General features: G+C 53.3%; 2 protein-coding genes and 2 long non-coding RNA genes across 5 annotated transcripts; 3 read left to right on the forward strand and 1 right to left on the reverse strand.

The window, feature by feature from the left end:
- Positions 1 to 2,882: 2,882 nt before the first annotated feature.
- On the reverse strand, positions 2,883 to 26,498 carry LOC125960235 (uncharacterized). Its single transcript, XM_049710741.1, has 4 exons — positions 15,992 to 26,498; positions 5,938 to 6,034; positions 4,561 to 5,736; positions 2,883 to 4,094 (listed from the first exon to the last, which is right to left on the reverse strand). The coding sequence occupies exon 1, from the start codon at positions 25,268 to 25,270 to the stop codon at positions 24,170 to 24,172; it is 1,101 nt and encodes a 366-aa protein (XP_049566698.1). The 5' UTR covers positions 25,271 to 26,498; the 3' UTR covers positions 2,883 to 4,094; positions 4,561 to 5,736; positions 5,938 to 6,034; positions 15,992 to 24,169.
- Positions 26,499 to 27,494: 996 nt separating this feature from the next.
- On the forward strand, positions 27,495 to 111,409 carry LMX1B (LIM homeobox transcription factor 1 beta). 2 transcript variants are annotated; one of them, XM_004269212.3, is made up of 8 exons: positions 27,495 to 27,978; positions 28,827 to 29,013; positions 101,485 to 101,717; positions 103,990 to 104,171; positions 104,364 to 104,441; positions 104,584 to 104,650; positions 106,642 to 106,806; positions 107,115 to 111,409. In XM_004269212.3, the coding sequence occupies exons 1-8, from the start codon at positions 27,840 to 27,842 to the stop codon at positions 107,270 to 107,272; spliced, it is 1,209 nt and encodes a 402-aa protein (XP_004269260.1). In that variant the 5' UTR covers positions 27,495 to 27,839; the 3' UTR covers positions 107,273 to 111,409. The 2 variants fall into 2 exon arrangements, with proteins under 2 accessions (XP_004269260.1, XP_004269261.1); XM_004269213.3 differs by having other exon boundaries at positions 106,642 to 106,785.
- On the forward strand, positions 44,701 to 85,095 carry LOC125964591 (uncharacterized). Its single transcript, XR_007477734.1, has 3 exons — positions 44,701 to 57,725; positions 71,072 to 81,861; positions 81,924 to 85,095. It is a non-coding gene; the product is annotated as an uncharacterized LOC125964591 (long non-coding RNA).
- A 13,854-nt stretch (positions 111,410 to 125,263) lies between the features above and the next one.
- LOC117201105 (uncharacterized) lies at positions 125,264 to 130,463 on the forward strand. The gene is made up of 3 exons (XR_004483062.2): positions 125,264 to 128,056; positions 129,348 to 129,405; positions 130,281 to 130,463. It is a non-coding gene; the product is annotated as an uncharacterized LOC117201105 (long non-coding RNA).
- The last annotated feature ends 10,847 nt before the right edge of the window (positions 130,464 to 141,310 follow it).

Raw genomic sequence — 141,310 nt, forward strand, 5'->3', positions numbered from 1 at the left:
TAAACCCCCAAGGAAAACAAACATCTCTGTACCTTCTCCGCGGCCTCCCCACCTCACCCTGCTCAGCTAGTTTAAACAGATCTAGCGGTGGGCAGAGGGGAGGCGGGGGGAATGGGAAGAGCCTGCCTGGCTGGGAGAGCTTCAAGGGAACCTGGGCCTGTCCAGGACCAGGAGCCATCTGGGCGAGCCTGGCCTGGAGGGACACACAGACCAGACCAGCCTTTAAGAAGTCATCCTGATTTCAAATCCCGGTGTCACTCACTGGCTGTGTGACCTTGGGCAAGTAGCCTGACCTCTCTGAACCTGAGGTTCCTCATTGGTAAATGGAGAGGATGGTATGGGATAATGCAGTAGGGCAACAAGCACGGTGCCTGGCACATTACTGATCGTTACCCTCTGTCAGGCCAGGTCTCCCCAGGGGGTAGGGGGTGGCGGCGTCACCAGGGAGGCCCCCAAGGCTGCATGATCACGTGAAAAAACATTTCCTGAGCACTCATTAGGTGCCGGCGCTAGCCTAGCTGCCCTACTGAGATCACCTCATTGAATCCATGCAGCCCTGTGGAGATTACCATCGAGCTGCAAGAGGGGGGACAGGTTTGGAGGAAGTGAAGGGACTTGCCCAAGGTCACACAGCTCTGGGAAGATGGACTGAAGTTTAAAGCCACATGTGTTTGGCTGCAAGAGCCCGGGCAGGTCTCATCCAGGTAGCTGGAAGCCCAGTTGTAGCCCCAGAGTTTGCAGGACTCGCCACACCCTGAGATGTGTGTTGGGGGGGGGTGTTGGATTACACAGCCCAAGAGACCCCCCCCAGGTTTGGCTCGGGCTTGAAACCCCAATTCACTTGCCTTTGGCTATTGGTCCTCCAAGCCCCACCCAGGTGATCTTCCAAACTTCCAGTCCACTTTTTCTTTTTCTTTTCTTTCCTTTTTTCTTTTCTCTTCTTTTCTTTCCATTTCTGAATTGGAGGCAATCCAACAAATACTCGTTGAGCTCCCTCTCCATGCTGGACCCTGGGCTGAGCACTAGAGGCCCAGAGTTAAAGTCTCCTTGAGCCCAGCCCTCAAGAAACTCCCCATCCAGTGGGGGTGGGGGTGAGGGAGCCGGACAGAGGTAACAAGACTCTTACAATATGACAAATACTCACTTCCACGGTGCCTGTATAAGCTCCACTAGGACCATAGGAGAAGGGGCACCTGAGACCTCCAGGGGAGTCAAAGGCAGGTGGCATCTGAGTCAAGACTTGAAATGGAACAGTAGTTTGCCTGGAGGACCAGAGGGGAAGGGTGTTCAACGCAGAAGGAACGGCACATATAAAAGCGTGGAGGCAGCAAAGCCCCGAGTGACGGGGATCTGCACGCAGTTCGTGCTGATACTGAGCCTGGGAGACTGGCAAGAGAGGGTAGTGGGCTGACCCAAGATGCCCCAACAAGAAAGTAGGACAGAGAGGCTGGCAGGGGCCATGGTGGGTTTTACTGAGGTGGGCTTCATTGCAAGAACAACGGGGAGCCACTGAAGGGACATAACCGAATCAAATTTGCCTTTGAGAGAGGTGGCTCTCTGTACAGTAGGGAGAAGAGTTTAGAGGAGCAGGGCTGGAGATGGGAGACCAGCGAGAAGGCAAGAGAATATGGTGGCCTGAACGAGGGCGGTGGGCCGGGGGACGCGGAGGAGGGGGAACAGAGGACGTACAGAAGGTAGAAGTGATAGGACCTGGTGCCCCGCTCGCAGCAGGAGTGAAGAACACAGGAGAAGAGGGAGGAGTCCACAGGATGCTCCGACTTCACGCCTGCTTGGAGGCTGATGGTGATGCCCCCGAGATGGGCAGCCCAAGAGGAAGTCTCATTAGGTGCTCCGATGCGGATGTGCTGAGTCTGCGGGGCCAGAAGGGTGTCCCAGCGAAGACACCAGGACACCAGGAGGCGGTTGGCTCTGTGGGTCAAGAGGGAAGCCAGAGCTGGGGTGCAGGTTTGGACATCACCCCTGTGGTCGTGGTGGCTGAGTTCCCCCAGGGAGCGTGGTCCATGTGCACCAACATTCAGGACAGGGGGCAAAGGAAGAGTTGTCAAGAAGTAGCTGGAGTAGAAGCAGCCAGAAGGTGGTGAACCAGAGGAGAGAGGGGTAAGCAGGAGGTCGGATGAAGCCCAGAAGCTGGACAAGTGGACGAGATGACCCAGGGGTCAGAGGTGGCCTCACCCGGAGCCGTTTCAGGGGAGACTTGGGAGCAGAGTGCAAAGAGCTGAGGGGTGGGTGGGGGTGACGAGGCGGGCATACGGGGGGGCATACACTGGGCTTTTAAGAGCTTGGCAGGAGATGGAAAAAGAGATAGAAGGTGGTAGCTAGCAGGAGTCTCAAGGTCAAGGAAGGGCTGTTATCTCAAAATGGGGCAGTTGAAGAGCCGCTGGTGATTCAGGAGTTCAAGCCACAGGAGCTGATCGGTGACTGGAGACGAGGAGGTCCCTGTGGAGACCAAGGTTGAGGTCCGGAGCCCGTGCTGGGAGCGTGGTTCCCACACTGAGACTGAGTGACAGAAGCGATGAGCAGGAAGGTCAACCCAGAGCGGGCGGAGGGAAAAGCGGCCGGACCCCAGGCCGGGGAGCTCGTCAAGGGCGGGCTGAGGCCTCCAGCAGGGCCGCAGAGAGCTGGAGAGGCCCCGGCTCTGGACGCAGGCTGACCCGAGTTTGCATCCCAGCTCCGCCACTCAGCAGCTTCGTGACCCTGCGGTCCCCCCGCACCGCTGCTCCCTCTTCCCTGAGACCAGGATAGCAACAGTCCCTGCCCCATGGGAACAAATGCATGAAAGGCATCCAGCACAGGACCCAGCGAGCAGAGGACCTCGATAAATGCAAGCGAATAAGAATAATAAATAATGAGGAGCCATCGAAGGGTTCTGAAGCCGGGAAGTGACAAGGTCAAATCTGTATTTTAGAAAGACCCCTCTGGAGGAGGTGGTAGCCTTGGGGAGAAACTAAAAGGTCGTGCACTTCTCGAGGTATTTCTCTGAAGTCTGTGGGAAGTTTGTAGTGTCAGGTTAAAGATTTTATTGGTTCCATGTTTGGTTTTTGATTCGGCTGTTTCCTCGGGTCCTCACGCGTCCGATGCCGGTCTTACTGGCGGACTCACGACTGGCCTGGTGAGTTGGGTCTATCTGGGGCTTTGAGGTGTATTTCAGGAATGAAATGAAGTGGTGGGAAAAGTAAATACAGAAAAAAAAAATTAAATAACGGCGAGGGTGGATTTGGGGGAGGGCCTGGGCCAGGGGATGGGTGGTCCAGCGGTGCCCTGAGGACGATGCGGCAGGGCGAGGGCTGCTGGCCCGACCGGGGAGGGGCTGGGGGTGATTCCTTGTGAAATCCCTGGTCTGCTCCCAGGGATGACAAGCGGTCGGGATTCACACACAGGCCAGCCCCCCCTCACGCCCCTCATGGCCTCGGCAGGAGAAGCTGCCACTCGGGAACAGCACTGACACATCTTGTAGGACGCTCCTGGGCCCGCGGTGAGCCCGAGGGTGTAGCACTGGGTAGGATGGAAGACTAGCAGTGATACTATTATAATAACAATGGTTATTACTGAGTTCTCACCCCTCGTCAAGCTGCACGGCTCTGACGAGACAGACGCTGTCATCAGTCCCGTTGCACAGAGGAGGAGACTAGGGCTCAGAGAACACTGCTTGCCTGAGGCCTCGGCTTGGACTGGAGCCCCTTGGAAGAGATGTCCACGCTCTTACCCATCCTGCTTCACGGACCCCGGCCTGTGGGGAACCCTGGGCAGTGCCTCTTCCGTGAAGCCCCAGGGCGGCTGAGTTGCTTTGCCAGTAACTCAGGCATAAAAGTAGAAAGAGCCCAGGGGAGCATGCGGCCTCCCCTTCCAGCACTCTGCTAACCTGCTGTGTGACCTTGGGCAAGTGGCTTCCCCTCTCTGCACCTTGGCGGCCTCCTCCTCCGTCGAGTGTGATCAGTCAGCACCTGATCTCTGGGGGTTGGGATCTCATTGGCTCCCGCCTACCTCGGGCCTAGCACACAGTAGGCACTCCGCAGAGTCCCGAGCCCTCTTCCAGGGCTGCCCCGTCAGGGCCGATTATCTCCATGGAATCCACACTGTGAAAATAAACATGAACTCAAGTGGCCCCGGTCTCCGTGGCAGCCAAGGGGAAGCTCGGTCCCCAGCCTGTGTCTGTTCTGGGCAAGAACAAAAGTTTCCCTGTGAAGTTGCCCCCACCCCGCTTCCCTTTCGGAGCCAGCTGGGAAGGGGAGGAAGGGTGGGGGGAGGGGCCAGGCCCACAGCCGGTGAGCCCAGCTGCCTGTCAACACCCAGCCTCCCTCCCGCCCAACCCCATCCCAACACCACCCAGGGCTCAGGCAGGTGAAGGGCCCCTGAACCCAGGAGCCCCAGGGGCAGAAAGCTGGGTCTGGTAGTAGGATTTGAGGAAGAGAAGGTTTCCACGGGTGGCCCTGGGGACCGAGCGCGTGGGACTAGAGTCCAGGGATGTGGATGGGAGAAGCTGCCCAGTTACCCTTGCGCAGAGCGCCGTACCATTCACGCTTCTCACATCCCTTCACCTACCCTCCTCCCGGCTCAGAGCCTCTCCCCTCGCGGGTTTCGGAAGCTGGCGGGAAATGGCCGGTCCTGGAGGACACGGCAGAACTAGCACAGAACTTGGCATCAGAGAGAAATGGCACAAATTCTGGCTCCGTCATAACTTGAGGTGAGAACTTGGGCAGGTACGATCCTCTCTGTGAACCACCATCTCTGCATCTGCACCACGGGAACGGACCCTCCGACTGGGGCGGAGGGGCAGCCACACCGAAGTCCAGCAACACGCTTCTGCTCAACAGCTACTGCGCCCACTGAGGACCCAGCAGCATCCTGGGGTAGATGTGAAGCTCACCCACTGTGGGTTCGGACGTGTGACATGTGACAGCCTGGGGGAACATGGGAGCAGAGTACCCGGGAGGAGCAGTGGGCCCCTGGGAGAGGAAAAGAGCCAGACTGAGCCCAGGGCCTGAGGAGCAGAGTGGGGCGTGGGCAGGATGTGAGCACTGTGGGTGGCAGTGCGGCTCAGCACCCACGTGGACACAGCTCTCCTGACTCTCCTGACTGCTCCCTGGGGAGAAAAAGAACTGTGCGGAAGGAAGCCTCACTTCACTAAACTCTGCCCCTTCGTGTGCCCAAGCAGCGCTGCTGCGGATCCCCCTAACCAAACAAAACCCAGAGGAATGACCTCCCCTTCCCTTCCAAGGTCATCAGCGCACAGGAAGTCCGCGGGGAGGAGTGTCTCTGTGTGGCCAGTGACCACAGTGGTGAAGTTTGTTCACAGGGCAATGGCATAGGAGGTGAGGGAGGGTGAAGGAATTGTCAAATGACAACAAGGACTTGCGTGAATTATATCTCAATAATTAGTTTTAGCAGCTTTTTTGTAGATTACATTGGATTTTTCTACATGGATGATCATGTCGTCTGCAAATAAATCAATTCTATATTTTCCTTTCAAAGTAAAATGACAACCAGGACTTACCTGTGGGTGCACGTTCTACACCCCTTGGGGTCTCCCTGAAACACCAAGAAGAATGGGGCCCTTCAATGTGCTAGGTCTCCTGAGTGAAGGGGCTGCTGCGATCAGAGTTATGGAGATCACCGTCCCTCCCCTCCAGGGGAGTCTTGAGAACTCATGACATCAGACCTGTAAAAGTGTCTGATGCAGAGAAGATGTGGAGCCCACAGAACTGGGATCCCTGCCATCTGGAAAAGACATTTAAATGTTTGATAATATTGCTACAGGCTAAATGTTTGTATCCCCACCCACATTCAAGGTTGAAGCCTAATCCCCAATGTGATGGTATTTGGAGGTGGGGCCTTTGGGAGGTGATTAGGTCATGAGGGCTCCATCCTCACGAATGGGATTAGCGTCTATAGAAGAGAGACCCCAGAGAGCTCTCTCACCCCTTCCACCACGTGAGGACACAGGTGTCTATGAATCAGGAAGAGGGTCCTCACCAGGCACCGAATCTGCTCATCTTGGACTTCTCAGCCTCCAGAACTGTAAGAAATAAATTTCTGTTGTTTATAAGCAACTCGGACTCTGGGATTCCGTTATAGCATCCTGAAGAGACCAAGACGTGTTTTATTCAAAAACTAAACATTCCAATAAAAATTACAAGGTAGGTTTTTAAATCTGTGAAACTCTTTGACTCTGCAATCCTCGTCTTAGACACTGATCATTAGAAAATTATGAAATGCATCAAGATACAGATCAACCGATTGATAGATGATAGAAAATGCCGTCACAACATCATTAATACAAAAATAACTTGGAGACAATCTGTATTCAACAAAAACATAGAATGCTATGCCGCTGTTACGAACGACTGTGCTGTGCAGATATACCTTTGTGCTGTGTTTGATTTCTGAGTGAAATAGGTTATAATACAGTATTAGAGCATAATCCCATTTTGGTTTTTATGAATATATATATATGAAAATGTCTGGAAGAAGAATATTTCAAAATAGTTACCTGATTATCCCTAAGAGGTGAAATTAGGAATAATGTGCACTGTTTTCCCTGATATTTTTTGTTTTATCTGATTTTCTTGCTTTTCTACAAAGTTATAATGACAACAATATAAATAGCTACCATTTATTAAGCACATACTTTGTTCCAAGTACTGCACTGAGCGCTTTCTATACGTTTCCTTATCTAATCCTTATAACAATTCTGGGAGACAGGATTCTTTCCGTTGAAAGTGACAGAATACCCAGTTTGAATACCCAATTCAAACTGGTTTAAGCAAAGAAAGAGGATTAATTCACTTGTGTCAATGGAAAATCATGATTGGGCTTCAAGCAGGGGCTCAAAATTTGTCCACAACTGGTTTCTCTTGACTCTATTCCCCTGGAGCATGTTCCCATTTGGGAGCAAGATGGCTTTGAAGCAGGAGCCAGTCGCACCCTCACAACTGCAAGGCTATGGAAAAGAAGTGGTTCTCAAAGGCCCTAAGGGCTACTCCATTGGACTGGCGTGGGTCACATGACCACCCACCAACCAATCTCTGTGGTCAGGTGATGGGTGCACTGATTGGCGTAAGCCCAGGTCACATGCCCCAGTCACAGAGCCAGGGAGTGAAATCATAGGTCAGGGTAGGAGAGAATTGGTTCTCCCAAAGCAACAGCAAAAGCAGGGTAATGGATGCTGGATGGGAGGGGGAAAAGCTGTCCACTGCAGTTATCTCCAACTTACTAAGAGGAAGCTGCAGCTCAGAGATGGGAAATAGTTTGTTCAAAATGATACAGATAGTAAGTAAGGAGGCAGAGATTTGAACCTTCATTGTCTAGCTCCAAAGACCGGAAACTTCGTTACTGTGTGATATTGGCTTCCATGATTACTTGTGTAGTATTTTGATGAATTTAGAAACAAAATAAAGTCATAATCCCCTGTCAATGTGTTTAGGATGCCTGACCGCTTAAGGTCAGGGTGGGGTCAGGGCACACCTGAGACCCTTGTGTCCAATGCTTCCTTCTAAGATGGTTGGTCATCCAGTTGCTTCATATCTTTCTATCAAGACGAGTTGTCAAGAGCAACCCTCACACCAGAGAATGGCAAATGCCACTTGGATAGAAGAAAAAACGCTCCAAACACAAGTTATAATATCTGATGTTTATTGGTGACCTATCATGTGCCAGGCATTGTGCTGTTGAGTCCCCGTGACCGCCTGTGGAGGTGTGAGCACGTGCTGCTCTGTGTTACAGATGAGGGAACTGAAGCCAAGAGAGGTGAATGTCCTTGCCGAGATCACACAGCCGTCTCATGTGGAGCCGGGCTTAGGGTGAGTCTGACTCCAGAGACAGCCTTTAATCACACTCTGATGCCTGTATACAGTTCCTCTGCAGCCAAGAGAGAACTTTAGTGGTACCTGCAGAGATCAGAACTGTAGAAAGTGAATGTGCTGATAATATAACTCCGAGTATTAAAGGAGCCAAGTAAGGCTGACGCCTCCAGCTGACATTCTCAAGGCATTTCCCTGGGTGTTTGCTGGGGAAAGATTGTATGGTCATGGCTGGGGCCCAGTGCGCTGCCTAGAAACCTGCTAAATATGCTTCCCATTATGACTTAACCTCAGTCTTGAGCTTATAATTATTTTATATGGTAAAGGATGTAGTCACTGGTGAAAACAAATCCAACCTCTAAGTAGACACTTAGGTTTGAAAAGATTTTCGAATAGGAAAATGTTCATTATACATCATTAGTGAGGTTTTTAAATGCAAACTACAGATATCTCTTTCTATCTATCTATAGATATAGATATATCTATCTATCTATCTATAGATATATCTATCTATCTATAGATATAGATATATCTATCTATATATAGATATATAGCAAGATCCAAATGTTGCATCTTAAAAAAAGATGTTCATACATAAAAAAGCCCAAAGGAATACAGAAAAAGACTAACTTTGGAGGCTAGTATTATGGATTATTTTTATTTTCTCATTTGCGCTTTTCTATAGTTTCCAAATTTTCTATAATGAGGTGCATTATATCCATAACTTAAAAGTTATTAAATTTTTAACAAAGGTTTCTGAGTATAAGAGGCATAAGACTTCCATTACAACCACAAGCTTTGTTCTTCTTTCAACCTTCTTTCTTCATTTATTTATTTATTCTTTCAACAAACATCCACTGGTTTCTGCTGTGCAGGGCTCTCACTTCAAGTGGATCAGACAGATTCCCTTGAGGCATTCCCTGTGCAGTGGTGGACCGACAGATGAACAGATGCTCAGACATGAATGATCCCCTAGATGTGAGCCCCATGAGGACAGGACCCTGCCTGGTTCATCTCTGTATCCCAGTACCTGGGATGGGGTCTGAAACAGAGTTAGGAACTTTGGAAATACTTATGAACAAATGGGTGAAATACGGGAGACAGGAGTTCAAATCCCAGTTCGTTAAGTTCCAGTTCCCACTTCTGCAAAATAGGGGAATAATACCTACCTCATGGGATTGTCTGAAGGCTCAACTAACACACAGAAATCTTTTTATACAAACCTGGAAATAGCAGTAGGCCCTCAACAAAGAACAGAAATAATGTATTTCAAATTGGGTGGGTTCTGACGGTGTACAAAGTCTGGGGTCAGGCCTTCCTCTGCCAGTATTTGGAGGTTGACTAGAAAGAAATTTGGTTTAAAATTTGGAGAAGAGTGTGTAGACTATATTCTTATTTATCTAAGAATTATCTAATGAAAGGATAGGGACTTCCCTGATGGTCCAGTGGTTAAGAATCCGCCTTCCAATGCAGGGGATGTGGGTTCGATCCCTGGTCAGGAGACTAAGATCCCACGTGCCGCAGGGCAATTAAGCCCGCATGACACAACTACTGAGCCCATGCGGCACCACTACTGAGCCTGTGCGCCTCAACTAGAGAGAAGCCCGTATGCCGCAATGAAGATCCTGCGTGCCGCAACTAAGACCCGACGCAGCCAAAAATAAAATAAAATAAATAAATATACATTAAGAAATAAATAAAATGAAAGGCTAAACGAAAAACTTGAAGCAGCAAAAGTTATCTAACAGGAGAGGAAGGGAACAGGGTAGAGGGGCGGAGACAGAAGCTAGACTACTTGTAATATTCCATGATTGTGGACCTGAGTTGGAAACCAGGCAAATATTCTCCATAACCATATTTTAAACATGTTAAATGTTTGGAAAAGAAATTCCAAATAACAAAAGGAAAACAAACAAACAAAAAGCTGACTTATGGCAAGTTGGTGATAGATACATGGAGAGGAATTCCTCCAAGCGACTAAAACACAGCAGTCTTGACTGTCCATCCCTAATAAGGTATTCCCTAAAGGCAAAGTAAAAATAAATAAACTGCAAAAGAAAAAAATCAATAATTGCACTTTTGGTGGTATTGGTATTCTCATCTGAGAGTATTGTGTAGAGTAGGACTTAGCAAATGAGTGTATCTTTCACTGGGAACTGGGAAGAAAGGACACACAGCATGTGAGAAAGGATATGCAGATGTAAGATGGATGAGACTAAGTAAAAACACTATAGCCCTGAATTTAAATTAGAAATGTCAATTGAACTCATATTTTGAAAATAAATTAACAGACTATTTTTTTAGCAGTTTTAGGGTTACAGAAAAATTGAATAGAAAGTACCAAGGGTTCCCATATACCCCTTCACCTCCACCTCCCCCAATTTCCCCCATTATTTAACATCTTGCATTAGTGGAGTACACTTGTTACAACTGATGAGCTAATACTGATATATAATTATGACCCAAGGTCCATAGTTGATATTAGGATTCAGTCTAGGTGCTGCACATTTTAAGGGTTGTGACAAACATACAATGACACGTATCCACCATTGTAGTATCATACAGAATAGTTTCCGTGCCCTAAAAATCCCCTGTGTTCTGCCTATTCAGCCCTCCCACCCACCCCCCAACTCCTGGCAACCACGGATCTGTCTCCAGAGTCTTGCCTTTTTCAGAATATCGTATAGTTGGAATCATACAATATGTATCCTTTTCAGATTGACTTCTCTCACCTAGCAATATACATTTAAGGCTCCTTTATGTCTTTTCATTGCTTGGTACCTCATTTCTTTTTACCACTGAATAGCGTTCCATTGTGTGGATATACTAGTTTGTTTATCCATTCACCTTCTAAAGGACATCTTTGTTGCTTCCAAGTTTGGGTAGTTATGACTCACGATATATTCAATCTTTAAAAAAACAAATGTATTTCCTAGCTCTGTCCACTGAAAATGCCCAGAAACAATGACCAACCCAATGGCAATAAGCATCCCTTAAACCTTAACTGTGGTCTCTAAATACCACTACCCACTCCAAGAAACCAGGGATCCTGGAAGAAATGGCTGATTCCAGGCCTGGGGCAGAAAATGTCCAAGACAAACCTGGGCATCTTGCTATTCCAGAAAGCAAGGAAGTTATCAAAGCCTACTGAGGTCAAAAGGCTGCAGGAGCCAATCCAAAGAGCTTCACTCTGGTCTTGTGGGATCATTTGAGTATCAATAAGGATAATAATTGCAGGGGATTGAAACACACCAAATAACATTAAATCCCTATGTTCATAATGATACTAAAAAATTAATAATAATAACTCAATAAAAAATAACTCCAAGGATGTCAGGAAACCAACTCAGTATGTGAGAACTATTAAAGAATCAAGTCTTTGTACTATCTGTATTGTAGGTATGAAGGATATTGTACTGTACCTTGGGGTAACTAAAGAGTTGAAGAAGAGAAGTTTCGCTTTTACAAGTATTCCAGCTAATAAATGAAGAAGGAAGACAGAATTAGAATATCATCACTTTGCAATCCCCAATGAAAGAATGAACTTGGGCAATGGACATCAATGACTGCTAACCTCACAAAAAGAGAGATCACAAGACATTATGGGCTTCCTGATGGAAGGACAGGATACCTCCCGTGAAGTATTATGGCCAAAAATCGAACCTGAACCTCATCAAGCCTTAAATCTAATTACAGGAAATACAGAGGACAGAGGAACATGTTAAAGGAACTCACAGGAATACAGTCCAGATTGAGGAAAACTCTACAGGACAAACAACCAGGTTCCTTCAACAAATAAATGACAAGGGCAGAGAGGTGGGGGGGGGGGCGGATTATAGATTAAAAGGGACATATATTGACTTTTTTACAAGGTACAAAAAACATTTATGAGACCATCAAAGAAATGTAAACAATGACTAGATATGTGTGATGATAATTTCTCCAGCTGTGATAATGGTATTATGGCTATAGCCTTTTTCTTTTTTAATATATTTATTTATTTATTTTTGGCTGTGCTGGGTCTTCGTTTCTGTGCGAGGGCTTTCTCTAGTTGTGGCAAGCGGGGGCCCCTCTTCATCGTGGTGCGCAGGCCTCTCACTGTCGCGGCCTCTCTTGTTGCGGAGCACAGGCTCCAGACGCGCAGGCTCAGTAGTTGTGGCTCATGGGCCTAGCTGCTCCGCGGCATCCGTGGAGATCCGTGGGATCTTCCCAGACCAGGACTTGAACCCGTGTCCCCTGCATTGGCAGGCAGATTCTCAACTACTGCGCCACCAGGGAAGCCCAGCCTTCTTTTTTAAAAAAGATTTTCTTAATTTTTAGAAAGATACAGCCAAATAGCTACGGTTGAGATGTTAAGAGTGTCTGGGATTTGCTTCAAAATAATCCATTGGGATAGAGGAATTGGGGTGGAATGTAGATGAAACAAGATTGTGCATGAGTTATAATTGTTAAAGCTGGGTGATAGGTATATTATTCTCTCTACTTTTATATACGTTTGAAATTTTCCATAATAAAAAAAATAAAGCTTACCAAAAATAAAAATATAAGCTCCTTTTAACAAAGCCAGAGGCAACCCAGGGTCTCTTGTGCCTCTGATGTTTTTATGTTGTCACTTCTTTGTGTAAAATTGACCTGACTGGACTTCCCTGGTGGCGCAGTGGTTAAGAATCCGCCTGCCAATGCAGGGGACACGGGTTCGAGCCCTGGTCTGGGAAGATCCCACATGCCGCGGAGCAACTAAGTCCGTGCGCCACAATTACTGAGGCCCAGGCGCCTAGAGCCCATGCTCCGCAACAAGAGAAGCCAACGCAATGAGAAGCCCGCACACCGCAACGAAGAGTAGCCCCTGCTCGCTGCAGCTAGAGAAAGCCCGACGCAGCAAAGAAGACCCAAAGCAGCCAAAAATAAATTAATTAAATAATTTTTTTTAAAAAATAGGGCTTCCCTGGTGGCGCAGTGGTTGAGAGTCCGCCTGCCGATGCAGGGGACGCAGGTTCGTGTCCTGGTCCGGGAAGATCCCACATGCCGCGGAGCGGCTGGGCCCATGAGCCACGGCCGCTGAGCCTGTGCGTCCGGAGCCTGTGCTCTGCAACGGGAAAGGCCACAAGAGTGAGAGGCCCGCGTACCGCAAAAAAAAAAAAAAATTGACCTGACTGGTAACTTTCTTCCCCTTTTCCTTCCAAGTGCCTGCTGGTGAGCTGCTTCTAACCTGCCTGAGCAGAGGTCAGGAGGGGCCGCCTGTGATGCCCCCTCCCAGTATCAGCCTGCACTGTGCGAAGCACTACCAACCACCAGGCAGAAGGAACCAAGCTGGGTGGGGCCCCCAGCCCTGCAGCCAACTTTGCTTCAGCGAAGTAGGAGGATTTTAACCCCCACTACCACTTGGGCAGGCTCCTCTCTGGGTCACACCAGTGCCGGGTGCTCACAGCCTGGCATAAACCAGGTAGATAAAAGCAGAAACGTGTAGTGATTAAGAGCCTGGGCTCTGAAAGACACAGGTTCAAATCCCAGCTCTCCCAGCATGTGTCTTCCACTGCCTGAGCCTCAATTTCCCCACCTGTAGATGGGGAACAATACGAGCGCCTTCCTCGTAAAGCTGGTGTGTGCATTCAGTGAGAATGTGTGTGAAGCAGTGAGCTCATGGCCAGGCTGGAGTGGCTCCCGACAAATGGTGATTATTTCTGCTGCTATTATTATTGTTATTATTTTATATTAATTATTCTACAGCTAGAATAGGAAGTAGAGCTTTTCCCCCCAAAATTATTCCTTATATTTGCCTCTTTCCAAAGCATGTTGTATTATGGGACATTCTCTCAATTATTTCATGTGACCAACAGAACACTGTTTGGGGAAGATGCATTAGCCTGAAATGACCTCACTGGGTGCTCATTTTGGATGTTAATCGCAGTAAGCTGACAAATGGGCTAAAAGAGATCAAGTAATTTCGTGTAGCTTTAGAATTTCTCCTGGGAGTGTGGCCTGGCACACACAGGGGTTGCACACTGTTGCAAACAAGCCTTTTACAACTCACTTTATGATGCAATATAGAAGCTCTGCAGATTATGAATGTGTACCTACAAGGAGAATAAGTATAGCCCACTGTCATAATGTGTGGCAAAGTGGTATTTGTGGCTGGGATAATTACCATACTAAGCATGAATCTGTGTGTCAAACAGTTTAGAGAGAAGTGGAGAGAGGTCCTCTGGAAAGCGATGCTGAACGTTTTGAAAAGTGGCTCCGTAATGACAAAGGACACAGCTTCTCAAATGCAGGGGAAGCACAGGCAACGAAAGCAAAAATAGATAAATTGGACCTCAAAATTGAACATTTCTGTGCATTTAAAGGACATGATCAACAGAGTGAAAATACAACCCACTGTATGGGAGAAATATTTGCAAATTATATATTTGACAAGAGGTTAATATCCAGAATACATAAAGAACTCCTATAACTCAACAACAATCAAAAACCCCGGGTCTTCCCTGGTGGCACAGTGGTTAAGAATCCACCTGCCAATGCAGGGTACATGGGTTTAATCCCAGGTCTGGGAAGATCCCACATGCTGCGGAGCAACTAAGTCCGTGCGCCACAACTACTGAGCCTGTGCTCTAGAGCCATGAGCCACAATTACTGAAGCCCGCGCACCTAGAGCCCATGCTCCGCAACAGGAGAAGCCACCACAATGAGAAGCCCGCGCACCGCAACAAAGTGTAGCCCCTGCTCGCCGCAACTACAGAAACCCTGCATGCAGCAACGAAGACCCAATGCAGCCAAAAATAAATACACAAAAATTTTTAAAAAACCAAAACAACCCAAAACCCCATCAAACATGAGGGGAAGACTTGGTAGACATTTCTCCAAAGAAGGTATACAAATGTCCAATAAGCACATGAAAAAATGCTCAGCATCTGGGACTTCCCTGGTGGTCCAGTGGTTAAGAACCAGCCTTCCAATGCAGGGGACATCGGTTCGATCCCTGGTCGGGGAACTAAGATCCCACATGTCACGGGGCAACTAAGCCTGTGGGCCGCAACTACTGAGTCCACACGCCACAATCAGAGAGAAGCCCACGCACTGCAACAAAAAGCCCATGTGCCGCAACTAAGACCCGATGCAGCCAAAAATAATATAAATAAATAAATATTAAAAAAAAAATGCTTAGCATCACTATTCATTGGGGACGTGTAAATGAAAACTACGATGACACCACATCACACCCATTAGGATACTACTATCAAAACACAGAGGAGGTGGAGAAATTGGAACCCTTGTGCACTGTTGGTGGAAGTGTAAAATGGTGCAGCCACCGTGGAAAACAGTAAGGCGCTTCCTCAAAACAATTAAAATAGAATCACCATATGATCCAGCAAATCGAATTCTGGGTATACACCCAAAAGAACTGAAAGCAGGGATTTGAAGAGATTATTTGTCTACTCATGTTCATAGCCGCGTTATTCACCATAGCCAAGGGGTGGAAGCAACTCAAGTGTCCACTGACAGATAAATGGATTAAAAAAATGTGGTATATATGTACAATGGAATACCATTCAGTCTTAAAAAAGAAGGAACTTCTGACACATGCTGTAACACAGATGAACCTCAAGGACATTATGTTAAGTGAAATAAGCCGTCACAGATGGACAAATACGTATGATTACACCTAAGTAAGATACCTAGAGCAGTCAAATTCATAGAGACAGAAAGTTGAATGGTGGTTGCCAGGGGGTCAGAGAAGGAGAGAATAGGAAGTTATTGTTTACTGGGGACAGAGTTTCAGTTTTTTTTTTTAATTGGAGTATAGTTGCTTTACTATGTTGTGTTAGTTTCTGTTGTACGACAAAGTGAATCAGCTATACGTACACATACATCCCCTCCCTCTTGAACCTCCCTCCCACCCCCGCATCCCACCCCCCTAGGTCACCACGGTGCACCGAGCTGAGCTCTCTGCACTACACAGCAGGTTCCCACCGGCTATCTGTTTTACACATGGTAGTGTATATATGTCAGTCCCAATCTCCCGGTACATCTCACCCCCACTTCCCCCACTCATGTCCACACGTCCGTTCTCTATGTCTACGTCTCTATTCTGTCCTGCAAATAGGTTCATCAGTACCATTTTTCTAGATTCCACATATACACGTTAATATATATTTGTTTTTCTCTTTCTGACTTACTTCACTCTGTATGACAGATGCTAGGTCCATCCACGTCTCTACAAATGACTCAATTTCGTTCCTTGTTATGGCTGAGTAATACTCCACTGTATATATGTACCACATCTTCTTTATCCATTCATCTGTCTATGGACATTTATGTTGCTTCCATGTCCTGGCTTTTGCAAGATGAGAGGAGTTCTGGAAATGGGTGACGGCTGTACAACCAGTGTGAATATACTTAATGCCACTGTACACTTAAAAATAGTTAAGATGGTAAATTTTATGTTACGTGGATTTCATCACAATTAAAAACAATAATAAAAAAAGGAAGAAATGCAAGTGAAGAGTCTGAAACTAAACTGTTTCAGAAACTGCAAGAAAAAAACAATATTTATATTTACTGTCTCCTTTTAACCCATTTGTCAGGTTACTGTTATAAACATCCAAAATTATAATAATAAAAATTGTTATTATAATTTTTCCGGTAATATCCAACTCAAATTAATATTTTAAGTAGGCATTGGACAGTTTCTTTGTCTTGAGTTTCTATACTCAAGTTGGCCAAAAACATTTGGGAATATCTTCTTTTTGTTTGTTTGGTTTTGTTTTTGTTTTTTTTCAGTACGCGGGCCTCTCACTGCTGTGGCCTCTCCCCTTGCGGAGCACAGGCTCTGGACGCGCAGGCTCAGCGGCCATGGCCCACGGGCCCAGCCGCTCCGCGGCATGTGGGATCTTCCCGGACCGGGGCACGAACCCGTGTCCCCTGAATCGGCAGGCGGACTCTCAACCACTGCGCCATTAGGGAAGCCCGGGAATATCTTCTTGTTAGGCAAATGCAGGGTGTTCTCCATCCCTCCTCACATGTTCAGGGCATAATGGAATCATCTCCCATCACCATGGTCCCCCAGCCCGGCGCGCTCCTTGGGCAGCCTGGACTGTTCTGGGCTCCCACACAACCTAGAACTCAGAGCTCAGGGCCCTAAGACTCCCATGAAGACTTCCGTCCCCTCAAAGGTGCGCTTCCTAAATGCAGAAAACATTTATTGTCTAAAAGGCTCTTGTTTGGGTGTGAGGGAGGTGCAAGAGGGAGGGGATATGGGGATATATGTATACACACAGCTGATTCACCTTGTTATACAGCAGAAACTAACACAACGCTGTAAAGCAATTATACTCCAATAAAGATGTTAAAAAAATAAAAATAAATAAAAGGCTCTTGTTTGTGTTGCACTTCTTAACGTTCTTTTATTAAAAAGAAATGAGCTTCTCAAAGAAATGGTTGAAAACAGATTTTTAAAATTGCTCCCATGCCCTAACACCCTGAAAACACAGGTTTCCTTTTGCGGGGTCCCCTCAGGGCTGTCACCTTCCAATTGCCCACACAATGACCTCCTTCCATGGGAATCTGGCCTCCGCTCAGGGGTGGCAGACAAGGGCTTGAGGCCTTACGATTGGAGCCCTGACGGTCACCACCATGCACTGGGTGCTTATGATGGAGACCAGGCTCCCCGCTACCTCTTCTTGTCCTCTTGCACTGCGTGAGACACCACAGCGCCCCCAGGAGTTGCCTCTATGGTTGCCATCAAGAATCCCCAGGTATATCAACTATACCTCAATCTTTAAAAATTTAAAAAAAAAAGAATCTCCAGAAACAGAGAACAGCCTCTCCTTTCCTCACCCTCTGCCATCTCCCTCCCCCAGGCCCCTTAGCTCCTCCCCCATCCCCAAGACCCTGCTGCCTCAGTTTCCCCAGATCATTCTACCCTCCCCTAGAATCTAGCAGGCCCAAGTCTCCATTTGCATCTTCTCCAGCATGGGCTGTGAGTCCAAGCTTTCTTCTTCCCCATTCTTAGCGCTCCCCTGGAGAAGGGAAGGCAGCGAAGGGGGGACGAAATGGGATGCTCATTCAGTACAAGAAATCAGAGTCATCTTATGCTGTGAGAAGTCATTTCTTGCCTTGAGTCCTCAGCTGGTCTACAGAGGAGATGCATAGCTCCAACCACCGAGCAAGCGCAATGTGGACCGTGTTATATTTCAAGGGCACTTGTCCCCTCCCCGTCTTACAGATCCCCTTCACTGCCTTGACACTGAGGATGTGCTCCCTATCACTCCTTCCTGAGACCACACGGGGACGGGAGAAGGGTGGGGAAGACAGATAACCCATGTCACCATGATGGAGAAACACACGTTGCTGAAAACATGTAAGAGGTAGACAGACCTAAGCTAGTATAGGGAGTGAAGGAAGCCTCCTGGGAGGTGGTGACATTTACACTGAGACAGAAAGGATGAACAGGAGTAAGCTAGGAATAGAGTGGAGAAAGCCTGCCAGGCAAAGGGAACAGCCTGTTCAGAGCCTGCAGGCAGGAGAGAGTAGGAGCTGCTTGAGAAGCTGAAACAAGGCCAGTACACTTGGCATGTAGTGCAGCCTGGAGGGGAAGGAGGTAGGGATGAGGCCAGGGAGGTGGACAAGGGCCAAGAGGCCTTAGAGGCCATTGGGAGGATTCTAGACTTGGAAGCTTCTCCTGGGTTTGGAAAAGCCTGAATTACCAAGTTCTTCCAGGGAGAATAACTTTGTAGGGCAGATTGTGTGGGCTGAAGTGTAGATGGAGGCCAGGATGCTGGGTTTGGAATTTTCTGGCTTTTCTGTGCACTGGGAACAGTTGCAGGGCTGTCTGGATCCCAGAAAGTTCAACAACACGTCAGCTCGCCTCCCTCCTGAAGTGGCCCAGCACCCACAGGTGGCAGCCTGGTTCTGCCCCGCAGTAACCATGAGCAAGGCACTTCCCCACTTTGGGCCTCGCTTTCCTCATCTGTACAATGGGTATCAGTGCCAGCTAACTCACAGGCTTATTTTAGGATTCCATGAGATCCCAGATGTTAGAGACTTCACAAAGGCCTGGTATGGTAAGTCATCAATAAAGGTTAATCGTTGTCATCATTACTATTATTGTTATTATTGATGCTTGCAGTCTGTCCCAACTCCTAAACGCTCTTCCATCTGTTGGTTGCTGGACTGTTTCAGGGACAGACACTGCCAAGCCCCGGGACTGCGATGCTCTACTTTTTTGCATAAACGCGCATCTTGCATTCAGAAGAGCCCCTCCTTCCACAGAGGGTCCAGCGGGGTTGCTTGGGGGACACATTCCAGAAAGAATAACTCTGTGTAACATGAAACCCTGAATCTGGAAACACAACCTCTATGGGAAATTAGAGGATAAGGTCTGCTCTGCGGACCGCCCAACCTCATTCCATACAAAAGGGATATTGAAACCCAAAGGCCTTATCACTTGGCCTCCTGCCTGTGGTCTCACCCCTCATCGCAGCCAGAGAGATCTTCCTAAAAAACAAACATGACCGTGGCACGATGCTGTTTAAACCCTCCCATGGCTCCCTACTGCCCTCAGGTTCAAGTCCACACTCCTCGTTGTGACCTATAACGTCCTGAGGTCAGGCTCCTGCCCACACCTGCAGCCACATCCTTCCTCTGACCCAGCCACACAGGCTTCCAATGGATCAAGTTCTCTCCTGCCTCAGGACCTTTGCATATCCAGTGACCCTCCTGCCCCCTCTAACAGACCACTGCTAATTCTTCCAGATTCAAAAGCCCACAGACCTCGTTGAACCTCCAAATAGTCAAGAAAAGTAGTAATATTATCCCCACTTTCCCAATGAAACTGAGGCCCTATGAACTATCACGTGGCTCCTGAAACTAAGCCCCAAGCCATGCCAGCCAGACTCCAGAATCTTTGAGCGCCCAAGAGGAAGCACCTGGCTGCACCCCCATCATAACAGGAGAGTGGAGGGGGCTCCAATAAGAAGACTGAGCCAATGTGGTACAGAACAAAGACATACCACTCATACACTTGTGGTCCAAGGCGAGACATTGACCTCTTTGAACCTCAGTTTTCTCATCTGTACAGTGGGGCTAAATAATAATACCTACCTCATAGGCGCCTTGTGAACATTTGGAGATGACATACAGGAAGTGCCTGGCACATGGTGGATATTCAGTGACTGGCACGATGCAACCCTCCCTTGCTGCATCTGGGGAGGCTGCACCAGTCCAGACCAGCCTGTCCCAGACTAGACTTGCATCACCCGAGGTTAGGCTGCCGGGGCCTGGGAACCATCCCTGCCCTGTTTTCTGTTTTGGGTTTTGTGTTTCCCAGCGTTTCCTTTGGAAAAAGTCCAGCTTCCTCCCCGCTAGAAGGAGGCAGAAGGGGATTGTTCACGCCTGGGCCTGGATGCCCAGGGGAGCCATGTGGGGAGGTGACAAGAGCCTGAGGTTTGGGGTCTGGCCAATCCAGGTTTGAATCCAGGATCTGACACTTACAATGCTGTGTGACCCCGGCCAAGTGATTTCACCTCTCTGAGGCGGTGATTTCCTCACCTGTTAAAAGGTCTCATGATTTCTACCTCAGAGGGTACTGGATGTAGATGAAGGGACTGAGATAAGAGAAGATTCTGGATGTACTTCCCCAGTGTACACACAGTTAATTCCTTTTGAGGAGGGGTTGAAGATCACGGGAGAAGCCATAGGTTTACAGCAGGAGTCACCAAGCCAGACACTGAAGAGGGCAGGTGTCCTGCCTGGAGCAGGGTGGGAGTGGGGGTTAACTGGGGGGAGGGAGGAAGGGCACAATTCAGCCCCAGATTATCAACACCCTGCTGGAATAAGGGTCCAAGATAATCAGACCTCTGATGTTTCAGGAGAAAAATCCATATTTTCATGCAAAATCTCATGATTAAAGTCTGGTAAGACACATATACTCTACGATTCTGCTTATATAAAATTCAAAAACAGACGAAACTCATGTATGGTGTTAGAAACCAGATAGTGGTTTCCTTGGAAGAAGGGATGGGTAGTGCCTGGAGGTGGGGGGGATGAGGAGAGATTCTGGGGAGCCAGAACATTCTCTCTCTTGATTGGGGTGTCGGAGACATCACCGTGTCCCCTTTGTAAATTTATGCACTGTGCACTTCTCTATATGTATATCATACTTCAGTAAAATGCTAAAATAATTTTAGAACAAATAAATCAGGACTGCAGTGCTGGGAGGAGAGACAACCCAGCATGGGCTAAACTGAATGCACCTGCAGGCTGCATCCTGGGTGCCAGGTGGACACGTGAGACGGGCATGGATGCTCCTAGCCCCTGACACCCTGGATTGGCTCCTGGCCCTTAGGGAGCACCCCTGCTTTCCCGAGCCACACAGGAGGAACACCTATCCTGTCCCACCCCGGCCACCTTGTCCGGAGAGGGCCGGGGAGCCATATCTCCGTTCAACCTGCCGCGCCACCAGATTCTGCTGAGCTCAAATTCCAGAGAAGTAGGTTTACCCTGCCACTTAAATGATAACGTGACAACCCCAAAACTCACCCTTGTCTATTATTCATTTTTCTTCACCAAGGATACCCAGAGGACAGTAATCAAAAGACAGGCAGAGTTCTGTTTCCAAAAAAAGCCTTCCTAGAATCTGTGTTTCACCAAGCCCACCTCCCAGCCCCGAGCAACTCTACACAGGAAACCCAAAGGCTGCAAACTCATTTGGCGGCATCCCGGTGCCCACGAGCCCTTGTCAGAGGGGTGTCGGTCTGTAGTGGGACTGCCTCGGCTCCGCCCCTCTCCCTGGGCCGGATATCTTGATTTTATTTTTATTTTCACTCTCATTCTTTTCTGAGGACCAACGGAAGACGCACACGCCTCCTATATAAAGCAGCACTAGCCCAAACAAATGCACATCAAATGCATTTATTTGCACAGACACTCATAAAAACTTTACTAGACACCAAATAATTACAGGAAGAGGCAAACCTCCAACTCTGCTGATCCCCAGCTTTTGAAGTGGATTTAAGATAAAGATCAAATTGGATGGGCGCTCACCCCCATATCACACCCAGTCCCCTTCCCCAGCCATGGACCCTCAGGGTGGAGACGAATGAACTTTCTTGCTTTTGTGAATTTGTGTCCAATTCATATAAAATGTCTTTCTGCGAGTTGTTCTTAGTGTCCTAATGGGGGTTTTATGGCTCCAAATATGGTCCTTGGCCTTTTCTTTGTTCTGGTTCAGGTCCTCTGTTGGGAAAGCCCCTGGTTCTAGATGGGCTGCTGAAATAACCCAACCCATCCATTTGGCAAGAAATGCAAAGATTCTTGAGGAAAGTGCCTTTTAAGAAATAAATATAAATGGCACCTTGAGAGTCCCACATACACAGTTTTGATGCACTGGCTGAAGCCCTTAATCTTGTTGCCTTCCAAAAAACCCCAGCCTGCGCTCCACAGCCCGAGCAAGTAGTGAAGGCTGAGACTGTCTGTGCTGGCTGTCTAGGCACTGCCTGGGGGGTCTCGTGTGCCCAGCCCACAGCTGCCTGGACCTGAGTTTCACCTGCCCTAAAGGAAGAGAGATTGCTGAGCTCAGCGTGTGTCTGGTTCCCCTCTGGCCCTTGTTGGAGGGGGAGGAGGCAGCTGTGATTTCCCTAAGTCCTGGGGACTCTCTTTCAGCCAATAGTTGAGTAGAGACTTGCTAAGTGCCAGGCACTGTGGTGAGCACTTGAATTGCATTCAACAACCCTGTGGGAATACATGCTATTATTATGCCCACTTTACAGACAAGAAAGCTGCGGTAGAGAGAGAGGGCAGGACTTTCCAGAGGTCCTGAGCCAGATCTGGTGACTCCCTGACACCTGCTCTTGACCTCACTTCTAACCACTGCCCGGCCAGTGAAAGACCTTAGCCCTGAGCCACCTGGCCAGGGTGGCTAGCCACGCTAGCCCCGAGGGCTCAAAGCAGCCTTCGGATCTGAGGGAGCCTGATCTCCTGACCCACCAGGGAGAAATCCCATGACTAATGACCCAGACCTTGTGCTGAGAAGTCATGAGTCTGTGGCCAGAGACCCCACCAGCTGGTTGAGGGTGGGGCAAGGCTGCAGAGAGGGCAGAAGGACTTTGCTGGAGCTGGGCGGTCCCGACGTTGCATACAGACACACATCAGCACACAGCCTCAGAGCCACACACACTGGGCCTCATCAGCAAGGTCCGACTAAAATCTCCTTCCCTGCCACCTCAGCCTAGAAAACTCCAGATGGGAGAGTGAGAACATGCTTCCAGTCCTGAGTCAGAGGGACCCCAGCTTGGACCTCCCCAGTCATTCCTCTCTGTGGACCTCCACAGGGCTCAGGATCTCTGAGCTCTCCACAGACACTTTTCCCTGGGCTGTGGGAAGGTGACCAGATTACTTATCACACACATCCATGTCTCTGCTAGCTGAGAAGGGGACTGAGCCTTTGACCCATGTGTCCTGGGGTCAAGTACAGATGCGATCCAAGGAGCCAAGGGTGGTCACCACTGGCTCCAAAGGCCGGGACACCCGCCCTCTTCCAGTGCCGGCCGGCTCCACTTCCTGAGCACGCAGGTCTCCGGAGCCCGGCTACGACCTGGGAATAGCAGCCCCCAGCCCGGCCCTTGGCTGGGGGCGGCTCTGGTCCAACCTGGCTCCCTCCCGCGGATCTGAGGAGCCCCAGGGCCAGTGGTGGGCGGGCAGCGCGGGACGGGTCCGGGTGCTCTGGCAGCCCCAACTCTCCCTGCTGGCAGGGTGGAATCGCGGATCCCTGCAGCTCAGCGCCCGCGCCTTCACGCTGCACAGCACTCGGCTGGGCAGCTCCCTGTACTCCACCCCTGCCCAGGATTCTCACTTCCAGCTGGGGTTGTAAACTGGGAGGGGACCCCGCGGCTGGCTCTGGTCAGAAGCACCGCTCGAGGGAGGACGGACAGGCCTCCGCTGGGGGGAGAGGGGGGTCCTAGGGCCGTGCCTGTGGGCCGCTGGTAGCGAAGGCAGGCTTCGGGAGTGCAAAGCCCTACGGAAAGGAGCAGGGAGGCACAGGGAAGGGCTCAGTGGAGATGGGGTGTCTGCAGAATTGGGGGAGCTGACTCCCGCCCTAGAGCCTCCATCTCAGATCTTGCTTCTTCCCAAGTGATTCCAAACAGCCGACTCGGTCTTTCCTTAGGTGGAGAAAATCTGAAGCTGTTTCTGACGCTTTAGTCCGAGCCAGAGAGAATCCCGTATCGGCCGGAGCGCCCGGGGTTGCCCTGGGGAATCGGCAGGTCCTGGATCGCACCGGCTCCCGTCAGGCGCAGCAAGATGCCACTCGCCGCCTATGGGCAGTACCCGACTTCGGGCCTAGGCCCTGTTTCTACCATTCAGTCTGCCACGTTTTCATCAGGGGAAGCGGGAGGCGCAGGAGCCACGATTGTGCTTGAAAGAGACCTGGGGCGTCTGAGCGCGTGTGCGAAGGAGCCGGGACGCCGCCGACTCAGCTGGGGGAATGAGGGACCGGGGAGCCGGGACAGAGGGCAAGGAACAGGACCTATGGGTTGATCCAAAGTCGGGGTGGGTGGGGGGATTAATGCACAGTGAGCGGGGAGGACGAGGAGACGGGACCCCAGGTTCGTGGCCTGAGCAGCCCCACTTCCAGACCAGAGAGAGCAGCCAGCTGCCTGGGTCCAGACCCGCACCTCGGCAGCTGCGGGCAGCTCTGAGCACCTGCCTTGGCCCTCCTGATGTAGGCCCTGGTGGTGTGGGCTGTGACGCCGGCAGGGGCACGGGGTGACATGCCAAGATTCTGTGCGCCCCAGGTCAGATGAGCCGTGGCATCCGAGGGGGCCGCCTGCACGTCCTTCTGCCTGGAGACCCGGCCTTTGGGCGGCCTGGGAATGCGACCCTGGGCAGTCTCGACGACTCTGAACGCCAGCCAGGGAGTCAAGAGAAGCCTCAGAGGCCGGGCCACAGAGGCCCCCATTCCGCCAAAGGGGAGAAGAGAAGTGCGGAGAAGAGGCCCGGCACACGGAAGGTGGGGATTGGAAAACAGGGGCAGGGGGATGCAACGCTGTACCGGGAATTTGGAGTCTAGGGTGGGTCTGCAGGGCCTGTGATGGAATAGGATTCCTAATCGATGGAAGAGGATTCCTAAGTGCGCTCTGAAGGAGAAGAGAGGATCGATCTGGGCCTGGAACATGGACCCTCTCGCCTGCAGGCAGTCGCCCGACAGCGGGTGCAAGAACGTAGCGCTGCCAGCAGAGGGCAGAATGCCCCCGATCGGTCCGCCAGCCCTGCGCCGGGCTCTGCGCCGCCCGGCTCTGCGCGCCCGAGCCTCGTCCGCCTGGCTTCTCCCGGCAGCTGTCGCGCCCCCGTCCCAGATGCCCGGAGCGGGCGGCCCAGGCCCAGCCTCGGGAGCTCAAGGCCTGGGGTTTCCAGGCTGCGCAAGGACCGGGGACCAAGGGCGTGTGAGAGAAACTCCACATCTACTTACCACCGTCCTGGATACAAAAACGCCAAGAAATCAAGAAATACACGGAGACACAAAGACACACACACGAAGAAAACTGTGGGACACACGAGCACACAGAATCATTCGGAAACTCGGAGGTACACAAAGACACACAAAGGTGACACGCAGACACATAAACAGAAAAGGATCCCAGACACAATACGGAGGATGAAAGACATACAAAGACCGTGGCACCCGCATAGAGTGACAGACACAGGGACACACACAAAGACCTACAAAAACACGGAAGAGATGGAGGTATGTAAGGCCCAGCAGATTCACATCCAAACACACACACGGATGCAGGGGACACAGATTCACACACTCGGAGCCACTCGGAGCCCAGACTGTCGCAGGGACGCGGAAAAATTGTGTGTGTGCACAGAGACACGGGTGCATAGACATGTAAGAGCCTCAGAGGCGGGAGCATCCATGTGCACAGACACACACAGACACCCACCGACACACACGCAGGTACTGGGCTGGGGCGGGAGCTTCTAATCCTCCACAAAGCCGGGCCCCTCCGCGGGGCCCCGCGGCACAGGGGGCCACTTCTGACCAAGCCTCCCGCAGGCTCCAAATCCGATCTGCCCTCTCGCCTCCAGCGGGGTCAGGGGACCCGCCTCCCTTGCCCTCCGCCCCCGCCCCGCTCCGCGCCAATGCTCCGCTCTGGGAGGGGCTCGGGCTGCCCCGCAGCGGCTCGCAGGGTCAATCTGCTCCTGCCTCGGGGCTGCATCGGCCGCCCTGCTCCCGGGCGAGCCGCGACTCCATGCGGACCCCGGAGGCCGAAGACACAGCCGGCCCGGGCGCGGTGCACTGCAGCCGACGCAGCGGCCTGCGCACCCAGCGCTGGACTCGGCCGCTCGGTCTCTCCGGCCTTTCGTTCCCCAGTGCCGAGGCCCACGCTGCCCAGGCTGGCCAGGGCCCTGTCCCTGCCGGGCACGGCCTACCGACCCCGGCAGGGTCCCTCCGCCACCAAAGGTCGCCTATCCCGATCAATCCGGTTTCCTTCGAGCAGCCCAACGCACATCTTCCAGGGTCTTCAGTCCGCGACCCTCGAGCCACCACTCTCTACCCATGGCCCTCACTCCCAATCCTGTGAGGCCAGGTTCTCGTCCATTGCCCCACCCGTACCCGCGATCCCTTTCTCACACCTAATCATTCTCTAAACTCTAGGTCGCCTGAAACCGGGCCTCACCTTTCTTGCCTTCCCAGTGTTCCCATCCTTGATCCCGGGGCTCTTCCGGGATCTTCGCTCACCTCTCCACCCAATCTCTGCCACGCCTGACGCTTTCCCGGACCCACACCCCAAATCTGGAGCCAAATCCCCCTCTCCCCGAGCCAGGACTTTGGCAAATCCTGAGCCAGCAGCCCTCCCCTCCTGCCAGTCCCCGTCCCTCAGGCCAGGCAGCCAGCCCTCTCCACGGACGAAACCGGCTCCGGGAAGGCGCCGCCACCCGGGGGACGCCAACTCAGCCTGGTGCGACCTACCTCGGCCAACAGTCGGGGTCCCCGGGCGGCCACTCCCGGCCGGCGCCGTCCCCTGGTGGAGCCGCTGCGCTCCCCGCCGTCCGTGCAGTCTGGCCTCGCTCAGGGCCACTCCTCTTAGCGCTGAAGCTTTACAAAATATTAATAATAAAGAAGGCGAGAAAGAAAAAAAGAAAGCCTTCATTCCCCAACTCCCAAATCAGTTTTTCAAGGGGGTGGGGCAGAGGATTTGTTTCGAAGGCGACCCAAACTTCTGCGAGGGGCCAGCAGGGCGCTCGGCCTGGCCGGGGCGCCCAGGTCCGCACTCGGGGCCGGGCACGGCGCGGGGCGCAAGCCGGGGGCGCGGGGAGCCCTCCCGCGGGGAACGGGGGGGCAGCGACGGCACTATTTGACGTGGAGCCTCCGGCTCATCCCGGCGCAGGGATACGAGGCGCACCAATGAGTTCAAATGTCAGGAAGTTTGAGGAGGGGTGAGGCGGCTCCCGGCTGGAGTATCCCTCCGCCGCCAGCTCCAGCTCTAAACCGAGCGGCTCCTCGGGCGCACTATGGCACTAGAGTAGTTCGGGGAACGCGCCTGGAATTCCGCGGCCCGCTGCGCCCCGCCCGGGACCCCGCAGCGCCGCCCGCGCCCCCCCGCAGCCGCGGAGCCGCCCCTGCACCCCCCAACCCCCTCCCCCGCCCGCCGCCGCCGCCGCCGCCGCCGCCGCCGCCGCCGCCGTCTCCTCCCCGCGGCTCCGTCTGCTGCCGCCGCCGCTGCAGCCCGGCTCCGGGGCTGACAAGCAGGTGACAGAGGAGCCGGCGCGCGTGGCTACGAGTGCTCGGGAGAGCGCGGCGCGGACTGCAGCCGCCCCGGCCCTCCCGCACGACGCCGGGGCCCGGGGCCAGCGCGTCGCCGCTCCGCGCTCGCCGGGGCAGCTGGCGGCCCCAGCCGCAGCCCCCAACCCGCGGGGGCCGCGCCTCCCCGGCTCCCGGGCCGCGGCGGCGGCGGCGAGCCGGCAGGCGGGCGGGCGGGTGAGCACCCTGGCCGGCGGGGCTCGCAGCGCGCCCCGCGTCCCATGGATATAGCAACAGGTCCCGAATCGCTGGAGAGGTGCTTCCCCCGCGGGCAGACGGACTGCGCTAAGATGTTGGACGGCATCAAGATGGAGGAGCACGCCCTGCGCCCCGGGCCCGCCACTCTAGGGGTGCTGCTGGGTGAGTGCGGGGTCGGAACGCCCGAGTGGTCACGGGCAGGGGACAGGGGTCTCGTTCCGAGGTGGACACAGGGTTCCAGGCCAACGGATAAAGACAGTGGTTTGCAGAACATGGGGGCGTGGGGGACACAGAGAGAAAACTCCTGGAGTGATCACCAGAGGGGCAACAGGCAGGCACGCCTAGACAGGCATCCTGAGGGGACAGAGGTATGCAGGGACACCACCTAGGAGGAGCGAGGACAGGACAGCTCCAGCCGCCACCCCCCATCCTCACCGGGCCTCAGTTCCAGAGCTGCCACTCCGGGCAAGAGGTAGGAGGCGGGTGGCAGGGGTGATGGAGGACTCAAGTAGTCAGTCACCTTGGCAAGCTTGAGAGTGGTGCCAGGTCACCTGGGAAGAGGGAGTCTCTAAGAGGGAAATGTTCCCTGGGTCAGCTAAACCACAGATTTTGGGGAGATGAGAGAGAGAAGACAACGAACGCCACCGCGGGGCGTGTCAGCCAGCGGGCGCCTAAGCCTCACCTCTCCTGTCTCGGTCCCAGCCGGCTGCCCCGCGCCGTGCTCGTTCTCATATATATTATCACCAAGCGCTCGATCTCCGGAGAAAGGGAGCGCGCAGCGCCGAGCCGAGGCTCCAGGCCCGCGGCCTCTCCGCGGCGGAGTCCGCTGACTGGGACGAACTAGCTGAGGCTGCCCGGTCCCTGGCGCGGCGGCCGGGGAAGCGCAGGCGGCGGACGGCGGTACCGGGCTGCCCTCGCCTTTGGGGCCGGAGCTGCGGGCACCGCGCGATCGGGACGCTGGGCCGGGCTGGTCGGCGCTGACGGCCCGTCTCTCGCCCTGTGCGCTGCAGGCTCCGACTGCCCGCATCCCGCCGTCTGCGAGGGCTGCCAGCGGCCCATCTCCGACCGCTTCCTGATGCGAGTCAACGAGTCGTCCTGGCACGAGGAGTGTTTGCAGTGCGCGGCGTGTCAGCAAGCCCTCACCACCAGCTGCTACTTCCGGGATCGGAAACTGTACTGCAAACAAGACTACCAACAGTAAGCGCCTCTCGTCCTTCTCCTTTCCCGCAGCCGCACGGCACTCCAGCCCGGCCGCCCCCCTGCCATGTCGGGCCCGCGTCCGCCCTGCCGCCGGCCCTGCGCGCCGCTGGGCCCGTCAGCTCCGAGAACTCCGCGGGTTGCGCGTCTCCCGGCAGGGCAGAGCCGTCCCAGCGCGTCCAGCACTGGTGGGGTAGCCAGGACCCTCCGGCAGCCCCCGTTGCCATCCTTTGTCCGGGAAACCTGCGCTGGGCCGCTCAGTCGGGGTGCGGGACAAGGCCCTGGGCCGACGAGGGGGTACGATGCTGCAGTCGTGGGACAGGGGCTGGCTTCACTGAGGCCTGCATTGGGGACCGAGAATTGATTTTTCAAACGAAAGCAGTGCTTTAGGGAGCCGGGCACTGGCGGTGTGCTTCCCCAGCCCAAAGGCAGGGTTTGTGTTGGTTTGGGATTCTTGAAGCAAGGAGGTGGAATGGCAGGGTGCTGAAGTGCCCAAGCAGCCAGGGATGCCCCCTTCCTGCCAGGCTTCCTGCTGCACTTTCAGTCCCTGATGGAGAGAAAAGGGTGTGCATTCTCCCCAAACCGTTCCATGCGGGAATTTTGCTCGTATAATTGTTGGCTGGAGAAGCTGTCTAGGAAGAGGACCTTAAGAGGTGGGAAACCACAACCTGGGTTCCCCATGGGGTGAGGAACTGGCCAAGTCAACCTTCCCCAGCAGCCCTTCTTTCTTGCCATGTGTATGTGTTGGGGCAGGATGGCTTGCTCCGCCCTGGCGGAGCCCAAGCCTCAGCGTTGAGGCCAGAAACTGGGCTGAGCCCTACCTACTGACTTTTGCGTTTAGCTGAGACTGTGGGTTTGTCTGGCAGGGGGCTCCTGGCAGACTGTGGGTTTGTCTGGCAGGGGGCTCCTGGCAGATAAGAGTAGATCCAGGTTTTGGTTTTTTCCTTTTTCTTTTGACCCTCTGAGTTTTGTGCCTGACAGTGTGATTAAGAGGGAGGCAGAGAGGAGCAACACGAGGAAGAGGGGTGTGGGGATGCCCAGGGCAGCAATTTGGAGACAAGCGGGTGCCTGTGAGAACTTTCTAGCGAAGCCCAGAAAACCGTTTCAGATGGGGCTGTAGGGTGGGTAGGCTGCTCGAGTGGTTTGGGCCTCAGAGGGGGGCTGTGTGTGCCCAAGCCTCTGGGAAAAGGCTGGGCTGCCAGTGCTTGGTAGTTAAGTGCAGCCTACCTGCTCTGCCCAGGGACTGTCCCTAAATCCAGGCCCTGATGGGAAGTGGAGCAGCTTGGCCGAGACCTGGAAATAGGTGGGACTGCAGGCCAGAGCCCTTGAGAGGGCGTCGGGTTCTACTTCAGAAGTCTCCGTGTGCGCCCTACGCTAGCACCTATTCTGACGGTGCTCCCCTGCTCTGGGGGCTCAGCAGGAGCTGCTTTTTCTGCCTTGTACTTCCTGCCAGCTGGGGGGCAGTGAGAGCAGGAACTGGGACCCTGTTCAGAGTCAGCTCTTCTGTGGTCCCAGAGACCTCCCCTTCTGGACCACCCCAGGTTAGGCACACTGCCACTGATCGTGTTTGTGCTGTGCCCCGGACTGATATGATTCTACTTCCAGGAGAAAGTGAGGCCACCGGTCAGCTCTGCCACAGGCAGGCGTACAGCAGCGTAAAGTGATGAAAGTAGTTTGGGGTAGATGTGATTGGAGGCTTGGGGCTGGCCCCTCAGCAGGGCTCACCGGCCTTAAGTCCACACACATCCTGCTGTCCTGCACCCCTCGCCTTGCTCTGTTTGCCTGACCCCGAGCGCGGTTGTGGCAGTGCCACTCCCCGCACAGCTCAGCCTGGATCACTTAACACGTGCGGGCTGGAGGCCCAGAAAACTGGAAATGGGCCTCCGAGTCATTTGTGCAAATTTTTGAAAAAAATTTTTTTTTACATTTTGTAAAGACTCTTTCCAGCCTCTTGTACATATCTGCTCACTCTCTCCTCCCCACCCCTCAGTCATTTACAGAGCTTTTCCTTAAAACAAGGAGAGGATGCCCCCTGGTTCTTCAGAGCACAGAATTGTAAAGTCACAAATGTTGAGCTAGATGATCCCTTAAAGCTGAATGGCCAACTCCCTCATTTTACAAAACAATTAAACATTAAACAGCGATTGCTTTGCCGAAAATATGTTTGTTTAAAAAAGAAAAAAGGGCGCCTAAGAGCTTTCTCCCTCAGTGCAGTTAGGGGTGTGCTGGCGGGTGAATTTTGGTTCAGGGCGAATCTCCAGCTCGAGTCTAGGTCCCGAGGGCAGCAGGCGGGCATTATTCATGCCTCTCACGGTGCCTTCCTCTTTCGCGCCCCCCCCCCTTTCTTCCAATAATGCCAATTAGGTATCTGCACTAGGCTGGCCAGTTGGGGGCTGAAGGGGGATTGTTGTTATCAAGACAATTCTGGGGACAAATACCCAGTCGGATCTCGCATCAGCTTTTCTCTGGGAGAGCCAGCGCAGAGACGCAGGCGGGGGCTCACTGGGAAGCGATGTTCTTTGCACAGTAAAAATGTATTTCACGATTTATTTTTTTCTTTGAGGATCGCAGATGCATATTTATTGCATCTGTGCGTAAATGCTTTTCAGACGAGAATCCAGGCAAGTGGGCGCAGGAACGTGCCTTCTCAATTTTGTGGAGTCTGTGCGTCAGCGGTATTGGGAAATTAACACACACCCCCGCCATAACTTTTGAAAAATGTTTCTTCGTCTCGATAGGAGCTGCCGGGCTCGGTCCTTGGAAGGAGATTGCTATTTTTATTAAGCGCCTCTTCCTCCTTTCGATTTGTTTTAGAGATCCGGGACACAGACCCAGAGGCACAGCGTTATTTTATGCACCACGGGGTGATTAATTGACGTTTGGGTGCATTTAATAGCGTTTGATAAAATCCACCCGCACGTCCTGGACCTGCAAAGCGGAGCGCAGGCCACCACGGCATTTGTGCATTTTCACGCATAACTCGAAGTCTCCTTTTTCTCAGTACGTGTTTTTCGGGGGCTCCTTCAGGGGGAAAAAAAAATCATCGGATAGTTCTCCTATGCCTGAGCCTCTGGCCCCTCGGCAGCCCGAGCTCCTTCTCGGACAGAAAACCCGGTTAGAAACCGGGAGGAAACGCGGCCTCCAAACGCAAAATCACGAACACCTCTCTCCGTCCTTCACCGGAGAACGCATTTTTAAAAAATGACAACATAAATCCCTCTCCTCAATTTTTTTTCTTTGCCGCTTGGCCAAATAGAATTATGTAACTCTCTTTTCCTGCCGTCTGTCGCTTGTCTGGAAAGGGTTTCTATCTTTCTATCCCGAGGAGGTGGCGAATTCCGGGAGGAGGCTCCGGAAGGGGGGAGGGTCGGTGGAGAGTCCAAAAATCTGTCACAAAATGGAGCCTAATCGCTTGTAAGACAGCTCCCAGGTCTGACGACCCGAGCCTCGTCGGTGTGCGAGCCGGAGCCTGCGTGCGCCCTGCGCCTACCTCGGCGTCCCGGGCTGGCGGTGCGCTTCTGCCACCGGGCCTTCCCGGGCGGCCTCGCCTCTCTGCCGCCGAGCCCGCGCCGGTCCCCTGGGCCTCGCCTGCCCAGGTAGGATGCGCCCACTGCAGCAGGAGTGGGGCAGCGAAGCTTTGATTGAGTTTCACAAAAAGCCGTCTGAGTCCTGGGGTGATTTTTTTTTTTCTTCTTTTAAATTTACCCCAGCTGGCTGCGGCTCCAGTGGCCCAACCAGCTCTTCCCAGCACATTCCTTTCCTGGGAAGTGTTTACACCGGGAAAGGCCTTCCTGGGAGGCTCACCTCTCCTCAGAGCGGCGGGTGTGGCGCACGGGTAGAGCAAAGTCAGGCCCCAGCCTTTTCTGCCTACTGCTTCTTCCAGTTTGGGAGACCTCCCTTAGGCCCTGCTGTAGGGTGCCAGTTACCAGCAGCATCCCCTCCACCAGTGGGTACCCCAGCTGGCATGGCCCCCATCAGACCAATTCGGAGCTGCAGACACCCCTGCCCACAGTCTGGGCCAGAGGGCCTGTCCTGGAAGTGGATGTTCTTGGAAGGAAGAGCCAGCGCTTTCCCTTATTAAAAGGCCTCTGTAGCGCTCTTCCTGGAGATCTAAGGGCTGAAAGGCTCACTCTGCCAGCCCAAGTCTGGGGACCCTCTGGCTCCTGGGAGGGCACCTCTGCATTTAACCCTAGCACCTTGGCTGTAGGCGGAAAGGTAACCAAAGGCCTTCCTGAGGTTGCAGTTCTCCGCTGCTGAACAGAGACATTATTCACAGCTGACTCCCGGCTCACCCTGTATTCCCTAGGCTCTGGGCTGGTATAGCCTAATTTGTTTGCTGGGTTTTTCTCGAGTGGGGGAAGCAGGCTGTGAGGATCTCCTCTGGGGTATGTGATTGGTGACCCTCAGCTCCCTCCTGTCTGCCCATTGGAGCCAGGCTTAGGACCACAGAGCCTTGACACCTACCTGAGCCTCTTCTGTAAAATGGGGGACATAGCCACCCGGGGGAAAGTATTCTTATAAGGATTGGAGATAACATGCCCGAAAGGACCTGGCATCTTGCCTGGCATGTTGTTAATACTCTGGAAATTATTGTTGTTACTTTATCACCATCAGCGGGGCAAGGAATGCCTTGTCTCCAAGGCCACACACCAAACTGCCCATGGGTTCCCTGCCAAAGAGAGGGGCAGCTGGCATGCTAGGCTTGTCATAAGCCTCTGTGCAGGGAAGATGAGGGATACCCTGGGAAAATCATTCCCTTTTCCTGAGTGGGACAGTGTGAGACAGACCTGGGTTCACAGCCCAGCACTCAGTAGCTGTGTGATCTTAGTCAAGTGGCTGCCCATCTCTGAGCCCCATGTTCTCCATCAGCAAAGTGGGGGTGATGATATTTCTCAGGGTGGTTGTGAGGATTACACGAGGTACCTGGGTGGGGGTGGGGAGGTTTCAGTAAATGTTTCACACTTCATGGGATCCAGTATCCTCTCCTGCACTTCGAGAGAGGCAGAAAAGCTTCTGATTACATGAGTGAAAACAAATGCCCACTGTGCATTTGCAGGAAGGGCAGGCAGCAGGGTGGGCCTGGTGTGCTGACCTGTTTCTCCTTGGGGGTTGGAGGTTGGACTAAAGCAAAGATCCTTCCACTGGGGAACAATTGGAATCTACCTGGTCTGCATGTAACTTGGAAAAGCACACAATAGTATAATTTAATATTTGGAAAACTGTTCATGCTCATTTGTTTTTGTGACTCAAATGACAGAAAATAAAGCTCAACCGACATCTCCGAGGCTGCAGGGGAGAGTCAGAAGAGGGGGTGTGTGAGGGAGAGATCCAAGGATTTGTATGTTTTTCAGGTGAGAGACACCAGCCTGGGCAGTCAGGAGGCTCCTCCAGCCCAAGGAGGTATTTTTGGTCCATGAAAGCTGGCAGTGCTTCCCCAAGGAACTTCCTCTACCCTGCAGCTGTGAGGTTTTTAAAACAGAAAAGGGAAAACACACACACTCACAACCACCCAGTCCTACTTTGGCATTAGTTAGGCGGAGAGACGGAGGATACTCTCAATGACGTGAGTTATAACTTCCAATTTGTTGGACGCCACAGTCAGGCCCCAGCTTCAGGGGAGGGAAGAAGAGAGGGGTGGTCCACTCATCCAGGGAGCTCCTGTGAGCTGTCATTCAGTTGAGGGTGCAGGAGGACCCAAGGCCCTTGGCTCTCTGGCTGACCCAGCCCTCTCCAACCCCCAGATTCTGTGCTGATGGCAGCAGAGAGCAAAACCAAAATTATATACATTTATTGCCACTGCAGTCAGAAGTGGGGAGGCGGTGGTATTGAGGGGAAGGCAAGGCTGAAAACCATATTTGAAAAAGTTGATTCACGAAGGCAGAGGAAGCGAAGTGGCAGACGTTTGCCATTTCATCAACCGGCTGGTGTTCTCCATTCATGTCATAAATGTCTCCTGTCATTTGAAGCCAAAAGCAACATGATTTGGTTCCCCGGTGGCCTATAGAGTTTTTCTCCTTTTTTTTTTTCTCTTTTTGTGTGTGCAGTAAATGTTTATTTGTTAATAATATACTTTAAACAGCCTAGCCTTGACCTCAAGTCGCCTGAAGCATCCATCTTCTCTCAGAAAAATCTTTCAAAGTTTGTGTAATTTTCGGGGGGAAGGTGTAACTGACAGGGCCGTGAAGGGCCAGTGTTTGCTTTAACTACTGCAGTGTTGGCAGTGGAGGGGTATAAGGGGCCACTGTGCTCCGAATGGCAACTTTCTTGAGTTTCAGGCCTGGCTGACAGCACTTCCTCGCTGCCCTTTACCTTTCCCCGGCCTGATCAGTACAAATAAATTCCTGCGTGGGCCCTTCCTTTGTTATTTCTGGGGCAATGTTGTATCCATTTCTTTTTTGTTGTTTTAATATTTATTTATTTATTTGGTTGCACCGGGTCTTAGTTGTGGCATGCATGTGGTATCTAGTTCCCCGGCCAGGGATCGAACCCAGGCCCCCTGCATTGGGAGCATGGAGTCTTAACCACTGTGCCACCAGGGAAGTCCCTGTATCCATTTCTGTTCAGCTTCTTGACGGGCAGCTGCTGGACCTGCCTGGTGGACCCCGGAGCGCTGAAGGGAGGTGGGGGAGTATAGGGGTCTGGGGGGAGGGGGCTTTGTCCCAATTGGGAGCCAGGCCCAGACCTGGACCAAGTGCGCCGGCTGATGGCGGAGCACCTGGCTGGCCTGGCACTTGGTGAACTGGGGGGGGGAAACCCGGTTCCTGGAATCTGGTTCCAGAAGAAACAAAGATGTTTGCTGCTTCCTAGCCGGCCGTGCTGTAAGAGGTTTCCTCGGGAACTGTGAGCTGGTTGCCAGCGGGGGAGGGTCCTGTAGGCTGCCCAGAGCATCAGAGGTGCCCACCAGGGCTGACAGGAGTCAGGAGACCACCGAGCAGCTGGCTAGGTGCAGGAAGATGAGGGAGCGTGCTGGAACACCGTGCTGCCAGAGGTGCCTCCCCACCCCCAGGTGCCTCTGCCGGTGCTGCAGCAGCGACGATGGTGAGAGGGGAGGAGCTGGGTGTGACTGCTGTTCCCCCCTCCCGCCTCCTGCTATCCTCCAAGACTCAGTGACTGTCGTCACGTGACTCCTGAATTGCCATAGTTGCTGGGCTGGCTGGGTGTGGGCACCCGCCCAGGCCTGGAGTTGCCCGAGCCTGTGGAGATGGAGAGGACCACGGTGCTCTGGGGCCACCTCCTCTAAAAGGAGGGCCCTCTGAGCGGGGCACATTTTCTCAAAGGAAACAGCAAGATTGCAATTACAGATCTGGATTGAAAATGTCTCTGGCTCCCAGTGACACAGGCCAAGGGCATTTAGGGAAGCTGGTGCCTCTTCCCAAGCTTCAGTTTCTGTCTCTGTGTAACAGGGGTGATAATCCCAATCTCACAGGGCTGCTCAGAGCAAAGTGAAACCCAAAGATGCCAGGCTTCGTTCGGCATTCAGTCAATGTATGTTTCCTTCCTGCCTGCCTGGGAAGTAAGCTGGAGGCTCCCTGCCCGGCAGGAATGCATTGTCTGCCCTGAGTGGGAGGCCCAGAGAGTGGAGCCTCCTCAACAGGCCTCCTGGAGCAGCCTTGCCCACCCTCTCGCTCCTCACCCGGGTCTAGGCTGGTGTTTTTGAATTTTTTCCTTGCAAAAGGAATGGGGCAGGTCTGGCTGTCAGAAACTGGTCCTTGGAGGCGGGCAGCCAGCAGCCTGTGGATGGGCCCCCGTCACTCCTGAAGCACGTAAGTCCCCAATTTTCCCCAACAGATTCTTGAGCGTGGCCGGTGTAGATGTGAACGGGCAGAGCAGAGCCTCACTAAGCCCAGAGGGGCAAGCCACAGCAGTGCACCTAGAAGGAAAGGAATGGGTGTTTCTCCAGTGCCTGGATGTGCACTGACCTTTTTTGCTCTAGCTCCATGTGTAGGTGAGCAAACCCAGGCTGAGGGAGTTAAGTCACTTCCCTCAGATCCGAAGTTACTCCTGTAGCAGACTCTCCCCCCACCCGCAGCAGGTCTAACTGCCAAAGCGGATGGGAGCCACCCCCTTACTTCCGGAAGCCCCAGATTCCCACTTTGGACAGTCGTAGTGATTCTCCCTAGAGCACCCAGCGTGGAAGGGTGGGTGTGTGTGTGTGTGCAGGGGGTGGGGGGAATCACTGCCCTTTTCCCGCCGGAACGCCCCCAGTAAGGCCAGTCCTTGCCAGAGAAGGAAAAAGGTTAGAATAACTGCCTTTCTCCGGGTAGGGAGCTTCCTTCAGCGCCCCCCCCTCCGGCGCGCGGGCGGGAGGGCTCTCGGCGGTCTCCACCCGCGTTCTCCTCCAGGCCCACCTCTCGGAGGGTTCCTGCTCTTCGTTCTCCTTCACCCCCGAGTGGGGCAGCGCCGTGCACAGGCTCCTTGGCTCCCGGGCTCCTTGGTCGAGCCGCGGGCGCCAGCGGCGGTTGATGAATTTCGGTGTCACCAGGGGTTTAGCCCGGATTTGGGAACCGGGGGCTCTAATACGCGCACACGGTCCTGCCCTTTCTAAAGCGCAGCCCTTTCACCCAGCCGCTGATTTATGAAGGAATCCGATCCCGGGACGGGCTGGGCTGGAGCCGGGAGCCCGGGACCCCCGAGGCAGCCTTCGGGGCTCTTTGTCGTTGCGGGGGCCCTTGGCGGCTGCGGGTGTTCTCCTGGGCTGGACTCGGGGAGCTCTGCAGGGCGGGGCCTCCCGCGGCCCAGGAGTTCCCTCCGAGCCACTTAAACGCTCTGGAAGGGAGCAAGGCTGGCGGAGAGAGTTCGCATTTTCATTCGGAATTGAGCAAAGCCCTCGCCCCTCCCCAAGCCCTCCGATCGACCCCCTCGGGCAGGCCCCAAAGCGGCGAGATCGGGAGGTTTGTTTATCGAGGGAATAGAAAATTGAAAAAAAGAGTCTAAGACCTTTTTCCCGCCTGAGAAATGTGCAAAGTCCCTCAACTCCTGGAGGCGGCGAGGCGCCCGGAGACCCGAGTTCCCGGCGCGGACACTGGGGCCGACCCAGCCCCCTCCCTCCGGCGCCCCCGCCGCACCACGGCGGGAGGGCGGATTTTTTTTCAGATTCGGTTTGCAGGGGGGAAATGGGGTTGTATCAATCCACAAATATTTACTCTTAACAGACTTGTATCTGTGGAGATTTCGAACAAAGACAGTTTAGGGGGATTACAAAAACCCTAAACCCCGTTTTTCTCCCGGACTTGGTGCTTTAAATGCCAATTACAGGCGAGCCATATCCAACAGCAACGGGGGGGAGGCGAGCAGGGTCCGGGGAGGGAGTGGGGGGCGAGTCCAGCCATTAAATGTAACTTTTCATTATGAAAAGGATTTCGCCGGTTTTATCTTCTAATAAGATTATGTCACGAACACAAGTACCTAGGATGGTGCTGAGTGACAGGGCTCTGTCGTTTAATCAGAGGCTGCGCCGCTCAAACCGCGGGGCCCTTTGTCCGACGGAGTGAACGACGGAAACTTGCCGTCCTAATCCCCTTATTCATGTCAAGCAGAGAAAAGAAGCCGAGCACCTTACAACCGTGTCCCCTCCACCCCTTCCGAGGGCTCAGGGAGGAGGGGGGCTCTAACCCTGGCCCCCCCCCCGCCCCGTGCCTTTCATTTCCCATCGCGCTTGGGTTTCCCGGGCCGCCAGGCGTTGCACCAAAGGTGGGGGAAGGGATTGCTTTGGAGGAGCCTCAATTGTCAGCTTCTGGAAAATGGGGCAGAGGACTCAGGATACAGAGGATACAGGTTGGTGGGGTTTTTTGCCTCCACTGATGGAGAGCACAGGCCCCATCTGACCCCTTTTCCCAGGAGAAGTGGCACTGGGTAGTGCACACCCACCATCCCCATTAAAGCAGGATTGAGAAGCAGGGAGAGGTCGAATGGAGATGCCAGCCTGGGGTCCTCGGCGGGGCGGATTTCGTTGGATCCCTGGGACTGCTGTCGCCATGCTGGTACTCCTGCGAGTTGACCATTCCCGGCCGCTCGCTGGGCCCCTTTCTTCGAGGGCGAATTCCTTTGTTCAACCCCTGCAGAAACCTGCTTCTCTGCTGGGCCAGTGGCGCCTCTATTCTCGCCACTGCCGCCGCCGCCACCCCTGTCCCACAGTGTGCAGATCTTTACTGCGGCGCTCGGGCCGCCCAGATCCAGGCAGGTCTACCAACCAGGCCCTCAAGGTCGCCTCCCTGCCCGAGCCCTGGCTGCCAGCTCCGACGACTAGAACTCCAGCCCCACAGCGGGCGCCGCAGGCGCGCACCTTTGTTGCTGGCACTCGCCTCCGGGCACCGTGGGAAGACGCGGGTGTCGAGAAGCCGCCGCGCACGACTCCGGGTCGCTGCACAGGCTGAAAAAACCAAAAGCAAAACCAACACCCAGCAAATGAAACCCGCACACCCCCAGGGCTCCGCTACCCCCTCCAGAGGACCAGGCCGGCGACCTCCCGCCCGGCTTCTAGGATCTCAGACCCAAAGCCCCGGAGTCCACGGAGTTGGAGGGGGGACTTCGTAGGAATTTGTCTCTAATACACCCGACTCCTTGGCCTCCTTTTAAAGCTCTTAGGCTATGCTCCGGGGCAGCCTCCCGGGGACCCCAGTGCGCCCTGGGAGCGCTCCAGAGATGCCTGACTGCACGCAGTCTTCTCCCTCTCGAGCCCAGGCTCCGGGCGTGGGGAGGATCGGGCTGAAAGCAGGGTGTCACCTCGTAAAAGCGACAGGCAAGGGCTATTTTATGGGAAGGGAGAAGGGGCAGGAAGTGATGCTTCCCTCTCTGGCCACTCTGGGACAGAGAGCCCCAAGGAGGGAGCCCCATCTGGGCAGGGGACAACCAGGGGGACAGGGCAGGGTCAAAAACAGTCGGGTCTGAGGCTCTTAAGCAGGGCATGGGGACCCGCCGAAGCTGGGAAGGGGACCAACGGACCTGGGGATCCGGAGCTCACCTCCCGCCCGTGCTTTCCCGGAGCCCCCTCCGCAGTCCTGGGCTCAGCCAGCATCTCTGGCCCTTCCTTCCAGGCCGGGGGCAGGCGGGGGAGAGACTTTCTCCCTCGAAACACTTGATACCAACTTTGTTTTTTTGGCAAGAAAAATAAGCCTTGTTTGGAAAGGGGGGTTGGTGGTCGAGTGAAGGAGGGAAGGAGCGAGCAGGCGGCAGCAGAGCAAACTTTGCGGATTAGGTTTCAGCGCCTCCGCCCCACCCCCAGCCCCGCGGCGGTGATTTGTGTGCGGGGGTCTGTGACCCTGCGAGGCATCAAAAGGCCCGCGGGAACCGGCCGAGTTCAGAGGGACAGTGGGCAGAGGGGCGGCCTAAGACAACGCAGATGGTTCATATCAGCCGGGCCGGGCCAGCCTTGGGCTCGCAGCGTCTGCCCGCTAGCCTGGGCTCCTCGGCAGGGGAGAGGCCTGGGGTCTTACAGGGAGGCCAGGGCCTGAGCGGTAATAGGGGGCCAGACACGCAGCAGTCGATGGCCAGTGGGCCCCAGCTGAAAGAAGGCCAGGCGGCCAGTGACACAGTTCTTCCACCAGGCAGTCCTGACCCCATCCAGCTCAGGTGGAGCCTGACCTCCTGAGTAGCCTCGGAGAAGGGAGTGATCTTGAAAGGAGACCCTCCCGCCTCTTCCAAGAGGCCAGAATTTACCCCAACCCTGCCCTGCAGCAGCTGGGGCTCATCCAGGTCATAGTGCCCCTCCCCAAGGGACCATTAGAAGCCTTTTTCCTCTCCAGGAGGTGCCCTGTCTTCTGCCTGCCTGCTGTGATGGGTTTGGGAAACCTTCTTCTCTCTCTGACATTCATTCACTTATTCATTCATTCTACCACTAATGTAGAATGCCCTTCCTCTCTCTGCACCCTTAGCCCTTCTGCCTGGCCTGGGCTAACTCCTTCCTCCCTCCTAGCTCCAAGGGAAAGCTAAGACAGAGGCTCACTCCTACCTTGGCCCAGAGCCTTGCTCTGGGGGCAGGGCCCTGTTTGGTTGGGGTGGGAGAGGTGCTTACCCACACCAGCCTTGGCTCTGAGCCTGCTGCCTCCCATCCCCAGAGCTGGAGTCCTGCTGTGGATAGCAGCATGGCCCGGCTTCCCTGCCCTGGTCTCCAGGACCTGGCTTCTCCCTGTCCTCCAGGGACCTCGGAGGACCAGGGCCACACCCACCACGAGGACCTTGGGCTGGTTTAGAATGTCCCAGCTGAAGGCCTCTTCAAGATCCTTGTAGAAATGGGAAAAGTGGGGCCCAGGTGTAGCCAGCACTTGCCCCAAATCTTAGTTGTAACGGAACAGAAGCAGGAACCTCAGTCTGCCCTCTGCCAGGTTAGGAGTCTATGTGGCAACTCCACAATTTTCTAGAACCCTCTTGCAAACTCTGACTTTATCAGTGACCTAGTCTGTCCCCCTGGGCTGAGGTCACCGAGAGGGGAAGGTCCTATGATTCTGGTTCTTGAGAGGGGGTAACAGGCCTCCATGATGAAATGATTCTGCGAGCTTTCTGTATAGCATGTGGGTTTGGGAATTTTATCTTCTCAATTGGGACACTGAGGGACAAGAGCCAGGTGAGCACAGCGCCACATCCCACCACCTCTCCATCCTCTTAGTGTCAGGCTCCCAGACCCCCTGGGCTTGGCCCTTCTTCCCTACAGCAGGTCACAGGGAGGCCAGCAGCCTGGCCAGGGCCACAGAGGGCCACTGGGCTGCCAGGACCTCTCAGGGCTCCGTCTCCCAGGGTCCCTGCCTTGGGGGAGCAGCCGACTGGGTCATCTGTGCACAGAAGACACATCTGTCCTCCACATGTTGGAGGCCGAACAGAGGACATGTGGTTTGGGACGTGTTATCTTAATCATATTTATTAACCAATCCTGAAATTAAAAAAGAGTTTGATATTGTTACAATTCGGAAAAGATCCCCAAATCTACACCGCAACAGATCAGGAGAGACTGCCAGCGACAGGCGGGTTCCTTTCAGCTGGGAGCAGGACACAGCTCTGGAAGTTCTTTGAGTTGTTCTAGTGCGGTGGGATCTCTATGCTGTGAAGTAACACTTACCGCTTTCATTTTCCCAAGCAGAGATCTGAAGCAGAATTACCCGTCTTGACTGATAGTTGTTCTGTTGGAGTATGGTTCTAATCCTTATTAACATTCTCTAAAGTCAGGCATGAAATATGACTTTTGCACCACACTCTTTGGCATATGTTTTTCTTTTCCAGGATATTTTTCAGGCTATCTCCGAGCCTCACTGCTGTTCATTATTTTTGCCATAGGTCTAAAGTTGCCAGCCCCAGAGCCAGTCCCGCGCTGAGCACAGCCAAGGGGGGGGCGGGGAATGACACATCTCCCCTCACAACGCAAATTGCTTCTGATTATTGAGCTTTGAATGTTTTCTTCCATCATGTTTTTATTAAAAACTCCAGCATATTTACGCTCGATGGTGTCTTCAATTAGGTTGTTTTTTTTTTTTTTTAAAGCCGGGGGTTCCCCTTTCTATAGCAGCATGTAAAGAAAATAGTTGTTATGACCGCAAAATTACCGTCCAAGCCTGGTTCTAGTAAATCTGGCCCTGCTTTGACAAGCCCAGCAGGCTGGGAGCTTTTTTTCCTAAGTGTTCCAGCTGCTGGGGAAACAGACCAGGGAGGAAGCCCACAGAAGCATCTGTTCTGCAGGGTACTCGGAGCTCCTCTCAGGAGCTAACACTTCCCAAGTTTGTGAGCTGCAGAAGGGGGCCTGGCTGCAGGGGGCTTGCTGACGGGCAGGCCCAGCCCAGACAGCACACAATAGCGGCAGCAACAGTAATAACCACAGCTGATGCTTGTTGAGGGGTTGTGGTTCCTCAGGCGCTGTTCTAAGCTCCTCACATTCTTTCCAGAGATATGACAGGGGTACTGTTATTATTTCCATTTTCAGATAAGGCAAGGGGCACCGAGGAGTTGAGTAACTTGCCCAAGGTCACACAGCTAGCAAGTGGAACTGGAATTGGAGCCCAGGCATTCTGTCAGGAGAAAACGTTCAGCAGCCCTTTGGGAGGCAGATTGTGGCCCCTTGCTGCATTCCGTGCCCTGGTGGTGGCCTGGCCCCAGGCTAAATGTTATTTGTTGAATGGATGCTTCATAATTAAAGGCCAGTGTTCATAGCATGCTGCCTGTGGTAAAGGTTTCAGGGGGATCAGCTCATTGAATCTTCTCACTGCCCCGTGGCAGGTATTCTTATCATCATTTCCCATTTCGCAGCCTTGACCTGAGAGGTGCAACAGTTTTCCCCAAGGTCACGCAGCTTCAGGTAGCCATAAGAGCTACCGTCTATCCTGGGCACGTGTTACGTCTAGGCTCAGGGCTAAGCCCTCGGCACCCCAGACCTTAGTGAGAATTCTTAAAAGGTCTGTTGTTTACCCAGATTTCCAGGTGACAGAACTGGGGCTCAGAGAGGTGAAACCACGTACCCAGGGCCACATAGCCAGTGGGGAGCTGCACCAGCATGTAGCCAGCATCTATAGGTGCCAAGACTTGACTGTTCCTCAGCCTTGAGGGACCCGGGCTCGGGGGAGCTTTGGGACCGACCTTCTTGGTGGGTCTCACTTGGGCTGAACAGCTGTCCTGGCAGTAGGTGGGGCATATTTTGGCCATGATGGGAGAAGCCTGTCTGTGACCTGCCTCATGCTGAGCGGGCATGGCATCATCCCATCCTAGCCTCCCCTTGCCGATGGGGAAACCAGGGCACAGAGAACTTAAGTGACCTGCCCTGGGTCACACAGCTAGCGAGCAGCTGAGGAGAATCACACTCCGGTGTTCCGGCTTTGAGGCGGTGTTTCTCAGAGAGACTGACTCACCATCTTCACCATCAGCACTGTCAGCATCACGCATGACCGTCCCCGAGTGCCTTCTGAGTGCTTTGCAAATACCCAGTGACAGCAGGGCGGTTCCCAGAGGGAAGGTGCTTTTCCCAGTGTCACACTGCAAGATACAGCCGGCCAGGGTGTGCCCTCCTGCTCTAGGCAAGGGGACAGGGGAGCAGGCCCAGCCCATGGATGGGATCCCTGCCAGCTCTCCCAGGGCTGCCTTTACTCCTGTCCTGCCTCCTGGGCTTGGGCTGCCGGTACAGCAGCTCTGGGCAGGCTCTGTCTGCCCTTTGAAGGGGACAGCCGCCTGAGCCTGTCACTTTGAACTGCAAAGGGGCCTGCGGTGAGGGCCCGGCCCCCTCCCACTTGTCCCTGCCCGCCCACCCCTCCAGGTCTGGTTCCAGTCGGCAGGCCTGGAGCCGGAGGGGCAGGCAGGGCGGCAGCCTCCCTGTGGGATGTCAGCCTGATAAGTGAGCAGCACAGACCCCTGGAGGAGGATGGAGCAGGCCGCCCACTGGTCCAGCCGTCCCACGTGGCAAGAGTTCAAGCCAGTCATTGAGGTGCCACGCTCCCACAGACATGCTCTGTTTCTGCAGAGAAACGCCTCCCCAACATCAAAGATTTAAATGAAAATAACCGTAATGATAGTAATAATAATAATAACTTATAAAAGGAAACATCTTGCCCTGGGGCACAGGGAGTGTCACGGAATCAACCACGTGCCCTGCTTGGTGACTCCTCAGTGGCAGGAAGTCAGGAGGGGTATTAGGTAAGAGACGGGTGCACCTGGGCAGCTGGTTACCAGGAACCCAGCTAGGGGCCTTTTAGTTGCTCAGCCAGGTCCTGGCTAAGCTCCTGGGCTCAATGGGTGTCCTGGGGGTGGGGGCAGAGTTAAGTAGAAATCATGTCAACACAGTCCCTGTGCCTGGAAATGTTGGCCTCTTCTCTGATTTTGTGACCCCAGAACTGATTCCTTGGGAGGCCGAGAACTTAACCAGACTCTTAACCAAGTAGACAGAGGAAAGATGCCAGTGCTTTGGAGCTTCAGGGTTCAGAGTTCGATCTAGGCTCTGCCACTTACTAGCTGTGTGACGCTGGGTTAGGTGCTTTCCCTGTCTGTGCCTCAGTTCCCTCAAAGTCTGTTGAGGACCAAGCACCTGCCTTAGGGTGATGATGAGATTTTAAAGGCAAAAGCAGGTGAAACGTCCTCAGGTTATGTGTGTGGCTCTTGCCGATATTGTTACTGATGCTCCCATAGTCCTTTGTGTTGGTTCTGAACAGGCATCTGGCTATGGATATACGTATCAGGCAGTCTCTTTGCCAGAGTTCATTGTGTGCACCATGCCTCGGCTAGAACAGGGCATGGCATGTAGTAGGTGCTCAGTTAGTATTGGAACAAAGTATAGGGGACTAGCTCGTGGCTCGACTGGCTCGGCTGGATTCCAGGCTCAGCCTTTTTCTAGCTGTGTGACCCTTCTTTTAGCTGTGAACTCTAGCTGAGTTCCTCAGCTTCTCTTGTTGCTAAATCAGGGATAACCAAAACCCTAGCTTCTACGGTTGTTGTATTAAATGAGATGATGCATGCAAAGAGCCGTCCTGGTAGATGGGAGCTGTTTTTGTTATCGAGAAGGGCAATGAGCAGGGGTCTGGTTAATCACGCAAGACAGCAAGGGTCTGTGTACGGCGTTACCCTGGGCAGGTGCCTGTGAGGTGAGAGGCTGGCGCCAAGGAGGATTTGGAGAGGGCATTCCAGGTAGGGGCACTGGTAGCAGGAATATTAGGGGTTAAATTGGTGGGCCGAGAAAAGTGGGCTGAGACAGTGAGTCTGACTGGAGGGACTGCCTGGGGGCTGCTGGGACTTGGGGCTGCAGAGTGGGGCGGGGGCCAGTAGCTATGCAACGGGGTTTGGATTTTATCCTGTGGGCAGGAGGGAGCCATTGAAGGTTATTGGACAGGGGAGTGACAGGACTGGAGAGGCACTTTATGGAGATGACACTGGCAGCGTGTGCACAGGATTGGAGACTGGAGACAGGCAGGGGGAGGCTGCTGCCACCTGGGAGGCGAGGGCAGTGGAGGGGACTAGAGAGGGGACAGGTTCAAGCCAACTTGAGGAGGGAGCTCTGAGGGCCGAGGGGGGGTGGGCAAAGGGAGAGTCAGAGGGGCCTGGGGCTTGGAGCTGGGGTGACTGGAACCCCCATGTTCTGAGCACTCTGGGCTGGACACAGCAAGGGTGAGCCACTTGGCTGGGTCCTGGCCAGGTCCAGCTTCGTGGGCAAGTTAACCGGGCCCTCCACTTAGGAGGGCTTTGCACTTGGTTTAATGCTCTGCTGTCGCCCTCGTGAAATTCTTAATATGTTTTGAACAAGTGCCCTGTGTTTTCGTTTTGCGCTGGGCTCTGCAAATTATGTAGCTAGTCCCAGTCCGCAAGTCTCAGGCTCTGGGCTCTTGGAATTGAGGCCTGGGAGGGCTCAAGCTAGAACCAGGCCTACGGGAATTAAGGAGACCTCCCTCTCTACCGTTGGCCCGAGGCTTGTTCTCAGATGGCTTCTTCCTGCTGGCTCTCAGCTTGGCCTTCAAAGCCTTCCTCAGTCAGGCCCTGCCTCTTCTCTCATTCTCTGACCTCAGCCACCAGCTCACCTGCTGTTCCCACACATCTCAGACACTTGTCCACATCTAGGTCTTACTCAAGCTGTACTGGTTGTTGCAGGATGTGTCCCTGGCCTCTGTCGTCCTATCTTCTTCTGGAGAAGTCCTCTGAAGGCCTGGCACAGGAGTCACCAGTGTCACAGAGTCTCCCTGGCTCTCTCCATCCCACCCCACTCCCCTTGGAGGGGAGCTTGGGTCTGTCTTGCAGTGCTTGTTAAACATGCAGATTCCTACTCCAGCTCTCAGGGTGAAGCCTATGTATCTGCATTCCCAGCTGGTCCCTGGGGTTGCCTGTGCACACTGGGGTCTGAGAACCTCTGCCCCAGGTACCCCCAAGCCTGGCACAGGGCCTGGTACTGGAGAGGTGCTCCGTGTCTGTCTACCAAGTGAGTGAATGAGCTGTGGTTGTCTGTCATCTCGATGCGTGCAGCCTCCCTGCGGCCCGGCCTGCTGCCTGGTGTGGAGTGGCATCAGTGGGTGACTCTAAATGGTGGTGGGATGGCAGCCAGTGTGGATCTGGAGGAGGATTGGGAGGACACCTGACCATCCTAGGAACTCTGGCCGGGCCAGGGTTCTTCCCCTCCCCCTGAAACCCCAGGCTGTGGGTTGTGCCCTCTAGGAGACAGGAAGTAGGCAGAGCCCTTCCCCTCCCCCTCTTCCTAGAGGGCGGTCTGCTCCCAGTGTGGTCCTCTTTGCACACAATCGTAACAGCATGATAGAGGTGAAGGGCTTTAGGTTTTATTTCTTTACACTGCATAGGCACTGAGTTAAGGACTTGAATGATTTCATTAAACCCATACAGGTCTATGAGGCAGGGTCTGTTATTATTCCCATTTCAGAGATGTGGAAACTGAGGCACAGAAAGGGGAAGCCAGCTGTCCAAAGCCACACAGCTTAGCTCAGTCTCTCCACCGTTTGGCCTCTGAGACGTCCGATCCCCCTGTGGCTCCTGTTTGTGATATCCCAGGAAAGCAAATGCTCCGTGAGTGTCTGGGGAAGAGAAGGAGAGTAGAAGGAAGCCAGCCCACCCCCCATCCAACCGGAGGGACCCCTGCTCCAGGCAGGGCTGGGCTGGCACCATGAACCCAAGGTGAGCCGGACCATCACAGCCCGGTGTGCCTGGGGTCGGGGAGCGCAGGGGAGCTCAGGGGAGGAGCAGCTGACTCTGGCAGGTGGGCTGTGAGGGGGCATCCAGAAAGCTCCGTGGTGGACCACAAGACCAGGAAAGCCTCCTTGCCCAGTGGTGACCAGACTCTGTCAAGAGGCCTGGATGGTCCAGTCTCCACAGATGGCATTCCAGAATCAAAAGTGGAGCCCCTTCCATGCCAGGCCCGCGTGGGCACTGGGAAGGCCTGGGGAGCAAGACAGACGCAAGCCTTGTCCTTGGGGAGTTCATGACCCAGGGGGCAGACAGCATGGAGGAGACCCAGCCAGGCAGGCCCTGGGGAACTGAGTGGAGTGGGGTCCAACCAAGGGAAGACAAGTACAGATGCCAGGAGCAGGCCTGGCACATAGTAGGTGTTTAAGGACTGTTCCCATGACATTTTTCAGTTGTCCACCTGCTACAACAGCCCCTTTAATTAGCGCTCCAGAGGGCCAAGCTCCAGGCCCTCCCTAATGCCGTGACAGTGCTGTCTTGGATGAGTCCTTTGACCTTTCTGAACCTCAGTTTCCTTACCTGTAAAATGGGTGCAACTTTCCCTCCTCTCCAGGTCGTTGGAAAGATTAACCATAAGAGGACGTGAAGTGCTTAGCACAAAGCTCATCACTCAAAAAAAAATAGAGCAAAGAAAAATGTTTCCTTACAGCTGTTGTTGTGGTCATTTTATTAATAAGAATTCTAACAAAACAAACCGCAGGAAGGCCAGTCTACCCCCTCTGAGCCCTCCAGAGACTGACTGAGCTCCTTTTCTCCCCTCCCTCCCACCTCCTCAGGGCCAGCCCCCATCTCTGCTCCCACCCCCACCCCTGCACAGGGAACAGAGGTGACTCAACTGGTCCAGACCTTGCTGGAGCTCCAGCCTCACAGGGGACAGAGCCAGGGAAGGACAGGGATGCTGAGGATAATCCTGTGAGTGGAGGGCTGTGGTGAGGGGAGGGTCCTTAGGGATGGGGCACCTGGAGTAATGCTACCTGGAGAGGTGGGAAAGCCTTTACTAAGCAGGGGACATGTGGACAGAGCTGGGAGAGGCGGGAGGGGGGCTTTCCAGGCTCAGTGAATAGTGAGGGCCAAGGCCTGGAGGCGTGGAAGGTGAAGCACAGAATCCCCTCCCTCCCCTCCCCTTCCTGCCCTGTCCCTGGCTGTCCTCCCCTCTGATTAGTGAGTGCAGTTTGGCTGATTTGGTTTAAGGTCTAGCACCTGCTACATGCAAGACTCTGGCTAAGCTTATCACATGTACCCTAGGAAGCCCAGTGACACACCTGAGAGGTAGGTGTGATTATCATTCCCATTTTACAGGTAAAGAGACTGAGGCCCAGAAGTGGTGGGCAACTTGCCCAAGACCACACGGCTGCATCACAACCGGGTCTGACTCCAGCCTCTGGCCCTCCCCCATCCCTTCCACTCCCCTTTCAGTCAACTGCTTGTCATCCACTCGCTCATTGCCCACGCCTGTCATGTCACATGCGGAACAGGCACGACCTCCTGGGGCTCATACACAGACGAGGGTGTGTGGACTCTTGGGACTGGGGAGATTGGGAGCAGGTACAGGCGGAGGTGGACACAAGAAGTTTTTGAAAACCCACTTGCAATCAGAGGAGATGCTGGGGCGAGGGCGCTCCAGCCTGAGGGGGCTGCTTGGGCAGAGAGGCTGGCAAGCCCCGACCATACTAATAATTCTGTGCACATTGCTGATGACATGACCCCATCAAAACCTCGGAGGGGGCTTCCCTGGTGGCGCAGTGGTTGAGAGTCCACCTGCCGATGCAGGGGACGTGGGTTTGTGCCCGGTCCGAGAAGATCCCACATGCCGTGGAGCGGCTGGGCCCGTGAGCCATGGCCGCTGAGCCTGCGCGTCCGGAGCCTGTGCTCCGCGACGGGAGAGGCCACAACAGTGAGAGGCCCGCGTACCGCAAAAAACACAAAAACAAAACCAGCCTTGGAGGTTCAAAGGAATAAGTGTGTGTTTCAGAGCCTGGTGGTCCTGATCTTGGTCGCATTCCTTTCTGCCGTTTAACTGCCGTTTCTTTACCTATAAATTGGGCAATCCAAAAACCCAGATCAGGATTTTCAGCAAATGAAGAAATGGTAACTGCTATTTTTAAAGTAATAATAATAACAGTAATAACAATAATAATGACAATAAAAGTCTCTGAAGTTACAGCTGAGGAAACTGGAGCTCAGAGAGTTTTAAGTGGCTGCCCTGAGGTCACCCAGCTGGGAAGTGGGTGGTTTGGACTCAGGCCTGGGGGCTGTACCTCTTGGTGTGGTGGGTTGCTGCCTCCCCCCGAAAGGAGGGGAGGAGAGCCCAAGGCCTGATTTGAACCCAGGCAGTCTGAGCCAGCACCTGCCCTGTGGGCTGCCAGCCCTTCGGTGGTGGACAGTGGGAGGCATTTCACTCCCTCGGCCCAGGAATGGGTGGGGGGCAAGAGGAGCTTGGAAAGGCTCTGATGGAGGAAGAGTGGGACGTGGTAGACCCTGGAGACAGGGCTTCTCTCCCAGACTAGGGGGTGTGGAGGAGGGCTTCCCGGAGGAAGAGCTGTCTGCACTGAGAGCAGAGGGATTATCCAGGTAAAGGGGGAGGGGAGCAGCTTTGGGCAGGGAGGACAGCATGTGCCAGGGCCTGGAGGTGGGCCGTGCTGGGGGCACAGGGAGAGGTCAGGTCACAAAGGCTATTAAAGGCCGTGCTAGGAGTCTGGCCTTTACTGGGGGGCCGCTGGAAGCCATGCAAGGATTCTAGGAGGGCAGTGTCATGGTCAGATTTGAATGAGGAAATTTACTCTGATGGCTGCGTGGTTTGCAGGGGGAGCAGGGTGAGGCCCGAGAGGAAGTTGTGGACATAGGGAGGGGGCCCTGTAAGGCCGTGTTCAGGTGTGCACACTGAATGCAGATGCTGTAAGCACAGATGGCCACGGGCATCTGCATGGGTGTCAAGAGACCTGAGCTCCATGAGGGGAACTCGGTGAATATGTGGTGACACGTGTCAGTAGGCACCAGGCATCCACGTCTGTGTGTACATGTACCTGGCATTCATCTGTGTGAGTCCGTCAGTGATGGTGGTACGTCCCTGTGTGTTTTCAAGGCTATTTGTGTATGTGCACACATGACAGCTTGTGAGGTGGCAGCTCTCTGTCCAACTGTGCTGCCTGAGAGAGCCCCAGACAGCCTTGGGCCAGCTGGTGGGACCGGCCCAGCCTGGGTAGATACCACCTGGTCTTGACACCCCATCCCTGGCCAGAGGCTGTCAGCTCCGCCTCCGCTTAGCTTTAGTGCCATGTCATCTATCAAGGGGTTATCGCTGCTGTAAATCGTCCCGAGCAGTTTGATCGCCACAGTACCTGCCTGGCTCCCTGCGGCTGAGCTGATGGCAGGCGGGTGGCGGGCGGTGGGCGCAGCGCTCTGGCACAGGCAGCATCTGGAGAGGCAAGCTCGGAGCCTCCTCGGGGACCCTGGCTTATTCTCCTACATCTGAATGCCAGTGCATACGGCGGGCCGGCAGTGGGAAGGGACACGCCTGTGTGTGTGTGTGTGTGTGTGTGTGTGTGTGTGTGTGTCCCTGCATGTGCTGCTGTGCGTCTGGGCGTGCTGTGCGTCTGGGCGTGCTGTGTGCCTGCACGTCGTCCTGTGTGCCCGTGACAGTGTGCCTACCCGTCACCGTGTCACTGAGCTCAGGTCTCAGGGTGCACACATGTTTATACCTGTCTGCCTGTGCCTGTGTGTGTCAGCGTGGGAGGGCATGCTGGCACAAGTGTGTCTCCGTGTGTGTGTGTTGACATGGGTAATTCCATGGCGGGTGGTGTGTGCACGTGTCACATGGGGGGATGCCGTGTGTAGGTGTGGGTGTTGGCCACAGCGGGCTGATATGGCAGGACACAGGGAGGGCGTACACACATGTCAGTGAGGGCACTGCGTGTGTGTGTGTCTGTGTGTGTTTGGACACAGGGATTGGGTGCGATGGGTGGAGCGGCAGATGGCCCCTCCTGGTGTGTGACGTCCATGGCCACAGCTCTAAGAGCCCAGCCCAGGTTTTGGCAAGAATTTCCTCTCACTTTTGCCAGGGTCAGGAGGGTGGAGGGTGGGGTGTGATGACGGATGGTGCTCTGGGGCTGCCGGCAGCGGCAGCGGGCCGGCAGCGCCCTCCTCACTCCCTTCCCAGCTGGGAATAGTCGGCAGCTCCTCTCAGGCCCCTTCCTCCTCTTCCTCTCTCCCTCCTCTCTCTTCTCAGGTGCTGGGCCCAGGCTTAGCTCCCGGGCCAAAGGTGTGGATACTGGGACACCCTCCCCGGAGGTCAGACCCAGACCCTGGGCGGAGACAGACACTCCCCCCTCCTGTTCCATGGCCCTGCCTGGGGGTCTACTTTGGGTCTATGGTCAAGGAGCCTCATCAGGGTGCCCAGGCTGGGGCCTCAGGGCCTGGAAACACAGGGAAAGGGGTCAAACGGCACAGGGCCGGGGCAGGGGGCAGGTGCCTGGAAGCCCAAGGAGCCCCCAGCCCAGGTGAGCCCCTGCTGGTGTCCCTGGCAGGTGGGTCACGGCAGGTGCACTCCAGTGGATGTGCCCCAACTGGTGTGTGTCCTCACAGGTGTGCCCCAGCCTGTGGCCCCCAACAGGTGTGACCGAGTTTCCCCAGGAGGAGCGAGCGGAGCCAGCCGCCGGGCCCGTGGGGCGAGTGGCTGAGCCTCTAGGGCTCCCAGTACCCACCCCCGGCCCGGAGGCCAGGGCCCTCCCACCGCTGCCACTGCCCCACCGGCAGCCTGGCCACCCCAGGGACGTGACCCTGACCCCACCCGGCCCCCCACGTCCCAGCTCAGGGGCTCACAAAGGGAGAGGAGGGAAGAGAAAAATCGCAGAGATTTGTCTTGTCTGGGGCTGACAGCGGAGCGAGTGATTGCCAGGCCCGCTTGGCAGTTTTTAATCATTTTATCTCTGTTCTCGGCTCTCCGGGGAGACAGCCAGTGCTTAGCAGTCTGCTCAGAAAGACCTCAGGGCGCGTGGCGCAGCGGCGGCTCCAAGCTCCCATTATTAGCTGTGCTCTTCGGAGCGCGCTCCGATCTCTCCCGGGGGAGCCGGTGAAAAATTAACACGGGCCGGCGGCGCGGGCGCCCGATGTAACTGTAATTACTCCATTGATATTCCTCACACAATAGCGCTGTCATCAGTCATTTACATAAACTTTCTCTCCGCAAAGACGGGCGGAGGTGCCTAATCCTATTGGGTGCTTCCACTGCATGCATTATACATGGCAGGGGGCCCCTAGGTGCGAGGGGAGGGGACAGATCCGGGGAGGAGAGAGGGGAGGGGAGGGGAAAGAGAGTTGGAGGATCATTGGAGAGGAAAGGAATGAGGAGAGGAAGGGACTAGGAGAGGCCGGGAGGAGAGGAGGGGAAGGGAGAGATGGTTGGAAAAGAGGAGTGGAGAGGAGAGAACCAGGAGGGGCGCTAGGGGAGAGCAAAGGGCTGGCTGGGCGGAGCGGGGCCCAGAGCCAGGAGCCACCCTGCGGAGGGCGGGGTCCCCGTGGGCTGGAGCCCAGCGGGGCTGGGGTCCCGCTTTACCCGATGAGGGTCCCCCTGAATCCGGGGCCGGCCCACCAGGTTTGGGCAAGGGAGGCTCCTCTGTTGCGGGGGAGGGAGGGCAGGTGAACCCGATCCTCCGAGGGCCCCCAGCAAAGCCTTGCCCCGGATTCAGGGACCGTCCCCCACTCTTACCCACCCGGAGGGCCAAGCCCTAAACCCTGCCGGGCATGTGGCTCAGGCTGGAGGCTCTTCAGCTCCTAAGGAGTTAAAACCTCCCTGGAAATTACCCCTGTAATGACCTAATTAAAGACTTGGGGGGGGAGGGGACACCTACTCCAGGGTGAAAGCTAATAACACCCGCCCAACAATAATAATCCTGGTGGAGCCCCCCCCATTTTTGCTGTAGCCTCAGCCCGCTTCCGACCACCCTCACTTGACCCCCTCCTCTGGTATCTGGGGCGGGCCAGGGGCTGAGCCCCCAGCTGGGCAGGGAAGGGCTCCGGATGGGACCAAGGGGAGAGGTCCAGGATAGTCAAATTTCTGTTGCTGAATATTTAATGAAGCCTGTGCGGTTTATTCGGTTGGCCTGTCGATTTTTATTCTTCTGTCAATAGCTTCTCATATGTGGGGTGTGATGATCTTTAGCAGGGCCTCTCCAGGGATGGCCGCCACTGAATGCAATTACGGATTTTATACCTCAATGTGTTTGATATTTCCACTGATCTAATTTGCAGCCTGGTAGTTTATTGTTTGGCATTTTAATGGCGTTCAAATGCTATGGGAAATTTGATTTCTTTTTATAATTCCTCTTAACGCAGTTAATGCGGGTGGTGGGATGGCCCAGATTGTAGAGTCCAATGTATAGAAAAAAGAGAACAGAACACACCCTGTATATGTTTAGGGACGTGTCCGTTGAAGGGAGATGTCCCTTTGAGCCGTGGAGCCCAGGTGCCTGCCCGCCTCGGGGTGGTGACCTCTGATGCTGGTGTGGGGAGCTGGGGCTCAGATGTAGGGGAGCTCTTGGTGGTGCCCGGGGCTCAGGCAGAGGGCCCAGCACGCAGTCCTTTGCTCCTGCTGCCCTGAGCCCCGTGGCCTGTAGGCCTTGTCATAAGACCTCTCTGAGTGGCTTTAGGTCACTGCCCTGTCCAGTTTTGAGCAGCTGCAGAGTCAGGGAGGCCAGCCCTACCACTGCCACCAGTTTTTGTGGCCTGTATCTGAGGGCAGGGGCTGTACCAGTCCTGGGACTTTGAGACCAGGGGTGATTTTGTGACCTGCCTGTCATCTGTGTGACACGTTCTTGTGGGGCCTCAGCCACATTCACCAAATGTGTCAAGTTCCAAGTCTCAGGTCAGGGCAGTCCCCACTTCGGCCCCTGCATGCACCTCTCCTTCCTGGCCTCCTTGGGAAGGCTAGGCATGGGCGCATGGCCAGGGCAGGCCCTGGCTGCCCCATAGCCCAGACCTGGGTTGCTGGAGGCCGTGCTGGTTCTTTTCAAGGCTGGACTAGAGCAGAGAGGAAGCTGAGGTCCACGGAGCAAGGTGGAGGACCCTCACCTCCTTGGGGCAGTCCCCCTGAGCTGAGCCACTTTCTTTCCTGACAGTGAGTCCACAGGCTGAGCTCTGGGCAGGAGGGGCCTTCTGCCCTTGGTTAGTGGGGTACAGCCATGGAGGACACTGGGAGAGCCTACTGCTGGGAGCTGCCCGCCTGTAGCAGGACAGCTGGGGCTGGTCTACCAGCAAATGCCCTAGATTTTCTAAAAACATCTTCTGGGGAAAAGGAGTCCAGAAAAGCTCAGGAAGCTCTTGCAAGTGGCGTGCCTGGAAGTGGGCAGGGAAGACGGTCCAAGGCGGGTAGGCGGAGTTCCTGTGTCCTGGGTTCCCAGGCGCCACGGGGCAGGCCCGGCAGCCTGGCCCAGAGAGCAAGGAGGGAGCGCATCCTCGGGCCTTCCAGAGGGTCTGTCCAGGCTCCCTGCAGCCTGCAGACCCCAAGTTCTGGTTTGGAAGGTGCCCCTTCCTGGAGCACAAGGGGACCTGGAGTCCGGTTGTGTGGAGATGCAGAACTAACCCGGCTGCGCTTTACTGGACACCCACTGTGTGCCGAACAGCACGCTGAGCACTTTGCATGCATCATCTCATCGCATCCGCAGGAAGCGCAGGCACCATCGTGTCATCCCCGTTTCACAGAGGCATAGACTGAGGCTCTGAGAGTTTCACAACACCTGCCCGAGGCCACAGTGATGGCAGGGCCAGAACAGGAACCCAGGTGCGTGTCGCTTCAGAAGCGCCGGTCTTGACCACGAGCCTGATAGTACGTTCTTCCCAGGGCCAGGCTGGGCATGTCTGCGCCGGGAGAGCTGTCCCCACCTAGCGGGGGCCCTCCTCCTCAGCACAGCTGACCCTGGTTTCTGTCCCTGGCCCAGGCTACCCCCATAATCCACAGGGCTGCTGGCTCAGGCACCGTGGTTGGCTTCTGTCTTGGGGAGAATTCTGTACCTTTTGGAAAGGAATGGCTGTCCTTCCCATCCTCCTGGGGGATTCTAACCCTGCCACCTCTCCCAGGTTTCTGCCATGTCCAGTCCATCTTCTGCATGGCTGCTGTCCACAATGCCAGCCCCGCCAGCTTCTTGGCAGCTTAAATGTGAGCAGTTACAGTAAGAGCTCACGCTCACGAGTCCCTACTCCAGGCCAGGCCCTGGGCCAGCACTTCCCACGCATTCCCCCACAACTCCATGAAGCAGGGACCATGGTTATCCCCATTTTACGGATGAGGAAACTGAGGATCAGAGAGGACACATTCCGGCTAGGGGCCTACTACGACTCAAAGCTTTCCCTCAACATCCCTTCCAATTAGAACAATTATATTATTCCATAGCTTTCTTTTGTGTCTCATGCCACCGAATTGTGTTCATGTATGTGTCCCCAGCCAGCCTCAGAGGCCTGACAGGGCAAGGGCTGGGTCTGTCCTGCTCATAGTCTGTCTGTTGCTGTAACGGGGCCTGGCACCCCTCAGATCCCAGAAAGATTGTTGAACAAATGCATGAATGGACAAGTGAAGGCCCAGAGCCCATACTCTCGACCTCTCCTTCCAGCCGTTCTAAGATCTCCTGGCACCTTCAGGAGAGATTAAGGTCTGGATGCCAGATACCAAGGTTTTCATAGTTTTCTTGCCACATACCCCTCAGGTCCCATCGCCAGCCCCTCAGCCCCACCCCAGATGTCCAGTTCTCACCTCCCAAGTCTCACTTTCCCTGGACACTCAACTCTCTTTCATGCCTCTGTGCCCCTGTCCACACTGTCCTCTGCACCAAATAGCTTTCCCCTTCTCTCACCAGGCGAACTCCGCTCAGCCTGTGTGACCCAGCTCGGGTCATGCTTTGCCATTGTGCCATGCTGCCCTGGCATAACCTGGAGGGAGAGTCTCCCATTATAGCACAGACACTGGGGAGGGTCTGTTGAATGAATGAATAAAAGAAGGAAACAGGGGGAAGGAACACTTCTGTGGGGCATCTCAGATAACTCCCCTGCCCAGGCTGGAGGTTTAAAACAAACTGGCTTCCTGCTCACCCAGCAACTCCCACCTGGGGTGGAAGGGAAAATGGATTGAAACTCTGTTGGCCCCGAGTGTGGACAGGGGCACTGTCAGCAGGTGATGGATAAGCAGCCCGCTTCGGCCTCACCCTGTCCTGAGAGCTGTCTGGGTGTTAAGTGGACTCCTCCCTTCCCAGACCCAATCAGCAGTGAAATCAGACCTGAGTAATCTGATGTCCCACTTAGGAAAGAAAACAGGATTCCCCAGCCTGGGAGGAGGCTGCGGCCACGGTGGGCAGTGGGGGGGATAACCTGCTAGCATCAGCGTCCGCCATCAGGGGCCCGATAAGATCTTCACAGCTTGTTATCCTGGGTCAGGCTGACTTGTGTGCATGGCTGGGGGGAGCTGTCCAGGTAGCTGGATCTGCTCTCTGTAACCCGCCTGGGGAGGGCTGAGGGGCTGTGTGGAGACGGCTGCAGGAGGAACCGGGGTCCCAAGACCTCTGTCTGCCCCCAGGAGCACCAACTTTTGATCCTTGAGCCTTCAACTGCATGTCAGTAGATCCCAGGGGAACGGATGGATGCAGGCAGTGCAGTTCAGTGGAGTCACACAGACCACAGCGCAGTCGCTTCCCAGCTGTGTGCCCTTGAGCAAACCACACACCCTTTCTGAGCCTCAGTCGCCTCCTCTGTCACTGGGGAGCACAACTCCTACTCCTGGATTGTTGACAAGATTTAGTGACATCTTGTTTGGCCCTGACACAGTGAAGCAAATCAGAACTTAGGTGACCAAGCCATTCATTGTCCAAACCAGGACACTTTCAGAGTGAAAGGGGATGTTACTGATAATTATGCTGGGGGCTTCCCTGGTGGCACAGTGGTTGAGAGTCCGCCTGCCGATGCAGGGGACGCGGGTTCATGCCCCGGTCCGGGAAGATCCCGCACGCTGCAGAGCGGCTGGGCCCGTGAGCCATGGCCGCTGGGCCTGCGCGTCCGGAGCCTGTGCTCCGCAATGGGAGAGGCCACAACAGTGAGAGGTACCGCAAAAAAAAAAAAAAAAATTATGCTGAGGCCACAGATATACACCAGGACCCTCCCAGGCAGCCCGGGATCTATAGTCACCTATCCATGAAGCACTTTTCCACGGGTCAGGGCCAAGGCATCTCAAGGTGTGTCACTGGGCTCCCGTATCTTTTTCTACTGCTTGTTGGTAGGCAAAGGGCTCCTGGGATTAGCTAAAAACAATACTGTGTAACACTTACTGCCTGCCAGGCACTGTGTTTTCTCATGGTATTGTCACGATAGCCCGATGAGATAGGTACCACTTTTATGCCCACTTGCCTAAAGGTCAAGTGACTTGCCAAGGTCTCACAGCCAGGAAGGAGCAGAACTGGGGCCCGAAAGCAGGTCTGGTTGACTCCCAAGCTGGAGATGTAATCACCGGACGCACTACCCACATTCTCACCAGGTCAGGCCAGTTCCTCTGCCCCAGCAGCTGAGGGCAGAGGAGGCTGGGCCGATAAAGGGCCATCTGGAGGCCAGGTGGGGACCATCTCACCCTGCCAGGTAACCGGGCCGCCGGCTTTTGGGCCCGCATGGGCCTCCCCAGGCCTTCGGTGTCCTGTACCCTGCCAGCAGGGCATCTGCAGAATTGGTTTCCCGGCTGGAGGGCGTCCCCCATCAGCTCAGCAGCTGTCAGGTTTAAAGAATGAGATGGGGAGAGAAATCTATAAGCTGCGGGTTTTGAAAAACCTGTTTGTTGGGTGAGCTATTGATCGACTGGAAGGCTCCTCCCAAGTCAGCATTTAAGCTCACTGGCGGACAGAGGATGGTGGGGTCAGGCACAGAAAGGGAGGGAGAGATGTTAACTCCCCCCACCCTGCCTAGTCCCCTCCCCTAAATAACTTCCTTGGGCCTTGTTGGGCTGTCCCCTTCCCTGGGATGGGGACACCCCTGCCCCCTCAGGACAGCCATCTCTGGGGATCAGTTATTCCTTACTTTGGAAGCTTCCTGTTTCTGCCACCTGCATCTCTGGAACTGTGTTGTGACATGGGCAGGGTAGGGCCCTCGCTGTGACAGGGCGGGAGGGGGAGTGGCTTTGCCCTCCAGCTGAACTGGGTGAGAATCCTTCCCTGCCACTTCCTGGCTGTGGGACCTGGGGCGAGCGCCTGCCCCTCCCTGAGCCTCAGCTTCCTTTCCTGAACTTCGTTTGACCACTGCCCACCATGCGGGGTGCCTGTGCCGGGAGACTCAGGTGCTCACTCAGCCGGGCTTCATGTCTGCTGAGGGCAGTTCCTGGTGAACCTTCCTGAGTCAGGTGGAGATGGGCAGGTTTCACTTGGGATTCTCTGGGGCAAGACAGGCCCTTTCGGCAGTTACGTTGAGTTCCTCAGAATCCCTGACGAGAGCTGTCAGGGATGGGGTCCCGGGGGCTTCTCCTGCCCTCCCAGCCCACCTGGCCCCACCGGCAGCAGGCATTGCCCTCGCTGCATTCTTCCGGCTCGCTCCCAATTTGTGTTCACGTGGCTGGGTCACCCCCACCCCCCGGAGGTCCCATTGAAGAGCCTTCCTCAGTCCAGGGAGCCCACCTCTCAAATAGGCACAGCCCCCCACCCAGCGGGCACCTCGCTCCAGAACTCGGCACCTGGCCCTAGGCAGACCCCTATCGGCACCTCCTCTGGGCCCAGTTGGCCTTGTGGAGGGACACAGGGAGGGCTCAGACCGGGACCCTGTCCTCGGGGAGCCCCCAGTCTGATAGGGGAGACAGATATGGACACTGGTGGTACCAAACCCAGGGTGATCCCTGCTGTGCTTGAGGGATGCCCTGTGGCCCAGCAGGGAGCAGAACCACGTCTAACCCAGCCCTCCCCACATGGTACATGCTTGGCAAGCAGAGCACAGACTGAATTTCAACCCACTCCCCGCTCTGAGGAGCATCCTGTTCAGTGAACAACCTACACAAGCATACAGGGCGGCCCGGGAGATCCCCGGAGAAGGCAATTACATAGACCCTTTAACTCAGAGATGGTGCTCACAAGGCTGAAGGGTGGACGATCGGCTCCCCAGGGCCCTTGAGCCACAGGAAGGGAGGACAGGGCATGATGCTGGTGGAGAATGGCTCCAAGTGGAGCTAGAGGGCAAGTGGGCTTGTCCTCAGAATTCTCGGTTCCGTGGTTAAGAGTTGGAGTTGACTGTAGAGTCCAGAGGGGTTTTGAGCAAGGGAGCACCCCAACTGCTTCAGGGAGGGTGTACCAATGCGAGAGGGACTTTAGGGAAACACTGTAGCTCTGGGGTGGGAGCGCCATGAGGGCAGGGCCTGCCCTGGCCTGTTCTGCACACTTAGTACAGTCCCTGGAGCCTGGTACGCATTCGGTAAGGATTTCCTGAGTGGATTATTGACCCAGGGGAGAGTGTTAGAATCTTGGCTCAGTTCTTCTCATTTGAGGCCAGAGATTCCTGGCTTCTTGGCAGTGTGAGTGGGGCAAAACATTGGGCTAAACTCTATTCTTCCTATTGAAAAGAGGAAGAGACCCTCAATTTTCTCCCCTGTGATACGGGGTGACGCCCCAGAGTAGAATGTGGATGGCAGGAAGGTATGCTGACCCCTCTTATCTCACTTATCCATCCACCCCACCCTTTCCATCCATCCACCCACCTGTCCATCTAGCCAGCCAGCCATCTGTCCACCCATTCATTTATTCACCCATCCATCTGTTCATCCGTCCACACACCCACCTATCTATCTACCCATCTGTCTGCCTATCTGTCCTCTGTCCACACATCCTTCCATCCCTCCCTGAATCCACCCACCCATCCATCCAATATTTACTGAGAGTTCACTCCATACCAGACCCCATGTTAGACAAATGAAGACATGGCAGTGAAACCTACACACGTAGCCTACCCTCATGGACTCACAGCCCAGTGGGGGAAACTGGTGATTAGGTGCAGCAGACCCCAGTCCCATGAGTCCAGGGCCAGTGTGGACATCTGTTAAGACAAGCCCCTTGGGTTCCATTTCTGGGGGATGAGCAGATTCCGGCTCTTAGAGCCAGTGATCCCACAATCAAACTTCTGGTCTAGTCCACACATACTTCTTGAGCTCCTCCCCTGTGCCAGACCCCGCCCTAGTGCTGGGACACTGCAGGCAAGGTCCCTACCCTTGGTGGGGGGCAGGGGGGGCACACTCACACCTCATGCTGGCTATGCAGTTGCTGAGGTGAATTGAACAAAGTCACAGTTTAAAGCGGGGGACACAGACAGACTGTGATATGTGCCCCGATAGCACCTGAGTCAAGGTTCGGGGTTTGCTAAAAGGAAGGACAAACACATTTCGCTTTGGTGGGTCAGGGAAGGTCTTAGGTAAGAGGAACCTAATGGGCTTATTACTCTTTTGAACAACTATCCTTGTAATGTTATTATCATTACCAAAGCAATACATGCTAGGAAAAATTCAAATATAGAATGTCTAAGCAAAGAAGGAAAAGCTCTCTCCCCACCTCCTGCCCCCTCCCCTTGGGGATGAACTCCCTTAGAGGTGGGACAGATTCCTCCCGACACGTTCTACACAGTTATGTTCAGTTCTACGCGCATTACTTTGGGATAGAATGGAATTGTGCTGCACATACTCTTTGGCAACTTGCATTCTTCACTTACTGGGCAGTTCCTTTCCTGTTGGTGCCCCATCTTCACTGTGCTGTGGCCCGGAGTTCCTTTAACCAGCCCCTAACGATAAACAAGGGGTTTGCATCTGATTTTCACTATTACCAACACTGCCATGGTGAACATCCTTGCGCAGTAACTTTGCACAGATGCACAAGTGGATGTGGCCGTGGATTGGGAGCGCAGGGGACCACCAGATGGACCTGCGGGGAAAGGCAAACACCCACAGATACGGAGTGGCTTCTGCCTGGTCCGGGGACTGGTCAGTGGCTCCAGGGGGCTGAAGTGTTGCGTGCCTTGGTTGGGGGATCCATGATCTGACTGATCCCCGCAGGAAGCCACACCAAGAGGAGGCTCAGGGCTTGGGGCGCCGGCTCAGGACTCTGAAGCCCTGCCCGTGCATGAGGATGCCAGCCTCTTGGGGAAGCCCAGAGGTCTCACACAACCCCAGGCCCAGCCTCACGAGCCTACCCTGCGTCCTTCGGAGCAGCCCCCCCAGGGCAGTCCTGGGAAAGGACTGCGTGAGCTCATGGGGACACAGACTTCTCTCCCCAGAGATCCGATACCTGCCCCCAACCCTCCATCCTGCTGTCTCCAGGGAGCTGTCATCTCTGTCCTCCCCCTCCTGCTCTCCTGACCCTGGCAGCTCCTTGGGTGATGGGAAAGGCAGCTTTCCAGCATGTGGCCCTGACGCGATGTGGTATGCATTTTTATTTTTTCAGCACGTTGTGAAACTCATAACACTCGGTAATGACTTCCTCACTGTACTGGGTAAAGAGAAGGAAGGGGGGAAAGAAAGGCCCTTGAAGAAAAATGAACCGTGGCGGTAGGCATGGACTCCATTTATAACAATATGGAAATTGATTGTTGAGTCAGAGGAATATTTTGTAGTTTGCTTAGCTGTGCTCAGCACTAAGAGCCGGGAACATTAGTGAACCCAGGGAATGAGTTATGGGCGCATTAAGGAGGCCTCGAGACTCCTGGGCCTCCCTCGAAGGCGGGTCCCAGCCCCTCGGGTCTGCCCACTGCCGTGGGCACTAGCTCCTTCCTCCCCTGGGAGAACCAGCCAGGGCTGCAGCTCTGCTGCTGGGGAAGAACACGGGTGCTATCTTGATGGGGTGATGGGGGCAGGACTTGGGTTCAGATCTCAACTCCTCTCATTTGTTTGCTGTGTTACCTTGGGCAGGTGACTTGGCCTGTCTCAGTCTGAGTTTTCTCATCTGCAAAATGGTGTTCATCATCCCTCGCTTAGGGAGTGGGGGAAAAATAATGCACATGAAGCCAGGAGCCCAGAAATGGGCAGAGTGGTGGCTCAGCGAGCCAGGTGGCCAGATAGGTGGACAGATGCATAGGTGGATGACTCGCCTGCTGAAGATGATGATGGACTCAGGTGGAGAGATGCTGAGCTGCCAGTGGAGGCCTTGGGAGTGAGCAATGGGGCTTCCCAGGACCATGAGGTCACCAGGACTGGGGAGGCTGTGACCATAAGGACCAAAAGTTATTAGGTGGAGGGAAGCCATGACTTCCAACCCTTTCTGCACATCAGCAACTTCCCGACCCAGAGCTCCACCTGGATGGGGCATCAGACTTTCTGACTTCCTCACGTGAGGGCTCTGCAGGTCCCTGAGACACCACGGATGTTGAAGTCGTGGTGCCCACCGCCACCCATCAAACCCTCTTTCCCATCCTGGTGAGAGGCACCTGTCATCCTCCGGGTACTTAGGTCAGATTTGATGCCTCCTTCTCCCTCACCTCCTACATCCTGGCTGTTTGGCCTGTTGACTGTCACTCAAACCTCTTCCCTTCTCTCTGTCCCCTTGGCCATCCCCAACCCAGGCCTTCCCATCCTTCTTCCCTGGAACCATTGCCTCAGCCTCTTCCTGGCCTCCCTGCCTGCCTGCCTGCTGCCGCCCCCACCCCGAAGTCAGTGCACTTTTTAAAATGTTGATCTGGCTTTATCGCTCCCTTGCTTAAAAACCTTCCACGCTCTCCAGTACCCTTCCAGGGATTCAAGACCTTCTGGGAACCTCCTAGAGGTTCACCTGCTGTATCTGCCTGCATCCTCCCAACTCCCCTCCTGTGTTTGCTCTAGCGCCAGGGGTCTCAAGCCTGAGCAGGCGTCAGAACCCCCCCCCTCCAGGGCTTGTTAAAATAACCACAAACTACAATTGGTACAGACTACCAACAAACTAGTTTGTTAAACTAAACACTTCCCCAGGGTTTCTGATTCAATACCTCTGGGGTGGAACCTGCAAATTTGCATTTCTAGTAAGATTCCGGGCCTCCAAGCTGAGGCCACTGTTCCAGGGAACCTCACTTTGAGAACCACCGTTCTAGGCACAACTTTTTTTTTTTTTAACTGTTCTCAAACATCAGTTTCATTCTTGCCTCTAAAGAATTGCACCAGCTGTGCCTGCTCACGAGACTATTCTTTCTTCCTCTTCTCAGCCTGGTGAACCCCTGTCCATCCTCTCCCCGTGTGCCCAGGCAGAGGCCCACCAGGAGCCCCTCTCTTACAGCATCATTTCTTTTTTTTTAAAGAATTATTTATTTATTTATTTATTTATTGGCTGTGTTGGGTCTTCATTTCTGTGCGAGGGCTTTCTCTAGTTGTGGCGAGCGGGGGCCACTCTTCATCGCGGTGCGCGGGCTTCTCACTGTCGCGGCCTCTCGTTGCGGAGCACAGGCTCCAGACGTGCAGGCTCAGTAGTTGTGGCGCACGGGCCCAGTTGCTCCGCGGCATGTGGGATCTTCCCGGACCAGGGCTTGAACCCATGTCCCCTGCATTGGCAGGCAGATTCTCAACCACTGCGCCACCAGGGAAGCCCTTACAGCATCATTTTGTCCCTGTTGGTCCACAGACCGGGAGCTGTTGTCTGACCACCTCTGAGCCTCCAGGAGGGCCAGGCATCAGAGGCCTCAGATAATGGGCTTTGTGCCCTGCCTAAGTGTCAGGGCAGCTTGTCCTGGCAGGTCAAGCACAGAACCTGTCTGCCAGGGGTCTGGACCGTGTATGGGGCGCAGACCCTGGTCATCCCTCCTAGAGGCCAGAGGGAGCAGAGGCCTCTGGGAAGACAAGGCCAGAGCCACAGCTCTGACCGGTCAGCTGAAAGGCAGGTGGGCTCCGAGGGGGCCGCCCAGTGTTTTGTTTTAATCACGAGCGAGATGCTGACGTGGGCCTCCCTGGGGACGGTGAGGGGGAGACCAGCCCCACGGGCGGTAGAGGCGCTTCTGCAAACAGTGAGGAAAACCCAAGTCAGCAGTGGCGGGGGAGAGAGGGCCAGCGGTCCTGGAGGGAGTACATTCATTATGCCAGGAGGGCAGCGGGGGAGCCCCGAGACGGCCCTGCCGCACAGCCTCCTGGCTGGCTGCTCGCTGCCCAGCGCTTGGGCCTGGCCCCTCACACCCTTGGGTCCCCAGGACAGCGTGGCCAGCCTTGCGGGAGCCCTGTTAGGAGCTGCCGCGCAGCTCGAAGTTGTAGCCACAGCAAAACTTCCAGCGCATCCTTTTCGTGGGTGCCCTGGGCGGCCCTCGGTGGGCTGGGAAACTGCTCGCCATACCTATTTTAAACACCAGTGTAATGGTTTATGGCCCATAGAGGGATAATTACGGAGTGCAGAACCCAGCTTTTATGGCCCCTCCTCCCCCGGGCGCACTTAGAGAACAGTATGTGTCATGTAGCCAATTTAGATAATGATTCTGATAAAGATAAACGGAATTGTTTATTATAAGTAATTGGGTCTGCTAAGACCCAGATGAGGCAGTGATGGGGAAGGATGCAGTCGGATGTGGGGGGCATGGAGTCAGGGGCCTGGAAGGGGCTCCAGGGTGGAGACAGGCCTGCTCCCCTCTCACTCCGTGTGTGTGTGTGTGTGTGTGTGTGTGTGTGTGTGTGTCTCTCTCTCCTCCCCCCCACTTTCCTTTTCCCTCTCCCCCATCCCCCCGTCCCCCCGTCTCCCCCCATCTCCCCCGTCCCCCCCGCCCCGTCTCCCTCTCCTTCCTGGGCCTGAATGGCTCCTCCTCCAACTGCATCCTGGGCAGAGGCACCTCCTGGGCATAAATAAATCATGGGGTTTTCTGTCGAGTCAGCTGAGCTGGGGGAGGCACCTGGAAGGAGGGCTGGGAGGATCGGGAGAGAGTTCCGACCCGCCCTGGGCTCCAGGGCAGCCTGGCCTGTTGGCCACCGGACCCCATGCAGGTCCCTGGAACCCTGAAGGGCCGCTGTCCTCCTGGCAGCTGGCAGGTGCAAGGCGAGGGGGAGGAATGCAGGGAACTGGGGGCGGCCGGAGCTGAGATGCAGAGTCGTCTCAAGGGGGACAGTGGCCCCCTGGTGGGGGTCTTTGTGAAAGATAAACAACATGAAGGCCTTTCTGGCCCAGCCCCTCCTCACAACACATACACCTGAGACCTCTAATTATGCCTCAGCCCCAGGCAGGGCCGTGGGAACGCTGCCCCTTTAACCTGCCCGCCTGACCCCTCTCCCCCAGGTCCCAGTTTCCTCTCCCGAGGCCTCCTGGGTCTCAGTGCCTGGCTCTGCAGGGAGGGGGAACGGGGTCCTGAAGACCCAGATTCTGAAAGATGGAGCGCTCAGAGATTAGAGCCTCAGAGAACAGGACCATGTCCCCAGGGTCTCTGAAATGAGGGTCCCCAAAGCCAGGCCCTGAGCTGAGGGCTTAACAAGCCAAGGTGTGCACCCGCAGATCCTGCAGACCAGCGCCCTTGGGAGCGCGGTGGGGACCTACAAGCCAGGGTCTTAGAGGGAGCCCACGATCTAGTTTGGGAAACCAAGGGGACCCCACAAAATAGGGGAATCCTATAAACCAGGGTTTTTGAGACGAAAAACAAAAACCACAAGCCAGGGTGCCTGAGGCCTGGGGCTCCGCATGAGCCAGGACCCTTGCGGCGGGATCCCTACACAGAGGCCCCCAGCGGCCCATCAGATGCAGATGTAGGGGCCCCAGCCAGGCTGCCTGAGGCTGCAGCTACCCCGGATTGAAACCCAAACCGGAGGAGCGGCCTGTCACCGGGCCTGTGATCCCCGGCATGATTGAGGGGGGTGGGCAGGGCCCGCAGGCAGCCCCTCTGTGCGGAGCAGCAGCGCAGCAGGAACCTGAGGAGGAGAAAAAGAGGGGATTTTCTCTTTCTTCCCCGTGTGCTTATCTGATCGAAGCTGAGGGGAGGGCTCCGGTTCAAAGGCAGTGTCCTTATCAGCTGGGATTTGTTTGGGGCGTGAGAGCTGCACCTGGCAGGGAAACCTTCCTGCAGGTGGGCGTGGGGGAGGCAGCCTGGGCGGGTCTGGGGCTCCAGGGTGCACGTGTCCCCATGATCGTGAGCGCGCACACATCTTTACGCACATTCCCGGTCTCTGCGTGCGCAGGTCTGCGTGCCCTCTGTGTCTGTCTCCGTGTGTGCACGTGGCCGTGCCGGTTCCTTGCATCTCTACCTGTGCGTGACTTTGTGCACGTGGATGGGCACGGAGCAGACATGCTCTGCGCAGAGGACCGAAGGAAGGGCCTCACATCTGTGCCTGGGATCGAGCTTCCCTGGTGATGCTGGTCCTAGCCAGTCTGCACCTTCCTGTGGGAAGCAGGGGATGGGTAGGTAAGTGGCGTCACAGGGCACTCGTGGTCCAGCAGGGACAGGATGAGTGGGGAGGGGCATGATGCTGAGGTAAGGCCCTGGGGATGTTTACGGAGAAGAAAGAACCCGAGGGTGAGGCCAAATCAGGTGAGGGGAACTGGTCCAGCCCAGGGCCAGGGAAGACGCAGAGGGAAACCAGCTACAGGTCCAGGGTGCCCAAAGGCTGGAACAGAGCAGTGGGCCCGAGGGTGCCGTGGGGCTGGGGTTTTTTGTGCTAGGAGTTGACTTAGCTTGAGACCCATCCGCCGTCCCAAACCCCTGCTTCCCTGGTGTTTTTTTCAGGTAGATGTTTTTTAATTAATTTTTTATTTTGAGATAATTGTAGAATCGCATGCAGTTGTAGGAACTAATACAGAGATATCCCCTGTACCCTTTACTCAGTTTCTCCAATGGTAACATCTTACGCAACTAAAGTGCAATATCACAACTAGGATACTGACATCAGTTCAATTCAGATTTCCCGTGTTATGTGCATTTGAGTGTGTTCTTCGCAATCTTACCACTTGCGTAGATTCCTGTACCCACCACCTCAGATGCGGTACAGACCGGTTCTATCACAAGGACCCCTCCTGTTGTCCTTCTGTAGCCACACCCCTCTCCCTACTCACTGGGCTTTATTGCTCTGTTTACTTTTAGAAAATGGCACTTCTATCTACCAGGCTCCCAAGCTGCAAAGCAGCGTATTGTCTTGGTGCCCCTCGTCTCTGCTCATCCTGTGCATCCAATCGTCAAGGCCTGGGCATCGCCTAACGCCAGTCCTCTCTGGAACTCTCCCCTCCTCTTCACTCTCCCTTCACTGGCTCATCTCTCCGTTGGGCCTGGGCTCTCCCCCTCCAGTCTGGGCCCTGCCCCCACCCCCACAGCGGTAGCTGTAACCAGGCCCTCCTTCTCAAACACAGCATCAGCCCCATCACCGCACACCTCAGAGGTCCCGCAGCTCCACTGTTAGGATAAGAGCATGGAGCACGTGGCTAGCTCTGCCCTGCCCGCCTCCAGCCCCCACTCTCTTTCACTCTGTATTCCAGTCATGCTGAGCTACTTACAGGGCCCCCGGGATGCCACCCTCCCAAGCCATCCCCTCTGCTGGGGCCCAGCGCGCACGGCTGCCTCCTTCTCTTGGGTGACTCTGCCCTCCTGCAGGTTTCAGCTGGAGTGCCACATCCTGGGGGCCTTCCCCAGCACTCTGCCTGGCTTTGCTGCCCCTTGGCTGGGCTCCCGCAGCCCTCTGTGCTTCCCCCACCCTGGCCCCCATCCCACGTATTGTCGTGATCTGTTTACTCACTGGTCTTCCCCAGAGACGGCAAATAACTTGAAGGCAGAGACTGTGTCTGGTTCAGCGCCGGGAGCCTGGTGTCTGCATGGCTGGGAGCAGGCACCCGAATCAAGTTTGCATGAGTGATCAGTGGACGAGTGGGTGGATGGTAGGTGCCCAGGTGGGGACAGACAGCCGGGGGTCGGAGCCAGTGGAGGGAGAGACTCGCTGTTGCCAAACCATTGCAGAATAGGGCCTTCCCCCTGTGACCTCTGTCTTCTCTCCTGTGACCTGAGTGCCAAGCCCTGAGCGGCTGGCTCTGGAGAAGGAAATAAAGGAATAATTACTGAGTGCCTTCTGCGTGCCAGGCGGGGAGCATGCCACAGGGAACAGGGCGGGCCAGTGGGAAGAGTAGGGAGTAGGGGCAGTTGCGACACACAGTCCTGGGTCTGTTTTTGCCTGCTGTGTGACCCTGGACAAGTCCCTTCACCCTGTGAAATGGTGTCCCTTCCTGTGAAATGGTGGGTTACGATAATACCTTCTGTGTGCAGTGCCCAGGAGGAGCCAGGGAAGCAGTGGGCATGAATGGGATAAAGCTGTGCTTTTGTCGTGGGATAGTTAACTTTTTGGAGGCCCCCAAAGGTGCCCTGGCCTGGGGCCAAAGCCAGGAGGTTGTCCCCAGCTCAGCCCTGAGGATCCTGCCACCCTGCCCGTCAGCCCTCCTGCGGTGGCCTCCACTGACGGGAAGGTCTAAGTGTCCTCACTGCCCCAGACACCCAGCTGGTTCTCTTGACAGGGACAAGCAAGACGGGGGCAGTGATGGGTGGGGCTGAGGGGGCTGCCCAGGGCGCCAGAAGTTGGGGGTCACCTGCCCAGTGCAGGGGAATTCTGTCCCAGGAGGGTGGACAGGCAGGTCGGAAGGGGGGTGCTCCAGGATGACGGGTATACCAGATGGGAATCCTGGCTTTGCTCCCTACTAGCTGAGAAGCTCTCCACAGCGGAGGCAGCATGGAGGGAGGGGTTTTGCTATTTTGTTTACCGATGTGTGTATCCCTAGTACCCAGAGCAGTAGCTGCTCAAAAAATATTTGTTGAATGACTGAATCAACCTTGGGCAAATCACGTCACTTCTCTAAGCCTCGGTGGGAAATGGGAATATATTGCTGCAGTTTTGTTTTGCTTTAGATATAATTCGCATCACATAAAATTCACCATTTCAAAGTGTGCAATCCCTGGTTTTTAGCATAGCCGCAAGGTCTGTGCTGCTGCTTGGTCATTGAATGTGACACCGAGGGGTGAGCGATCTACAAAGTGACTGGCTCCTCTGCTCAGGGACGGGGCTGTGCTTCTCCATTTATGATGCTCACCTGCTACTTCCTCAAAGGCTGTGAGCCAGCTTCCCAGATTCTTGAAACAAAAGCAGTGGCTCGACTCCCTGGAGAGCGCAGGGGAAGCAAATCAAGCACCCAAGCGCATACTTTCCCAAGACGAGGATTCCACTGAGCTCTGAGCATCCCAGCAGCCAAGACAGAAGGGGATACAGGATGGAGCAGAGAATCCCCCTGGTCTGACCACTGAAGGCTGATGAGTTCATTGGGAGAGATTTTCTTTTCCTGTTACCAAATTCATTTTTTGCAGGTGTCTTATAAGAAGAATGGAAAATGGGCAGGTGTCAAATCCCCAGCCCTTGCCTTGTGCCTGCCCATCAGAGGCTCCCATTAAACCTTTGATGAAGTGAAATATTGAACAAGATCTCCAGCGGAGACCGTCTACCCCCAGCTCATAGTTTCAGACAGACAAGATGAAGGGCGAGGAAGCCGCTTGGAGAAGGCCTTTCTGTGGGTTATACGCCGGGGAAGGAAGGGATGTGATGCCTCAGGGAACTCGAGGGCCCTGGGGGCAGGTGGGGCTTAGGAGCCTAACAGGAGGGTGGAGGTCTCCCTGCCCTCAGCTCGTTAGTGCTGAGCTCTCTGGCGAGAGTCGAAACCACGGTTAGACGCAGCGTATCTCAACCTGGGCTGTATTGCTCTTTGTTGCGGGGAGCTGTCCTGTGCATTGTCGGAAGTTCAGCAGCATCCCAGCCGCTACCCACAAGATGCCACTAGCACCACACCCCCAGCCGTGGCAATCAAAAATGCCTCCCGGCATCACCGATGTCCCCTGGGGGGACAGCAGATCGCCCCTGGTGGAGAACCACTTGAGTTGGAGAGACACCAGACCTTCTGACCTTACACTTTGGTGTGGCCACATTGGGAGATGCTGTGCACAGATACCCCAAACCGCCCTCCATCCTGGATCCAGCTCTTGCCCGTCACCCAATGAAAGAAGGAATCTCATTCTTGTGAGGTGGCACTGGCCAACTCCCAGCCACTCACCTGGCCCCATGGCCACGTTTTAAGCAATGTGTATGCATTTTGCGGGGGGGGGGGACTTTATTACATTTCATTCTGAGCTTTTAAAAAAGTAAAACAAGTGGGAAATGGTCAAAATAAAAGCGCTACCACTAGTAAGAAGAAACAGTCTTCTCACAAAGGTAGACATCACCAGCTTGACAAAGTGGACAAAAGACTGGTTGTGAAGGAAAGTAATGATGTTAAAGAACACGAACATGGTAGTACGTTAAAAACACTGGAGAGGGGCTTCCCTGGTGGCACAGTGGTTGAGAGTCCGCCTACCGATGCAGGGGACACGGGTTCGTGCCCCGGTCCGGGAAGATCCCACATGTTGCGGAGCGGCTGGGCCCGTGAGCCATGGCCGCTGAGCCTGTGCGTCCGGAGCCTGTGCGTCCGGAGCCTGTGCTCCGCAACGGGAGAGGCCACAACAGTGAGAGGCCCGCGTACCGCAAAACAAAACACTGGAGAGCATTTTTAAAGCCTGGGCAGGTATTTTTGTATGACACACAAAATGCACAAAAGAGGCAAAGTGTGCTTGGGAATCTGACCACACTTTTAGTTCTCTGCAGACAGAACTCTGCTTGTATGTGTAAGTCTGCCACCGAACAGTGACTCGTTTCCAGGGGCTGCCTGCCTGCAGCGGGCAGGGGTGGGGGCCGTGCGAGAGGGAGAGACCCATGGGCTTTGGATCCCAGAAGTCTCCTGAGGGAGGGCGGCGGGGCGTCCTCATTGTGGAGCCCTTGCCACTTGCACAGGGGCGTGGATACCCTGCAGCTCCTGAGCCAGAATTTTGGAAGTGGGAGGATCTTGATGCATTCATCATTCAGCAAGCAGTTAGTGAGGACACGCTGTGTGCCAGCCGCCGTATCAGGCATGGAACATACAAAGATAAGCAAGGGAGCTCCCAGTTTTGTGAGAGCACCCAGGCTGTTGATGAACTGTTGTATAGGTTGTTCACTGCACAAGGGCACCCAGCCAAGGGGGTGAGTAGGAGACTGAAATCTATTTTGTACTTTGTTCACCTGGTCTGGCCAGAAGAAGGGGTGCCACTTTCATTTAGTATCAGGGTCCGGCGTGGGCTAACAGTTAGTGAAGGGATGACCACGGGGTCGTGGGGCTTCGCTTGGGGGAAGTAGCAGTGGGATGGGAGAAATCCTCTCAGAAGAGGGGCTGGCCTCGGGGCACCCTGCCTGCTGACCCTCTGCCCTCCCTGCTGCCTGCCAGCCCCCTCCCTCTGGTCCAAATTCCCACCTCCTGATTAGATTTGGGAAGGACTAATTAGATATAATTCATTATCCTCAAAAACGAGATCAGAAATCAGGAGCTCTCCTCAGAAGAAGGTGGCCTCGCCCCTCATCCATCATGCCTCTAAGTAACCAATTTAAAGTCAGGCGGACGCACGCAGCAGCATTATTACCTTGTCATAAATAGTTAGGGGAAGGCCCCCGAACAAGGCAGCTTTATAAATGGTTTTTATCACATTAGTTTGCAGTTATTTGTCATCCACTTTGCTTAAGATAAATGCCGAACAAATAATCAAATTATCAAGCCAAAACCTTGGAAAGTCATTTGCATTAATGGCAGCAGTAAAGGCCGGGCATCCCAGTCGAGAGAGCCCCCTGCCTCTCTCAGGCCTCGTTTGCGGGGTGGGGCTCGAGGACTTCCTGGCAGGGGTGGGAAGTCTGTACTGGCAGCCGGAGACACCCAGAGGCCCCGCTATGGGACAGGGCCAGCTGGACCTGGGGCTGGGCTGGGCCTTTCAGGGGACTCAGGGGCTGTGCTTTCCTGGGGCTGGAGCTGGGGTGTTAGGGTGGGTTTGCCAGGGCCCCCCTTCCTCATACACCCACAGACACGCTCCCACAGATACACACACACACACACACACACACACACACACACACACTCCTTACTCTCTGTTGCTGGGAGCTCATTGGTGCCTTTTGTCTGGCCCCAGAAGGGCCCTGTCACGGGCCTGAATGGACCCCCTACCCCTGCAGAGCGTGACAGGTTCAGGCGACTCATGCCCCAGGCCTGTCTGGCTCCTGTGCTGGCCACCAGTGCTCTGGCGGCAGGTGGTGAGGAGGGTCCCGGGCCTGGGCGGAACATGTCCAGGGGCGCCCACTGACCCCTCCCAGCTGGGCCCGGAAGGCTCCCTCCAGCAGCAGCCCCTCAGTAACGAATGGCAATTTCACGCCGCCCCCAGGAGGCCCTCCTGCGCCCCAGCTGGGCCAGGACTGGCTAGGCCTGCAGGCGCCCAGCCGTCCTCCCCGCCCGAGCGGGGCCGGCCCTGGCCCATCCAGCTTCCTACACGTTCAGGTCAGGGCAGGGGTCCTGCTCAGTCATCTGGCTGCAGACACTGGCCTGACGTCAGAGACGGTCCTGGGGGTGGATGTCTACACTGGCCTCAGAGGTTGTCTTATGTGGGGTGGTCTACACTAGCTTCAGAGGCTGTCCTGTTTGTGAGCATCTCTGCTAACCTTAGAGGTTGTCCTGGTGTGGCCAAGGCAATATGAGTCTTCTGTGGTCAGTGTAGACCCTCTTGGAGCCGCCCAAGAAGGGATTTCTGAGGCCAGTTTAATAATAAAGTGATTAGCATGGACTCTGGAGCCAGGTGGCCGGGGTCAAACCCCAGCTTGACCACTGTGAGACTTTGGGCAAGTTACTTAACCTCTCTGTGCCTCAATTTTCTCATCTGTAAATAGGGTAGTAACAATATTAACTGGGTTAATATTATTTGTAAAGGGCTTGTACCAAAGCCTAGAACACAGCACCATAGCAGGGCTTGAAATACAAGAGGTCAGAGTGATTTCCAGCCTCGTGTGAACATTCGGGCAATCTTTGCTTAATGGATTTATCTGCCTATCCTGTCCTTCCTTCAGTCTAACACTAGTCTTCCCTGAGCATCTCGTGTGTGGGCGGGGCTGCGGCTGTAGCCAGGCCAGCTGCGGTCCATGCCTGCTGTGGTTCTTGGGTGGGGATGAAACAGGCAGCATCGGGGCCTTTGGTGGGTGTCGTGATGGGGGACGACACAGGCAGCTGCTGCAGAGTCAGAGCAGGAGAGCTTAACCAGTTAAGGGACCCCACAGAAGGGGTCCCTGAAACAGCAAGATCTAAGATCTAAGATGGGAACGAGGTAGCCCAGGGAAGAAGAGTAGAAAAACTTCTCCACGCAGGACAACCTCTGAGGCCAATGTAGATACACTAACCCTGAGTGGCCTCTGCAGCCAGTGTAGACACCCCACGCAGGGTGACCTCTGAGGCCAGTGTGGACGCCCCAATGCAGGGCTGCGTCTGCAGTTCCATTGGCTTCTTGCCAGGAGCGCTGGCAGGGCCCGGGCGGGTTCTGAACAGGGCAGCCCAGGACGAGGCAGGCAGACATGTCCAGGGCAGCTGCTCCGGGTGGTGGGCGGAGGGCTGGCGCGTGGGGGGCACTGAAGCTGAGCCGCAGCACATGGTTGCTGTCTGTTTATTGGGCAGCTGAGCAGGTTTAATGGGCCAACCCGCAGGCCATGGAGAGACAGCCCTCAGAGGAGCCATAGCAGAGGGAGGCCCTCCCTCCGCCCCAGCCGCCCCAGCTCAGCTGGGCCGCCGGAGTCTGGGGCTCTGTGGGGCCCTGTGGGGTCCTTGCCTGCCCCTCCCTGCCCCCCAGCCTGTGGTGTGGCTGTGGCCCAGCCCTGAGCAGGCACCTGGAGATGCCAGGCCCCGGTGGGAGGGGCTGGCCTGCCCCTCACTCTCCTCAGAGGGATCCCTGCAAGGTGTGGCCATCACAGCCGGGAGGAGGACACCTGGCCAGGCGCGACCTTTGCCCTCCCCAGGCAGGCCTGCAGCGCCCCCGGCCCCGGTGGCCCTCGCAGCCCCCAGCCGCATCAATCACTCATCTTCCCACCCTCCGAACAGCTGGTGCTTCCAGGGAAATTACCTAATGAATCAACAATGCGGGGATTGTGGAGGCAGAACGGCTAGAGACAGGCCTCTCCCAGCGCTAGGCCCACTGGGCACAGAGGGTACCCGCGGGCCAGTAGGGCCCCCTCCCCCCTCAGGCTCCTACCCCCAGCACCTTGCAGGTTAAAGAAGGCTGCAGTCAGACAGACCTGGGTACCACGGCCCGTCTCTCACTTGCCAGCTGCATGGCCTTACGAGAGTCACTTTACTTTTCCCAGCTTGGGTTTTCCTTGTCTGTACAAATGGGGTTAATATGGTACCTTGTGCTCTGAGACTGTGTTGACTGAGAGACATGGCCCACGTGCAGTGCTTAGCAGGGGCTTGGCATGAGTGATTGCTCAGTGCATGGGAGCCTAATAATAATAGTTATGACTATACCTGCCCAGGAAGCGTTCATTTATTTATAGTTCCCAGTGACCCTTGCCAGGGAAATTCCCTTCAGCCTCACTCTCCCTAGCTGTAAAGTGGGGCCAGGAGCCTCTTGGCTTGAGGGTCGTGACAGGGACCGAAATGTCCCAGCCTGTGCATGGCGGCTGGCCTGGTTCCTGTCCCTGGAAACCTCCTGGCTCCCAGCCTGGGAGCACAGCCCTGGGAATTCTGCAGAACCAGTTCCCTGATCTAGCTGCATGCGACTCCCACGCCCTGCCCTCAGGGGGAAGGATGCCTGCGCCTGGGGTGAGCACAGGGGCCTGGGGAGGTACTGCGGAAGTGTGTGGGGCTGGGCTGGGAGCCGGTGGGCAGCCTGTTGGAGCAGGCCCTGAGCTGGGCACAGAGGGCCCATTGTTGCTGGGCCCAGCCAGGCTAGGCCCCGAGTTTCGAGAAGTGTCTAGACAGGGCAGCCCCAGGCCCTGGCCTGGCCTTCCTCTGGGCGGGGCTGTGCCACAGGGGACAGGCAGGGAGGCTGGTGTCCTCAGCTCAGAGAGACAGACGGAGGAGGCTCGGGTGGGGGCAGGGCTGCCAAGCGGGAAGAACAAACAGGCACAGTCCACACGCTGCTGGCAAGGAGGACGGCGTCAGCTGTGGTGACCCGCGTGGGACCTGGAGAGGGACCTGGACCTGGGAGGCAGAAAACCCCGGGCTCCAATCCTGGCTCTGTGGCCGTGTGACCTGGGGCAGGTGATTGCCCCTCTCTGAGCCTCGGTGACCTCAAGGGAACAACCTAAGGTTTAACAACTCTGAAGTCAGAGAGACTTGGGTTCAAATCCCAGCAGCTGCGTGCCTTTTGCAAGGTATCTTTGTGAGCCTCAGCTGCCTCATCTGTAAAGTGGGGATAATGATAATCCTTTCCTCATTTCTAAAATGAGATGAAACAAACGATGCCTGGCAGGGAATGAATGTGCGATAAATGGTAATGACTGCAGCTATTATTATCGTCATCATCCCGATTTGTTTTGGATGAAACCAGACCTGCACATCACCTGCCAGGCATTGCCTGGCGCAGAGCCGACGGTCACTGTTGAGAGAGCCTTTCCTGAGACAGCGTGCTAGGGCCCTGGCCCTGGCCTTGGCCTCGGTTGCCCTGCCCATGAAATGGGCTCATCCCAGACCAGGCCACCCACAGCTCAGGGGCAGTGGGCCAGGCCATCTGTGGGGAATTCCCCTCCTGGCCTCTCTGCCTCCCAGCGTGGGACTGTTTTTAGCTGGATGGGTAGGAGTTGCTGCTCTTCTCTCTCCTGGTATTTTTGGCACGTCCTGACTGATGGGGCTCCTCTGCCCTCCTGTACCAGCAGCTCCCACAGAACCTGGCCTGAACCTTGTACCAGGGTCTTGCCTCCCACCCCAGTCCCGGGAGACACCAGGAGGAAGAGACACCTGTGCAGCCACCTCTCATGTGCCACGAGCGGCCTCGGGGCCACCCACAGCTGGCCCCAGGTCTGAGGCTGTGGGGGTCTTAGAGCACCCGCCAGGCTCCCCTCCCCCACATGCTCTGTGTGGTTTCCATGGCAATGAACACAAATCCCCTAGTGCTTCACAGAGGAGCCTTGTTTGTTTTGTACGCATAACTCTGGAAACCATGTCACAGGCCCCGGCCCCCCAAATCCCCCCCTCAGCCCAGCGCACTCCCCAACCTGATCAGATGGACCCAGACGGGCCCAGATGGGGGGCAGCACGCTCCTCCTCTGGACCAGGCCAAGGGGCCGTCGACGGGGAGCCGGGCCGCGTCACCTCCCAGCCCCTTCCCCTCTTGGAGCCTCACTTCCCTTGCCTGTAGAATGGGGATGTGTCCTGAGACAGAACGTGTGACCTGGCCCACACTAGGTGCTTAATAAATGCACAAGTTGTGCAGAACCTTTCCTGTCCTTGACCAAAGTACTTCACCTTTCTGAGCCTCGATTCCTCTACCTGTGAAATGGGGAGAAAGGTCTCTACCTTATTAGAGGGGATGAAGCATTCAATAAAATGATGCATGTACAGTGCTTAGCAGGGTGCTTGGCACTGAGCAAGGGCCCACTCGGTAGCGATGCTTTCAGTGTTGCTCCTGTGTTATTATCATCATCCCCAGCTGGGGGTGGGGTATTCCCGCCAGGCCCTCCTACCTCTCTGGCTTCCTCCAGCTCAGGGAGCTGCTGCCTGAACCCAGTCCCCCTCCTCGACGCCACACCCCCCACACCCCACCCCCTGGCAGGGTAACCTGATTTGGGGGGAGGGGTGGTGCAGCCTGGCACGGCCCATTGTTCGGGTCCCCCTGGAGCTGGGGCCACGCGGTTGGCGGGGTAGCTGCCAGCTGCGCGGTGACATTCCGCAGCCCTGCTAACCGCTGCTCCTGACTCTGGTGGCTAAATTGAGTCTCGGTTTCCTTAAAATGACTATTTATTGCCTTAGTGCAGTACTGAGTATTTACTGAGTGTTGGCAAAAAAGGCTCGCCCAGCTCAGGGCGGTGCAGCCTCCGGCAGCGGCAGTGGGGCTGCTCCAGGAGGGCCGTCTGGAGAAGGGGGGCGGCCTCTCTTTCCCAGAGAAACAGAGGCCCCTCCGGTGCTCCCCGTACTGGGCTGCAAGGGCGGGGTTGCCAAGTCTCTGATCTGGACCACTCCCTCCCCAGGTGGTGTGTGTTCAGGAGGAGAAGGCCTGCCTGACACCCACCCCCCCCACCCCCGCCCCTCACAGGCGTGGAGAATCGCTGCCCTTTGAACAGATCAGGCACCAGCTGCCCCCCACCTGCCCCCAGCAGCCCGCCTCCTCAGCGAGGCCAGCTCATGCCAGCCTGGGGCATCTCAGCTGTGTCCCCTGCACGGAGACCTTCACACACCCAACGAGGCGGGGCGTGGGCCCTCCCTGAGGGCTGCACCATTGTCTCCAGGTTAATGCAAACGCTGACCAAAACCCAGAAGGAGCCGTGCGTTGAGAGGCTGCAGTGTTGTGCCTGTGAAACAGAGATGGGAGGAGGAAGCATCTCCATTGGAGCTGCCCTGTGTGGGGCGCCTGAGCCGGCCCTGGGCTGAGGTGCTGTGCCCCGGAGCTCAGGAATCCCCCTGACAACCCGTGAGGGTAGCTGCTGTATTTGCCCTATTTTACAGATGGGAAAACTGAGGTTTGAGAAGTCAGATCTGAACCCAGGTCTGGCTGCTCGGCTCCCCACCTTGCAGGGTCCCAGGGTGTTATGGTAGCCCGAAGGAGGATGCCAGGGGTGCCGGCGGGCTCCCTGGAGGAAGCGCCCATTGAATAGCCCTGAAGGACAGAAAGCATTCAACCAACAGCCCTGGAGGGGGCCCTGGGCAGGCCAGGAGGAGGGATGGGGGAAGCAAAGGCAGAGAGGTGGACCAGGAAGAATCTCAGAGTGCGCAGTAGCCTCGAGAGTGAGGCCGATCACGTGAGTGGAGCCAGATCAGGGAGAGCTTGCCTTTGTGCGGCTGGAGCCTCAGATCCACTCCTAGAAAGAGGAAGGAGAGGCAGTGAGGGAGAGAGAGGGCAGAAAACTGAGGGCAAAGAAAGAAACAGCAAAAGGAAGAGGGAAGTGGGCAAGAGAAGTTGTTGAAGCGGCTGCGATCAGGAGGGCCACAGCTCAGGTGTCTGGCCTTGCCTCTGCGCTGGCACTGCTCTGGGTGCTTCATGGATTCAAAGTGTGGATGGAGAGCTCGGGCTGGCCAAGGAGGACTGCGGGCTGCCCAGGGGAGGGACTCTGAAGACGTCTGAGCAGCGTGACACCATTTGACTTTCATTCCCAAAGAGCCAGGAGGAGGCAGAGAGGTCCAGGAGGCCAGTGTAAGGGCTGGCAGGGTGGGTGTACAGGGACAGGGGTCCACAGAGGTGCCACGTGGGCAGAACAGGAAGCGGAGTAGACCAAGGTCGCGGGGTCCTGGACCTCAGCCCGGGGTGTGAGTGTCACCTCTAGAAGAGCTGGGCAGATGAACCAAGCTTAGGGAGGAGAACGAATGGGCTTGTGGCACGTTCTTTTCTTTTTTATATTATAAAAGCCTTTGTTGCTTGTTTAATAAATCCAGACCAAGCAGAGGTAAGTCAAGCAAAATGGGACAGTCCTCATCCCTTCCCCCACTCCCTTCTCAGAGGCCGTCAGCGACTGATGGGGAACATTCCAGACCTTTCCTACATGTGTGCGAGCATGTTCTGCAAGCATGTCCCGTGCACATGCAGTTGGCTTTCCTCTTTAGGAATCCGTATTTTCTCTGCGCTGCGCTGCTCTGCACTTGCCTCCTCCACTTAGCAACGTGCTGAGGACATCTGCCCATTGCAGTGCATGTGGATTTACCTCTGTCCTTGTAACCACAACATAACAGTCCAAGGAATGGGTGAGCTTTGATTTATTAACCCATTTCCCCCACTGACAGCCCTTTGGGCTGTAGCCAGTGCTTCACTGTCACACACACAATACATCAGCAAACATCCTGGTACATATATCTTTGTGCACATGTGCCGCATGACGGGAACTGGGGTGTAAACACATTGGGTGGTGCTGCCCTGGGGGCATCTACTCTCAGCAGCCCAGGAAGCAGGTGGGCGAAGGGATCTGGAGCCCAGGGGAGGAAGGGGGTCCCTGAAGGAGGGATCAGTGCTGCAGAACTGGAGGTGGTGGCTTGAGGGCATTTGGCATCAAAGCGACAATCAAAGTCATAAAGGGACAGAGCCCTGGGGGTCCTAGCATTTAAGAGCAGGTGGCGAACCAGGAACCTGCAAATATGTGGGGGGAAACCAAGACCATGTGCCTTCGTAGTTACCAGAAGAAAGGGATGGTGAAATGTGTAAATGGCAGAGGAGGCTGTCAAGCCCCTTGCGTAGTCCTGGCACATAGAAGCTGCTCACTAAACACTGGGTGGTTAAAGGAGTGAATGAGTGAATGAATGAATGAATGAATAAGGCCCTTAGGTCTGGAAGGTGTTGTGTGTTTTCAGCTGAATGGTAGTTTGGGGCAAGTGGAGAAAGCTGAAACCAGGTTGCGTGGGGAGGGATGCAGGTGAGGCTAAGGTAGCAGTGGGTGTGGACAGTCTCCTCAGAGCCTGGCTGGCCAGGGATGGGGAGAGGTGGGCAGGTTGAGGAGGAGGCCGGGAGCTGAGTGTCCTGGCAGGTTAGGAGGGGGAGGGGGAGGAAGAGATGCTGAGGGAGTTTGCAGCTCGGGGACAGGGACTCTTAGTGAGGCCAGGGGTCCACAGGGACCTCAGTATTGAGGTGCTCAGGGCTTGGAGGGGGTGTGGGAGTCACTTCCTGAGCACCGTCCTGGGCTCTCAGCACTCACCCTCTCCTTGTTTCTTCACCAGAACCCTGCGAAGGCAGGTGATAACCTCCCGTTTTACAGAGGAGGAAACTGAGCCTCTGGAGGGGAAGTCATGAGCCCAGGGTCACAGAGCTAAGATGAATCCACATCCTACAGACTCCAAAGAAGCCCCCCGCTCTCCCCGCTCTGTGCCCCCTACTCTCACCCGGGCCCTCCTGGGGTGGCGCTCATCAAGGAGTGATACTCAAACAGAGCCAGGAGCCCCAGGGGAACTGGTTCCCTTTACCCACAGAGTGGGGTAAGTGTGTGCATTTTTCCTCCTCTCTTAAACCACCATGGAGGCTTTGTTGGGTAAAAAACCCGAGATGCAGTCAGATTTATTTGCCATTTAGAAATGGACCCAGAGACAGTGACAGTCCTGGGGTCCAGTCCAGCCAAGGGGCTCTCTGGCCACCTTGGGCACTGGGCGGCCCTGGCCCTGCAGGCTGCGGGGAGGGCTGGGGAGGAAGAGTGAGGCTCGCACAGCAGAGAAGATGGGCGGGCCTTCCAGGGAGCCAGCAGGCAGGAGTGAAGGTGGAGAGGTGACAGTGTGTGCAAGGAGCAGCAGGGAAGCGGAGCAGGGTCCAGCTGAGGGCTGGGAGCTCATGTGTCTGACATGGGCTGAGGCCAAGGGGAGCTGGAGCTGGGCCAATAGGGCAGAAACCGGGGTGGACGGCCATCCAGGGTGCGAGGCCCGGGGAAGACTGCAGCTGGGGAGGAGAGGCGGTCAGCGAGCTGGGGGCCCTGAACAAGCCACCCAGCAGCCTGGGCTGCGGCTGCGGGCTGGCCTCTTCCCTCTCAGCCTGGGCCTCCTGCCCCATCCAGCATTAACCCTGCGGCTACTTTTAGGAGAGCCAAACCTTCCTAGACGTTTTCTTCTGAAAAAGAGCTTCACTTGGGCCTGTAGTGTGTGTGTGTGTGTGTGTGTGTGTGTGCGCGCGCGTGTGTGCGTGTATACCTGTATGTCTAGGTGTGTCCCTTGCCACCTGTGTGGGCCTATGTGTCTTTGTTTTCGTGTGTCGATTTGTGTCCTTGTTTGTCCAGCATCTCTTAAGTTCTTGTGTGCTAGTGTATGCTTGGGTTTTTGTGTGCTGTGTGTGTTTGTACACACCGTGTATCTGCAGGTGCCTGTGTGTACCTTTGTATGTGCCCTCAGGTTTCCCTGGGTAAGTAGATGGCATCCTAGTCACCTTAGGTGTGTGTGACTGTGTGTCCACATGTGTGTCCATAGGTGTACATGTGTTACGAGTGTCCCCGTGTGTGTGTGTGTGTACTTATGAGGCCATGTGGCACTGGGGCTAGGGGGTCAGTTGTATCTAGGGCAGGGCAGAAAGGGAGCCCAAAGTCTCTTGGAAACTGGACAGCCCACTTCCCTGCCCCCAGGATGCCCGCCCCCCGAGGCAGGACAGGAGCCACAGTGACCCTGGCAGAGGTGAGGGAGGCAGGTGAGAGGGAGGATGCCTGCAGAGGAGCTGAGGGCAGGGCTCCTGGGCCCGAGATTGATGACAGCTGCAGGCAGGAGCTGCCTGACTGACAGGGACCCCAACATGGCAGCTCCTCCAGAAACCTGGCACTGGGAGGTCTCCCAGATCTGAATTCCCAAGAGTACCTCTGGCCTGTACCTCAACCTCCCAGAACGGAGGCCAGCAGAACTGTGTCCCCCAGAGCAGTCACTGGAGCAAACGTGGGTGACACCCCTCTAAGGGCGGACCCCTGAAACAGCCCCAATGGCCTCCCATGGCTAGACACGCCTACACAGTGTCTCCGCCAGTAGGAATGTACGTGCATCCACGGTCATGCACAGCGGTAGAACGTGTGAACATGCTCAGAGATCAGCCTGTAGATGTAGTTACGCACACGTGCAGTCGTAAAAGGAGGCACGTCTTCGTGTGTATGTGAATATGTGCGGACAGTATGTGTGTGCACGGTGGCGCCGGCACTCGTGTGTATTATGCAGGCATGAACAGCAGGGTGGGGCAAATACAGATGTTCAGGTGGGTGTGTGGCCGTACGTGAGTGTGTATGGATGTGTGCCTATGCAGTGCCAACACACACATCCGTATTGGCAGGCTTGGGTAGGTGGATTTGGGGGGCTGTAGACTACTGGTGCATGCAACCCAGGCGTGCACGCACGAGTGCGTACAGGGAGGCGTGTGTACGTGTGGAGTCCTGTGTTCCGTGGTGGAAGGCGGGCTCACACCAGACTTGTGTACACGTAGACCTCTTCTCCCTGACCAAGCTCGCTGCTAGCACAATGGTTGCCTGGTGGGGACTGCAGGACAGACAGACACACAGCCAGGGGGCATCCAGGTGGCGGAGTTGGGGGCGACGGAAGCTCAGGGCGAGGGCACCTCCCCAACACTCGCAGAGCTGGACATCCCGGGCACACGTCCAGGCCCAGCTCACCTGCGAATGGGCAGGATTCAATCCCATCCCAGTAAACCTGGCTCTGCTCCACCACTGCTGCCGAGCTGTGAGCGGGGCGGGGGTAGGGGGACCAGGCTCGGAAATCGACCATAAATTTCTTGAGATGCTTTAATTTTTTAAAAGCTTCACTTAGATGTTTTGCATTGAGAAAACCCACAAATACCAGCTAAATGAGGTGTGCCAGCGGAAGGCCTGGTGGCCAGGCCCACGGCCCTCCCCTCCCCGCAGCTGGGCCTGGGCTCAGCTGGGGCCCCTGGGCCGGCCAGTGGGGCCGAGGGGCCCATCTTTGTTCCGAGCGGGGCTCAGACTGCAGAGTGGCTGGGTAAATAGTCGCCGCAGTAATCACAGGCTGATTCCAACTAATTAAATCCTGCGCCAAGAGCCCACTCCAGCCAGTATCCCGAGAGGCCACGAAAACACAGACACCCCAGACGGGGCTTTGCTCCAGGTCGGGTCTGGTGCTCTAATCCCGTATCTTTTGAAAGATAGGCGAGTCCCGGGATGAGGGGTCAGCGGGCCTGCCCTGTGCCGAGCGGTGGAATTTTTCAATAACCAGCAGCTGGGTCACCCGGCACACAAAGGCAGTGTAATATCCTGTGGGCTTACGCGGGGAGAGAGCTCAGACCGCGCAGAGCCAGCTCCCTCCAGGCCCGGGGCAGCGGTCCCCCACAGCCCAAGCCCCCAGCAGCCAGGCCGCCGCTGCTCTCCCACCAGAAGGGCAGAGAGAGCCTCGGTCGCAGCCTCTGCTGCCCCCTCCTCCAGAGCCTGGGCTTCCAAGAAAATTCATCTTCCTTATTAAAAACCAGCCTCGATGCTCTTAGGCCCCAGCTGCAGGCTGTGTGGGGACCTGCCCAGGGTAGGGTTGTAGGGACCAGGCCCCTTCCGAGGGGGCAACGACGCTCCTCGTGTGGGGAGACCACGCTGAACAGGGCAAAGGCCTCCAGCTCTGGAGTCCGAAGGGTGGGGATTCAAATCCCATGGGGCCTGTCGGCCTGAGGAGGTCCTGGCTCGTCTTTGTGCTGGCTGGTGACCTCAAGCAAGGTGTCCCCTTGTCCGCTTTGTGAGTGGGTGATCAGGGCACGGTGGCTCTCTCTTCCCTCCCCCAGCCTCAGTTTCTTTCACTGTATAATGGGGATCTGGGGCCTTCCTCACATGCTCTGGGGAGAAGCAGGGTTTGTGCCCCCGAGGGACTGACACACTGTAGAGGGCTGTCCTCGGCAGGAGCCATGCAGCACATGTGAGAGTGATTAGAAGCTGCAGAGACCCAGTTGATTTTATTTTATTTTATTTTTTCTTAGAGAAACAATAGTTGCCCCCTCTCCCGAGTCTGGAATGCTTTACGCCCAGGGTCTGGGACCCCTCATTTAAATTGGCTGCGAAGGGACAGGCGCTGTGAGCCCGGGGAGGAGGTTGTTAGGGATGGAAAGCCCGGGCCTAGGAATTTACAATCCGTTACTTGAGAGGTGTCCTACCTCCCCCTCACCCCATCCAGGCCTTCGCAGGCCCAGCATGTGCCGTAAAGATGTCACACTGGGTGGGGTGCCGAGGAGGGATCCAGGGCCTGGCCTCCGGGGGTGGGGAGGGGTGTACACAGCCTGAGACAGAATCCTGGCTGCACCGTGTTCGGCAAGATGAGCCCAGACAAGGGCTTCCCTCTCTGAGCCTCGGTGGCCTCCATAAACCAGGACACAGAGAGCGCTGGGTAAGCGGGAGCATTGTTTTTATCACGCACCTCTCCACGCCAGCAATGCCAGCTGTGAGTCCAGCGATGCCCTGATGTGATGAGGTCCACAGACCCATGGGGCACCTTGCAACAGGGACTTGGTCAGAGTTGTGCACTTCCCACTGCCAGCCTGTGCCAGGCACAGTGCCAGGAACCCTGCTCACATACCAAGCAAGCAGCTCTTTTTGTCCTTTGCCAAATCACACACCAACCTCTCTTATTTGGGGATCTGACACTTTGTAGCTGCGAGGCTTGGCACAAGGCACATCGCCTCTCTGAGCCTCAGTTTACTCATCTGTGAAATGGGTGGTCGTTTCCCCTGCCTTACAGGGTTGGGAGGAAATGAGAGAGAATGCATGAGCTCAGCCCAGGGCCAGGCACGCAGCAGGTGCTCAGTACACAGTGCTCTTGGCGCTGGGGCAGGGGGAGAGCCTGACCCTGTGGGGGCACCTCCCAAGGGTTTGAAAGGCATTTGAGGGGACCTGGGAGAGTGAGTGGGACCACCAGCAGAAGAAGGGGGAGGGTGCGGCATGCTGGTGGCCAGGCACTGTGGGCACCTAACACACCCAGCTCCCCTAAACAGCTCACCACCAGACAGGAGGGTCAGATCGAGAGCCAAATAGGAACCTGATGGTGAGTCAAACGTGGGTGCAGGTGGCGAGGGAGAGGGAGGACCCAGGCGTTGCTCAGGCAGCGGTGCAGGGCGGCTGTTGGTGGCCTCAGGGATATGGAGACACCAGTCTGGAGGCCAGTCAGTGAGGTCAGCTTCCCTTGAGCCATCTGAGGCATTATGGTTGGGACGCTGAACTGGAGCTGCCTGGGAGCTGTGAGGGACAGGGCAGAGGGCAGGCCTGGCATGGGGCCCAGGAAGCCTGGAGAGTCCCCCTTGGGAGCCCTGGGCAGACATATTCCCAGGAGGTGGTCTGAGAAGGTGATTCCCCAGACACACCAGCTTCACCGGGTTTCCAGACTCTGAGACACTCAGCTTCTGCTCTTGGCAGAAAGTGGGCATCGGGGAGCATTGCCGGGAGTCCCCTGGACGGAGAGTGGGCACCTGGGAGTGAGCTCTGCAGGGCTTCGGGTGACTGTGGCCCATCTGGGCCAATCAGCCATTTCAGTCACCAACTCCTGGAGCTCCCCCGCCCGCCCCCCCAGCCCTGAGCAAGGACATCCTTTTCTCAGAGTTGAACATTTAGGAATCTTCTCCGGGGTGGTGGGAGGAGCAGGGGTGGGGGGCGCATCCCCAGGAGGAGATTGCAAATGCCCTGCAAGGCTGCATGTATGTGTGTGTGTGTGTGTGTGTGTGTGTGTGTGTGTGTGTGTGTGACTGTGATGGGGGAGGGAAGCAGAGTAAACAGCCACTGCCCTGTCCTCTCTGTGGCTGTGGCCAGGTACACAGGCCTGTTTGGACAGCTGCCTTGTCTGTCCGTCTGTTTGGGAGATGCTGGCTGATAGATGGGGGTGGGCCTACTGTTAACCCCTCGCTGCCTGCAGTGCTCCCTGCCTCCTTCCATGGGGTTCAAGGGGGCAGAGGGTGGTCCTGGCTGCCCCTAGCACAGCTCCTCTCTGGGAGGACACCTCTTGCTCTGAGTCAGGGACAAGGTTAGGGGGCTCCGGGGCGTGGAGAGTCTACGCCCCACTCCCACCAGGGAGCGAAGGGCAGAGGAGATGTGCCCCTCCCCAGTGGTGACCAGGGGCAGAATCTATCCAGAGCCCTTCTCACGCCCACATCCATGCTCTAAGGAGCCTCCTCTACCTTTATTAAAAAGCCAGCTGCCAGGCTTTCTCGGGGCTGCCCTGTCTCCAGAAAGCCTCAGCGTGGCGTGGATGAAGGAGGGGTTCAGGGCCACCAGCAGCAGGCCCCCTAAAGGGAGAGCAGGCAGAGATGGGGCTTGAGGCTGGTTGTCGGGGAGCCGGGCTCAGATCCGGAGTGGGGAGATCCCAGACCCAGTGATGAATCAGACGCTGCGCTGGCTGTCAGTGCAGTCAGACCAGGGTAACTTCGGACCTGGGGTCTCCACGCCGTCCCCGTCCACCACTACCTGTCCCCATCCCGGTCTTGGCTCTTCCATTCACCAGGCATCGGACAGGGTGAGGTCGAGGGAGCCACCCAGGGCTCCTCCCACCCAGCCCAGACCCCAGTCCATCTCACGCCCTACATCGCTCTCGGTAACCTAACCCCTTCTCGCACTCCTGCACCCCTGGGTGGAACTCCCTGCACCTCTCACTGGCAGGGCACCGACAGTGATCCTCTTAGCTGGTCTCCCTGCTCCCACTCTGCACTCCCCCCTACCCTGGGTCCCTACTCAGCAGCCAAAATGATCTTCTAAAAATGTAAATCGCTCCAGCCACTCCCCACTTAAAACGTTTCAATGGCTTCCCATGGCTCTTGAGATTAAGACAAAAATCCTTTAAATGGCCCGCAAGGCCATCAACAGGGCACGGGTTAAATAAATTAGGGTTTGCTCATACAATAGAGTATCGAGCAGCTGTATAAGGAGGTGCTCCAGGCCAAGACGTGGAGTCCTCTCCAGCAGTCAAGCAGGAGGGCGGGGGAGGGGTGGGCGGGACACAAGGAGAACAGTGTGTAAGGTAGTGTTTGCGTAAAAAAAAGAAAAACCGGACAAACCCCCCAACCAGTCCTCATTAAAAAAAAAAAAAAGTCGAGGGAGGGGAATAATGGACCTACACGGGCTTGTGTATTGGCTATCTCAGGAAGGTGGCTTGAATGGAAGACTTGGCTGGTCTCTGGGGAGGGGATCTGAATGGCTAGGGACTAGGGACGGGGTAGAGGAGAGAGCAGTGAACAGCCTTCTTTACATTTGAATATTAGACCATGCAGTGCACTGCCTATTCAAAAATACGTCCAATTATTTTAAAAACACCCCCAGTTTAAAAAGTAGATGGTCTGCGAGACCCTGCGCACTCCAGCTCCTCTGGAGCTCCTGCTACTCTGCCTCTTGTCCCCTGCCACACACGCATCTCCTCAGCTTTTATTTCTGGTTAATGCTGGTCCCGTCTCTGGGCCTTTGCACACACTGTTTCCTCTGCTGCCTGGACTGTCCATCGCTTCCCATCCTCACCTGGCTGATTCTCCTTCCTCTCTGTCTCAAACCTCTGTCTTCAGGAGAGTGGCCTTCTCTGATGCGCCCCCCAGCTTGGGCTGGCTAATGAACCATTGCAATATCTTCCTATTCGCTTGTCTCCCTTCTCGGCTTGTAGGGCCATGTGGGCAGAGCCCACTTCTGCCTTGTCCACCACAGCTGTCCCCAGTGCCCAGCACTGCACCTTGCACACAGTAAACACCACATCGGTATTTGGGGAATGGGTGAACTAGCAACGGGAGAGAATGTCCTGAGAATTCCAAGGAGAGGGGGCTGTTGCCATGGAGGTTGGTAGGTGCCCACCTGGGCCTTAAAGCAGGAGGATTTTGCCCACCTGACTCACAAGGCGCCCGGGCACCAAGCAGAGGGCAGTGCCAGGCGCAAAACCCAGGCAGCTGGATTTCTCTCTCTCGCACCCGGTCTGCCAGCCCCGCTCTCCACGCTCAAGCTGAGCTGTGTGTCTTGGCGAAATTACCCGCCCTCTCTGCGCCTCAGTTTGCTCCTTAGCAAAATCGAGGCTTGGCAGGGGTCCCTCCGAGTTCTAGGGGCGGGGCCACGGGGAAGGCGCGCACACAGTCGGCGCTGGATAAATGCCGAGGGAACTGCTGTGGGCGCAGGGAACGGGTTAAAGCCGGGCGCTTTTTAATTGTCAAATGACTGCGGGCGATTAGCGCTGGCAGCTTCCTCAATAATCGCTCTTCTCTGTACCTGCTGGGAGCTTAATTAAAAAACAAAGAGGCTCAATTTAAAGGCCATTACTATGCTAATGCGGCCGGGCGGGCTGTGATTAAGCGGCTCGGGCGGGCTGCGGGCTGCTGGGGCGGGGCGCGGGGCGATCAGTTACCCACTAAACGGGCGGCCTGGCGGCGGGGCAGGAGCGCGGTGCGCGGCGGGGCCCAGGCCCGGACCCTCCTGCAGCGCCCGGGCGCGGAGCCCCGAGGAGGCGGTCTCCCAGAGCCTCTTTTTACTCCCTGGCAAGGGCCCGGGCCGCGGGGAGGGAATAAATGCCACCCACTCCTCTGAGGGCTTCCTCCTCCAGCATTTGCCGCCGGCCTCCCCCGGGCCTGGAGTCCACTCTGCTCCTGCACCCACTTCTCGGGTTATCGTGTCTCAGGCCCCTCAGCTGGGGGATGTGTTCTGCCCATGCACTATGGCTGTGTCCCTGCAGTGTCAGCCGGGCACAGGCCACTGGCCGAGAGCGGGTCTGGGACATTTGCTCCCCAGTCCCCAGGCAGCTTCCTAATCTCCAGGAAGGCAGGAGAGAGGCGGTTTTACTAGCCAGGCTGGCCTGGGATGGGCCCTCCCTCTACTAAACCAGCTGAGTGACCTTGGTAAGGAAGGGACTCCTGCCTCCGAGGCGGGTCATGAGGCACCGGTGAAGCCCCTGCCTGTGAAGCTATGAGCACGGGGCTGGTGTGGTTCCTGTGAGTGTGACAGTGGGAACGTATGCCAGTGTGCAGTTCAGAAACTGGACAGCAAGAGTACAGGTGTGTGTGTATGTTCATCTGGGAGGCGGGGCGGGGGGGTGGTGGTGGTCCAGATCTCGTGAGACTGGGCAGTGAAGCCCTCAGTGACTGGGCTAACAGTATTACCTCTGGCTGCTTTAAGAGGAGTATACGGTAGGGAATAAGGGAGCAGACGGCTCTTCTGGCCCATGGAGGTCTGTGCTGAGCAGTGGGCTGCTGGGTGCCAGCTTTAAGGGCTGTTTTGACAAACTCAGGCTCGTGACCAGAGTGTAGAGAAGCAGCCACCAGAACCTGGGGGTTCTAAGTGGGAGAGGGAGGTGTCAGGGGAGAGATCACTGAGTAAGAAAGAGCACACTCAGTCCATGGGGTCCCAGCTGAAGCTGGACATTTCGCACCCAACATAAGATACCACAAGGCTGTCTTGACCCGTAGTTTTGACCCTGAGCGTGTTTTTCATTGGCTGCCTGGTAAAATTTGTGGTCATCAACTTTGGTGATTTTGTTGCTAACATTAAAAACCACCTGAGCCTGGGGGTAAATTTAACTTGGTAAATTAAGCAGTACAAAATGCAACTGACAGCAGTGAAACTGCTCATGGTAAAATGTGTCACTGGCTACAAATTAACCGAAGAGTCAAATCCCGATAATCAGTAAGATACAATACAGGCACAAACCTGACAGTGAAGTAAATCTTTATCAAAAATTGTTCATGGGAAATAGTTCATCTCAATGAAAATAATTTTAGTAAAATGGAAATGGAAAAACTTGTAAATTATTTAACTGCACTAGAAAGAAAATTGGTCAAAAAATTAAATTGCCTTAATGGAGTCTGTTCCAGAACACTTGCTCAAAGGGAGTTTATCAGTGTTGTTATAACCCTAATTAAAATGCCGTGGTCTATGTATAGGGAGTCCAGAATCCTTGGGGTCAGAATGATGCGGCCAAAACATCAGTGAGGTCAGCTGTTAGGCTCTGTGGTGCCCTGGATATCTCCTTCTGAGACCTCTTTCCCCTGGAATATCTTGTTCCCCATTGATTCCTCGTCACCTAGCACAGCACTTGGTCATGGTGGGTGTTAGGTGAATGCTTACAGAATCAACAAGCCTTCCAGTAAGCCTTAAAAGGCAGTTTCTGCTTTTAAGAGGAGGAATCATGGCACAGGATTTGGCACAGAGCGAATGCCTGAGTATACGTTGGATGGATGGATGGATGGCTGAGAAGGGTGGATGGGTGGGAGATGGGTGGATAGCCCAGCAGGTGGGTGGATGGAGACATGCGTGCATGGGTGTGTGTGTGGATGAGTAGATGGAAACAAAAGAAACCTGACCTGTCTATCTTCTTTAGCCCAACATTCAAGGCCTCTGGCTTGACCCTTCTCCTTTCTCACCTAAGCTCCAACCTTTCTGAACCACTGTCTCCCTAACCCTGAAAATGGCCTCCATTTTCTTCATGGCTTTGCTTTTATCCAACCCCTCCCTCCCAGAACGGCCTCTCTGCTCCTCTGTCCCTGCCTACCCAGAGCCCAGACACTGGGACTGGACACACTCCTGTTCGCATCCCAGCCAGCACTTGCCCCTTTCAATTATTTACACTCTTTATAGCCCCCTCCTCCAGGAAGTCAGTCCTTCTCCCCCACCCCACTGACCTTACACTTCCTCAGGCCCTGTCCTGGATCGCTCAGCCCTTCCTAGGCCACAGCCTTGGGCCTGGCCTATTCTGGCCACTCAGGACCCTGGAGAGAAATCCAAAGGCCTCTACATCTTGTGGTGTGTGTGGTTTCTTATCTTGCTGTGTTTTCAGCCCCTCATATCTGTACCTTCGGCACCCCCAGGCCCAGCCCAGGTCATGGGCCCACAGCGCTAAGCTAATGAACCGAGCAAGTGCAGAGTCATTCCGAGTGGCGGGCAGGGAGGATGAGGCTGAGGCAAGAGAGGGCTTCAAGCACAGGGAGGTCCAGGAAGCCAGGAGGCGAGGCTGGGAGGGCGTGCTCTGCAGCCCGTCCCAGCTTCGATCCCAGTTCTCACAGTTCTGAGCGGCTGTGTTACCCTCTCCAAGCACCACTTTCCTGTCTTATGAAAAGAGTGCCAGAGCCCGTCTCTAAGGGGTCTTATGGGGGAGGAGTATGTGTGCAAATAAGGCACAGGGCCTGGTATGTAGGAAACAATAAATCTTAGTAAGTAATAATAACAATAATAATGGCTGCTGGGACAGGAATAAAAACGCAGACATAGCGAATGGACTTGAGGACATGGGGAGGGGGAAGGGTAAGCTAGGATGAAGTGAGAGCGTGGCATGGATTTATAAATACTACCAAGTGTAAAATAGATAGCTAGTGGGAAGCAGCCCCATAGCACAGGGAGATCAGCTCGGTGCTTTGTGACCACCTAGAGGGGTGGGATAGGGAGGGTGGTAGGGAGATGCAAGAGGGAGGAGATATGGGGATATGTATATGTATAGCTGATTCACTTTGTTATAAAGCAGAAACTAACACACCATTGTAAAGCAATTATACTCCAATAAAGATGTTAAAAAATAATAAAAATTGATGTTTCAAAAAAACAATAAAATAGGGCTTCCCTGGTGGCGCAGTGGTTGAGAGTCCACCTGCCGACGCAGGGGACAGGGGTTCGTGCCCCGGTCCGGGAAGATCCCACCCCCCGCGGAACGGCTGGGCCCGTGAGCCATGGCCGCTGAGCCTGCGCGTCCGGAGCCTGTGCTCCGCAATAGGAGAGGCCACAACAGTGAGGCCCGCGTACCGCAAAAAAATAAATTAATTAATAAAATAAAATAAAATCAAACATAGAAAATTAATAATAATAATGGCTGCTGGATTTGGCAACCTGGAGCTGGTGACTCAGTGAGAATGGGGTAAGGGAACCTAGGATCAGCTCAGAGGGGTTTGATGAGCAGGTGGGAAGAGAAGGCATAGGGCCTGGCTCATAGTAGGTGCTCAGTGAATGTTGATGGATGAGTGAATAAATTAATTATCAAATGAATGGAATTCACCAGGGAAGGGCAGAAAAAAGAGGGAAGAGCGTCAACCCAAGGGTTAATGAAATAATACAGGTAAAGACTTAGCTTGGGGCCTGGCCTGGAGCACATAGACCTCTGCTGCTGTAGGCCCTGGCTGGAGGGCAGGAAGAGGCAGGTGGAGGATGATCAGAGGGGCGTGATGCTCCACCTTCCACCTGCCCTGCACCATTGATTGTCTCTCCCTGATGTCACCAAGAGAGGTCTGGTCCCCGGAGAAGCCCCAATATCCCCAAATGGAAAAGCAACTCCTGAGGCAGAGTCTGGGCCTTGCCCCTAAACCCCCAGGGGTCAGAGCCCCAAAGGTGAGAGACTAGTTATCAGGTGCCACGCCACGTATAACTCACTCTGTAGGAGTGTGTATGTGTGTGAGCGTGTATGTCTCCATCCTGGCAGCTCCCAGTGTCTCCAGCCCAGGGCCTCTCTCTGAACACCAGACTCGTACATGCAACTGCCCTCTGGACACATCCACATGGCTGTTAGAATTCAGCTCAGATGTAACATGTCCTGAACTGCACTCCTGACTCTCCCCTCCCCCACCTCACCTCGGTCTCCATTTCATTTAGTGGCAACTCCATCCTTCCAGTTGTTCAGGCCCCCAAATCTTGGACTCACCTGTGCCTCTATCCTTTCTTTCACATTCTCTCGTGTCCCTGTCTACCTTCAGAATGCATCCCAGGTAGGGTGACTTCTCAGCACCTTCCCTGGTCTAAACTGACATTCTTTTGCCTGGATTATTGAGACAAACTCCCAAAGCATCTCTGGGCCCCCACACAGCTGCCTGAGGAACCTGATTAAAATGCAAATCAGATCACACCCTGCCTCTGCTCAAAACCCTCCCTCCAAAACCCCACGTGACCTGCCCCCCCCAGCTTCTACCTGCACCTCCTAGCCCCTTCCCCTGTTGCTCACCTGCCCCAGCCACATGGGTCTCCTTGTCTTTCCTCCAACACCCCAGATACACTCAGGCCTCAGGACCTTTGCACTTGCTATTCGCTCTGCTGGGAACCCCTTTTCCCCAGATATCTCACTAAGGCCTCTGCCTGTTCTTTCTAAATCTCCTGGCCACACACATACACACACACACACACACACACACACACACACACACACACCCTGCCCCCGCCCTGCCCCGCCCCGCCGCTCTTCTTTGCCTCTTTATTATTCATCATTTTTACCACTTGTTACACTCTGTCTGCTAGAGATCTAGCTGTTGCCTGTCCCTCACCCTTTAGATTGGAAGCTGGTGGGGCGGGGTTGGGAGAGACTGTCCATTTGACTCCTTGCTTTATCCCCAGCCTCCAGACAGTGCCTGGTACGTAGTAGGTGCCAAATAAATATGTGTGGAATCACCGAATGTGTGCCTGCTTGGCCAGGCTGGCCCCTGGATGGTACCCCGGGCTCCCAGCTGGGCCTGTCCCTCCCTGCCCCTGACCCGTGACCTCGAGCCCCGGCTGCGGGCTCCCCGACAGCGCCCCGAGCCGGGATCAAAGGGCCTTGGAGCCAGCGGCCCCGCACAGCTGGGTCTGTGCGCCCGCGGGAAGCGCCGGGGCAGCCCTCACGGCAGGCCGGCCCCGGCGCGGCTAGGTTGCGGAGAGGCCCGCGCGCCGGCGGCCGCCGGTCCCAGCGACCGGCCACGCCAAGCATTCCAGCCGCGTGATTGACGCGCGCGCACCGGGGCCCCCGCCTGCGGCTCCCGCCGCCGCCCGCCTGGCCCGCCGCCGCCGCCGCCGCATCAAAGCAGATGTTTGCAGCTGGTTTGAGTTGGATCCCCATCAACAGGCCCCTTTTTGTCTCAAAATAAAAACCAGCTACGCGCGGAATGATAAGGACGCGGCAGGCACGTGGGGGAGATGTCAACGAGTCGGGGAGGGAGGGGGCCAGGCAGCTCCCTCTGCCTGCTCTCACCGCATCAGCTCCTGCAAGTGACAGGCAGCCTCCAGCAGCAGCAGCTGGACCCCCAAGAATGTCTGGAGTCCTGTCCCCTCGGCTCCTGTGAACTCCAGCTCATCTCTCAACCAGCATCATCATAGACGCCACAGTCCCAGGAGCCATACTAATACGAGCCACCTCCTGGGCACTTCCTATATGGGGGCCTGTCCTAGTGCTCTGCGGCCACTCCATCCTGGGATCCCACGCCAGCCTGTGGAGGTGTGGCACAGAGAGGGCAAACATGGGGCCATGATCACATGTTAGGTGGGGATTGTGGTCCGAGTTTTCAGACTGGAAAACAGGTTCAGAGAGTAGAGGTGGCTGGCCCCAAGGTCAGGCAGCTGGTAGGTGACAGAGCTGGGACTGAGACTCTTCAGACCGTTCTTTCTGCCTCCAGGACCAAGTTCTTTTAACTCTGTGTCATGTCACCTTTCCCAGTTAGTCCCCAGCTCTCCTCCAGATTGACTATCATGCCTTTCTATGCCCACCGCAGCCTGCTGAGTGTACCCCGTCAAAGCACATGTCACATTATGCCAGCTCCCATGGGACGAGATATGATCTGACTGTTCCCCAAACATCTTGCATGAGCCTGGCACGGAGTCAGACTCCTTGGGTGTTTGCTGGGTGAATCCGTGAAGGTGTGGACAGTGGGGACAGAGGGCCTTCAGTTCCAGGTGCCAAGCCTCGTGGTCCCCATGGAGGGAGTGCTTCCAGGAACTGTGGGACTTGGGCCTGGAGAGGCCCGAAGGGAAACCAGGTCCAGAATCTCCCTGGTCCCCAGTGTGGCCCTGGGGGAGGGTCTCACAGAAGCTCATACCTCAGGGAGAACTCAGACCCAACGATGTGATGGGGGCTTCAGACTTGAAATTGGAGGTGCAGAAGAGAAGGTTCCAGAGCCTGCACTGGGCACCACGTGACACTTAGACTGGGGGGCGAGAGGGACTACACACCTGCCAAGATGCCCTCTGGACTAGGCCTTCTCACATCACCAGGTGAGGGAAGGATTAACACCCCCATTTTACAGAAGAGGAAACTGAGGCTCAAAGAAGGGATGTGAATGACCCAAGGCCACATAGCTGGTGTTGGAGATGTGGAAAGTCACACCTCTGACGACGAGGATGGGGGTGGGGGGCTGTTAAAAGGGCCCTTGAATGAGCAGGAGAAGGAGGAGACACAGGACAGAGGGTCTAGTTGGCCCAGCTTGAGTCAGGTGTCCAGGCCTGGCCCAATCACTTAAAGGTCAGGGAAGTCATTTTATACCAACTTGGCACTCCCAGGGCTTTCCCTGTGAGCTATGGATGGCAGTGCAGTGCGGATGTTGGGGGTGTTACTGCAGGACTCCCAGCCCAACAGGAGTGATGTATAGAACTTCGTTGACAAAAAATTGGGACACTGGATTCCGGGTTGTTTAGCTCTGGAGGGGGCACGGGAGGGCAAGTTCACTTATCTTGTTAGCTGGTAGTATTCTAAGACCCCCCCCCCAGAAGCAGAGGAGCCAATATTCTATTGTCCTACCTGGCTGCCCATTTCATTTCTCCCAAGGTTATTCATTCACTCAACAAATAGTCACTAACCACCAACTCAACGCCAGAGCAAAGGGTAGGGGATTGAATTAGACCCAGTTCCTTATTTCTAAGTCAGTGGGGGCTTCAGACACACAAGTATCTGGATCTGTGGGTATCAGGAAAGGCTTCACAGAGGAGGTGACAATTGAATTGGGTCTTGAAGGATGAAGAGGAGTTCAACGAGAAGTAAAGGGAAGGGGTTGAGAAGATTGGTCGTAGAGTCAGTTGGAATTTTAGGTGCTAAGGAGGCAGGAAGGGACTTGCTGTGTTCAGGGAACAATGAGAAGTGTGGCAGCTGTAGCAGAGCATCTGAGGCCAGGTGTGACAGGGGTAGAGTGGGGCTTTGAATGCCATGATTAGATCTTTGGGCTTATCCTATAACTGTTGGGAGCTCTTGGACTGAGAACCCAGCAAGAGGCTACATAAACTGTAAAGTGCAGTGATGGGGGTCTGGGAATGGCAGTACAGTGAGGAGGAGGAGGCCGAGGAGCTTCTACTCAGCAAGGATAGTGAACTGGTGCTTGGACAGTCTTGGAGAGATCATGATCACCACGTGTTGAGCCTGGGGGGATGCGCCCAGGCCATCATCCCCACTGGACAGATGGGGTCACTGAGGCTCAGAGAGGAGAAGGGACTTGTGTAAGCTTCCAGTGCAAGGAAGTGACAGAGCCAGGATTCCAAGCCTAATGAGTGCTGTGTGGACTCCAAGATCTGGGGATGAAAACCCGTGAGGAGAGGCTGGAGGGGCCGCGGGACATTAGAAAACCAGTTTTATCAGAGGTAAGAGAATCAGCTGTACTGCATGTATCACTGCAGGTGTCAATGGTTTAAGAGAAATTAATTAATCATTTTGTAATCCACGTTCAAATGCTCCCCAAAAAATTGGCTTTCTGAGTTTTGTTTATTAGCTTTATGAGTTTCATAAATTGAGCATTAAATAAATAAGCCAATAAAAACTCAAAGGAAATGGAGACATGTTGTCGTAGCCTGGGACTCTTTAAGAGGACATCCCGAAAAAGGTAATTTCTTAAGCTGCAATCACAGATGATCCTGGGGGAGGGGGAGATGTTCAGTTTGGTTTAAGAAACTGGGTGCTGGGCTTATGCCAAGTAATAAGAACTCGGGGTGTTCAGAGCCTTGAGGGCAGACAGACGTGGGCATGATACTCAGAGCAAAGGGCCAGGGTAATTGATGAACAAAGAAACATTTGGATGCACAGAGCAGGGAGGGAGTATATGGTGATGCTGCCATGTGACCTTGAACCTGCCCTCTGCATCTTCCCGTGCTCATCTGTGAAACGGAAATGGAAACATCTTCCTTTTAGGGTTCTGTGAGGACTTAATGGGGTGATGCAGTTAGATGTTAACTGAGCTCAATGATATTAATGAGACAGACAGAGAATTGAGCCAGGAGTGCTCTGTCCAGCCCAGGCCAGACAGAAGCTAGAAGGATGGATCGAGAACCCAGGGTGGTCATGAGAAGGGGGAATGGTTGGGACCTGCATCAGGAAGGCTGCTCCCAGGGGCCCCTGGGAGACCCCAGCGAGGATAATCAATGAAAGCATGTTGGACTCACGTGGAACAAGAGAAAGGCAGAAGCCTGCTCTTGTGGGATGCCTTCTTCACGCCAGCACAGGGCCGAGGGCTTCACATGCATTCAGCTCTCCCAACAACCCCATAGGTAGGTACCATCATTCTCATTTTACAGATGAAGAAATTGAGGCTCACTATCTTGAACAAAGTCACACAGGGAAAAGTTATGAAGCCAGAAGGGAACCCCAGGCTGCCTGCTTTAGCCTCCTGCCCCCCACACAGCTCCCCTCCCAGGTGGTCCTGTCTCCCCAGGGCAGGTGGGTGAGGCTCCCACAGACCAGCTTCCCACAGACCAGCTTGGGGGTGGGGACTGACTTGCCCTGCCTCACGGGCTGAACAGGGCTATATTGGACGGTCCAGCATTCATTCAGCAAACATTCACTGCTCACCTTAGTGTATACAGGGACTTAGGCTCAGCACTGAAGACACAGAGGTGACCACGGGTAAGGTGCACCTGGAAATACGTAAAGTGCAGTCGTCAGGAGAAGTATCTGAGACTGGAGAGGAGAAGGGGGCTTCCTGGAGGAAGGGATGCCCAAGCCAAATCCTTCATAAACAGATATTCGCCAGGCAGAGGGTGGGAGAGGGGGAATGGCGTTCTAGCTTGTAGTCACAGCCTGAGGAGAAAAGGGTCGGCGGTTTACATGAAAAACGGGGAGGGGGTTGTGTGGATTGCCAGCAAGCCTGTGTGTCTGTGTTGTGGTCACGAAGCTGCCGTCTAGATTTGGAGCTTCTGGATTGGGGGAGGAGCCAGGGCAGGGGGATTGACACCGAGAGGGCAGGGCAGCTAGAGGGAAAGCCACAGGGAGCTCCCCCCACCCCCGGCCAGAGCTTCGGAGCTGCCCCACAGCACCCCATCGTCCCCTGACCCCGGGGCCTGCCCCATCCTGGCCTCCCAGCCCAAGTGTGAGAAGCAGCAACACACCCATCTGGAATCCCCAGGCCAGCTGGGGAGTGGGGACTGTTGTCCCTATCTTACAGATGAGGAAAGTGAGATTCAGACTTGCCCAGGGTCACAGAGCCGGTCAGGATGGAGAGCAGGACCAGGGCTGCAAATCCAGTGCCCTCGATGCTTTCCGGGCCTTTCACATCAGGCTCTGGAGCATCTCTGGGGCAGGAGGGGAAGGGAGGCGGGGTGGCCCGGAGCTTTTCAGCCTGAGCAACTCTACATCTCTGGTCAGTATTTGCAGCTTCTGGGCAGCATTCACGGAGAGGCCCGCCCCAGCCCCCAGTCACTCCCTCTGTGCTCACAGCTTTATTCTGACAACTCACTGCATTTTCACACTGAGAAACAGGCAGTGTTGCTGAGCCCATTATACAGATAAGTGAGCTTAGAGAGAGGAAATTACTTGCTCAGTCACAAACGAGCAAGTGGTGGAAACAGGCATTGAACCCGAGTCCATCTGATTCCAGTGCCACCCGCCTGTAGCTGGGGCTGCTTCTCAATGGCTGGTTCCACCGATCCTTCATGGTGGGAGGGATCGAAGGAGGGAGTGGGGGGCTCGCAGAGGAGGGCACCCCGCTGGCACCCCAGCCCCTCCCACGCATGCAGTTGGTAGCTCTCACCCTGGCACGGTAGACAAAGGCAGCCCCATAATTGGGAGCGAGTATTTCATGCGTCCCCCCCCCCCCGATGTTTTATTGGGTGGAGAGATGCTTGGAGACCAAACGAATGGCACATTCTGTTTATAAAGTGTGCAGTTTGTTTTATTTCCCGAGTTTTTGCAATCTAGATAACAGATGATGCCCCGAGTGGCTGGCGCTGCCTCTGTGATGGCGGCACCGAGGCTTTGGAGAAGTATTAATAATAGATTGTGTTGATGAGTTTGGAGAAAGTAGCAATCGACCCCCTGCTGCCAAGGCATTAGCGGGGCTGTTCTGAACGAAGCCTGCATGGTGGCAGCGCCTGCAAATGCGGGTCACACACCCCTTCCCCCGCCCCCCCCCCCGCTGCCCCCTCCCACTGACTAAGAGGGCCTCCTCTCTGGGAACCGCCCAAGGTGTGCCAACCCAGCCTGGGGCCCTGGCCCTGACATGGTGACACAGAGATGCAGCCATTGCCTGTCCACCCGTGGGCCACAGAGGCCAGGCTGCAGCCCTTAGTGGGGCCGCCAGGTCAGGAGGTAGAGTGTGGGGAGAGGGACAAGGAGGCAGTGAGAGGGGCAAGGCAGAAGTGTCCTCCATGTCAGAGCAGCAGGTTCTGCAAACCTAGCTCCTTCCCTAGCCCCTTGGCAGAGTTGGAGGGCCAGCCAGATTCCTAAGGGCCTCTGCTTAGGGTACATGGACAGCTGAGTGGGTTGCACCCTGAACAAAGGTCTCCAGCCAAAGGGCCAAATTGGAGCTGCATCCATCTCATATACCGCTGTGAAGGCATGCACTGTGTGGGCCAGTGGGGTCCTGTCTGCCTGAGCCTCTGCACCCCCTCAAGCCTTCACTCATGGCCTTTTCAAACACTGAGGCCTCCTTGAGGATCAGGTGGACCTCTGTAGAACTGGGAGCTGACAGGGCCATGTGCCATCACTCTGATGTGGTACTCATTCATTGAATTAAATGCTCAGTATCATTGAATCCTGACAACAGCCCTTTGAGGGAGGTCCTGTTGACATCCCCATTTTATAGTAGAGGGAACTGAGGCCTGAGATAAGCATAGAGGATGCCACCTCCCCCAGACTGGAGCATCAAAGAAGGCTTCCCAGAGGAGGTGGCATTGGAGTTGGGCATTGCAGGATGAGTAGGAGTCTGCTGGCTAGACTAGAGGTGGGTGGCAGGGGTTGCTGGGGTGTCCCCAGTTTGAGTGCCCTGGCCAGGGCAGCAGGCAGAGCTCGGAATGGCCCTGCCCACTGCGTCCCACCAGCTTGCCGTGGGCGGTGCTGATGGCAGCCTCGGGAAGGGAGGCAGGCCGAGAGCCTCGCATTTATGGCCGTTTCTGTTCCAGAACCGATTAGTAGAGAATTGCAGCTGTAATCTGTGCCTGTGATGGCGGGCCATAAAGAGGGATGGGATGTGCACAGTGCTCCCCAGGTGGCGCCCGCAGACGTGGCCCGGGGACGTGGGGAATGAAAAATGGTTTTAATTCCCTCCCAGCAGCAATAATTTGATTCTTCATAAATTTTTCCATCAAAGTGTTGTTCCCACAGAGCAGGGCACGTGACAGGGATCGGGGGCCGGGAGGAGCGGTCAGTAGGTGCAGGCAGAGGCGGGGCCCTGCTGCTCAGACTCTTTCTGCACACTCGCCGGAGTCACGAAGACCCCTGCCCCCACCCTCAGCTCTGTCTCCGGAGATGGAAGATGGATCCTCCCTGTCACGGAGGGACTGGATCGGGCCCGGGAACAGAGACGGCTCCATCATTTACTACCCACGTGACCCTGAGCATGTGACTCTGCCTCCCAGCACCTCAGTTTCCTTATCTCTAAAATGGGATTAATATTTCCTGCCTCATAGGGTTGTTGCAAGGATGAAACGCATTTCTGCATGCAGAGCGCTTAGAAGAGCGGCTGGTACACCATACGTGCTCCGTGAATATCTGTTCACGGTGTAGATTCCTAACCTAAGATGAGGGATAAGCAGGTGGTAGCCAAGGCAAGGCCCAGAACATGTTGAAGAGCCAAGGTGATGGTGCTCTGGAGAGACTGCAGGCTGTTCCATGGGGCCGAAGCCTCGGGGAGCAGAGGGGTCAGAGAAGAGGCAGGACTGTGAAGGGCCTGAGTGCCAGACTCAGGAACTTGAAGGTTCTCCGGAGGGCACTAGGGAGCCATGGAAGAGTCTGGAGCAGGGAAGCAGCACGATCAGATGTGTGTTTTAGACAGATCCCTCTGGCTGTCATCCTGGAGGGTGAGTTGAAGGGTTGGAGAGGCCAGGAACCCAGCGAGGGCACTGGGGCAGCCCTCAGGCAGGAGAGGAGGGACCCAGGCTGGCTGATGGGCTGGGTAAGGCTGGGGATTGCTTGGATGTGGGGGAGAGAGGCAGGGGCAGAGAGGAGGAGAGCCGGTGCTAGAGTAAGGGTAGATGGGACCTGTGGGCTGCCTGGCCTTCCCCTCAGGGCAGGGGCCCACCTGGCTCCCAGGGAAGGCGGAGGCTGAACCTGCACTCTGCCCTCTAGTGGCCACTGTGTCTCTAAGCGGGAATGACCCTGAGCTGATGCTCCCAGAAGGCACCTCCGGGCAGGTTGCCCAGTGCCCACCGTGAGGCCGCCAGGGCCCTGTGAGCCAAGGGGGTAGGGCTCCCACTGTCTGGCTCTGTGCTCAGGGAGGGCCTCTCCCACTTGAGCTAGAGGGTCAGCGTGGCGGGAGGCAGAGGTGCTTTGTGGGCAGTGCCTCTGGGAGGGACCACTGAGCCCAGCCAATGCGCCCACTCTGCACCTGCAGGCTCTTCGCGGCCAAGTGCAGCGGCTGCATGGAGAAGATCGCCCCCACTGAGTTTGTGATGCGGGCGCTGGAGTGCGTGTACCACCTGGGCTGCTTCTGCTGCTGCGTGTGTGAGCGGCAGCTACGCAAGGGCGACGAGTTTGTGCTCAAGGAGGGCCAGCTACTGTGCAAAGGTGACTACGAGAAGGAGAAGGACCTGCTCAGCTCCGTGAGCCCCGACGAGTCCGACTCCGGTGAGCTGCGCCTGGAGCTGGGGCAGGCGGTGGGGAGAGCCGCCCCTGCAGAAGCCCACTCGTGACCCCAGGACCTGCACTATACACAGACACTGCACCCACATCCGATACGCACGCGCACTGATGGGTTCAGTACACACGTGCACATGTGGGGTGCACACAGACACGTGTGCACAGCCTCACAGGCGCACGAATGTACCTGGACACTATGACACACAGGTGTAGGTGCATGTGATCACAGATGCACACACCCAAGCACATAAAATGCATGTGTGGATACCCATGCCCAGGAGTGTAAATACACAGACACATGTCCATGTGTAGACATGTGCTTACATGCCCAAGCATGCAGAAGCCCACACCCATGTAAACAACATGTGCACGCACGCCCCAGCACACTCACGCAGTCAACACCTATGCGTGTGGCTGCACACGTTCATCCACATGCTTACATGTACTGTAGCTTGCACACACATGCTGCCACACCCCCTGCTCTTTGGCCCACCACCCTCCCCCTGCTCTTATCCTTGCTGTGGCCCCCCCACCCCGACAGCACAGCATCCCAGGGGTCTCTCCCAGCACTGGGCCTGCAGGCTGCAGCTGTCTGATCTGATGCAGCCTTTCTGCATCGCCCCCCAGAGCCTTCAGCAGTGGGGAGCAGCAGCCCCAAGCTATTCCCTTTTTTCCCCGCTGCATGGGGAGACTGGGGCCCTCGGTGGTGGAGGGAGAGACTCCATTTCCCGGGGTGAAGCCTCCTCTCTACCCTGCTCCAGCCCCCAAAAGACTTTACCAGTTTGGAGCCCTCCTGGCAGGAAGGGCAGGGCCAGCTGGGAACAAGTCTTAAGGAGGGAAAAGTCAGGGAGCAGGCTGGCACCTTGTCATTCCTGGGGGTGGCGAAGATGGACTGGAGCAGGGGGTGTGGGGAGGAGGTGCCCTGATCTGCTGGGCCTTGTGGGGAACCTGGAGCCCATGGTCACAGGACCTGCCCACACGAAGGAGCGCTGTCCCTGCCAGAGCCTTTGGAGGAGGTGTGAGCTCCCACCACCTGTACCTCTGTTCATCCCTGGGCAGGGCACCACGGCGGCCAGGCTGCCTGGGCTCCTGTGGGAGAGCAGAGGCCAGCCAGGTGCCATTGGCACGTTCATGCCAGGCCTAGGGAGGGGTTCTCGGAGGGAGGTCCCCTCCACAGGGGTCATGCTCAGAGGAAGATGGTCTAGGAGAAAGGAGGCCAGTTCAGACTCGGGGTCAGCAGGAGGCATGGGGGGTGGGAGGGATGCTCTGCTATCTGTCTGGGGCTGGCATCTCTGAGACCCACAACTCGGGCATGGAAGTGGGTGTGGGTGTGCCTCCGGGTGAATACACACGCTTCTGCATGCAGGTGTGTGTGTCTGTTCAGATGTGTACATGTCTGTATGTCCCTGCCTGTGAGCATGCACCTCTACGTGTGTGTGTGTACGTGTGCACATGTCATGGTCACAAGTACTCCTGTGTGAGAACGTCTGGGGTGTGCGTCTTTGCCCATCAATTCTTAGTCCCTGGAAGCTCCAAGGAAGCAGGCTCCTGGTAGCCTCCTCTCTGGGCCGTGAGGCCCAGCTAGTGCTGGGCTAGTGCCGTGGGAACTGGCTTTCCCAAAGGCTGACATGCTGGGCTGGGGTCTCCCGGGCACCGGAGGCCAGCAGGACAAGGTGGGTCCCAGGCAAGATGGGTCAGGGGAAGCCCAGGGCCAGAATGAACACAGATGCCAGCATCTCTCCTCAGGTGGGCCATGGGCCTGATGAGGACAGCAGATCGGCCACAAGTGAGCATCCTATGCTCCCTTCAGTGTGTCCAGCCACATGTGTACACCTGCGTGCTTCTGCAGTGCCCATACCTGTCCCCACGTGGGCCTGTACCTCTACCATTCTGAACGTGTACGCATCTGAGTGTGCAATGCATGCGTGCCTGTGTGTCTCTGCCTGCTCACCAGGGTGCCTTCCTGTGTGTGTCTGCCTGTGTGTTGTCAGCAGAGCCGGTCTGGGGGCCTTGGTTCAGGTCTCCCTGGGGGTCCAAGATAAGAAAGTGAGGAGTGTGTGCTGAGGAAGGGGACACACAGGGCCTGGATGGGAGATGAGAGCTTAGATAGGCAGGGCCTATGGGTCAGGGGAAGGGGGTGGTCTTTACCCCGAGGGCACTGGGGAGTCGTGGCAGGTGTTAGCAGGAGGTGATGGGATCCCATCAGGTAGCAAGTTGCCTGAGGATACAAGGCTGACAGGCTGGGGTGTGTCCCCCACAGTGAAGAGCGAGGACGAAGATGGGGACATGAAGCCAGCCAAGGGACAGGGCAGCCAGAGTAAGGGCAGTGGGGACGACGGAAAGGACCCGCGGAGGCCCAAACGACCCCGGACCATCCTCACGACGCAGCAGCGAAGAGCCTTCAAGGCCTCCTTCGAGGTCTCCTCCAAGCCCTGCCGGAAGGTGAGGGGCGCCTGGGGTGGGGTGGAGGCTGACAGCCCCGAACGCGCTGCCTTTCCAGACACCACCCCTTCTGCTCCTGCTGGGGGCTGGGCGTCCCTCCCCCTCCCCGCCCATCCCCCCAAACCTGCTGCCTCCCAGCTGCTGCCCCCCCGCCTACCCCCAGGCCTGACCCGTCTCCTTCTCTATGGACAGGTCCGAGAGACGCTGGCGGCAGAGACGGGCCTCAGCGTGCGTGTGGTCCAGGTCTGGTTTCAGAACCAAAGAGCAAAGGTGAGTACAGGCACCTGCCACCCCGCTGGACAGGGGTGGGATGGGGAGGGGGTGCAGGCAGAAGACCAGGGGCCTGATGAGGGTGGCGTGGGAATGAAGGGGGGCTGGAGGCGGAGACTGGCACACACTGTGTCTCCTGCAGATGAAGAAGCTGGCACGGCGGCACCAGCAGCAACAGGAGCAGCAGAACTCCCAGCGGCTGGGCCAAGGTGAGCAGGGCGGCCCGGGGTGGGGCTCAGTCTCTGTAACTAGACTCCCAAGAAACCTCCCGCCAAGGTGATCAGAGCTCAGGGAGCTGCGCTGCCTTGGAACCTGCTGAGATCAGTAAAGGAGACAGGCAGTGGGGGCCGTGGGACACAGGAGGGGAGATGGCAGGGTGGGTGGCCCAGAGGGGTGGCAGAATTTCCATATTCAAAACAGCGACGCGGTGTGCCAGGCACTGTTCTCACCGTTCCACACGTTCCGTCTCACTTAATTCTCACAGATCCCTGAGAGGAAGGGCATCGTTACATCCCATCTCACAGATGAGGAGACTGAGGCTCAGGGAGACTAAGGGACTTGTTGGGATCACTCAGCTAGTAAGGGGCACAGCCAGGCTTCAGCCCGGAGTGTAGGGCTTCTAAGCCTGTGCTTTTAACATGACCATACACCCTACTGCCTACAGTAGAATTTCGCAGAAGTCTCCAGAGAAAGTCTGAAGGTGTTGAGGAGTCCAGCGTGGACTGGGCTTTGCCCAGATGCTGTTTCCACAACTTGGGCTGGGGCTGGCCTCCCCGGCCCCATGGGGACATGGAGCCTTCTAGGTCTTGAAGGGAGGGCACTGGGAGCTCCCTGAGTCCGCCAAACTGGGGAAGGGGCCTCAGCTGCCTGCTCCCAGGTGAGCCGGGGTGTCTGAGGCGGCTGCCAAGGGACTGATGGGCAGCCCCTCTCCTCAGAACTCTGGGGCCAGACCAGTGTCCCAGGCTGGACCTTGGGCTTCAAGGCCATGGCCTCAGAGCCCAGCTCTTCCTGTCTTCTTTCTCCGCCCCCCTCTCCCGAGACGGCGCAGCCTTCTGGGGCTGCAGCCACGGCTTCAGGTCTGCCAGCTTGCTCCCAAGCTGTGTCTCACTCTCCGGTGTTCCCAGCTGCCCCCTGGATGCAGCCTCCCCAGGAATGTTCCACGGTCCCCTCGAGCTCATCACAGCCCATACTGCACTTCATACCGCTGCCCCTGCTGCCACATGCACAAAACACCCCCTACAGCTCCCCTACCCCGTCTCAGCAAATGGCACTACCACCCACCCAGTACCCACACCAGGAACCCAGGCGTCACCTCCCCCGTCCTGTCCTACACGTACTGCATCTGCTCAGTCACCAAATCAGGCAGTGGTTTCTTGTCCCATGTCCCTCATGCCCCTCTTAGTCTTTCCCACATCTGCATTAATACGGACCCCAACCCCTCCCAATGGTCTCCTCCTCTGGCCTCCACCCTCCCAGCCTTTCTCCACAGTCGCTCCACAGCTAAGACCCTCCACTGGCTTCCTACAGCCTCAGGGGAGCCCCCACTCAGCTCGGGTCCCCAAGGAGCCATCTCTCTCCCCAGGCACAACCTTCTCTTGTCCTCACGCTCCATCCCCATGGACTGGGCTCCTTGCTCCCACAGGGCAGTTTCTCTCTTCTCTGCCTTTGCTGCCCTTCAGCCTGGCATGCCTGCCCCCTGCTCGGCTGGTTGAACCTTGCATGGAGGTGGTGGGCCCCTTCCTCCAGGAAGCCTTCCTTCCCTGAGCCTTGTTGGCCGGGGTGCGGGCTCCACCTTGATGCTCCCAGATGCAGGGCACTCACTGCACCCATATGTTGTCGAATCAGTACTGGCTGCTCACTGGAAGCCTCTGTCTTCCCCAGGCTGGGAGCTCCTGGAGGGCAGGGCTGTAGGAGGAAGGGAGGAGGTGGGGAGGGAGGGCTCTTTCTGGAAGAGACGCTGGACTGTGTGTCTGGGGAAGGTTGGCGGGCTGGGGGGTCAGATATGTAGGCTCAGTGACCCTAGAAGGCCACAGGCAACCTCAGCAGGGGCAGGGCTGGGAAGGAGGAGGCCAGAGAGACCGCAGTGGGCAGCCTGGACTCGGGGGTCGTGAGGGAGGTCATGGGACTCCTGGGGTACATCTGTGAGGTCTCCAGGACAGGGCAGGCAGGGCCAGTCAGTGAGGGCGTGCTCTGTCCCCAGAGGTCCTGTCGAGTCGCATGGAGGGCATGATGGCCTCCTACACGCCGCTGGCCCCGCCGCAGCAGCAGATCGTGGCCATGGAGCAGAGCCCCTACGGCAGCAGCGACCCTTTCCAGCAGGGCCTCACGCCGCCCCAAATGCCAGGTGACCACATGAACCCCTATGGTAAGCTGCCCGACCCCCTGCTGCCCCAGCACGGCCCCTGTCCCCTGCCTGACCTGGCAGGCCTGGGGCCGAAAAAGCCACCTCCCGCCCCAGGGCCCCCCTCCAACCCCAGCAGCCCCTTCCGACACAGCCCACCTGCCTCCTCCTGACCGGAAGGGGGCGCCCTGGAGACCTCACCCACAGCCCCCAACCCCTCTGGTCGGGCACCGTCGGCAGGTCATCCTGTCCCTCCCTCACCTCCAGCCACACTGCCTGTAGGGCCAACAGGGCTCCTGTACCCCGGTGCTGACACCGCCTCTGCCCCCCAGGGAACGACTCCATCTTCCACGACATCGACAGTGATACCTCCTTAACCAGCCTCAGCGACTGCTTCCTCGGCTCCTCGGATGTGGGCTCCCTGCAGGCCCGCGTGGGGAACCCCATCGACAGGCTCTACTCCATGCAGAGTTCCTACTTCGCCTCCTGAGAGCCAGCCGGGCCGCACGGACGCTTGGGCAAGGGCCCTGGGGTGGGACTGCAGGCCGCAGAGGCTGCCCTGCCACCCGCACAGACTCTACAGACAGCCATACGGTGCCCTCCCCTCGGCCAACTGGGCCTGGCTAAAGTGCCCACTGGGCACAGCCAGACAGGCAGACGGGCACAGCCTGGGCAGGGGCTGTGTCCTGCCCACAGAGACTGTCACCCCCAGGGACCCAGAGCTCTCGGACAGCCACTCATCTCCCAGCCCCACCTCGGCCTCCATCACCTCCTTCCCCCTCCCCATCTCTTTTATGGGAAGCTTAAATTCTCTCTATTTTTTTAAATGTCCTCTCTCTGTCCAGGCCACCTCCATGGCATGGGCCTAGGTCGAGGCAGGGCCCCCGTGCATGCCCCCAGACGACGGTGGGTGTGAGATGTGTGTGTACCTGTGCCCTGCACTGTGCCCACCTCCCCCGCCTCTGAGGGCAGGCCCGCCAGCCTAGGATCACCCCTTCCAGCTGGAGCCTGGAGAAGGAGTAGGGAAGAGCCTGGCAGGTGGGCCAAGCCCACCACAGCTCTGCCCTGAGGGGCAATCCTGGCGGGACCAGGGACGGGTAGGTTGAGCCCAGGCTGACTCAAAGGGATGGAGACATACATGCAAACGCACACACTTAAAGGCACACCCATGCGGAAACGCACAAAGATACATAGACGTGCTGAAAGAGACAGACAGGCCTCTGCGGGTCAGCCCTGCCCTGCCCTGTCAGGAAGCGGGAAGCGGCCAGACAGGGGCAGGGAGCCCCTCTGATAGCAATAGGAGGGGAGGGAGGAAGTGAGGAGGATAAGGTGAGCTTGAAGCACGTGGACACAGATGTGTCTTAGCTTCTGTCCAGGTGGGGGCTGCCTGGGCAGAGACAGAGGCCACAGAACCAGGTAGAATCAGACCAAATGGCAGAACCTCCAGGCGGAAAAGCATCTCAAAAGTCACCCACTTGGCACTCCATAGGATGTTTGGTTCCTGCCCAAGCCACTTCTGCCTCTCCTCGCAACCTTCAGTGACTTCATCGGGCCCCAAGTCAGCTGCCTTTTCTGCTGATTCCACCTCTGCTCTATTCAGCCCTGAGTCCTCGCTTCTCAAAGCCAGGCTTTTCCAGCTTCTCCAGCTCTTCCTTTTAAACTGTACCACCCAGCCTGGCTCCAGCTTTCCCTCTAAAGGTATGGAACAGATATAACCCAGTCTTCCCACTGTCATCAGCCAGCCAAAGTGAGGTCAATCACCTCCCCCACTTTAGGCACCCTGCCTCTGTTAATGTGGCCTGAGACCCAGTGAATGGTTTAGGGCACATAACCTTGGAAACTCACCCTGCCCTTTTGTAACCAGAGCCCCTGACCCTGACACATGTGTGACAGCTAAGCCACAACTCTCTTCTCTGTGTGTGTGGAGGGGGCACTTATCGGTCCCTGGAGAGCCAGTGAAGGACCTTGACTTTTTTCTTGTTATGTTTCCTCTTATTTGATTCATTCCAGCCTGTGGAGTTTCTCTGCACCCCAACTCTGGGACCACTGGTTTGTTCTCCCTCCTCAGCACATCTGCCGATATAAGGAGTCGGCCCTGTGTGTCTCACCTAAGGCATGTGGACCATTTTGTCAAACGCCCTGCTAGGAGCCAGATACACTGTATCAACCTCTGCCCCCAATCTACCCAACTACTAACCCTGTCAAAAGAGGCAGTGAGGCCAGGCTGATGGGCCCTGTTCTCAGTGACCCCTTGCTGGCCCCTGGAGGCCACTGTGTCCTCGGCCAGTGCTCATGGCTCTGCTTTCCATTCTAACACTGAGCCCTAGGCTGCAGAAGTTTGCCTGGTCCAGCCTTTGAGCTGATGGGATGACGGGTGTCTCTCCACCCGTCTGGAGAAGGGCCCCTCTGTCTGGCCCTTCCTGGGATCCTCAAAGTTCACCAACATCCTCTGTGGTTTTGCTTCTCTGTCCTCTGGGGAGACCTCAGTCCCTCCAGAGCATCCCAGGCCAAGCTCCCCGCCCCTCCTGGGCTTCTGCACACACGTCTTGCCACACTCTTCACCATGGCAGAGCTGGCAGAGCTGAGACGCGGCTCAGAGTCAGCCCTCAGGCCCCAGCAGCCAGCCTGGCCCTTCTGGGCTCTTCTTGTTCTACACAGAATTTCCACACGATCTTAGCTGATGTCCTGAGTCCTTCTGCAGTCTCAGCCCACCTAGGTTCTGTGCCATCTCTTGGTCCTGGGTCACCACTTGTCCCTTAGGCAGCCACTCTGGTTTCTTGAGAGATGGTCCCCTTTCTCCTCTTACGCCCACACAGTCAAATCATGCCAGGGGCACTGGGGCAGGTCCAGGGGTAGATGTTCTCCCCCACCAGTAGGCCTGGCCCTTCTCTCCCAGACTCTTTAAGTTGGAAGGAACCTCAGGAATGGGTCAACTAGTCCACCCCCTATTCTGCAGCTGGAAAATGTGGGCCAGGAGAGGGGCAGGGACAAGGCCTCTCTCAACTAGTCAGGGACAGAGCTGGAGCAGAGAATAGGGACACCACGCCAGCTTCTCATCCTCTGTGTCTGGTGAACGACCTCCAGGCCGGAGCATGACTTGTCTTGGTAAAATTGCCATTCTGGGGCCTCATAAACCCCAACTCCAGCCTGGGCTCTGCCTCTGCCATTACACTGCTCCCTGCCAGGAACTGGTACAGGACACCCATGCTGATGACCCACAGATTGTCAAAGCAAGAGGGACCTCAGCCCCTCGTGCCAAAGATGCCCCATCAGCTAGTTTAGGTAGCACCTTCGCTGTACTGCAGCTCGCTGCCCCCAGGCTCTGATGCCCACTCTGCCCAGCCCTGGACTAGGTGTGGGGACACAGATGCACAAGATGTAGGCCCCCCCGCCTTGAGGGGCTCTCTCCTAGGAGGAGAGGCATACACATTCCACCCCAAGCCTGTCTGGACATTGTTGGGGACCCATTTCTCAGATGAGGAACCTGAGGCTCAGAGAAGGTCACCCAGCAGAAGCACACAGAACCGAGCAGGTTTGCTGGGGTCTGGGGCTAGCTGAGATGGCCAGGCTCTTTCCACTTCGCATAGGAAGTGCAGCCTTGACCTGAGGTGGAGGGCGTGCGTAGCCAGGACCACTCCCGCCCCTGCCGTGATATGGGATCACCATCACATGGTGCCTGGGTGGGAAGCCCAAGGGAAGGGGGAGGTAGCAGTCTGGTCTCTGGAGGAAGAGGGAGAGAGTAAGAGGTGGGCAGGGCGAGTGCTGGAGAAAAGGCGAGTCCTGTTTCCCTGTGGGGAAGTTGAGGTTCAGAGAGAGGAAGGAATATGCCCCAGGTAACACAGCGAGTGTTACCACCTACCCCGTGGAGCCTTCCAGGGAGGCCACACAGAGGGACGCTGTGGTTCTAAGAGTCAGACTGTGGGCTCAGCAGAGCCCATAGAGAAGGGGCCAGTGCCAGGGGGCTGGGCATCTTGGGAGGCTTCCTGGAGAGGATGAGGTAAGGGGGTCCACCATGTCCAGATGAGTAGGGCCCTAGCAGTGAGGCTTGGGGGAAGGAGAAGTGGCTGACCCCTGCCTGGGCCCAGCCTGAGCTCTGGGCACCACCTGGGGTGAGAATCTCATCTCCCATGTGGGAGAACCTGCAGCTCTGGGCTCACTCTGCCCCACGGGGAAGGGGGTCCACGCTCACAGGCACGCACACAGACACACTCACACCCAGACACACATGAAGGCTCACGGACCCACACTCGTAGACATGCCGCCTGGGCGCCAGGGGAGCAGGAGGGACCCTCCAACGTTTGGCCCTTGGACGGTGCCATTTCCAATGGGCGTCTCTGCTGTGCCCCCGCCCCCTCCAGGGTCCCAGGGGAGCTCAGCCCAGCCAGGTGTGGGGACCGGGCCACCGGCCACTGCTGTTCTCCTTGTACAGACTCTCACTGTCCACCCGCCATCCCCAGACACATTTTATTTAATAACTTGTCATTGTTAAATTATTTATTAGCGTTTACATCACCACCCCACCCTGCCCTCCACTCTCACCTTCTGCCTCTTCCCACAAAAGCAGAAAATGGAAACAAAAAAAGATGAGACATCAGTATATTTGTAAATAAACCAACCTGTACACGCCTGTGGTGCCTCTCCTTGCGGGGAGGCTGTGCGGGGCCTGAGCCATTCCTGCATGAGATGTCTGCAGATTTCTCAATGGGCACCAGGGTCAGCAGGTCAGGAAGGGAGAGCCTGGGGTCCCTAGTCTAGCCGAACACATTCCCTTGTCCCATCCCATAACTGTCATCTCCCCAACCTTGTCCTATCCCAACCCCGACCCATCTCCATCCTTGAAACAAATGCATCCCTCCCATCCCATTCCATCCCTTTCCCCAACACAATCATTCATTCACCCAACCAATATGAAGGGCCCCTTAAGTGCCAGCCACCAGGCTGAGAACTGGGGCTTGGTCCCTGCCTCAGGGAGGTAGACAGTGTGATGTGAACTCAGTTGAGGTACAGTGCAGCCTTGCTATAGGAGTACCCAACCTCATCTGGAGGGGCGGAGCATCATGGAAGGCTTCCTGGAAGCAGCTACATATTAAGCTGAGACGGGAAGTTGCCCGCATGGGGCCACTGAATGGGGAGGAGTGTCTGCGAGCGCTCCACGCTTGTGCAAAAACTCAGGGGCTGGCAAAATCTTGTGAGTCTCTTGAACTGCAAGAATAGCTAAGTTTGGGGCTGGGGGAGAAGCAGTGAGGCTGGAGGCAAGGCCAGACCATCCAGGGTCCTGATGCTGAGTGGAGAATAGATCCAATTAGGCCAGATGGACTGGAGGCTGGGGTCAACTCGGTCACCTAGGTGACAGATGACTATGGCTGTGACTAGGGTAAAATTGGGGAGAAAGAAGGGGGCAGATCCCGGAGATACTGGCGAGAGGGGAGTCAGGGCACCTGGATCACTGTGATGGGGTCGCTGGAGCACTCTGACCTGAGGCACGTGGAGCTGAGGGTCTCTGGGGCACCCAAGAGGTGTCCTGGACAGGGCTGAGCCTCAGAAGGACCAGATCTGGTATTCAGGTGTTCAACAACCAGGTGGATGGTCACTGAGGCACAAGGTGGGCGAGCTCACCCAGGGGAATGTGACAGGGAGAATGAAGCTGAGGCCAAATCCTGAGGAATCCTGAGGACTCGGGGCTGGACATGGCCCTGGGATCCAGGGGAGATGGGGGGGGCCAGCGGGGTGGAGATGGCAGAGACTCAAGGAATGTGGTTCTCAAAGTATGTTCCTTGAGGTCTCAAGTTTCCTCAGAGTACCTTGGGTAGTATCAGTGTGTGTGCGTGCGTGCCCATGTGTCTATGGAAATAGCTCTGTGGGTCAGTCTGCCTGGGTAGATTGTGTAGGAAGCTGGGAGTCTGCACGTATTGGTTTATGGTGTGCAGCTGGCTGTCTAGATCTATGTATGGAGTTTGGGTGTCTCAGACTTGTGTCCATGTGTCAGTGAAGACGTTTGCACAACCACACCTGGGTGTATCGTTGCACATATCTGCCTGGTTGTGCATCAGGGGCACCAGCGCCCCTGGGGGCAGCTCCGCCCCACTCTCTCCTGCAGCCTCGGGTGACTCCCAGCCCCAGGGGCTTCTGGGTGAGGCCCTTCCATTCATCGCTTTCTTTGCACCCCACACACCCCCGAGAGGCAGATGTCAAGGTCCCATGTTTCAGAAGCGAAACCCAAGGCTCAGAAGGAGGAAATGACCAGTTCAATATGACAAAGCCAACAAGACGCAGAAGAACCAGGGCTCAAAACCAGGTTCAGCTGTAAACCCATGGCCTCAACACCACCTCGGATGCCTCCCTAAGCCCACACTCTCTGGCCCTGCAACCTGGTCCTTCAAGGTCAGGCCCAGGGACCCAGGGAGCAAGGAAACTCTCTCCTACCTTCAGAGTGGCCTCACTGAGGCTCAGAGAAATTAAGTCACTTGGCCTAGACTGCACAGCACAGAGGCAGGACTAAACTGGGTCCTCCAACCAAGCCCCAGGCCTAGGCTTCTGAGAGAGGAGACTCCCAGCTCAAACCCCCCACCCCACTCCCAGCAGTGGGCTGCCAGCTCTCTTGCCGACAAAATTCTGTCACTAAAAAATGTTTGGGGGGGTGGAGGGGCGGGGCTGTGCTAATCCATTGCTCCCCTCTCTCCTGCCTGTCTTCTCCCCACAGCCCAGAAAGTGAAGTCAGGGGAGGGGGAGGAAATGTAGGCCGAGTATGGAGACAAGAGAGGGTGTGGGAAAAGGTCTCCCTCCAGGCCCCTCTTTCCAGAGGACCAATAGTAGCCAGGTCCCTGCCACTGCCAGTCACAGACTTTAGCTCACTGACCCTCACAACAACTAAGAACAGCTATTATCCCATTGCAAAGATAAGAAAACTGAGGCTTGAAGAGAAGTATCTTGCTCCAGGGTGATTCCTCCCAGGAACCTGGGGTTGGAGAGGGTCTAGACCACCGTTCTGTGGGAGTTGAGAAGAGGGGTGGTCCCAGGAGAGGAACGCGACTCTGAGCCCACCCTACGAAACTTGTCTTCGAGGGTCTGAGGCCCGGCCCAGTCCTGCCTCTAGAGTTCACCACTGCTGCCTTCCCTGAGAAAACTGCGGGCTGTGAGGCTGGATTGGAGAAGGTGAGGTCTCCGCAGCAGCTACGTGGAATGCGAATCCACCTGACAGATGTGCGGTTGGATGGGCAGTCCAACAGGCATTAGGAGGATGGTCTGAAGGAGGGTGGCTGCATACAGCCCTGCAGTCCCCCACCGTGATGAGAGGGGCACGCCCTGGGCTCAGGCAATGCAGTTGGCCTGCTCGCCCATGGCTGACCTGCTGGAAGGTTTGACGGGCACTGAGGCAGAGAATTAGGTAGCTGAGGGGTTCCACCCATTGCCTCTGGGAGCAGCCTTCAGGGATGCTCACCGTGCACCCCACGCTGTGCTAAGCCTTGCATATCTCTCCACTTTCTCCTCGAAGCCCCATGGGGCGAAAACAATTTAATGTCCACTTGACAGTGAAGACTCTGCTCTCTGCTGTTCCTCCTGTCCTGCTGGCCAGTGCTGCTCTGCCTCAGATGCCCCCTTTTGGCCTCTGAGTGTCCCAGACCCCACGCCAGGCAGACCTTGACCCCGGGCACTGACGGATGGACAGGGGGCTCTATTATGGCTTTGACTGCAGGGCAACCCCTGGGGCTTGACTGGAGAATGGAGACGGCCCCCGGATTGCTCATCCCTTTTGGTCTTCATCCCTTGCATGGCAGACCCTCCCAGGACCCTGCCCGCCTGGCAAGAGCTAAGAAGGAGCTGCGAGACAAGCACAAAGGACTCAAAGCTGGGGGAGGGGGTCCGTCAGCTGTCCCTGGGAAATCAGGGGAAGCCTCCTGGAGGAGGGAACGGCCAGAGCAAGTGCTCAGAGGTTGCAGCCTCAGAGGACCAGGGAGGCGGGGCACACCCAGGTTAAATTCAGGATCCAAAGGCCAGAGACAGCAGGAGGTGAGATGCCCACACTGGGCATCCAGGGGTCAGTCAGGCCCTTGGCAGTGACAGGACAACTGACACATCCCATACTCTGATTTAGCTGAGAATGAAGTGAGCACACTGTGAGATTTTGAATAATAGAGAGGAGTATATGTAAAGTACCTATTTGTGGCCTAAAGAGGAATGATAAAAACCAAAACCCTCTGTATCCGCTCCCTAGGTTACAAAAATGTACCAAAAACATACATTTTCAATTCCTTGGAGCCCTCCACGTGCCCCACCATGGTCCCAGAAGCCCGTTTCTTCATTTGAAAAACTCTGATTCAAATCGGAGCCAAATCTGCAACGAAGTGAAGTGCAGGAAGTTCTCAGCACAGAATCAAGCAAGAACGGGCCCAGTGGCAGGGGGCCGGCCCCTGGAGCATCTCCTGTCTGCACGGAACATCCAGGCGCCTTTCTGTGTGCAGCACCCCACTTTCACTCCTTACCTCCCTTGGGGCGCTTTGCTATTAAATCCCCAACACAGACCAGAAGCTAGTTTGAATTTTGCTTCTGAACCTGCAGTCACCCATCAGGCCACGAGGTGGCCACCGGGAGTCAGGCAGGTGACAGCTGAAGCATCAGTCAGGCTCAAGAAACAATGCAGAGATGGGGCAGGCTTCAGATCATGGCCAGAGAAGGAAGGCGGGAAGAAACTCTCCTTCTGGGAGGCTTCTGTGCACCAGGCCCTGTGTGAGCGCTTTACAAGGATGATACCATGCATTCCTCGGCATTCCCATCTTACAGAACAGAAAAATAGGCTCAGAGATGTTAAGGAACCTTCCCGAGGCCACACAGCTAGGAAATGGCAAAGTTGTGATTTGAACCAGAGCTGGGGCAGTGACAGAGACAAAGGGGGAGGAAAACAAGGGGAGGTGGGAGGGGGGAAATAGCAGCCTTTCCTTGAGCCCTTGCTTCAGCGACTTCCAGCCTTGTCTGTCCTTCTCACTGATTCCTCACACTCACCTATGAGGCAGTTACTGGCACTACCTCCATTTTACTGATAAGGAAACTGAGGCTCAGGGAGTCTTCGTATCCTCAGTGCCCTAGCTCCTGGGGAATCAACCCTCCCTGAGCCCAGACGGAGGAGCGCAGGGGATGAATAGAAGACTGCAAGGCACCCCCCACAGTCCCGCCTGGCCCCTTCTCCTCCACCCCTCCTTCAGTACCCAGAGAAGCCTCGTTCCCCAGGCACATAAAGGGGGGCTCCCTCACCAGTGCAAGATCCAGCTCCACCCACAGTGTGTGCTGGTCCTTGTGGATGCTTCCAGAACAGGGGATGCAGGTCACAGTTGGGAGCCCCAGATTCAAGGGTCAGTATTTCATTCTGATCATTTCAATCCCTGGGGCCTACCAATAGGGGGCAACTGATCTGGTGGGGGCCTGCGGCTCTGAGGGTATCCCATCCCATCAAGCTTCAGAGAATGGGGGTAAGTGCGATGATGTCAAGTTCCAGTCCCAGCTCTGCCAAATGCCGGCCATGTGACCTTGGGCAAGTCACTTAACCACTCCAAGCCTTGGTTTCTTTGTAAACAGAGGGACAAGCATAGAGCCATCATGAGGGTCACATGAGCAAGTGAACCAGGCACAGGGTTCAGCCAACCTCAGGTGCTCAAACAGTGCGGCTAAGATTATTCATGGGCGCTCCTCACTCTGCCTACCCAGGAAGCTAACTCAGCCCAGAACACTGAACCAAGAGGAGCCCAAGGGCCTTGAAGCAGGTGGATGGGGGGTGGCCCTTAGCACTGACAATGGCAAGGCTCCCCCTTCCCCTTTAGGCCAGGGAAGCTTCCAGGAGCTGGGTTTCCTGTGACACCAGGCTACCTTTCCCCATGCTCGGAGGCTGCCAGACACCTGGGCCTCCCATGACCTCAGGGGCCACACCAGAGGAGGCATCGAGGCACAGACAGTCAGCCAGGCCTGAGTCTCATGGCACAAGTTACAGGGATGCTGGTAGTTATGCTATCTGAGCTCCTGGCCATGAGCACATGCCTGGCCCCCTCTGGTGCCTCACACACAGAGGGGAACCCCCTCCAGTTCACCCACAGCTGGAACTGGGAAGCCGTGCCGCAGGGCCAGGCAGTGGGGTACTTCATAAGCAACAGAGGTCAATTGAAAAAGTGAATTACCGGTGCTGAGTTACTAATAAGCAAACAATCAAGTTATACCCACCACAAAAATGACCACAAACGGAGCGACTGTGACAAGAGCAGAAACCTGGAGTCATGCTCCGCAAAGCAAAGTGAAGCTGCAACTCTGGAAGAAAGCAGCTTACTACAAGGTGTCCTGTTGCTTATCAAATACTCTGCCAACAACGAACAATAATGATTATAGTGATGATGACCAGGACAATAACGATAGCTACTGAGTACTGGGTACTTATCATAGGCTGGTGCCTTCAGATATGATCTCATTTCATTTTCACTCAAAGTATTGTCACCCCCATTCTACAGATGAAGACGCTGAGGCTCTGCGAGGTGAAGGAGCTTGTTCCAGGTCACAGAGCTAGTGAGTGGCAGATCCTGAGAGCAACTTACCACTGTAAACAAGCAACTCTGCCTAGAAGGAAGGCCAGGACAGACAGGAAAAGCCCCAAATATTTTGCAACTCTGCATTTCTGCGGGGTGGAGCGGGCTTCACCGGACCAGGCTCCAAGCCAAGGAGTGCCTTGGAATGGCCTGAGAGACAGAGAAGGAGGCCGCATCCCAGGGCAACAGGAGTGAGGATTCAACAGCAAGGCCGAGAGGTGTGGCCCGTCTTAAGCTGCCTCCCAGGTGCTGGCCAGCAGGTTGGCTCATACAGGCCAGGACAAGAGAAGCAGGGAGAAAGGGAGACTGACAGCCAGAAAGCCACCCTCCCTCTCATGGCTAGCCCCGTCTATCACAGGCATGGTCTGTGCCTCTTGCATCATTGCCTTGTGCAAAGGGAACGGCGGAACTCAGGGTGGTCAGCCACTTGCTAGGTTCACACAGCCAGTTGGCACAGATGGGAAGATGGGGAAGGGAAGAGAGAAGGGTGGGTCCATTTTCACAGCTTAAAAGCCCCCCACACCAGGATAGTCCAGGGGAGAAATCTTGTAGCTTAGGAGCCGAGAAAGTTGATGAACATCAGGCAGGTCAGGAGAAGAAGCAGGAAGAAGTAGGCATCATCCATGGGGAGGCCAGATATAGAAGCAGGTGCAGGAGCTGGGCTGGAAGTCTGGACTGGGACCCCTGGGAGCCTGGCCACACTCCCTGAGGCCTTTCCAAATCACTGGGAAAGGTGGGCACCTGTCTCAGAGGTGACTCCTGAAGCCACGGCACTGCTCAAGAGGGGGCCTGGCTAGCAGCACCATTGCATGGAGGACTCTACTAACACCAAACAGGAAGAATATTAAGACAACTACTGAGATTTTTTTCCCCTGGAGTTTTGCTTTATATTAGTTGGCTGCTGTGTTGTTTGGTACAAGGTTTATGATTATTTTATCTTTCTCAGGGAATGTATCTTTCTTCATTAGCTAATGTCTATCTCTGTCCTGTTCAATGCTTTTGATACTGATCTACTTTGATAATAAGGTTGGTACTCCTACATTGTTTTTTTTGTGTGTACCTTAACCTACTATCTTTGTCTCTGTCCAGCCCTTTATTTTATAATCTTTCTTTGTTCTTTTTTGGTTATATCTTATTTTTTTTAAAGTGTGTAACTGGAGTTCATTTTTCTTTTTGTTATACCTGATACATACACAAAACTTATAACTGATATAAGTTGTGAAGCATAAGATAAACGCCTGTGAACCCAACTAGAGCATTATGAAAGATAGAAACTAGGACACTACCAAGACCACTGAGTCTTCCTGAGTATTCCAGCCCATCCCTCTCCTACCTCATCCTGAAGATAACCACTCTCTTGTATTTTGTGTTTGTCATTGCCTTGCTTTAAAAATAAAAACGAATTCCTGATCCCATAAAATTATTGTTCAGTTTTCCATGTTTTTGAACTTTATGCCAGTAATATACTATGCATAGTCTTCTACTAGTTCCATTTTTTACTCAATATTGTAGCCAACATTCATCCACATTCTCGCTTGTGACCATTATTCGTTGCTATCTAATATTCCATTTATTTTTATTTTCCTATTGCAGATATTTGGGTTTTTCCAATTTTTCACTAAAACAAACAATGCTGCAATGAATGTCCATCTACATGACTTCTAACGCACACATACCAGAGTCTTTACAGAATATAACCTGGTGGGGAGTTGCTGGGTTGCCAGGATATGCACAGGGTCAGCTGTGTCAGACAAAGTCTGTATCTTCCATGGTGATTTTACTATTTACACTCTCACCAGCAGTTAAGAAGAGTTCCCGTCGCTCCCCATCCGTGACAGTGCTTATCGATTTGGATCTGCCCCAAAGGATTAGTGAGGTTGAGCATCTTTTCATATGTTTATTCTCCATCTGTGTTTTCCCTTTTGTGAAATGCCTATTTACGTCTTTCACTCAATTTTCTTTTGGGTTGTTTGTCTTTTTCTTATTTATTTCTAGGGTTTTTAAAAAATATATATATTCTAGATACAAATCCTTCACTAGTTTTATGTGCTACAAATAATTTTTTCCAGCTTGTGGAACAGAAGTTCTTCATTTTAATGTAGCCTGATTCATCATACATTTATGGTTTGTGCTTTTTTTGTGTGTCTTATTTACAAAATCCTTCACTACCTGAATCAGAAAGATATTCTCTTACATTTTTTCTTAAATTTTAAAGTTTTGACTTTCACATTTAAAATTTTAACCCATTAAGAATTTAGTTTGGAGGGCTTCCCTGGTGGCGCAGTGGTTGAGAGTCCGCCTGCCAATGCAGGGGACACGGGTTCGTGCCCCGGTCCGGGAAGATCCCACATGCCGTGGAGCGGCTGGGCCCGTGAGCCATGGCCGCTGAGCCTGTGCGTCCAGAGCCTGTGCTCCGCAACGGGAGAGGCCACAACAGTGAGAGGCCCGCCTACCACAAAAAAAAAAAAAAGAATTTAGTTTGGAGTACAGGTGAGATAAGGATCCAACTTCATATTTTTCCATATGAATAATCTAGTATCCAGGCACCTTACATCAAATAGTTAATACTTCCCCAGTCATCTGAAAAGCCAATTCTATCGTATGTCAGCTTTCTACACATGTGAACTTTTATTACTGTTGCACTGGTCTATCGGTCTAATCCCATGCCAATACCATGTGATCTTAACTACTAACACTTGATACTAAGTCTTGATTGCATTTAGGCATGTTTAACCACCATTTCTTCTTCAGGAGGGTACGGCTAGTCTTGGGCTTTTGTTCTTCCACTTAGAATCAGCTTGTAAAGTACTTTTAAAATTCCTATTGGGGTTTTGATTGGAATGAAAATTACTCTATAGATCAATATGTGGAGAACTGAACAGGATAAATCTCCCTGTTTATTAGGTCTTCTCTGACGTCTTTCAATAAGGTTGTAACATTTTCTGCAACAGGTCTTGCACATCTTTTATTAGATTTATTTTTAGATTCCTTACTTTCTGTTGCTATTCTAAATGTTGTCTTTTTCTGAATTGTTTTATAAGTATAGAGACGAGCAATTTAGTTTTGAATATTATCTTATATCCTGCCACCTTCATAAACTCATTAATCCTAATAATCTCTTGGTATATTATTTTGGATTTTTTAATGTAGATAGTCATCTCACCTGGAAATGATAGTTTTGTTTCTTTCTAATCATTATTCTTCTTTCCTTCCTTTTCTTCTCCTTCTTGTTCTTTTAAAAATATTAAACACATTGGCTAGGACTTCCAATAAAATGTTGATTAGGAGGATATTAAGATCCTTATCGTGTTTTGTTAAGGATAATCCTTTTTACTTTTTATTAATAAGTACGATTTTGCTAAATTTTGTAAGTTAAGAAAATTCCCTTATTTTCCTAGGAAGGTAAGAATTTTAATCATGAAAGAATGTTGATTTTGATTAAATGCTTCTTCTACATAGATCTTCTCCTTTAACCTGTTAATGTCACTGCACATATTTACAATTTAATATATATTAATAATGTTATAGAACATGTAATACATGCTAATATGTAGCATAATATCTACTATACACAATATGATAATAGATCATATAGTAATAATATTAATGTTATATTGATACATAATATATATTAATGTTAAACCTCATGGGTCCATGGTACCAGCCTGGTTTGGTCATGACTTTAAATGTCTTGCTGGATTCAGTCTTCTGCTCTTTCTTGATTTTTGCATTTAGGCACGTGAATGAGGCTGTCCTGATTTGTATAATAGTTATACTGATTTCTCAAAGTGAGCTGATGGTGTTCCCTTTTTTCTATTCTCTGGAAGAGTTTGTATAAAATTGTAATATCTGTTCTTAGAATGTTTGAAACCATCTGGGCTTGATGTTTTCTATGTGGGATTAGCAACCTATTTAATTATGTTTAGTGGTTATGGGACTATTCAGGATTTTTTTTTTCTTAAGCCAGTTTTGAGAAGTCATGTGTTCCAAAGAATCTGTGCATTTTGCCTGTTTTAAAATTTCTTTAATACAAAGTTATATAAAATATTCTTTTTACCTTTTTAATCTCTGCTCTAGCTGTAGCAATATTTCCTTCCTCATCCTTAATATTATTGATTTATGCCTTTAAAAAATTCTTTTTAAACTTTGCCAGATGTTTATCTACTTTATTAGTCTTTCAAAGAATTAATTTTGGCCTTGTTGATTCCCTCTACTGTATCTTTATTTTTCTATTTTATTAATTTATGATATTCTTTCCTTTTCTTTTATTGAGCTTTTATTCTTTTCCTATTTTTGTAAGCTGGATGCTTAGCTAATTATCAGCTTTCTTTTTTAAAAATATAAGCATTTAAAGCTCTAAATTTCCCAAAAACTACCACTTACACTGCATTACAAAAGTTTTGATATGCAACATTTTCACTCATAAGGGCTTTAAAGTTTTCCAGTGTGATTTTTTTCTAACTCACAAACACATGGAAAAATTTTTACTCATTGTTTTATCATTGATTTTTAACCTAGTTGCATTGCAGGTTACAGAAACATGATCTGTATACCGGATATTATAATTTACTAAGAATTGTATTATGTTCTAGTATGTGGTCACTTTTTATACATTTCCCTTGTGTGGATGAAAACATTTGTATTCTCTAATTGTTGGATTCAGGATTTTATCTATATCCATTTGTTCAAGTTTGTTAATTGTGTAGTTAAAACCTTCTATACCTTAATTTTTTCTTTGTTTGACATAGCAATAACTACAAGAGATATGTTGAAATCTTCCATAATAATCATGGATTTACCAATTTTTCTCTGTAGTTGTCCATTCTTTCTTTGTATGTTTTGAGGCTATGTTATGAATTGAATTGTTTTATCTTCCAGTTTCATTAAAACTTTTATCATTATTAGGAACTCTCTTTATCTTTTATAATATTTAACTTAATGACTTTTTTTTTTTTTTTTTTGCGGTACACGGGCCTCTCACTGTTGTGGCTTCTCCCGTTGCAGAGCACAGGCTCCAGACGCGCAGGCTCAGCAGCCATGGCTCACGGGCCTAGCTGCTCCATGGCATGTGGGATTTTCCCGGACCAGGGCACGAACCCTTGTCTCCCCATTGGCAGGCGGACTCTCAACCACTGCGCCACCAGGGAAGCCCTATTGACTACTTTTTTGATAGTAATAAAGCCACTCCAGCTTTCCTTTGGTTGATATTTTTTTCTCTTGAATCACTTTGGATTTTGTTTGTTTTAATATTTATTTATTTGGCTGTGTCAGGTCTTATTTGCAGCACACGGGATCTTCGTTGCAGCATGGAGGATCTTTTGTTGAGGCACGTGGGCTATAGAGCACGCGGGCTCAGTAGTTGCAGCATGCGGGCTCCAGAGCATGAAGGCTCAGTAGCTGTGGCACATGGGTTCTCTAGTTGTGGCGTGCGGGCTCTAGACGGTTCAGGCTTAGTTGCCCCATGGCATGTGGGATCTTTGTTCCCCAACCAGGGATTGAACCCGTGTCCCCTGCATTGGAAGGTGGATTCTTAACCAGTGGGCTACCAGGGAAGTCCCCTCATGTATCATTTTGAATGCCTTTATTTTCAGCCTTTTGGTGTCCTTATGTTTTAGGAGTGACTTTTGTACACAACATACAGCTGGATTTTAAAAATATTTAATATTTCAAATATTATGTCTATTTCTTTACTAAAGAGTTTAGCACATTTACAGTTTTTACAGTTAGTGATAAATCTGGATTTGTATCTGCCACCTAATTTTGTACTTTCTTTTTGATCCACCCATCTTTTCCATGGTTCTTGTTTCCCCTTTCTCACTTTTTTAAAAGTTGAGAGGTTTTACGCCATTTCTTTTCCTCTACAGATTTGGTAGTTACATACTCCTTTTCTATTATTTTTTAGAAATTACCCTTAAATTTTTATTTTTCAAACTTTAAAAACAGTCTAGGGTTAATAATTATTTAGTCCCCCTGCCATCCCCAGATAATTCAAGGACTTTAAACCACATTAATTCCAATCACCTCTCCCAACTTGTATGTGACTGACATCCAGTATTTGAGTTCTACCTTTTTATTTCTTTTTTGCCCACAAAGTAGACATTATTACTGCTATTAACACTATTTTATACAGACACTTTTTGTTTAAATTTACTTACTTCTTTACCACTTCTTTACTCATCATTTGTTCTTGTATATCAGACTTTCCTTTTGGGATCATTTTTACTTTCCTTTAATGAAAGTCTGTCAGTGGTAAAATCCCTCAGGTTTTGTTCATGTGAAGATGACTTTATTTTGTTCTCATTCTCAAAAGATAGTTTTACTGAGTATGCAAACCTAGGTCAATAATTATTTTGTCTTGGCTCTTTGAAAATAGTTTCCCATTTCTTATGGATTTCTATTGTGGCTATCGATAATTTTACTGTTAGTCTAAATGCCATTCTTTTATAACCAGCTTGTTTCTATTCTCTGGTTGCTTCTAAGTTCTTATCTTTATTTTTGGTCTTTTGCAAGTTTACTACAATGTGTCTAGGAGTGAATTCACTTCTCTTACAAGTTCTGAAAAGTTCTCAGCCATTATCTCTTCAAATATAATCTCACCTTAGCTTTCTCTGCTCTTTCCTTGTGGGTTTCAGCTGCATAGCAGACCTTCTTATTCTTGTCTCCATTTCTCTTAACCTCCTTTTATATTTTACATCTCTTTTTTTCTGTGCTATATTCTGGGTAATTTCTTCAGATCTACTTTCCAGTTCATAATTTTCTCTTCAGCTGCATCTAATCTATTTCGTCCATCTCATGAGATTTTTATATCACTGATTATAATTTTCATTTATACAAGTGCTATTTGGTTTATTTTCAAATCTTCTGGCCATTGTAGACAGGTTTTTATTCCACATTTTTTTTGCGATGTGATTCCATCTTGTATTTCTTTGAACATTTTATACATGATTGTTTTATATTCTGTATTTGGTAATTCCAATAGCCAAAGTATTTAGGAAGGGCGTATTGTCTCAGCGTATTGTTTATTGTATTGCTGACTCTCACTCATAGTGGCTTGTTTCCTTGTAGTTTGGTAATCACTGATTGTGAGCTCATATTTTTAATTTAACCTGTGGGAATCCTGAGGGCCTAAATTGGAGGTACATTCATACTGAAGGCATTTGCATTTAGTCGGGGCTGCTATTAATCTGGGACTACTTTAGCCACCTTCAAGAGACCTGGGCACAATTCAGGAGTCTCAAGTTAAGTTCTCTCACCTCGCCTCTGCCCTAGACTTAATTTGCCTATCACAGTGCTTATTTCAACACTTAGCCTGACTTTCCTGTTTACCTGTTAGTGATGACTCCATGCTTTAGTTTTAGTTACTCACTGTCTTGTTGAGTTTTTCTTGGCAGAGGATATTTAGTCCTTAGAGATTTCCCTTACTTTCTGACAAACCCAGCAATGCATTAAAAATAATGGTTTATTTTTTTTGTTTTTGTAATTCATGCAGAATCTAGTTGTATTTTAGTGGGAGGGCCTTTTAGAGCACTAGTTCACCATCTTACCAAAAGTGGAAATCTCATGATGCTATTATTATCCCCATTTTACAGATGAGGGAACTGAGACCTAGAAAATTAAATGCCTTGCTCAAGACTACACAGCAACACAAGCAGTGGCAGAGTCAAGACTAGAACCCATGCTGTCTGACTCCAGAACCTGAACCTGAGTTTATCCAGAGGTTTGCTGGTCCCCAAAGGAGAAGAAACATGTTTATAGGGTTACGGCCTTGAAGTGTGTGGTGCAGGCTCGGGTCAACACTCTGGGATGAACCCACAAACTTCTACTGAGGAAGGAATGATGAGACCCAGTCTGGCCCAGAGTGGGTAGGCCCCAGCCATCCAGCACCAGCTGCCAGCTTGGCAGCAGCTCAGCCAGAGGCCGTAGAGGGCACTCAGCCCGCAGTTCCACCCTGGGAAGGGAGCCAGAAGGAGCTTCCTGCACTCGGGTTTCCATGACAACCAGTCACCCTATTCAATAAGACGCAAAAGCCACAGGCAGTGACTGGAACATTCCTGAATCTTCAGTCCTCATTACAGGTAGGTCTTCTGCAGCGTTGGGGGCAGTGTGAGAGGGATTCAGAGGAAAGAGAATTCATGTGAAGGGATAATGTTCAAACAAGCTCACAATGCCACTCACCAGCCTCTTCCTCCTCACCCACACCCCAAGTATCATGGACCCAGGGTCCCATGTCCAAGGAAGTCCAGAAACAGGCTGGGGGCAGCCTGGTGCTAGGTCCCAAACAATACCGGTTCCCCTTTATCATTCAATAGCAATCCCCTCTTGACTCCTCCTGCCAGGTTCTCAGGCTCCTATGTGAAATAAGGGCCCTGCCCTCTGTGAGCAATTAGTCTAGTGCAAGACCTAGACAGATCCTAACAGCCAATTATAACCAGGGGGCAAGGGAGCACAGAGGCCATGAGAGCACAGAAGACGGATTCCCTCCAGGAAGTCTTCCCAGAGCAGAGGTACTTGAGCTGGGCCTGGGGTGACAAAAATCTAGCCCAGTACAGAAGGGAGGGAAGGGCATTCCAGGCAGAGGGCGCCACATGCAATAGGCTCAGAAGCATGAAGGGGTAAGGTTATTTTCGTAAAACGAAGTGAGGGAAGCAGGAAAGGCAGGCTTGAACTCAACGCTGTGAACTTTGGCTTTATCCTGGGAGCAACCGGCAGCCCTTAAAGGGTTTTAAAAGGGTATGACAGGACCCTATTGTCATCATAGTATCGAGGACGGATAGGAGCTCGTTGCAATAACACAAGGAGAGACCACAGTAAGGAGTACGATGACTGAGGTGGCAGGGATAAGAGAGAAGGGGACAGACTTGAGAGATGTTTAGAAGGGCAAATCCATAGGACTCGGTGAGAGATTGGCTGTGAGGAGTGTGAAAAGACAGGAGCGTTAGCCAGGAGCAGGTGTGGGAGTAGGGGAGGGGCGGCCACAACAGACCCTTGCCGGGTCATGCGGAGGTGACCAATTTTCCTCATACAGATGCTGGTGGTTGAGCTCCCTGGAGTGTGCTATCCAGGACATGTCCTCTCCAGGTCAACGCAGAAAAAGAATGTTTCAAAGCCTTTTTCAGCAGGCTTCAACTACCAGGCGGGCAGTTTCAGCTGCAGTTCTGCCCCCAACTCCCACGCCCTGCTCTGAACTGAACCAGCCCTGGTGTCCCAGAGCCCCCGACCAGGGGCAATCTGGGAAGCTAGTGTCTCTCCCTGCTGGGCCACTGGCTCCACATCTCCCAGGCCAGTGGAGCCAAATTTCTGTTTTATGCTTTTTGTTTCCTTCTGGTTATGTGCTTGTCACAAAGTTATGTCTGTGGCTGTTTGATTGGATAGTCTGAGGTTGTATCAATAAGAAGTAAACTGTAGAGAAATCAAGGTGATGATTACAAATCTTAAAAAGGGGCTCTGGGGCTTCCCTGGTGGCACAGTGGTTAAGAATCCGCCTGCTAAGGCAGGGGACACAGGTTCAAGCCCTGGTCTGGGAAGATCCCACATGCCACGGAGCAACTAAGCCCGTGTGCCACAACTACTGAGCCTGCACTCTAGAGCCCGTGAGCCACAGCTACTTAGCCCACGTGGCACAACTACTGAAGCCTGCCCACCTAGAGCCCGTGCTCTGCAGCAAGAGAAGCCGCCACAATGAAAAGCCCACGCACTGCAACGAAGAGTAGCCCCCACTCGCCGCAACTAAAGAAAGCCTGCACGCAGGAACAAAGACCCAATGCAGCCAAAAATTAAATTAATTAATTAATTAATTTTAAAAAAAAGGGGGCTCTGGAGTCAGACATAACTGTGTTCAAATCCTTACTCTAACTGGCTGGGTGTCTCTGGGCAGTGCCTCCCCCAGTTAACGGGATCCTCCGACAGTCCATGCCCTTCTGCTCACACTTCTTTCCTCCCTCAAGCGCCACTCCTGTCCACATTCATCTCCTGTTCTCCTTCATCCTCTCCAGTGCAAGACCACACTCCTGCCCCCACTAATTGATCCTGGTAAGGAGTCATAGCAGGCTCCTGAGGGAAGTGTTGGGGCCCAGCTGCCTTCCCATGCCCCCTCCCTTCATTTCCAGCCCCCAACCTGATCTCCCAGCAGGTGCCAGGCCTGTCCATCAGGGACCAGAGCTTACCTGCCTCATCTGCAGACTGCACTGGTGTACCTGACCTAGATCGGGGCCCCAAGGCTGATATCCACTTCTGGTCCTCTTATTCCCTCTTCCAGGATCCCTCCTCGACCCCGCACACCCCAACACTCACTGGGAGCTGGAGGAGGGAGGTGTGGCCTATGAAGGAGCCTGGAAAAGGGGGCGGGGCCAGGCCTGAGAAGCTACGAGGCAAACCCTACCCCTGGGCCCAGACAATCCAGACCCCCTCCAGGAAGGCCCGGGGGAACCAGAGAGGGGTCGCAGGCTGGCCGCCCTGCAGAGTCCGGGCACCCCGGGCCTGACCCACGCCCTGCCTGGTGGAGTCACCCCCTGGCCTGGGAGGCTCCCAGACTCAGCACCCACTTCCTGCCCGGGGCGGGGCCTGCGGCCACAAGCCAAGCGCCGTAAAATTTAAAGAGGTGAGAGAGACACTTCGCAGAAACCTCAGCAGTGCGGGGAAATGAAATAAGGCCTCCCTTCGGGGCGCCCGCCCCCGCCTACGCCGCCCCGAGCCCGGAGCCACCTCGGAGGGTCCAGGTGCGGACCCTCGCTTAATACATCTCTCTCCCTAGGGCTGGAATGGAGACACGCTCCCTCCCCACACTGCCCCCCAGCTTGGGAGAGCGAGGCCAGGCACCAGGGATCCGGACCCCAGCAACCTGTGTGGTGTTCCAGGCTAGGGCTGAGTCCGGCCGCTGTCCCTCATCCCGGCCAGGGCCAAGAGAGCATCTCCTCCCCCACAGGGAAGAGCAGATCCCAAAATGCCCACCCCCGCCAACTTGTCCCGATGTCTTTCTCGGGTGTCCGATGGTGCTCTTGGTTTCCGCCACCCCCTCCCTCTCCTCGCCATCTGAGAGTCCACCCCCACCCCCGTCCAGCCCTCATCTTTCCCTCCATAATGATGGATGGAGCCTTCAGGGAGCTAGTGTGGGCCGGCTTGGCTCAGGCGGAAATGAAGAGGATAAGATCTGCGAGCCGAGCCCCTGTGACACAGTGATATCCGCCTCGCTCGCTGAGCTCGGGGCGATGGATGGGCAGAGCACCCCCCCAACCCCCCCACCCCGTACGCTGTGGGGCCGAGGGTCTCCGGCCCGCAGCCCCGGAACCCCGCCCCCCACGAGGAAGCTCAAGCTAGCGCGCGTGTGCGCGCACACGGCCCCCCCCCCCACAACGGCGCCCTCCCAGGAACACCGCACTGCAGCCACACACGCGGCAGGCTGACTCCCCCTTCCCACACACTTAGCCCTCTACACATCTGGCCGTGCCCCACACACATATATGGAACTGTCCCTCTTCCCCTAATACACTCGCAGCAGGCACGAGTGCACACACGAAGATTGTCCTTAGAACAAATCACACCTTATACATTTGCCCATCCTACTGCTTCTTGCCTGTGCACATATACCCACACCCAGGCAAGCTGGACCTCCTTGCCCCCAACACAGTGTTCCTAGAGTCTCATGGGTCACTCAAGAAGAGGGTGTGACCACTGTGAAACTCAGCCCTGGGCGGGGGTCTTAGAGCAGGGAGCAGGACAACAGTTGCTACTTGTACTCATCATCTTGTTTGGCCACTGAGTGGGTCAGGTTTGGCATGGACAGCGGGCAGCACTTGTACTGTCTAAAGAGGCCTCACCATCAGTGTTGCCATGGTTACCATCTTCCTAGCACTATCACACAGCAACATCATTGTTACTATGGCTGCAGACCCCGCACTCCCCTCCTCTGCATTGCTACCATTTGCTTGCCATTGCCATTACCATTGATTCATTCACTCATTTGTGTATTCACTCATCCCCTCACATTCTGCTTATCAACTCCGGATACAGAGATGAGTGAATCGGTGCCCCCCTTTGGGACTGCACAGTGGAATGGGGAAGATGAGAGGTAAGCAACCAACAGTATTGTATTGGGTGGGCCAAAAAGTACCTTTGGTTTGTTAAGTAAAAATAAAAGACATTTTTCATTTTCACCAAGAACTTTATTGAACAACAAACATATTCACCCTTTTGTTCCACTACCTTCTGCCATTTTTCAGGCAACTTCATAACTCCATCTTCCCAAAACTTTTTACCTTTTTCAGCAAAGAACAATTCCAGGTGCCTTTTACAGTCTTCCAGGGAATTGAAATTTTTTCCATTAAGAGAATTTTGTAAAGACTGAAGTAAATGGAAATCCGAAGGTGCAATGTCTGGTGAATACGGTGGATGAATCAGAAGTTCCCAGCCAAGCTGTAACAGTTTTTGCCTGGTCATCAAAGAAACATGCGGTCTTGTGTTATCCTGAGGGAAGATTATGCATCTTCTATTGACTAATTCTGGACCCTTTTCATCGAGTGCTGCTTTCAGTTAGTCTAACTGGGAGCAGTACTTGTTGGAATTAATTGTTTGGTTTTCCAATCCCACCGTTTACACAACATCACCTTCTTTGGATGAAGACCGGCCTTCGGTGTGGTTGGTGGTGGTTCATTTCGCTTGCTCCACAATCTCCTCCATTCCACACTGTTGTACAGTATCCACTTTTCATCGCCCGTCACAATTTGTTTTAAAAACGGAATGTTTTCATTACATTTCAGTAGAGAATCACATGCGGAAATATGGTCAAGAGGTTTTTTTCACTTAACTTATGTGGAACCCAAACATCAAAGTGATTCACATAACCAAGCTGGTGCAAATGATTTTCAATGCTTGATTTGGATATTTTGAGTATGTAGGCTACCTCCCGCGTGGTATAACGTTCATTGTTCTCAATTATTGTTTCAGTTTGATTGCTACCAACTTCAACTGGTCTACCCGACCGTGGAGCATCGTCCAACGAGAAAACTCCAGCACAAAACTTCGCAAACCACTTGTAACACGTTCAATCAGTCACAGCACCTTCTCCATACACTGCACAAATCTTTCTGTGCATTTGAGTTTTTACCTTTCTTGAAATAATAAAGTATATGCTGAAAATGTTGCTTTTTTTCTTCCATCTTCAATATTAAAATGGGTACACAAAAATTCACCAATTTTGATGTCTTTTTTTTTTAAATGCATGCTGATACGACAGCTGTCACATACAATCTAAAAAAATTGTTTTGAACGAAGTTAAAGACAACTAAGTGCTACTAGAGCCATCTTACAGAAAAAAAGCAAATGAACCTTTTGGCCTACCCAATACATTTTGCAAACCCTTGAAGACCCATGAGGACTTGCCACATAGATGGTTTGGTAGAAAGGATACTCAGGGGACACCATGCAAAGAGGGCAACAATAAGAAGGGTGTGAAGCCATTGACAGCATCATCACCTGACCACCAGTTCGTGCTTGGTGTGCTGGGAGATGAGTGTACTCTGGGGTGTCAAGAGCAGGCAGTAAGGAGAGAAGGCCAGTTGCTGCCACACTATGAAGAATCTTCAGTGACCCAAGATTCCCCGGGGCACAGATCTGGGAGTCTGACAGACCTGGGTTTGAGTCCTGACTTTGCCAGCCCCTAGCTTAGGGACTTTGGACGAATCATTTCTGCACAGTGTCCGGCAATTAGCAAGTCAATGTTTTTACTGCTGTCATTTTAAACCATGCAAAGGGGCTTTGGAAAATCACCAACATTAAAACTTTTGGTCTCTAAGGGAAGCTCAAGTCCCTCTCCTCACTAACCTACCTCTTAAAGCCAAACCCCAGAGGAACCAAGGCGGGTGGTTCAGGCCAAGGGTATTACTTACTGAAGGATGAAGCCTGGGAGTGGGGCTTCCCTAGAAACCAGTCCACCTGTGTGCGTCCTCTCCTTTGTCCACAGGCTGACTCTCGGAGGGAAGAGAGTCACTATTATGCACTATTTTATCTAGTGCATAAAGGCCCGCTCGCCTAGGCCAGGGGCTTCAACTTGGTGGTTTGAACCCAAGGCCTTAAGTGATTTTCTTTAACTAGGGTTTCCCATCAGAACCAACAGGAAGGCTTTTTTGAAATGTGAATGCCTGAAAATTCTGACTCAGCAGGTCTGGGTTTGAGTCCTGAAAGAAGCTCCTAGGGGATTCTAATGTGTATCCTGGTTAATTTCCCATATATCCTGGCTGCTTATGCCCCTGGGACCAGCACTCAGTCGGTATCTTTGGTTCTGTGCAGATGCCCTTCCTTCTCAAGGACACTATCTCCATCCCCAGCCTCCTTCCAATACATGGCTAGAGCAAGAGCAGCCATGTTCTTCCATGACTCAGTTGATTGGTCCAAAAATGGGCAGCTGACCCAGGATAGGTCAATTAGACTCCTTCCCTGGGACTTTTAAAAGTTATTTTATTAAATTTTAAAATATAAAATATTTCATATATATGAAAGAATAGAGTAATATAATAAAAACCTTCTGCTCATCACCCATATTTAGCAATCATTTTGCCATAGTATTATGTCTATCTGATTCTGCCTCCTCCTGATCCATTTTCATTACTTTCTTCACTGCTACTTACCCATAGGTAACTACTATTCTAAATTGGTGTGTATCTGCTATTCACATTTTTATACTTTTACTATAGAGGTGTCCATTAAAATATAGTATTATTTTATATGTTTTTTATATTTAAATAAGTTTCACATACCATTATGTACATATTTACATAAATGGAATCATTTTCAACTTTTCATTCAACATTGTTTTATAAGATTTGTTTATGTTGATACATGTAGCCCTGGTCCATTCATTTTACCTGAGGAAGAGTAACCCATTGTATGAAAACACCATAATTTTTAAATTTCCTCCACTATTGGTAGATGTACAGATTACTTTCTTATTTCTTATGCAATTGCAAATGATCCTGCAATGAGCATCCTTGTGCATGTCTCTTTGTGTGTAAGAGCAAAATATCTCTGATTAATATAGCAGGGAGTGGGACTGCTGGGTCCTGGGGTGTGTACATTGTCAAGCTGTGTTTCCAAATTTCTCTCCAAAGTTGTTGCACTAATTTACTAATTTGCCCTCCCACCAGTAGTTTGCAAGAGTCATTTCCCCACATCTTTATTAATACATACTTGGTACTGCCAGACTTTTAAATGTTTGCCCAGTTGATGGATATGATATGGTGTCTTATTGTTGATCATTTTTGTGTCTTTCCCCAATTATTAGTGAAGTTGAGCATCTTTTCTTTTTATGGGAAATTCCATTTTCTCCTTTGTATATTAGCTGTTGATATATTTTGTCCACTTTTCTGCTGGTTGTTTCTATCTTATTGAATTGAAGAAGTTATATAATCTGAGTATTAGTCCTTTACAGTTTTTTTATTTTGAAAATATGTTCATTCACTTTGTGGTTTTTAAATATCTTAAACTTAGGATGCCTTTGTATATGGTGGTTTTGGCACAGGAATAGGCAAAACAATGGAGCAGAAAGGACAAATTTATCACTCTTTTCCTTCATGGTTGGTTCTTGTCCCCCCCCCCCATTTGCTCTCTCCCCTACGTTTAAGAAATCTTTTCCTAAACAACACCACAAGATATTCTCTAAGACTTTCTTCCAGTTATTTTTAGCCTGCCTTTTTATTTTTATTTTTTGGCTGCGTTGGGTCTTTGTTGCTGCACGCAGGCTTTCTCTTGTTGCAGCAAGTGGAGGCTACTCTTCGTTGCGGTGGGCGGGCTTCTCATTGCGGTGGCTTCTCTTGTTGCGGAGCACAGGCTCTAGGCACACAGGCTTCAGTAGTTGTGGCACGCAGGCTCAGTAGTTGTGGCTCATGGGCTCTAGAGCGCAGCCTCAGTAGTTGTGGCACATGGGCTTAGTTGCTCCGCGGCATGTGGGATCTTCCCGGACCACGGATCGAACCCATGTCCCCTACATTGGCAGGTGGATTTTTAACCACTGCACCACCAGGGAAGTCCCTACTTTTTTACATTTAGCCTTCAAGTCACCTAGATTTTAATATATGGCCTTCCATATATTTATTATTATTTATATATTATTTTCTATTGTCTTCTATATAGATGGCCAGTTGTTCAAGCACCCTGTGTTACATGGTTTCCCATTTCCCCACTGATTTGTGAAGTGAGCACTGTCATATACAAACTTCCTATACATGAGTAAGTCAGTTTCTGGGTTCTGCTTTCTGTTCTGTTGATCTATTCATTTATCCCTGTGCCACTACAGTTTTGATGATTATATTTATATATAAGAAATCTTTTTTTTAACATCTTTATTGGAGTATAATTGCTTTACAATGGTGTGTTAGTTTCTGCTTTATAACAAAGTGAATCAGTTATACATATACATATGTTCCCATATCTCTTCCCTCTTGCATCTCCCTCCCTCCCACCCTCCCTATCCAACCCCTCTAGGTGGTCACAAAGCACTGAGCTGATCTCCCTGTGCTATGCAGCTGCTTCCCACTAGCTATCTATTTTATGTTTGGTAGTGTATATATGTCCATGCCACTCTCTCACGTTGTCACAGCTTACCCTTCCCCCTCCCCATATCCTCAAGTCCACTCTCTAGTAGGTCTGTGCCTTTATTCCCATCTTACCTCCAGGTTCTTCGTGACCGTTTTTTTTTTTTTCTTAGATTCCATATATATGTGTTAGCATACGGTATTTGTCTTTCTCTTTCTGACTTACTTCACTCTATATGACAGACTCTAGGTCCATCCACCTCACTACAAATAACTCAATTTCATTTCTTTTTATGGCTGAGTAATATTCCATTGTATATATGTGCCACATCTTCTTTATCCATTCATCCGATGATGGACACTGAGGTTGCTTCCATCTCCTGGCTATTGTAAATAGAGCTGCAATGAACATTTTGGTACATGACTCTTTTTGAATTATGGTTTTCTTAGGGTATATATGCCCAATAGTGGGATTATAAGAAATCTGGATACATGGCAGATGTGACAAAGACTGGTTCACTCTTTGCTACACCTCTTTTTTCTTGTTCTTAGGATGACCGCTGGGCTCCATCTCACAGCACCCCCTTGCAAGCCCCCCTTGCAAGTAGGTGGGTGAATTCTGACCAATGATGTGAATGGAAACAATGTACACTATTTCTAGGCATTGCTTATAAAACCTCCCATGCATGATCCTTCTCTTTCCCCTTCTGCCAGTTTGATGCAAATATGCATGATGACCTTGAAAAATGGGAGCCTAAAATGGAAGAAGCCTGGGTCTATGAATTGCTGCTTGAAGGAGAGCTGCCCACTGATCAGGAACATCAGATCTGGATTTTAAACAAGCTAGAAATAAAGTTTTATCACATTTGAGCCTTAAACATGTTGAGGTTTGTTTCAGCAGCTAGTGCCATCCTAATACTGTATGGCTAAGTACCTCCCTGTACCTCAAAACTGTCTTAGCTATTTTGGGCCCTTATCCAAAAAGATCAGTTTACCAAGTTCCTTTTAAAAACCTTGCTGTGTCTTTGGTTGGAATTCCATTTCATTTCTTTCTTTCTTTTTTATTAAAGTATAGTTGATTTACAATGTTGTGTGGATTTCCAATTAATTTCTACATTAATTTGTGGAGGCTTACCATCTTTACAAAATTGAGTTTTTCCATTCATAAACATAATCCATATATTTAGATATTATTTAGATTTTATTAGATCAATAAAGATATATAATTTATTTTATACATAGGTCTCATGTATCTTCTTTTACTTTTAGTCATAGTTATGTTGATTTTGTTGCCATTGTGAATGAAATCTTTTTCCTTTTCACATTCTATGTCCAAATTGGGTGCTGCTATATAGGAACCCGAGTGGTTTTTGAATATTTATCTTGTATCTGGCAACCTTGTTAAATTCTCTTATTAGTTCTGATAATGTGCATACTTTGGATATACAACATATAAAAGTTGCCTCCACTTGCCATTTTCTATTCCCTCTGCCTGGAACTCCTTTATCCCACCTGGTTTACTCCTTCACAGCCTCAGGTCTTTGCTCAAATATCTAATCAGTCAGGCCTTCCCTGACCACTGTGTGCACACATGCACACACACAGTGCTCTTTCTTTCTCCCCCCTTTTTGCTTTTTAGAATTGACATACTATAAATTGGTTTGTTTTTGTCTGCCTCCTCCACTGGGATGTAAACTCTGTAAGAATAGAAACTGTTTTGCTTACTTCTGTATCCCCCAGTACTTAGCTCAATAGATTTTTCTTACAAAAGTGTCAAAGTTCTTCCTTTTTTCCCTATGCCTCGTATTTCTTTTGTTTTTTAAGAGATTTTATTTTTTTGGAGCAGTTTTAGGTTTACAACAAAATTGGGAAGAAAGTACAGAGATTTCCCATATACTCCTTGCCCCTACACATGGATAGCCCCCCCATTATCAACATCAGTCACCAGAATGACACGTGTTTTTTTAACAAGGATAAGCCTACACTGACATGTCAAAATCACCCAAAGTCTATAGTTCACCTTAGGGTTCACTCTTGTTGTACATTCTATGGATTTGGACAAATGTATAATGACCTATGTCCATAAATATAATATCATGCAGAGTATTTTCAATGCCTTAAGAAAAAAATCTCTCCCTCTCTTTACCCCTGACAACCACTGATCTTTTTATTGTCTCCACAGTTTTGCTTTTTCCCAGAATGTCATATAGTTAGGATCAGACAGTACATAGTCTTTTAAAACTGGATTCTTTTACCTAGCAATATGCATTGTGTCTTTTTATAGTTTGATAGCTCATTTCTTTTTAATACTTAATAATATTGTATTCCATAAATACCACAATTTATTTATCTATTCACCTACTGAAAGACATCATGGTTGCTTCCACGTCTTGGAAATTATGAATAAAGCTGCTATAAACATCTGTGTGCAGGTTTTTGTGTGGACATAAGTTTTCAACTCCTTTGACTAAATACCAAGGAATGTGACTACGGGGTCGTATGGCAAGACCACATTTAGTTTTGTAAGAAACCACCAAACTGTCGTCCAAAGTAGCTGTACCATTTTGCATGCCCACCAGCAATGAATAAATGTTCCTGTTGTTCCACATCCTCATCAGCATTTGATGTTATCACTGTTCTGGATTTGGGCCACTCTAACAGGTGTCTAGTAGTATCTCATTTTTTAAATTTGTATTTTCCCAGTGACATATGATGCGGAACATCTTTTCATATACTGACTGGCCATGTGTATATCTTCTTTGGGGAGGTCTGTATTAAGGTCTTTTGCCCATTTTTATTTTATTTTATTTTTTTGCAGTATGCGGGCCTCTTACTGTTGTGGCCTCTCCCGTTGCGGAGCACAGGCTCCGGACGCACAGGCTCAGTGGCCGTGGCTCACAGGCCCAGCCACTCCGCGGCATGTGGGATCTTCCCGGACCGGGGCACGAACCAGCGTCCCCTGCATCGGCAGGCGGACTCTCAACCACTGCGCCACCAGGGAAGCCCTTTTTGTTTTTGTTTTTTTCTGCCCATTTTTAAAATCAAGTTGTTTTCTTATTTTTGAGTTTTAAGAGATCTTTGTATATTTTTGGATAATAGTCCTTTATCAGCTGTATCTTTTGCAAATATTTTCTCCCAGTCTGTGGCTTGTTTTCTAATTCTCTTGATATTTTCTTTGCAGAGCAAAAGGTTTCAGTTTAATGAAGTCCAGCTTATCAATTATTTCCATCATGTCTTTGGTGTTGCACATATTTCTTTTCAGTATAAAATCAAAGGGATAGCTTCTAATATTTCACCACTTATAATCTTTGTAGATTTCTGGTAAGTTCACTATATCAGGTTTAAAAGTTTTTTTATATTCATAGTTTTCTAAGAGTTTAAATATTTTATTTTTATTTCTCATCTATTGAGATTTAAAATGATCTTATTTTTTAATCTATTAATGTGGTGAATTGCACCAATAGATTTACTAATATTAAGCCATCCTTGTTTTCCTGAGATAAATTCAACTTAGTCTTGGTGTATTTTTAGTATGAAATTTAAGATACATTTTGCCATTTTAAAAGGAATTTTGTATCCGTGTTCCAAAATGAGATTGGTCTATCATTTTTCTTCCTCACACTGTTTTTTCCAATTCTGGTGTCATGGTTATCTCAGTCACAAGAAAAGAGATGGAGGTGAGGATTTGTTTCTCTTTCTATTCATGCAAGAGCTTAAATAAGACAGCAGTTACCTATTCATTGAAATTTTGGTAAAATTCACCTGAAAAATATCCAAATTCTGATGTTTTCATTGTAGGTCAGATTCTTAAATGGTTATAGGTCTATTTGAGTTTTCTACTTTTTTCTGAAGCTGATCATTTTTTAGATTTCTAAACAATGTATCTATGTCATACAAGTTTCTAAATGCACTAGCATAGAGGCATTGAAAATATTCCCTTGTGACCCTTTTCTTCTCTACAGTGTCTGTACTTATCTCCCTTTAAAATAATTCTTTTTTCCCTTCATCAACCTTGCCAGAAGTTGTCTATTTTATTAGTCTTTTCAAAGAATTAACTTTTGATTTTGTTGTTAATTTCTGTTGCTTCTTTTATCTTCCAGTTCACTTTTCTATTCTTAAATTGAAAATGTGGTTCAATTGTTTTTAGTCATTTTGGTTTTTCTAATAAAGTTATTTTAAGGCTATAATTTTTAAAGTTCCACTTTGGCAGCAACCCACAACTTTTGACATGTAGAGTTTTAATTATTCAGTTTTAAATATTTGTAATTCATGTTATAATCTCTTCTTTAATCCATTAGTTATTTAGGGATGCTTTCCCACTCTGGCTAGCCTTTTATTATTAAATTCTAATTTCATGAGGTCTTTTAGATAGTGCTTCTTTGTTATTTTTTGTCTTCTTCTTTTTTTTTTTTTTTTTTTGCGGTACGTGGGCCTCTCCCCACTGTGGCCTCTCCCGTTGCGGAGCAGAGGCTCTGGACGCGCAGGCTCAGTGGCCATGGCTCACGTGCCCAGCCGCTCCGCGGCACGTGGGATCCTCCCGGACCGGGGCACGAACCCGCGTCCCCTGCATCGGCAGGCGGACCCTCAACCACTGCGCCACCAGGGAAGCCCTTGAGTCTTCTTTTATGTGATAGAATGGTTGATATTTATAAACATTCCACATATGCATGAAGAGAATGTATATTCTCCATTTGCTACACTGAGAATTCTACATGTTTATTGTCTGTTAATTCTTTATATTGTTTGTTAATTCTGTTATCTAGTCTTCTATATCTTCTTTATCCTTACTAGTTTTCTTTCTTTTTATTCCATCTGAAATGTGTTAAATCTCCTAGTATTACTGGGGATTTGTCTATTTTTGCTTAATGCCTTCTAGGCTACATAAAGTTCAGTGTTATATTTTCCTGGGAAATTGTTCTTTTCATCATTAATTATCACCCACTTTTCTTAATATTGCTCTTTAAAGTTTATTTTGTTTAGTACTAACATTGGTATACCAGCTTTCTTTTGGTTAGTATCTACTTATTACTGTATATGTCTTTCTATACATTTACTACAACCCGTTTCATTCCTTTAGGTGTAACTCTTATAAATAAGATATATAGCTGAATTTTTAAACCAATCTGAAAAATTCCATCTTTCAATGGGTGAATTTATTTACATTTATTGTGATTATTATTTTGAGATTATTTATAACATCTATTTTGTGTCTGTGTGTCTCTTCACTGTTTTCCTTTGTCCCTTCCTTCTTTCCTACTTTCCACTAAATTAATAATTTTCCTTTTCCCTTTTATTGGTTATAAGTTACATATTCTGTTTACCTTATCTGAATAATTACCCTTACATCTTAACATAAATAATTGATGTGACAAAGTCAGGAATTAATAATCAAGATCTCTATCATTTTCCATAATTATATAAGGACTAAGATATTTAATTAATATATCAGCCCATAATCTATTTATTTTTATTGCCTAGCATTTAGTGTCACCTTACTTTTAACTCTCCCATTACGTAGTTAGTTGTGTTTTACAGCTAAGAATTAACAATATTTTATCAAATCTAAGATGTCATCAATTGTAAGAAACACTATTACTTTATGTACCTCTAAGAAAAAAGAGGGGTGACATCAGCAAAAATGACAATGTAAGGACCTCTGAAAATTCCCTTCTCCATAAAAGTAGTGAAAACACCAGCAAAAATTGTCAAGAACAACTTTTTCAGAACTCTGGAAATTAACCAAAGGCTTGTAGCAATCTGGGGAGCATTTATTATTTTTTTTAAAAAACCAATAGCTGAGTATCAGTAATAACAGCAACCTTTATGGCATTTTAACTTTCACTATTCTCATCTCTCCCTCCCTGGCTCTGCAGTTGCCCTTTCACTGCAATTACAGTAAAAACCAGCAGGCTGGCAGCTATTGGAAGGGGCAGAATGGGTTGGTGCCCCTTCAAAGTCCCATTCCCAGAGAAAACTCAAATTACTAAAATCGGAAATTAAAGAGGAGAGAGTACCACTGACCTTATAGAAATAAAAAGGATTATAAGGGAATACTATGAACAAATTAATCTACATGAAATGGACAAACTCCTAAAAAGACACAAACTACTGAAATTGGCTCTTTTTAAAAAAGCTGAATATCTGAATAGACCTTGTAACAAGTAAAGAAGCTAAATTAGTAATCAAAAACTTTCTGCAAAGAAAAACCTAGAACCAGATGGCCTCACTGGTGAATTCTACCAAGTGTTTAAAGAATAATTAACACAAATCCTTCACAAATTCATCCAAAACATAAAAGAGGAGGAAACACTTCCCACTCATTCTATAAAGCCTGTATTATCTTGATACCAAAACCAACACAAAAATCTATAGGCCAATATCCCTTATGAATATGCATGTAAAAATACCAGCAAATATCAACTTAAAAAGGATTATACACCATGACCAAGTGGGATTTATTGTGGGAGTGCAAGGTTGGTTCAACATAAGAAAACCAAACAATGTAATACACCATATTAATAGAATAAAGGACAAAAGCCACATGACCATCTTTTTTTTTTTTTTTTTGCGGTACACCGGCCTCTCACTGCTGCGCCCTCTCCCGTTGCGGAGCACAGGCTCCAGACGCGCAGGCTCAGCGGCCATGGCTCACGGGCCCAGCTGCTCCGCGGCATGTGGGAATCTTCCCGGACCGGGGCGCGAACCCGTGTCCCCTGAATCGGCAGGCAGACTCTCAATCACTGTGCCACCAGGGAAGCCCACACATGACCATCTTAATGGTTATTGGACCATTGGGATAACAGTGAGAGGAACCAATCCCATGTCCACGCTTTTATTCCAGGACCTTGAATCCTGTTCATGGAATAAATGATACCACATATTGGTCACAATGATTCAGAGCATATACCACAACCTGGAAGACTCTGCCTTGGGCCCACAGGTATTACCACTCATCTGGTGTCGTAATTGAGTCTTCAAAAGGCCATTTCATTGTTTTATCAAGCCTATTGCCACCTTACTTTATTTACCTTACCAGTGCTTCTCTGGTCAGAAGCAATGCTGTGTGGTATACCATGATGGCAGATAAGGCAGTAATGGTGGTTGTGAAAGAAGCATTGTGAGCAGGGAAGGCCAATCCACAACCAGTGTCTACTCTAGTGAGGACAAAGTGCTGCCCCTTCCATGTTGGAAGTGGTCTACCGTAACCACCCTATCACCACATGGCTGGCTGCTCCCCTGAGGAATGCTGTCATATAAGGGCTCAGTGTTGGTCTCTGCTGTTGGCAGACTGGGCACTTAGTGGCAGCTGTAGCCAAATCAGTTTTGTTCAGTGGAAGTCTATGTTACTGAGCCCATGCATAACCTCCATTCCTGCTCCATTGCTACTCTGTTCACGAGTCCATTGAGCAAGGACAAAAGTGGCTGGGGAAAGAGGCTAACTGGAATCCA

This window comes from Orcinus orca, chromosome 6 (assembly GCF_937001465.1).
Source record: "Orcinus orca chromosome 6, mOrcOrc1.1, whole genome shotgun sequence".
Lineage (NCBI taxonomy): Eukaryota > Metazoa > Chordata > Mammalia > Artiodactyla > Delphinidae > Orcinus > Orcinus orca.

Excerpts from the sequence above, each read along its gene's own strand:
- LOC125960235 (XM_049710741.1), bottom strand. The coding sequence starts at position 25,270 with ATGTGGAGTTTCTCTCACACGCCCTTGGTCCCCGGTCCTTGCGCAGCC.
- LMX1B (XM_004269212.3), top strand. The coding sequence starts at position 27,840 with ATGGATATAGCAACAGGTCCCGAATCGCTGGAGAGGTGCTTCCCCCGC. Across the intron at positions 27,979-28,826 it reads CACTCTAGGGGTGCTGCTGG|GCTCCGACTGCCCGCATCCC; the intron begins GTGAGTGCGGGG and ends TGTGCGCTGCAG. Across the intron at positions 104,651-106,641 it reads CTCCCAGCGGCTGGGCCAAG|AGGTCCTGTCGAGTCGCATG; the intron begins GTGAGCAGGGCG and ends CTCTGTCCCCAG.